Source organism: Labrus bergylta, chromosome 19, assembly GCF_963930695.1.
Source record: "Labrus bergylta chromosome 19, fLabBer1.1, whole genome shotgun sequence".
NCBI lineage: Eukaryota > Metazoa > Chordata > Actinopteri > Labriformes > Labridae > Labrus > Labrus bergylta.
In genome coordinates, this window is record NC_089213.1 from 16,186,235 (window position 1) to 16,327,306 (window position 141,072).

The 141,072-nt window shown below is 40.8% G+C and overlaps 2 protein-coding genes across 2 annotated transcripts; both read right to left on the reverse strand.

The window, feature by feature from the left end:
- Positions 1 to 17,225: 17,225 nt before the first annotated feature.
- Positions 17,226 to 38,981, reverse strand: ptp4a2b (protein tyrosine phosphatase 4A2b). The gene is made up of 7 exons (XM_020641834.2): positions 38,825 to 38,981; positions 22,575 to 22,872; positions 22,120 to 22,228; positions 21,942 to 22,034; positions 21,721 to 21,851; positions 19,136 to 19,210; positions 17,226 to 18,530 (listed from the first exon to the last, which is right to left on the reverse strand). Exons 2-7 carry the CDS (start codon positions 22,577 to 22,579, stop codon positions 18,419 to 18,421), a joined length of 525 nt encoding a protein of 174 aa, XP_020497490.1. The 5' UTR covers positions 22,580 to 22,872; positions 38,825 to 38,981; the 3' UTR covers positions 17,226 to 18,418.
- A 1,437-nt stretch (positions 38,982 to 40,418) lies between these two features.
- col8a2 (collagen, type VIII, alpha 2) lies at positions 40,419 to 87,439 on the reverse strand. Its single transcript, XM_065947946.1, has 3 exons — positions 86,649 to 87,439; positions 50,242 to 50,433; positions 40,419 to 46,001 (listed from the first exon to the last, which is right to left on the reverse strand). The coding sequence occupies exons 2-3, from the start codon at positions 50,390 to 50,392 to the stop codon at positions 44,098 to 44,100; spliced, it is 2,055 nt and encodes a 684-aa protein (XP_065804018.1). The 5' UTR covers positions 50,393 to 50,433; positions 86,649 to 87,439; the 3' UTR covers positions 40,419 to 44,097.
- Positions 87,440 to 141,072: the final 53,633 nt, after the last annotated feature.

Sequence of the window (141,072 nt, forward strand, 5' to 3'; positions counted from 1 at the left end):
CAGAGCCGTTTTTACATAAATGGACAGGACGGTCTTGCGTATAAAGCTGTTTTAGTCAAGGACTAGAGAAAAGAAGAATAACGTACTAACTGCTTATTTGGATGTCAGATAAGTGTCTTTAGATCTTGGTCATTCCGTGTAAATGTATTTGCAATATGAAGCTATGAGTTAACCAAAGCGTGCTAACATTAGCATGCTAACACAACAATGCAGGCCACAGGCAATCGCAGCCCGACAATTTTGGGGGGCTCTCGTTGACAACTCCTTCGCGTGAACTCGAGTGGAGAGGGGTTGGAGGTGTGCCGCTGGTGGAGAGCGGAGGCGGAGGTGTCGCCAAACAGCGGTTTGTTTTGGTTTCGTGCTGATGCTCAAGGTTGACATCTACTGGATCAAAAAGTCACATATTCTTCTATCCTCCACATATGCAAAGGACAATCTATATATTTTTTTTACTTTTATTAAATTGACACTGTTCTGCTTCTTTGTTTTCGGTGCTATGCTGGTTTTAAAACCACTGATAAGAGACAGAGGGATTGTTTTGTTTTTTCTGCAAAACACTCCTCGCTCGGCAGTGCGCTGACTGATGTTTTGTCACAGAGCCCCTGGTTGGTTGAAAGGAGGGACAAGTTAATTCATATTTTAAAAAAGACGCTGGAAGAGAAAAAACAAAATGGTGGAAATCTCTCCTTGCACCATGGGAAAATATCCTGTTGAATTTAAGAAGAATGGATTTAATATGTCCCCCCTTTCAGCGCCGGATGAAAAGAGGACAGAGATGAAGGACTAAGGGAGAGAGAGTTAGAGAGTTAGAGAGAGAATGACAACAAGATATAAATTCACCCCGAGCCTGAGCACAACTGTGTAAACACTCCAGCAACACCAACACATCTCAGAAGCTGTATTCAAATTCATATGCCTCTCTTTTACCCCTCCGTCACTCTTGACACTGCTGACACTCCGTCTTGTGGCGGTCCAGAGAGAAGGTGTGCCGTTTAATTATCCCTCACTTTACAGGATGAGGGCAGCGACCTTGGCCACCCATAGCTTAACTTGAAATGAATAACAGAGGAGTGGGGGGGGGGCTTTTATGTGGAACGTGAAACAGTACGGCACATGACAGGCAATTACTCACTGTGATGTCACTCTGTCAAGGGGTCACAACTGCCGCCATTGTTGTTATTCGCTGCGCCGCCGGATCGCCTGACTCTTGATGGACGTTTCTTTAGAGTTTAGGTCGAGCGTTGCTGGCAGTTTGCGGCTGCGCCTGGACAGAAACTCAATATGGGACAGTGCTTGTATGAATGAACTTGGAGAAACAGACAGAGGGAGGAAGAAAGGATGCCGTGAAGGGCGAGGGAGTGAGACAACAGCTTTCGATGTCACACAGAGGGAGAGACGGATTAAAAGAGCGACTCCCAAAGAAGAGCAATCTTTGTCCCGGGGTTTTTCGGTGGAACGCAGGCATTGTTTATTCATGCCAACGTCTTTTAATTTCTATTTCCATTCATCACATATTATTCCACAGTTAGCCTCGTCCAAGTCCTTCGAGACATCTCACACTACATGATGAAATTTGGAGTGACAGTGGACCAACATGGCTGATTTTGAAAAGCGCTGCATCATTCAGGGAGGGAAAGACAGACCTACTGTTTTATGAAACCAAACACAAACACAAACATTTACGAACATAGCAAGGCATCCTTTTATTTCTTTTTTCTTTTTTTCAAAATTTCATCAACATATCAGCATCCCATTTCCCTGTTGGGTATCGGCTTGCTGCTCATCTTTCCCATAAAGAGAAGAGAGAATTTGCAGGAACGGGAGGAGCTCCTCTCCCCTGGGCCCCAATTAAAACTTCCTTTGGCAAAGTGGCAGCTTTTTATCCCTCGCTCCCCCCAATGTTTCTTTTTCGCCACATCTCTTAACAAAACTGCAGGAAAGAAGCAGCGAAAGCCGGCTATTAGAAACTAAGAGCCAAGCGAGGGAGGAAGGAGGGGACGAGATAGGCTGGAAGACGGAAAGAGCAAGAAAGCTATTAGTCACGCATTAGTCAGAAATTATGGAATAATTTCAAATGTTAAAACGCCATATCTGGTATTCAGAGTCATTATTATACGGTTTATTTGAACCTTAGGGAAAGTGTGGACTGCTTATGTAGAACAAGAACGACAACTACTGAATGGAGGGGAGTTTATAATGCCAAGAAACCAAGAAGAGGCTGCGACAGAGCTTTTAAGTTGAGCTTTGATGCAGGTTATGTATAAAGTGGCCTGCGTGATGCAAAAGTGATTTCTAGATCAACATCAGATTGAAATGTTTTTTGAACACTGTAAAGAATGGGATCCTGCTGTGAGCTTACTGCTGATCCTAAAAGATTGCACAATCCCAGATGTTTGCAGTCACAGCATGACGCAACCGCTAAGGTTCAAACTGAAATGTTAGCTGATTCATTTAGAATGGATCTATATTTTGGCATTCACATTGATGCTCACTGAGTTCTGCTTCAGTTACAGTGCACTTAAAAAAAACAAAAAAACATCACGGTTCTGCTGCTTTAAAGAGAGGCAGTATCTTCTGTGCAATGATTGGTTATACTCGTGGGATTGGGATGGCTGGATAGATGTGCTTTCTTTTTCAATGTTAAGCCAACAGCTCAGCTAGCTTTTTTCTTTAGAATACAAAGTTTCCAGCTGAACCAGACACATCAGATTCAATTTGGGAGCACAAAGCCCAAAGCAGCACAAAGTTTCAGAAAGATTAAATATTGAAATTCAGATATAACTTTAATCATATAAATGAGGATTGAGGAAGTTGTCATCAGCTATTTTTTTGCGTGATTGTTGAATATAGGTTTAATTTCAATTTTAAAAAACGTGCCTGATTTTAGTGTCACGATATATTCAAATGAATTTGCTTCCAAGCTTTTATTGCTGTTAGACTTGTTAGTCAACACGATTCAGGATGATGTAAATGCAGTATTGTTGGGCCTTTGTGAAAATGATTCACTAAGTTATTCCTCTGGCATACAGTACAGATGGTTTTGACCCCAGAAAAATCAAACCCAGAAGAAAATAGAGGCAGCCATGCACGCTGGGTAGGTACCTATCTTCCAGAACCGGAGTCAGAATCAAATTCACACTGAATATCAGCACATAAAATTCAAGAAACGCCTGCGTTTATCTGAACTTTCCATTATCGCCTGCAACTCCCAGAAGCTCCACTGTAGCTTTCCACAGCATGTAAACACGCCATCAGTTTGAGACTGACATATTAACGACATTGATCCACAGCTATTTCACTCCTGCACAGATAAGAGAGCCACCATTGCTCCACATAAATGAAATCAGGGACCATATCTCACATTGCTACATGACGCATTTTGAAATATAGAGGCAGCCATGCAAGCTGGCTAGGTACTATGTTGGCAGTGAAATGTGTGTATATGTGTGTGTTGCTTTCAAATGTGACAGCGGGGATCAGATAGCCGGGGAATGCATCCCAGCCTGGATTTAGAGTCTGCCTGATATAAGGGTTGGAATCGGGGAAGATTGTCTTGGATATTTATTGACTGCCGCGCTTGTGGAAGCAGTAGTGGCGCTTGTGGAAGCAAAGGAAACTTTCATGCTTTGTGTTTGTGCCGTTCCAAACTTGGATCAGAAACAAAGATAACCATCATCTGAGGCCTTGCACAGTACGTTCTGTTGTTGTAAACGTCTTTGCAAAACATGTAATCATGTTCCAAACTGGAATTGAGCATTCTGCTCAGAAGTCTGTCCCTCAAAGCGAATGATTTGCACCTTGTCAGCTAAGTATTACAGTTGTCAGACCCTCACTCTGTCATGCCAACTTCCTATCCTTATTGCCAAGTCTTTGTTGAGGTCCTGCGAAGGCCATTTCGGGACGTTAGGCCTCTGAATCCTGTCACTTAAGATTAATGCATGCCACTCTGGCTTCACCAGTGATGGAGCAGGATGGACTCCATGCCTCAGGAAGAAAGACGGGTAGATAGACAATCGTTGATTTAATCTTTGCAGGAAGACCAAGGAATGCTATGAAGGTAGCCAAGAAGATATGGTTGTGTGAGCATAAAGAGAAAGTACAGTGGTTATACTCTTTCCCTTTCTGTATGACTGAATGTCATGCATGCAAACTGCACAGCCCTCCATGACCTGCCTGGGGTGACGACACGGTTTGTCACCAGGACTTTATGTCCTAACAAGTCTTTGTCTGCAGTCAGATTGAGGCAAAGGCCTTGAATGGACAAGCAGCCTGGAGAGAAAGTCTGATTAGATACAAGAGGCCAAGCCGTCGGCAGACCTTTCCAAAGACCTTTCCCTGTCTTCCTCCTCTTGCTTGTGGAGACAGCTGAAGACAAAGCCTTGGGTGTCTGGCACTGAATGTAAAATAGCCATCTGACAGTAAACACTGTAAGACAATGGGGCTATATTTGGCAGAGACGGTGCATCATGTTTCCCCATATATATATATATATGCATACAAGCAACCACGCAAGTGTGCATTTCCTGATTTGCCCTCTGTCTTCAGCTTATTTTTCTGCTATTTGCGGGGAAGATTGCCTCTGAGTCTTAAATGGCCTGTTTGTATTACCATCAAGGTGGTGCTCCACAAACAAATTTGAGGAAACACACCATATAGCCCACTAGTGCATTTGCATGAAGGCAAGTTCATCAGTTCCTCAACCTCTTGTCCCCGTTCTGATTTCCTTCCCCACCGCTCCTATTACCTGGACCAACAGGAAAGCGTTTATACATCCTGACAGTGGGTGTTTGCCTGTGAGCCAGAGCAGTAAATGGTCGGAATACTAAAAAAGGGTTTATACATTGTTTCTGTACAGGCTGTGTGCTGCACAAGGTTGAATTATACATGCATTTGGAGATCACTGTGAGTGTGTGTGAATGGAGAGGGAAGAGTGGGAGAGAAAACAAAGCAGGATAGGTCGGAGGTCCGCAATGTAAAATCAGCTGTCAATTACACCAGGCTCATATTCACCCACTCCTCTCCTTGCCTCTGGTGCCCTCTGTCAACTGCACTTGTTGAATTTGGATGTATTATTGTTTGTTCCCTCCCACCACCTCGCCCACTGGCCCGCTCGCTCCCCCTGATTGCAATCCAGCCTTTCCCGACATTAAGTATGCATGCTCTGCCGCATGTGGCGCTTTCGCTATCTGCAATCAGCAAAAAGCCACCTTCTCTTGCTTTTTCTTTTTTCTCCTACAGATGGGATGAAAAAAGAACTTTAACACATACAAACAGACAGAAAACTGATGGTGGAGGAAATTCCCCCCACTGTGCAACCAAGGTAGTTAGAATGAAGAAAGCCCCCTGTTACCTCATTATCTCAATCTACTGACCTGAAACTGAACCAGCCTATACGGCCTCATCTTTAAACTTGACTTTTACATGACCTTTTTCTGCTCAAGTCACAGGTGGTGTGAACTTATGAACATTTGACTCAGCCAAAACTGGCTTGCGATTTAGAAAAAAATAGTGTTTTATTACTGAGCCCATTTTGGAGATTTTCTCAACAAACCTTGTAAAAAGACAGGGAAGCAGAGGTATATGTTTCATGACAAGTTAACAAGGTTGCTGTCTAAATCTCTGTTCAGGAATGTGAATGCATCCAAAAGAGAGATTCTTCAGGTTTGAGGAGATAAAAGGCATTTTTTTCCAGACAGATGCATGTTGTCTGTCATTTAATGAGAACATCAGTGACTGCACTTTTATCTACTGAGCAGGCAGACATCGCTAATGATCACAGCTATACCCGGAGAAGCTGCAGAGCTTTTACAGATGCCTCAATCTCACACACTGATGAGCTCAACATATATACTTTTTAACTGTGACAGCTACAGCAAAGCCTGCATTTAAATCACTGGCTTTCCAAAGTTGAATACTTGAGTTTGGTGGTTTGTTCTTTAAATGATTCAATGGCTGCATCGATAGGTGTATGGAGCATATTTAAGAAGTGATGAAAAATTGCTGATTGCATATTCTTGTTGGCCAAGATTAAACTGGGAAAACTCTTTATTTATTTACTGTTTATTTATTTTAGTTTTTATAAAGAAGCCAATGAAGAAGTCCCTTAAACATGCATTCTTTCTCATGGCCACCGGGGGATGACACCACTGGTTCCAAAAGGAATTTGAGAGAATGACATCAGATGAGAAAACAACCCTATTACTCACTTGATTTAATACCTCAGTAAACATTTTTCTAACAATTTTATTGTCACAATGTAACTCCCCAGTCTCCTTTCTTATTTTTGTAATTATGGTCCCGTCTAGAATCAGATAAAACAGGGCATTTGTAAGAGCTAAACAATTTGCTACCACAGCAGCTTGCCAGCTAGGAGAGAGACGTATCAATGCCTGTTTCCTCTGCTCTGGAGATATGTTAAGTAAAAAAAAAAAAAAGACAAATTTGTCTGAGATGAGGCTTCCAAAGGGTTGGCCAAATCCAATAGATTAAATCCCAGTGGCTGTGTTCATTTCTTTTATACATTTTGTGGCAAAACCCACTTTCATGTCTGACTCTTTGCCGGATGTTTTACCTTTTGAAACAACGGTTTGCTACTTGATCAAGTTTACATTATTTATGATAATACAGGCCGCTTTCTGCAGCAACATATTTACCAAAAATACATGAAATTGGTTTCCATTTACTCACATTACTCTGCAAGAGAGGATAACTGAATTCTCAATATATCCCACCACTCATTTAAAAGAGAAGAGCCTTCTACATGCAGATACTCAACATTTCATTGGATCGCATGAGCCTGATGGGCCCTTTTTGATCTTCCATCTGATGATTTTAGGCCAACAACCTTTCATCCATTCATGGAGAGGCTTTTATACTACACATGAGTATACTTCTCCACAGCAGTGTGACATGCACATATCTAGAGGCCCAGCATAAATACCACTTTGATCTGCCCACAATAGAAGAGTAGCTTAGGGATAATGGTGAGATCACCTCTCCAACCCCCACTCATCCACTGCCTGGAATATCACTCTGGCAGTAGTCAATGAGCAAAGCTTTATACTGGGAGTCAATAGTAGAAAAAGGGCAGCACTGAAAAGAAAGCATTATTGAGTCAATGATTTGACCATTACTGTGAGATAGCATTGCTTGAATTAGGTGGTTCAATGATCAGTCCATACAAGGACTACCCTTGAAACTCTTGTGAAGCAAGGTTGTAAGTCAGCGGGTGGAGTGTTTGTTGTGCGCTGCAAAAGAATAGCTAATGCCTTTGTTTTGATTAGCAGTTTGACCCCAGAGATGGACTTGGCTCGCTTGTTGTCAGTGAGAGACTGGAGGGGAGCGTTGGCATTCAGACCGGATTCTTTGGCAGCCGTTTCACTCAGCGGGGGAATCAGCTGTCTGCCAGCACAGATTACACCTGGGATGCTGAGGCCGTCTCCGGAGAGTGTTTTGACAGCTGACCCCCGAACAAAGCGATCTCTCAAGGAATCACCAGTGTACAGCAGCAGAGCAAGAGTTAATACATATTAAATAAAAGATTGGTTGAAGTATTTGGATTGCATATGGATGCATCCAATCGCAGCTAAGCCGCCTGAAACTCACTCTTAGAATTTCACTTGGCAAGGACATTCAACCATGGAGGAACTTCAAAGACTGCGCAGGCCGTTGGATAAACTTTTTAATGCTACACTCTCTAACACAGCATTCACTTACATATTTTACATCAGATTTATTAAACTGTGATGGTAAAGGTAAATGGACTTCTGACTACTCAAAGCGCTTTTACACCGCACGTCACACCTACCCATTCACACACTGATGGCAGAGGTTGCCAATCCCATTCATACACTTGCATACATTGCCAACGAAGCAGCAAGCAATTTGGGGTTAAGTGTCTTGCCCAAGGACACATAGGACATGTTGTTGCTGGAGCTAGGGATTGAACCCCCAACATGTGCTGTATGTTTTTAGTTCAATAAGTCTAACCAGTTGAAAGAGGGGAGTCTACTTAGCAAAAGGGAAAGAGGGTCTACATCATAGATAGAGTCATTCTTTTTTTAGCTGCAGTTTTGATGCCTCCAAGTAAGCATTTTGTATGTGAGTATGTTGTGTTTTTAAAGCCAGGGGTGACAAGTGTAAGTAATTAAAATGTATTTATAGAGCTCCTTTCAAGAACAGACGTCACAAGGTGCTTCACAGTAAAAACTTTAAAGGCAAAACAGACAGATTGCAACCAACATTTGATGTAAAAATGTTTGATGTTTTCTAAATTATTTAAAGAGGGGGTGAACCAAAACTTTTAAAAGCTGATGGCCCGTATACCTAGGTTACGCGGGGCCAGTTTAACAGCAGAAGACAGAGAACCAAGCCAACACATATGTTGCCAAGGTGGAAGAGCTGCAACGAAGTCAACGCAAAGTTGCCAAAGTTTGCCCACTGAACATGCCCGCTGTCTTTCCTGCGGGGGAAAAGCCAATAACAACTCCGAGTGACGTGCTAGAAAGGCCTGATATTAATTTATGCATGAGAAACAGAAAACTGTCAACCAAGTCTGGAGTATTAAGAGCAGACACCAATACCTGCTCATTATAAATTAATTATCAAAAATGTGAGATCAGTCATGATGATCAAAACATGATAGAAATTCTGAAAGGCATGAACAACACAAACACAAGTGACACAGCAGACAGCTAGTGGCACCCACCATCCTTAATGTAGACTAGGAGCTGCTAAGCTCTAGTGTCTTTGATCCCCCCCCCCTTAATATAGACTAGGAGCTGCCAAGTTATTTGCAGCTATAACCATGTTTCAAAACTAGTATAAACTTCAGCGTTTTAAATGGGCTTCTATAGGAATGGACTCACCTTTGGGGCGTGCCTCAGGTGGTCGTTCAAGAAACTAAAGTTGCGGACTGTCTTAATATTATGTTGGTCTACATGTCAGTAAATAATCATCCTCCACTTGAAATAGGCTTCAAATAAAAGGCTGTCTGTATACTGTAAGAGATAGGCTCTTGTAATAAAAAGCTTTAGTGTGCTTTGCCCCTCTCTTTTATCTACACAGGCAAAAAAAAACAAGGAATGATTGCTAATTAAGTTGCTCTTGTAGTGTGTTTGAGCAGATAGAATTATTTTGAACATTGTTGGTTTCTAATCATGTAGGTGCTTAAGTGTATGAAATGTGCAGGTGTCACAGAACACCTTCTGCTCATCACATATAGCGACAGAGCAGAAGTTAAAAAGGGGAAAACAACAAATATTAAAAACAAAGGTATGCATACACCTGCCCGCCTCCTGGAATAGCGTGACACAAACGGCTAATGATTAGAGAGCTCAGACACCGCCAATTAGTAGAAGTGCTTGCTGAAATGGGTCACTTAACACATGCTGTGTCAGGATGGATTGAACATCCATGGCTGCTTTGGGGGCTATTGATATGGCTGCAGAAGAGTGCATTAAGAGAAGAGAAGAGCTACCAGGGCATCCTCTCTGCTGTGATAGGCAGCACTGGATGACTATTTCATTTTCAGTGAGCAAATAAACCAAATTATGCAGGCTGAACAGCAATCAGAAACCACTCGTCTGGTCTTTAGCTGCACTTTCAGTTTTTGTCTCTTTCCAGCCCATGCTAACCCCCCCCCCCCCCCCCCCCCCTCTGAGTACCCCTCTAGTGACATTTTTAGACACTGACCTTTTGCTTTCTTTTCTAAGATTTGCTTCTTTTCTTTGCTTTTCTCTTTGTAGAGGACAGTGGATACAATTCTGATACCTATACATAATAGTTAATGCTAATAGGGACGTAACGGTCCCCCAGTTCACAGCAGTCAGTTTTCTGTATGAATTCAGTTCAACAGAAAAATGTCCTGGATGCTTGTTTCTAGGCTTCTCTAATTGAATTTGAAATGACATTCATGGGAGTTAGAGTTTGATTCAACTTGTGCAGTTTAGAAAACGACCTGTGATCGTAGGTACATGAAGAGGCTTGTTAAAAACAGCGGGGATACATTGTTGGACACCTCTTTTGTTCTGCATAGCGCCGGCGACCAGCCCCTCCGGCTGATTCCGTCTTATTCATTCAAACCCAAACTGTCCCCATACAACCGATTGAAACTAGCAGGCGGGTCTCTATATTACTCTTCTTCTTCGTGTGTTTTGTTGTTTGTATTTCTTCTTCTTCATTTGTTGTTTAGTAGCGGTTAGCAAACAGTGTGACTGCATGTTAAGCCTGTGCCGTAATCGTTCTGGACAAATTCAAAACAGGTTACAGGTTACTTGTTGCTAACTTGAACGAGGAGCCCTGCATGTTGAAAGCTGATGTTAAGGTGGTCATGTGGTTTTTGAAACTCAGAGCCTCAGACCAAGCTGCCAGATTCAATGTGTTTGAGAGGAAGATTGTGTTGCTCATACCATCTCTGAGCTAGAGGAAAAGAGGGGAGCAGGGATGGTGCATACGGGGGGGGGATGGAACAGTGAATAAGATCTGGATGGGGTTAGAGGGTGAAGCTGTGAGGTACTGCAGAGCAGCAAATCCACAGGAAAAAGAGTGGAGATGGAGAGTAGCAGCTGGAGTTGAAGATGAGAGTGAGGCTGATAAGAAAACAAGTGAATAAAGATGTAAAGGAGGAGGTAGCAGAGGAAAGAAGAGACTTCCGCAGAAATAAGCCAGAGGGGATAAAAAAAAAAAAAAAACTGTGGACAAACTAGCAGGGAGAAGCAGGGCAGGGTTGGGGAGGACTTGGCTCAGCAGAGGGAGGGTGCAGGCTGCGCCGTGGTGAGATCCCTCCCGGGAGGATGACACATATCGTATCCCCTAGAGAGAGGAGGAGAGGGGCCAGACTACCCTGCTGATTGACTGGCAGAGTCTTGGCCTGTCATTCACCATCCACTCACACTCATCAACACTGGCCGGGCTCCATGCGCTGGAGCCGAAAGGCAGGAAGCAAACCCCTTGCACAATGAGACTCACCCACATAAAGCTGCTCGGTGCCAACAGACTGCATTGCATTAAAAAAAAGGAGCTTTTAAAATATGCGAGTCCCTGTCCTCAGCTCTTTTTTTTTCCATAAACACCCGTGTTATTCTGGCAAGACATCTGAGAGATATGTCAGAGCATTTATGATAAAAACAAACAGTGTTTAATTTGCTGTCATCTCGGGTAAAAAGATTAAAACAAATAGGCTGTTTTTGTTCTTATTTAAAAAGGTTTATGAATTTAGCTTCTGCTTGTAAAATAGAATCAAAAAAACTCCTTTCCTTGTGGCAGTCTCGTCTCACCTGCTAAAGAAAAGGCTGATTTACATAGAGGTTCAACTCTCTCCATTTCCCACCCCTTTTGTTCCACTATCAGTAAATACCTGGTTATTAATTACTGCCCAGCCTTCTGCTGCTCAATCCAAACATCCTGCATACAGTGGCACGATGACTCACCAGACTGCCGCTGTCCAAGGTGCTGCCAGAGCGAATGCATCACACGTCTCAACACTGTAGCCGTCCAGGAGCATCTGAGGGAGGGGGGAGGAGGGGTCGTGCGTTATTACTGCCCTCTAGTGATACTTACATGTACTACTCAACTGCTTATATAGGGCTCTGTCGCCATCTGGTGTGTAGGAGACACATTACAGTCTTTTTCCATGTGCTTCATGGAAAATCCAATATGGTGATGTTCTGAATGCACTGGTACTGCATGAAGGATCTGTACGCTTTTCTTAATTACAATTTTTACATCGACTTAAAGACTTTGATATAATATAATACCATAGATAGATAGATAGATAAATCGATCGATCGATAGATAGATAGATAAAGGTTATGGTGCTCGCCCCATGTATGGAGGCCATGTATCGTCAGCTGTCCTATCTAATAAAGACAAAATGGCCCGAAAAAAAATGAGAAAAAATAGCCTACATTCCAGCCCAACGCTGCCCCTAAACAGGATAAGCGACAGGTGGAGAGGAAAAACGGACCTATACAACATTAGAGGAGACTTATGTCATGAAGTTGTACAGCAATTCACATTTCTGGCAAGGTACAGCAGAGGAGATTCAAATTCAAGCATTTTGATTTGATTTTGAGATACTTCATTAATCTCTGAAGAAAATTCTGGTTTACACTATATTGGTTATTTTAGAGACATGCTGCTCACACACATATGCCCGAATAACACACATGCACAAATAGGACCTGTGGACATGCATTAGTGGAGAGATGTCAGAGTGGGGCCGGAGCGGTTGTGGGTTCGGTGCCTTGCTTCAGGGCACCTCGACAGTACTCTGGAAGTGCCCTGGCACCTCTCCAGCTACCAGAACAACTTCTGTATTTTTGGTCCGCAACCGGGACTTGATCCCTTTGGTTCCCAACCCAAGTCCCTAAGGACTGAGCTACTGCTGCCCCCCAAACCTAAGTATGTATATACCTATACTGGTACAACCGTATTGTATAGTGTACAGTATGTAATGTATTATTTGGTTTACATGAAAGTTTTTAAAACCAAAAGCTATCTGTTTGAAACAGGTAATTTAAATGCTTTAAGTCCAGGACTAGATCACTGTGTCAAGGGTCATTAATCAGAAGTTGCCCCAACACCACATTTTTTTGCAAGAATTGTTGCAAAGACATTTCATGGTTTGGATTTGTTTCATTGAAACTTCTTGTCCAAAGTATAAAAAAGTCTGCAGGTTTCTGATGGTCTTACACTTGAGTTTACTGACCTTGACTGACCCCGGTCACAGGCCTCTGAGGCGACGTCCTCACAAATATTTTCTGCAAGGTCACATTTGTGATTGTTTTCACATCCCTATTCATTCCTCCTTCAAGCAACACATTCTAATGTGACAAACATCCATTTTACAAATGTGCCTCAGTGCCGAGTGAAAATTGAAATAGTCTTTGAGTGTGCTCGGGCTTAAAAGATGCTAAAATCCCACTTTGAAAATTAAATGGTTTTGCTCTGAAGCAGTGGAGAATGATATGCACCAGTGTAGCCTGTGGGAAGTCACTGTGCGGAAACACTCGGTCTGTATGAGACGGAGACAATTGATCAAAACAGACTAATTAATGTATGTGTTTTACATATATTCATTTCCGCATCAAATATTAATGGAAATAAACGTATTTGTTTTTCAAATGAGCGCGAGGCTATCAAATATTTCAGACACACCTCATTAAAGATACAGAGCCAAGAGCAAGCATGCATTTTTAAAGTGCCACGATTCACAATGGGGGTTTCTGCTCAGTAGTGTGACCTAGATCAGCTCTGCAGAGGGCTGAGTGCTGCTCGAGATCAAGTTGTGTTTTGTAGAGGAATCTTGACCTCTGTGTCTTTTTCATCACGCCCTTTTAAATCCAGTAAAAAAGAATGAATGTAACTTTTAATGGAGTTAAAAGAGGCTTCAGCCGAGAGTTGGAGTGTGTGTTCACTTTTAGACTGTACAGCCAGAAGTTTAAAAATTATTATACTGCCATGGAATGATGCAACGTTTTATTTTTATTTTTTAATATGAGCCATTTTCTTGAATATAATATGCCTTAGTGTTCACTAATCGAGACAAAGACATACCCGAGACCAGAGTGCTCTGAGAGACCAAGACCAAGACCAAGACCAAGACCAAGGCAGGGCGAGACCAAGACCAAGACCAAGACCAAGACCAAGACCAAGACCAAGACCAAGACCAAGGCAGGGCGAGACCAAGACCGAGACCAAGACCAAGACCAAGACCAAGACCAGAATATCTATTATAAAATCCTCGACTTGTGTGCAGCGGCCGTGTCACTCACTTAGACAGTAACACTGGGAAGGTTGCAGCCGTAACCGGGGGATAGACTATCAGTGCTGGTCTTGACTGGTCTTGATTTTAAATTCGGAGATGCCCAGTCCGAGACCGAGACATGACCGAGTAAAAATGCTTTTGATTCCGAGACCTTCAAAAAGTGGTCTCAGAGCTTCTGAATTACAAATATATATTTATTGGTTTACTAAGTCACCTGTGAGGTAAACAGGATCTTTAAACATTTGATATCTCTCTGGTAAATTGTAACGAGCAAACTTCTACCAATGGACAAACAAATTGAAGTTTTTAATATGAATATTTGCAAACAGTTAATTGATTGATTTAAAAAATAATGTGTTGATGAATAATAAATATAACCGTGAATTAAACATGACACCCTCTGTGATATCAGGTGTGTTAAGTGCTTTAGTTTTACCTTTTGTTCTTAAAATACTGCCAGACAAATGTTAGGTGAATGGTCAGGTTTTGAGATTCAAAGATGCTGCATAATCACAAAATTAATTAAAAGGAAATCAAAAGCTTACAGATCATACACCATTAGTTGAGATAGTAAGACTGGCCTCAATGATACTGCAACACTAACATCATCAGCAGCAACAACAACAACACAGATCCAGGAGTCGCTCTGCGTAGAAGCTGAATGAACTGCTTAATGACTGACGACTTTAAGCTTCACAGACTTCTGCTGATTTGAAGCACACGCTGAATCAAACTTACACATAGCTTAAAAGACAAAAGCTCTTAAAGTCTGAACAGGTAGGTAGAATAGCAGCGCACAAACACAGCGAATAAAAACAATTAACTCATTTTTATTTATTTTTGTCTAATCTCCATGAAATGAAGTTAATTCTCTTTTGAAGTAAATTAGTTCCTTCTGCATGTCGCTGATGAACTCCTTGTCTCTGTTTTTGAGACTTTGAAGTCATTGTTATTAGTTTTTATTCAATACATTTTTATTTTAGTCTCATATTCTTCCATTTTTAACTAACTTATTTTAACGTTTCTTGAATCATAAATAAACAGCAATGCCTCTTAAATTCTGGTTTTGCTGGGATTGTCTCTCAGGAACTCAGAAATGGTAGATAGACATCTTAAACACCTAAAGCACTTTTTTTAAGGTTTATTTTTGGGGCTTTTTTGCCTTTATTTGAGAGACAGGGTAGTGGATAGTCAGAAATCAAGAGAGAGAGAGTGGGGAATAACTTCATGGAAAGGAGCCACAGGTCGGATTTGAACCTGGGTCGCCCGCCTGGAGGACTATGGCCTCCACTAGTAACCACTAGGCTACAGACTAGAGCGCACTTCTATTACCACCAGACACTCAACGCGCTTACACTTAATGTCACATTCACCCGTTCATACACACAGGTTTATTGCAGAGGATGTGACATAATACATAATGTGCCTTTCAGTATTGACAGTTTGATACATATTCACACACTGCTGGCTGTCACTGGGAGAAGCTCAGGATTGAGTTTCCTGCGCAATGACACCTCGTCATGTAGACCGCAGGAGCGACCAAACCAACAAACCTCAGAGCCACAGCCGCTCCAATAGCTATAAAAGTGTATCCATCTACCTTAGGTTTGATTCACAGCAATTCATGTGATGATTCACTTTAGCTTATCACAGGTTGTGGCCTCTGCGTTAAAACCAAGTAGTAACACTTGGAGGAAAAAGTATCACCAGGCTATACTGTGGGCTAAAAGGCAATTTATATATTTATATTTAGATATTATCAGCTCTACAGGTTATTACAGCAGATATTCATAAATCAAATTGTCGAGGTTATCTGCTGCACTAGCAAACACGTAGTGATATTAAATTATTATTAATGACTTCTGTGTGCCTCCTATTAAAGGTTGGTAGAGTCATCATCTCTAAACCAGAAAGTCAGGGTTCGATCCCCTTCTCCTGCAGCCTCATGTCTGATATGGCCTTGGGTAAGACACCCAACTTGCTCCCACTGCGTATGAACATGTATGAATGGTATTATGTTTAACTGATGGACACTTTACATCGCAGCATTTTCCATCAGTGTGTGAATGACTAGAAAAGTCATGTACAAGCTCAAGTCCATTTTCCATACCGTCACTGTGTAAACAACTAAACTGAGAGTGATTTTAAACCAGATAATTATTTGGATAAACTGAGATGAAAATACAAAGATGTCTTTTATAACCTGCTGAGAGAGAAATACACAAGGCCTTTATATTGCCTTGTGCTTTCTACTCATTGCACAACATGTTTGTGGCTCTGATCACTACCTCACCCATGATGATGAAAAAACACTGAGTCATTTATTTCCGGGGCTGTATCAGTTACAGAAACCTGGAGATCCTGTTGGCTCCTCTGTGACATCAATTGGTGTTAGTCATACTATCGCACTGCAATTAATACAGCATCCATACCTGGAACAATCACTGCCGAGGCTGAAACAGAGGCTTCTGATTGTCACTCTAAATGAAATTCACTGATCAAGCAACACAATCTTATTTGTTTACAGTTTGTTTCACTTTAGTTTACAGTTACACAGCCTAATCACACAAGTGCTTATTCAGCTAAAGCTCTACTTGTTCAGTCAGAGTATTAATCATTTAATTTAATTACAGTCCAAATAAGTGGATCAGTGACTCAATTAAATACTAACAACACAATGAGGTTAGCCATGTTGCAGACACACTTGTTCTGCCTTGTTCTTAGTGAGGCACTTAGTTTGATCAACGTTTACTGGAGCATTTCAGTGCAGACTGTTCACGTTCACTGTTTAAGCTTTAAGTTGTATTTAAATTGACACTTTCTATTTAGGTTAGAATGTTTTGTTTACTTGCACTGTTGTTAATTTAATGCTCCCCCCCCCCCCACCCCCCCCACCAGGGACAAATAAAGTTTTTTGAATTGAATTAAAATTGTTTTAATACTGGATTTGAGGAGTTTTGTTATGGCAGGCTTTGACCAGCAGGGGGAGGGGGCGCTCTTTCTAAAGGGTTCAGGTGTTGGCTGGAGTCGTGATTACTAGTTATGGACGCGTGAGTCATTTCTCAGTATCGCCGTGTCCTGTGCCTTCCACGTGGTGCTGAGTCACCCGCCGCCACTGAGGACAGGACATGTAGGGCACACTTTGACTGACAGACCCTAATGAGCACACTCCGTCTGGGAAACACCGAGTGTGTTTATCAGCTGAGTGCAAGTTGTCAGCATTGTCACTGCGTTTCAAAACAGGATGAAAATCACACTTTGTTACATGAACAAGGACAACAAACTCCACTTATCTTTGACTTTCATACTTACGTGTACACCATTGGTTTATGGTATGAGTAGGGAAAAGAGCAGCTGGTGGCTCAGATTTTTTCCCAATCATATAGAAAGCAACACTTAACAGTGATGTTAAACTCACAGCACAACTGCCAGTGGAGGCAGAAAAAAGACACATGAATGCTTTTTATTTCAATTTATTTATCTTTAAAGAACCGATACGAATTGGGGATGTTTTTTCAAAATGGGTACAATGATAAAAAACTGACCCTTTCCATTCTTCTCAACGTTATCTTTCAGGTTGGATCTTAGGCTCTCTGTGTGTGTGTGGCGTTTAACTATGCATATTTCTGGATGTCCTATTGTAGCCCGTTTTATGAATGCAAGCAGGAGGAGTACCTGTTTGTAGGAGCTGATACATTGTTTCCTGTTTTTCTTACTGAATGAGTGACGTGTGAGTGTTTGCATTATGTGTAGAAAATGCTCAGCAGGGTCTGGTGGGCGTCTGAGGTGGACTGATTATTGCACTCCAACAAGGTAAAAAAAAAAAAAAAAAAAGAGAAAAAAAAGACATGGCTCTCGAAGGATAAAAATAAAATAAAACAACAAAAACTATTGGATAACAAAGTGTCCTTGCCCCCTGCCAAACTCATCACTGCCACACATATATCTTGTGAATAAATATCTCAGACATATTCAAACTCAGTGAACTTCTAAACTGAAAGTGACTTTATGTTCAGTGAAGGGTAAGAGGAAGAAGAAACGTTACTGCATTTTCAGGTGAACTTTTTGAGTTTTGTGCAAAAAAAAAAAAAAAACACCCCAATACCAAAACGGACAGTCGTAATGTGTTCAAAGTTTAAAAAGTTGTTTCTGGTTTTTTTTTAAAAAGGTACATTATTCTGGCCTAATCATAATATCAATAATTAGTGGAAGTAAAAATCAGAGTATCATTTGACATTACATCTTCCCATCACCATTGCGCTTGTAAAAATAAAAATTCACGAAGTGGAATATTGTTATCCCATGATTACAACTGAAATAAAAAAAAAAAGGAAAAATAATAAAATAAAGTTAACAGGATGGACTCGAGTTGACAAAATTGGCCCGTGGTTGAACAGTGTAACCGGGAGGCGGGCCTATCTGTGTGCTTTGACCTTCCATTCATTGGTTCGGCTGGTGGATCCCCAGATCTGGATTCATTCATTCGATCACTGGCTTGCTCTCTGATCAAAAAACCATGACTCAGTGTTTACAAATCATCACAATAATTACTGATAGCACTCTTCATATTTTTTTTTTCTTTTTTAAATCTCCCGTTGATGGAAGATTACCCCACTAGATGCGCATAAGAAAGATGCACTGACAGGCAGCCTACTGCACACAGCAGTTGTGGCCGTTGGTATCCTTGAACCGCAGACGCATTTTGGGTCTGTATTTCTCGAGGTAAAGAAGCTGTTTGGAGTTGAAGGCTCCACGTCTCTTCCTGTAAGGAAACAAAAGAAGGGCAGACGATTTAAACACTAATTTCTTGCTATAATAAAGAGAAGCTTTCGCTGCAGTAATCAATCGAGTCATTCAAAGTTAGAGGAGACAGCTGATACAAAACTGTTATATCTGTCTTTTAAATATAAGGCTATGGCCAAGAGCAGCTGAGCTTAAAACAAAAGAGTTACTGAAATGGTTAGCCTGGCACTGTAGAAGAGCAACAGCAAAAACCTGCCAGAACCTCTAAAACACATAAACAAAAAAAACAGAATGTGGAAGACAATTGGTCATTTATTTGGGTTTATGTGGAGGACTATTTCTTGGCTGCATGAAGCACCTCACTGTATTTTCAGACAGCCAGGAGGCAAAATAAAAGTATTTCACAAAATGTATAACTATACCTATAAAAGCAGACATTGTTCAGGGCATAACTTTGTTTCTATTGGTGGTACTGTACTGGCTTGCATGTTCAGAAATTGTCCAAAAAACACAGACACACCCTAAAGACTATTCCTTTTCACATACGCACTCTGTTATGATTCACAAATAAATCCCTGGAATCGCCATTAAAACATGCAAGTGCAGAGGGAGGGGGGTACTTACTGCCTTATGAACTGCACAGCATCCTCGTACTTCACTCCACTCTCAATGAGGGCTAAGGCCACCAGGACTGGAGCTCTGAGGGGTAAAGAAATGCAGAGGAGACGTTAGAAGAGAGAAGGAGAACAGGAGATCTAAAGGCCTGGTTCACATGCTTCCATAGTAATATGCTGAAGGCAGAGGGAGTGTTAAACCTGGGAAAGGGGCCTGGGAAATCAACAGGGGGTGCAGATGTTCACCGTTTCCCTGCTGGGGCACTTTGTATGTGTGTGTTAGCAGGCACCCACATACACACACACACTTAACGGAGATAAGTTACAGTAAGAAAAGCATCTCCGTTCTCGCAGGATGAGAGAAAAATAAATAACCTACTAGACCACTCTGCGGGTCAAATCTCCGCGCTGACAGGGCATTTCCTCAAGCGGCTTTTCTCTCACAAAAATTTACAAGGGATAAAAAATAAATAAATGTGAGAACGCAGGGATTCAAAGAAAGTCAGAAGAAGAAAGAAACTGTGATACTGTGGACGGCGGGGTGAGAAAATGGTTTAAGAAACGACAAACAACAACAAGGCACATAGCTGCAGCCTCCCACACAGGCCCGTAAAAGTATGGAAAAACCAGCTGACTGTAGTAAACAGAGAAGAAGAAGTAGAGGGTCTGAATTCAGAAAATGCCAATCCAACCAATACTGCGAATTATACAACCACTGGAATGCCCCAGAAATGCAAAGCGCTGAAGGCCATTGAGGAATTGTGCCTTTGTGGTTGAGAAAGACGTTTTCACACTAGCCTGCCGACGTCATGCGTGCTTCTGCCTCGGTCAGTGAATATGACTGTGCGGATCTGCGCATCGCCTGTGCAAACTCATGACCGACAGACGGATCACATGCAAGTGTAATTGCCCCAGCTTTTCCAAGTCTGTCCAGGCAACAGCAACAGACTGTTGTGTCACTGATGTCAGATAAGCAGCTGATTGTCTATTTATAGAGCACATGCAGGAGCTCTAAGAGAGGGAGACATTTAGAAGATACTGGATCAATGGTTGGGGTTATTTTTTTTGTTTGTTTTTTAGATGATGTAGTTCAGCACGTTCAGTTTTCACACCCAGCCATGGTGTAGGAGCTATGCTGAAGAAGCAACAAGTGCTAGAGGCAAGAGAGGAGGGGGTGAGAGAAAAGCTACAGGCAGTAAGAATGTGAGAAAAACATTCAGAGTCAGAGTCGACCGATTCTGAATTCTATGTTCCAAAATCAATGAATTCAGAGATACTAAGTAACCAACAATGGGGTTTGTGTTATCATGATTTGTATCAAGGCGGCTTGTCAGATATGTAGTAGAGGGTTTTAGGCTCGTGTCCATTTAAAAGTTGTCCATAAAATATCTTTGTGACAGTGCAGCCTTTTGTCCCTAAATGTCAGTCTCCCTCTCTGCACTTTCAGACTCTGCTAAAGTAACAACTAATGCTACTGAATATGCAACAATACTCTCAAGTAGAGAACACAGCGTTTAAGTGCACAATGCTCTAGCCTGCGTGTGTTCATGTCAGTGTGCTACGTCTGCCCTGTAGTGGCACGTGAAGTTTAGGGATTGAGGATTACCTGATTATTTGTTATTCACACAACTGATTTCCTAATTGAGACAATGCCTGTTTATGTGCATTAACTCTTATATTATTTACTTGCATAGTATCAAAAACTTCAGTGGTTTACATATTTGAATTAAGGATGAAACCTACTGTAAAATCTGGAACATAAATCGCACCGATACTGACGCACTCGGTTTTTGAAGGTCTCTCAGAAAGAAAGAAAAAAGTTTAAACTGTCTTCAAGCATGACGATTTCTTTTGTGATCAGCAAAGTCCACAACATGCAGTTTCTGTGCTGCCGTGTCGCTCTTTTAGTTCCATTAGTTTTTTTCCGCTTTGTGGAGTTTGTACTAGCTACAGTACGGTAGTTGAGTTCTGCAGCGAAAGTTGTGGAGCACAGACCCCCTTCTAGCTTGCAAGGACTCCGCTGGTCACTCTTTAACTTTAATATAGGACTCTTTCAAGCAAAAGAGCACTATGCGAGGTTTATTTACAGAACAATATATCACTGTTTTCTGTAAATGCATCATTACGACCTCGTGAGTAAATGAATGTGAAAAAGTCGCGCAGCCAGCCTGGTCTGTTTCGCTATCTTCCCCAGCACAGCGTGCAATTAGCTATCAATACACAATGAATGGGGATGAATTTACAATCGCGTCAGGTCGTGTGCAGTGTGTGATGACGCCGCTTGTGACAACATTTTATACAAGTATATTGGTCGCACCGGTGTATAAGACGCAGCCAACTTTTAACGTGAAAAAAAAAAGGTATTAAAAGTGCGTACACCGGCTGTTACTGTATTTAATTTCAAACATTTCTGTTTTTCTATTATAACAAAAACAGCACTTGATTTTTTTGCATGAAACACTTGGAATTGCCTTGTGGGTGAAATGTGCTATGTTAATAAATTGATCTGGCCTTCTATAAAACAATCTTTGCGGTCAGAGCTGCATTTTGAGTTAATGTCAAATCTCCAGAAAAACAACGACTCTCATCACTAACCTTCCAAGCCCTGCAACGCAGTGCACGGCAATGCAGCAGCCGGGTTCATCTCGAAACTTGGTGTTAAGCAGCTTGAGCCAGTCATCCACGATCTGGGTGGGAGGAGGGGCGCCATCGTCAAAAGGCCAGTCCTTATGGAGACAGAGGGGAAACGATCGCATGTGTAACGTGGCCATAAACAGAAATAGACAAGGCTTACACAAATGTGTTTCTAATCTTACCACAACTTGTATCCCCTCCTTCTCCACGGGAGCCTTATCATAGGTGGCATCACAAACTCTCACCAGTGTGTTCACATGAAAGTTCTTTAGCTCCTGAAGATCAAGAAGAGAGGGGGTTTTAGATGCGGGACATACAAAACGTATCCTCACAGATCAAAGCATTGAAATGCAGGCGTACCTCAGTGAACTTGTTGAGCGTGGCATTGGTGGGGTTGTGGGTGATGAGGAACCTCATGCACTCGTGGACAATCTCGACTGCAGCGGGGCGGTTCATGTTGGCGAGACGGCTTAAAAAACAATTACAATACAATACTCTTACAAAAACGAAAGCGACTTTTTGGCTCAGAAGTCAGCAAAGAATGCTAGGATATATATTTATATATATATGTGTATGTTCAAGGAAGGGTTGAATAAATAAAAATGACAACACGTTGAGGAGGATGGGTCAAGAGGACAACAGGTGTTCAAATATGGGATGATGTACACAGAGAAATGTTACAAAAAGGATTCACTAGTCCACAGTACTCCAAGATGTAAAAAAAAAAAAAAAATGAATTGAAATGAAAAAAAAAAAGAATAAAAAAAGAAAAAAAAAGATGGAGAGACTATCCAGGAGTCATCCAATCAGTTTACCCCATTCAGGAGAGCTGTTTGTGATTGGCTGTTCGAGGAGAAAGCAGAAAGCAAAGGTCTTTTCGTATTGGTCAGGACACGCAGGGCGGTCGGGCCAAGGACTACGCAATATCCCAGGGTGGGGGGCCTTTGGAGGAGTCAGCAGTTCCTAGCGAGCTGGCAGTCAGGGGGGTTTCTGGGTAGCGTAGTCCCTTGGGGGGCGGCCGATTCACTTCTCCGCGCAGGTGAGGTGCTGTGCCTGGCAAAATTCTCCGCTCACACACGCCATATAGGTGCAGCTCAAGTCAACACAGAAACCCTGCCAAGAGAGAGAGAGAGAGAGAGAGAGTGAGGTTGTATAATAATTTAAATGACATCACACACACAGCTTTTGTGTCTTTATGTTGAACTGGCAATTTGAATAAGTGCTACTTCGAAGAGCCATTATTTTAAATGACATAATAAGCAGCTTCTTAAAACGTGTTAGCAGGCTGGTCTAAGCCAATGATTTCACTATAATCACAACTGCTGCTAGTCTATTCACAAAGTAGTCATTTATAAACATTAATTCTACGAGTTAGTGAGTGACTAGTCTTTACACTGAATGCAAGTGTCAATACATGTTTTATAAAATATATCAAGTTGTTAAATATTTATCTGTTGACCGTGTCATGTCAACAATATAAAATGGGAAATCGAATTACATAGTAGCTTTTAATACAGACTCATAGTATATGGAAAAGATGCAACCCTAACCTGAGATTTAATGTAGAACTGGGATTTTGGAAAAAAGACTAGTACACAACAGGATAGCAAAGCAGCCCACCTCAGAGCAGCCACTGAGAAGGACTTGTGTCCATGACAACTCAAGTACCCTGGCAAACCAGTGCGCCATAACAAAGCTATAACGAAGCCATCATTCAATCTTTGTACATTTGTATTGATTCTGCTTATCACAGCTTAATGTGTGTGTCTCAGTATCTCGATTCACATTGCGTTATGGCATTGCAGAAACACGACGGGTAGTCTGACACGAAGTCACAGCAGGTGCTCCACATACGCACAGAGCGCTGCGCTCCCCTGTTGGCCTTGAAGATCAGGGCCTGTAACCTCTCTGCTACTACCTTTGTACAGTGGGGGGGGATCACCCACCCCCCTATTGACATACATAATGAAGGCAAAAGGTCACAGGGCTTATGTTGGGAGCACACTGCAACTTGTTGTACAGAATACAGTTTGAGAGGTCAAGAAGAGTTGATATCTGGTAGGGTGCGCATTGTTTTCATGATTCCCAGCATTCAGCATTCACAACGGGAGAAGGCAGTTGTCTTTTGAAACTAAAAATGTTCATCAGACCTCTTTGCTATTGAAATACCAGCTTTCAGCATTTAAGCTAAATTAAGTCCAGTCTCCAGAGAAAGGTACAATCATGACTGCAGCTACTTTCCAGACTGTGGACTGACTATACCTTTTGATTACATCACTTGTTTAATTCACTACCTGTCACCAAAATGGAAACTAATAACATGCACAGTCCAGAGCACACATGCTTCACAGGGGTCTCAGAGAACAGGTAATGTCTGGTTGGTAACCAGCCAAGGAGCAGTCCCTTAAACTGTGCCAAGTCCTTGACAGTCTAAACCCAGCCGCCACAAACTGGCTAGAACCAATCCGAGAGCAACACAGGGGATAGGGAGAAGGAAAGGAAGGGGAGGGAGCAGAGAGAGGAGGGAAAGTCTATGACGATGGCCAATTATTGCTACACCCACTACGTACACAACGTAGTGGGAGGGTAACAGAGGGAAACAGCTTGGACTTCAGCACCGTGTCACAGGCAGTAGTCACAAGGTGAGGATTGTGGTGTGGGCAAAGCTTCAAACAGCCTCAGACATTTCAGTCCCACGCTCCCTCTTTTCACCTCCTCGAGATTGACACAAGACTCTCTGTAGTCTGTTTCTCTTTCCATTCCTATTTCATTCAGGCAATTTAACATTACTGCAAGATGGTACAAAACATTTTTAAATGTGTCTCTCAGCTGCCAACCTGTTTGATTACTAATGCAGTTTGAAAAGAATCACCTTCCTATCTTTTATCTTCTTTTTAGAGGGCCACTCCTCAACAACACCAACTTTCTTTTCTTTTTTCCTACCCACTAACCACTGTCACACGGCACTCTATGACTTCAGTCCCTCCCCTTCATTTTTTGTATGTATGGGCACTCAAACCTAGCCTTGCTTTTTTGTTTTTAGTGACAGCCTATTCTGTGTGACGCCTTTAATTACCACCTCTAAGCAGTACTGAAAACAATGCGTCACTGCTTTAGGCATAGGACTGAAGTTTGGAAAAGGAGGAACCAGATTTGAAACCCTTTTCACTTCTGAACTTCAAGAGATTGAGGGTAAAAGTTACCCACCCACTGCCCAAAGTCAAAAAGAGGCTGAAACATTGAGGAAACACTGAAGAACAAAGGGAGTTTATGGAAGAACAAAAGGGCACCACAATGACAGCTTTTGCTTAAATAATGAAAAGCACTCAGATTGTGGGTGGTTGCCAGAGTGTCTTCACACATTCTGCTTTTTAAATGTAGGGTAGTAGCTGGCACAAAGGCAGACATCTGGGCAAAGGGACAGCACGAGAAGTTGTTTGCTGACATCATCAATATTCCACTTTGCATGGGAGTCACAACGACATTATCTGAATCGGTTGCAATTCTCTCATGATTGACTGTTCAAGTCCACAAAACTCTTTTTCCACTGATTTGATGGGGACAATGTAAACAATGCATTGTGTGTACTTCATGACAAGTGAGCTTGACAAAAATATTTGCCAAAGACAGATAGATTAAGGTTATGGAATTCCCAAAAAAAAAGGTAGTGTTTGAAGAGCAGTTGAACTTTGGGCCTCAGTCTTCAGCTTGTCAAAAGAGAAGTGAGTTTTTGTTGTGACATTAGCCCTGCCCAGCTGTATGCCAGCCTGTTTCAGGGAACACATGCAAATCGCTCTGAAATATGCAAACTGGTTCCGCAGTGACACTCTGCACAGATGCAGAAAGAACAAAACAAACACACATACGCACACACCAAATGTGTTTGTAAAAGCAAAAGAGTGTTAAACCACACAGGAAACGAGGGGCGGTGTATACGAAAGCTTTGAATACTGACAGAGCATGTCAGCAACCTTGAACTGAATGTGAAATACAACATTCATTTTCACACACTGAAAAATACAGCTGCTATGATTATCCCAGCTGTACAGTCCTCAAATTCATTACCTTGGCACAGCTGAACTTAACGGAATATGCCAACAGCTAAAGATAATATGAACAATTATATCTCAAATGACCAAGTGTAAACATTGTATAAAGAAAAAAAGCTTATGGAGGAATTCATTTTAAATTCTAAAATCTATGTGTTGCAGTCTATCACAGAAGGATCAGAGTTTCTGTGGTTGGTACTATCAATGCAGTATTGATAATGGATTAATACCAAGCTGTGGCATGTCCATCTTTACTTTACTCAATCACTAAATGAGGACACATGCAGACAGCCATAAAGAGAGTAACCGTTCAAACGCTTTTTATATCCATCACCGACAGTCCTGAGGATAGCTTTGCATCAGGAGAAAAAAAGTGTTTAGATAAATATCAATTGGAGGACTTTTTGAATTAAAACACTGTAATAGAGGTGCTGGGTATGCGCCTCATTTACAGAGGCCAAGTCTCAGCAGCACCAGACCGAGGTTTGATTTTGACTTTGCTCCATGTTGTCTCAGTTCTCTTTCCTTTTTTTATCCAAAAAGAGGAAAATATTACAGAAATCTTGTCTCTGTAAAATGTGTTGTTTTTTTCTTTCTTACTGAATAGTTGACATCTTGATCATCCACCACAGGGGAATACACACCCTGAGTTATAAAATGCTCTAAATATGAATCAGTTCAGAGAAAAATAATAATGATGGAAAAGGGGAGATTTAGGTAAAACACTGAAACAGAATTAGACAAGTGTTGCATGGTTTTAAATGGTCTTAAAAGATGAACTTCTAGCAAGTATATTTGTGTTACATCCGGCCATTTGCGCATGTTTGTCTTTGTACAAGTATATATACTAAACTGGGAGAAAGGTCACTGAGTAAAAGCCGAGGCCCACGCAGCCGCCCAGAGAAAACCCCCTTGGTGCCCTGCTCTTCATCACGTGTTCTACTGTTGGAGTAGCACTGCGAGAAAGAAAAAGGGAGAGTCACGGAGAGACTGGAGAGCGAGGGGCAACTTCCCAAATCAGCTGGCCTCTCACAGAAATCTCGTACAGTGACACGGGAGAAAGAACAGAGAGGAGAGAGAAGCAGATGGGAAGTGTGGGAGAGCAAGGAGTAGCGGGTAAGAGCTGATAAGGACCATGGTATCTCAGAACAGAAAGGGACACGCAAACCTAAACAGGTGATTAAGCTGCAGAAGAATGGGAATCAGGGCATGGGTAGCTTGCAAACCGTTTCAGGCTGAGTCATCAGTTTTGACAGGCGCTCGCCAAGCCATCCAGGTTTTTAGAGCGAATTGAATGAAGAACATTCAACACGAGGAAGCTCAACTTTACAGCGTTGTTATTTATGAATGAAAACAAAACTATCTATGCAACAAGTTGGAGAAGTGATAGCTGGAAAGAGAGCAGTGTAATTGCATGAAAACAAAGGAAAACGCAGCAGTGGGAGGGCTAACTGTGAAGTGTTTCACTGTGTTTAGGATTATCCAACCACAGGTCTTTAATTCTAGAGTAGTGCTTTAATATTGTACTGGCTTTTCATTTTCACTAGATTGATCACATTTAAAAATCTTATTGTGCTTGATGCGGTTGTTCATCAATGTTAAGATGTTATGAAGGAAAAGTTTTTTGATTTCTGATTTTACAACTTGCGGCTGGGAAAAACTGCTAAAAGAGGGAGACTTGGAAAAACTTGTTCTGAATGTTTTTGGAACATTTAAGTTCACACTAATGTTACCTCTAATTGAAACATGGTCAATGTTATTAAGTTTTTCAATAAATGTTTGAGCAGAATCCGAGTAAAACCAAGATTTTATTTTTTTTACCCCCTCCATTAGTGAGTGTGACACCTCTATGAGCCTATTCATGTGTTCAGTCCTATTGATTGTGACAACAAACAAAAAAATTAGTCCGGCCCCCGATGAGGTCTCTTTTGACAAATCCGGCCCACTACTATATGTGAGTTTTGACACCCCTGATGTAGACAGTCACAAGCTGGGTTGGGCAATGCATTTGCCAAAAGGGCAAGTGGGGTGTTCTAAAATTAGACAAAAAAAAAACACACTCAAGCTTTAAGTAAGCTGCAAGTGTCTAGACATAGAAAACACAACCTGGAAAGACATGGAGGCAAATATTAGATGTAGAAAAACAAAAATGGAACGTCTGAGTCTATCTCCTTCCCGCTTTGCGAAAGATGTTGGTATTACATGCAGCCCTGTCTAGTGGTCTGAGGTTGTGCTTGAGCCTCGCTGATGTTTTGTCTGAAGCCAGACTGGGCATGACCAGACTGTACTGCCTCAAAGCAGCTGTAGGGTTGCACAGCTGAGTGAGAGCCAAGTCACAGAGAAGGGTAAGCGCCTGTCATCCATGGCAAGGCGGACAGGGAGGGGAGAAGGGAGGAAGCCCTGAACGCCTCTGAGTTAGAGCAGTGTGGAGAGAGATAACACTCAAACACTCCTGCTGCACCTGTTAGATACACCCAAAGCACACCTTTCTCATTTCACTGTCTTGCTCACAATTTACTCAGCCTGCATGCTTTTATAAAAACAAAAACAATGCATGTACGAATACAAGTGAAGCCAAGTATTGCCTCTTCCTTTCAAATGCATGGACATGAAAACTGCAGAAGCCTTAAGATGAAACAATTGACAGTTGCAATCAAACAGCTGGAATAGAAATGGGGCCAAGTGTCACAGAGCTATGTCTTTGTTCTCAGTGAATGACAAAAACGAGATAACGTGTTTGAAAATGTCAAAGAGAACATGGACCAGGGAGTACGTTACTAAGAAAAATTGGAGTGATGTGGAGAGAAAAAAGCTCCGAGAGACATAACAATGGATAAGAAAATTAAACAAGTGAAAAAGCAGTAATGAAAGACCGGAGTAAAGAGTGAAAAAAAGGGAAGCTAAGGACGCACCCAAACTAGGCCCAGTTGTCCTGTGCCGTACTGCAGCATGATCGCCCCCTACGTCCCCTCTACCCCCGCTGGCCTGCTCTCACATTGCTCCAGCCCAAACCGGGCCTGGACAATGGTTACCTCTTGCACAAACATCATCATACGTGTAGTGCTTGCCAGAGCGCTCCGGAACAAGGTCACGTTCCAAGTGAGGAAATAAAATACTTGCAGTTTGCATAATCCAGTTGAAATTCATTAACTTGCTTTAGCGCTTCAAGAACTGATTATCACTGAATTGTAGGTCATATAAGAAAGACAATAAAAAACTAATACAATGGTCCGTTATTGTTTCGACATTTAAGGTGGCTTGATTGAATCACAACTTCATCTAATGCAATGAGTAACATGAAAGAAAACACTCCACCTTAAAATTACTGGTAGTTGTGAAATAGCGGCCATACAATGAATGATAGTGGCTGTACAGCGTGCTGATTTTTCTCTGGGCTATAAAACTGAGGATAACACAGAAACATGACTGCAACTTTACTGACTTATTCTGTCTTATGTTGAATCCTTTTTTGTCAGATAAATCCCTTTCACACTTATGGATTTCTCAATTACCTGATCGATTATACGTATATGTCCATATCGCGTTCCCATGCTTGTGCTTGTACATGAGCAACTGCACACTAGTCCTATCTAGACTTTGGGGGTCTATCGTGCTTGTGTGGGTGCTCCTAAGAGTTTGCAGTTACTGGGGCTGAGCTATAACAGAGGACCACCCTTGCCGATGGTCCAGCTGGTTCCCTGCTGTCAATGCTGTTGATAGGGTGGATCCACCTCCACCCCCCTCCCCCTGCATTGGAGCTTTCATCAACAATCTGTGTGCTCTAATAAACCACTCCAACAAGAAATTAAGAAATCTCTCCATTCATTTGAAACTAAAGAAGGGACAGAAGGAGGAAAAGCATAAGCTGGTCAGGATCTTGGTTACTTGTTGAAAGGGAAAAGTTAAGCATAAGCCAACTTTATAATACCAGCAGCCCTGCTGAGAGACACATACGACTACTTTACATGTTTTGTTTTGTTTTGTTTTTTTTTGCACTTGGGCCAACTGAAGGGGAATTTACAGGGCACTTGGTACATTTGGTTGAGAGTGACAGTTGGTGTTAAACTTGGGTGTTGGCCAGACCAGCAATCTTGGGAGTTTTGTTCACCTAAAAAGACCGGTCACCCCCAAGCAAGCTCCACTGGTGCATCAAACTATTAATTTTACAGTGTGCTGCTATGCCTTGTTGTTTAAAAAAGAGAAATAGTTGCAGCTTCATTACAAGGGCAGGCTACATCTCTTTATACATGATAGCAAGACAGAAGTATCAAGTGAAAATTAAGAAGTAACTTGAGATTTCAATGTGTTGCGTTGTTGGCATACTTTCACATGAATGTCTGTTGCACAATCAACCACCAGGTCAGGACCTTTTTTTTTTTTTTTTTTTTTAAGTACACCTCCAGTTTAATTTATTTCATGCTTAAAATGCACTGTCCAAAAGCATTTGGCATTTCATTTTATCATTATTTACAAAGACACAACATTAATCCACCACGAGAACAGCTCTAAGCAACATTTAGCAAAGTTACAGGCAAGGGAAATTTGCTTTTAAATAAAGACAAAATCAGGCTGTGAATTTTTCTGGACACAGTCCCAGACTGCAGGGGCCTTTGAGTGGGCGGTATAGTAACAGGTCAACATGCCCTCCAGTAAACACAACACACATTAAGGAAGTAGTGTGCACAACGCTTAATATCAGTCATGCTTGAAAAGATGGACAGTCAAACGCATAGGCAAGCCTGAAAGAACACACGTATAACTACAATGAGCAACAATAGTTAAGCTTCTAATCCCTTTTTTTTTTTTTTTAGCTTCACCAGTTTATCTGGTGTAACTAGCTGACTGTGAAATCCCACAACATGTCGAGACATGCAAGAAGATACAGAAGCACGTATGCAAAACTGGAATCAACCAAAAATCCTAAACTGCTGCAGCGTCCCACATGAGGTGTGCAAACAGGAGTTTCAGCCTAAAAGTGATACTTTAAGTCAGTGGATTCTATGTGGCCTCATGCTTTGTTGACTGAATTCTGATAACGTGCCACCCTGTGGTTTTCCCAGAATGGTGTCATGGATGGGGGAAAACAGGTACATGTACACTCAAAACTTCTGCTGAGAATAGCACCTTAACTTCACTTGTCATGAGGGTTGGCTTAGCTTAATTATAGCTCTGTGAGAAGCATGTCTAGCCCTACCAGCACCATAACCAAACCTCAGACTCTGTATTTTGAGACGTACTTCTTTTGCACTTTTTAAAGCATGAAAAAAAAATGATGAAACGGCAATACTGTTGCTGTTGTTACTGTGTCAATGTTTACGCAATGTTTTTTTGTCAAAGCTTAAAATCCCCCTGATTTACTGTGAAGATAATGTCACATTCTAAGTAAAATATTCACTACAAATGTGCTGTAGAGAAGTGGTATAATAGAACACTGCAGCAATAATTACTCATTTACTGTCAATGAGGGACACAGAAACAGAATCTCAATTCTGATTCCATTTCCCTCCCTCACCGACCAATCAAAATCACGAAGGGGCGGGACTTCTGATTTCAGCTTTGTCAACAACAATGGCGGGCAAGGTACTAGTGAGTCTGAAACAATGTCCAGGTCTAGAGCTGCAGCCAATGCCAGGACCCAAATCATGTCACGTTTTCTTGTTATTTCTTTGAATTATAATAGAACTATCTTAAACACACCTAACGGACATTACCCAAGAAAGTTTGCTTTTCGTAATCTAGCAACAATGAGCGCTGGTGAGAAGCGCTCTGAAACGGACGTTGTGTGTTAGCGCAAAAAGCGACGTCTGTGGCAAAAAGGTTGCGCTGTTCGTTAATGCAGAACTCCTGCTGTGCCGTGCTTCTGCAACGCCCAAACACCGGATTCCCAGATGGAAAAGGCGGTATGAAAAAGGGCTTCCGAGAGTCTTTATTTACTTCATGTGTTATAGCAGTAAACAGGATTCACTCATGAGTTTTGTATTACACCGCTCGTGGAAAGCCGTGCTTTTACCTGATTGAAGTTGCTCCCTCTATCCCATTGACAAAGCCCTCTTTCCTCCTGCTTCTGGCCAAACATTTCGAGTTTATAAAGGATGTTGGTTCAACATGCAGGGCCAAATCCAGACTTGTTTGACTGGGGTGGTCAAGCACGGGCCCTGACTTATGCAGGGGTGTCATGAGGACTTTGTGTGAACGAAAAAAGACCCATCAGTTATTTACCCGTTTTAACAAATGTTAACAAAAATAAAAGTAAAAAAATGTATTTCTTCTGGGCATCCTTTCAACACAGTAAATCATTTACATTACAGTGTTATTAACTTAAATGATGTTAATCCAGGACTATATGAACTTGAAGCATTTCCTGGGATCGATAATAGTGTGACCATTTAGAAAAAACAGCCCACTTGAGCTATGAGCAGCCCGAAGAGCGAAAAAGCAGACAATACATGCCTTGTCTTCTCAAAAGCCCAGATAATCTTCCCTGTGATTATTAAAGATATAACTTGTGTCACCCCCTATCAGTCTGACTGAACGGAATAATAAATGAAGAGAGATGTATTCATGAGGAAATGACCGATCGGTTGGTTCCATCATATGTGGGTGTTCATAAAATCTGTCTCACTTCCATGAGCTAGCTAATTAGCTTACGAGCTGATGTAATGAACATGCAGGTTTTTTTTTTTTTAAGAGAAGACTTACAGCAACAATGACCATCCACAATTTAAAAGATGAATTCAGTTAGCTGCAGGTATTTGTTTCAGACAGCTGGTGAGGTGAACATTGATTAATGTAAGATACTACTGATAGCTCAAACGCTACTTAACTCCATTTATCTTTTTGCAGAGCTGTTCTAAATGAAGAGAGCAAAATAAGCAATGTTTGGGTACTTGCAAGGCAACGGCTGCACACAGTGTCTTTTTTCAGGGTTCACAGTGTTTGTTTAGTGTTTATTCAGCCACCCTAGGTGATACTCCTGAAACATCTTGGCCTGTACTAAGGGGTCCTTGTTTGCTCTTAAGTTGTCAAAATTACATAATTTGCATCATGATAACACACACTTACTAGATCGTTTCTGGATAGTTTATACAAAGGTCTTTTGGTAAGAAGAATGTAGGGCTATTCCGTTGGGCTTTTAAAATAAATGTTTACCTTAAACGGCACATTTATCTATAGTGCTTTCACACTGCATAAATACAACACACCATCCCTGCTGACACAAAAAATCTTCAGTGCTGCCCACAGGTCAGATTGAAGCCACGGCAGAAGCCTGGTGAAGCTATAAACCTTCTTCAGGGGTTATAGATTTACTACAATGGCTCATCTAGCTTAATCCCAATTTGAACTCAATTGAAAACAGTTGTAACAATTGATAAAGTCTGCAGACAAGATATGCTGAGTCTAGACATGACAGAGGTCCTGAAACGCCTGTACCTAATTATATCCGCTTATCATTTACTGTTAACTCCTTCAACAGTAGCCAAGTATGTTATGGTGTTGTAAACTGATGTGTACATACACTATATTTGCCCTTTTATTGGCTTTTAGCTAAAGATGCTGAGACAAGCCTTCATTTACTGCTCATTACTAAACTATTTATAGTTTGTGTTTTTTTTGTTTTTTTTTAATTGAGAAAAAAAATGAATAATCGTATTTACAAAAAGGCTGAAATTAAGGACAACTGATAAAGACAGTTGTATAGGCCATCCAAATGTTGTTGACTTTTAAACATATCCCCTATCTAACACAACAGGTTACCTCTCTCTGCTCCCAGAGGACAGGAGCTAATCTTCCCCCAGAGTACTTGTTGTTCTGGCTTCTTCTGTCCATTTAATTTAGGCTGGAGACGGGAGGTGAGAGAATATGTAACCCCGCTATTTCCATGAACAGAAGAACACTCCACTACGCACGCATGCACTGGCACATGGCAAAGCCCACTTATCACACTGCTTTACAGCCTCTGAGTGAGCACAGATAAACAGTATGACGATCAAAGGCCTCTGATAGCGCTTAGGGGGAGGGCGAGGGGGACAAGGACTGATCGGCCTCTGGAAAGGACTGAAAGAGACCAGGGCTCAGTACCTTAGAAATGGGAATGAAAAGAGGAGAACGCAAACAAAGACCTGTCCTGTCCTCGCTGCAGCCCACTCGCACATCTTAATTACACTTTACATTAAACAATAACATTTGAAAGAGGAACAAAGTCAGGCACAACATTTGCCTATGATTTGAATTATGGTTAAGAGGGGAAACACAAGAGGAAATTGATTCCCTGCTGACAAAAGAACCAGAGGAGGTAAGATGGGTTATCATCACAAACAAAAGTGTTCCTGCCAAACAAAAAAAAAAAACACTCCATGAAAGCCTGGACAAAATATCAAATATTAGAAACTGTACTTTATGTCTGATTGTTCTGTTTAGAATCACACAACAAACAAGAGAGAAACTATCTCGTATTCTCTAACTGATTTATAGATATTCAACAGAACTCATGGGCTTGAGGAAAACTGGACCCGCTGCTTTAGCTTTTCCTTTAATCATTTCATGCTGCACTCAAGGGGTTTATCGAAGTTGAAAATATTTGTTTTAATTTTTGATGACATATCAACAAAATACCTTACTGGGACATCACTAGTTATGAGCTTAAAGACCTGAAAGGTTTGTTTGAGCCACGGCTGTTGAAAGAGTTTCCCTAATGTTTCAGTGGATCACTGAATGATTGTTAAAACTCATCCATTCAGAACAACCATTAAGATATGATGTCGCAATCTAGTCGCGGTGTCAGGTAGGGCATCAGACTGCAAAGACTCCGCTTGAAAAGTAGAACCGTCCACCAGCTGACATTGTATAAAATGACCACCTGCACTTTAACCAACCTTTTTAAAAAGGGCCACTAACATAGCTATCTAGATTCATGTCAATAATGATGGGTGACTGAGTTTATTTAGGGCAGAAAAGTAAGCTCTTCATATGAATCTATATCTGGTATATGTCTATGGACTATATTCATCCATTTGTTTTGTTTTTTTACAAATTATAATCTTGGATCTTAATCCACAAATTAATTAATTAAAGAAATCTACAGGTGTAGAAGAACATGTGATGCTAAGGAGTACGGCACAAGATATAAGCAGGCAGAGCAAAAAATTTGCACAGCTCTAGTGCTGATGAGTCAGTAATAGGACAAGGTGTCACTACACAGACGTGCAGATCTAGTGTCAATCCAGGAATCATATGCTTTCACTGAAACCAACCTAGAGGAAAGTAAATGAATATTAACATGAAATTAAGAGGTCAACCCTCTGTAACAGAGATGGACCCAGACAGGAGAATGTCTGCTAACACTTCTTGCTGAGAGGTGCACAGTCCCGCTGTGCCATCAATTCTTCTGACATTTGGAAACTAACATGGCCTTCTTAGAGCAGCATGGGGTTGGGGAAGGGGGGGGGGGGGGCGGCTGTTGCCATAACTACCATTATCTCAGCAGTAGCAACAAGTATCCCTGTAGGGAGTTTTGATGTCCCTCGCGAAGAGATCAGAGGAGAGCAACGGTGCTCATCTTTATACATTCACTGAGCAAAGCTTAAGAAGCCGAAAGAGCTTTGAAGAAGGTTGGGGTTCAGAATCTAGGAGTCTATCCTTTCACCTATGAAATCCATTACTCACCAGGGACAGAAGATGTACCTTGTGGTCTTCGATTACAGTTTGGTACCAAAACAATCTTTTCAGATTGTGGCCTAAATTAACACATTAGATTGAGGCCAAGAGGTGGTCACACATTTCATGAGTTTAATAAGCTGCTTAAGGAAATAAAGAAAAGCTGGGAAACAAAACAGCACCTCTGTAACAGGAAAAACAGTGAACTTGTTTACACGCAACAACCAAGCGTTTTCTAGACTACAGTTGCTCCCAACTAAAACACTTTCTGGATCAGTAAAGGAGAGCAGCTACATATGCCTACAAACAACAGCTCTAATAACAATAACAACACCCTTCCCTTTAGCATGTTTAGGACAGTGGTTTTTTACACAGCTAACTGAAGCTCTTCCAGCTGTAGTTAGGCAAGGTAGCTATAAACACAAATATAAAAGGAAGACTCTGTTCCTACCTGTTGCTATAGTTTCAGATGGCAGCAATGCAGCAGCATCTAGAAGAGGTGTCAATCTGTCAGGCACTGCCAGTGCTACAGAGACTGTGCCTTTGCTTTATCCCAGCGCTGTGGCAACAACAGTAAACGAACACCGTGCCGACCAGGGCATGATAGGTTCATTAACCAACACGAAACACAAGGTGCCCATGGTTCCTAATACTGATCTTTCAAGGCGTTTTATTTAATGGCTTTAAACAAGGAAAAAGGTGTGGGCATTTCATCCTCCCTTTCCTCTTTGAGCTCATCACAACGACACAACATAGCTGTAGAGAGGGGGATTTTAGCAGTCCAACACAATCGAACCATAGCTTGTGTTTCTTTGTTACCACAATCAGGCCCCCTGGAGGCAAAACTAGATTTTAAGTAGGAGAATTATGTAAATCTGGAAAGACCTTCAACCCAACTTTTCAACACTCAAGACACCCTGTAGTGAGATGGGCCCAATGCCAGCAGGCTACAACATAGGTCTCACTCTACCCCAGTAACCTTCCTTGTAATTTGGAGTCATGTTACTGTAAACTTGGGCTCACCTTTCACAGTTACGGTAACCAAGGCTGAGAACTTCCCTTCTTCTGAAATTGCCCTATTTCATGCTGTCCGTAGACAGAGGAACTACTTTTGTGTTAGTATTAAATGTCAATTAGGCTACAGCTCAACCTAAAACATCCAAAAAGGTATGTAAGCAGTACAAAGCAATGGTAACGCATGCAGAATGTAACATAGAAGAGACCTTTATGAAGGGGGATGTACAGCTTACATCCAAAACCTGGGAAAATAATGCCCAAAATAGCTATATTTGTGGGTCTTATCATTAAAACAAAGTAATACCTAGATTTGAAAAGAATTTGTATGTGTTTAACAGAGATGCAGCACAAATTAAATATAGGACAGTCTTACATTATATAGTTTAAAAACTATGTGCAAAAATAAGTACACAGTGCTCCTAGAGACTAGAACCTAGGGCATAGGGACTTTGGCTTGCAGTGTGGTATCTCATGAATGAGAGCATCCCACTGTACAGGTCTGTCTTTGGCTGGACTGAGAGGAGCCATACTATTTCTAGTTTGAGCTGTGTGTCAGCTATGGTCACAGGTGGAAGTGACCTACTTTCACAATAAAAACTCAGTATTATTCTGTGATAGTTGTGAAACACTAGTCAAGCAAGTGCGTGTGTACACCATTGCTGCCTGCTAGCACAACACAAAGTGATACACTTCTTCAATTTAGCTTGAAACATTAAGATATATAACAATACGTTCTGTTCCATCAACTATCCATCCCCATGCCCTCAGTTTGTTGTGATAACTGGATACATGAATGCATCTTATCTCTTATATTCTCTGCCAGCAAATTAGGTCACCTTGCAGTGACTCACAGGCAGGAATGTATAATTAGCTTACCTGTTACACCAGTTACACATTGACTCACCCACCTAAGTTGTTGGGAGTGTACAAAGCTATTCATTTGTATTAGCTGCCCACTAGAATGTATTACCAGAGGGGAGACTGAAACCATTGGAAGGTCATAAATTGAAAACTGAGAGGCATGGGAATGTGCTGCGGCCTTTAGTGTCACAGCTGCTCTAGTCAACTTCCTCTCCAAGTGCATTTCCTCATTTCACTTCAACCAACATGGTTAAATGGTAGGGCGCTTTCCGTGTTAGGAAACCAGACATGGCTACATCGAAGGCCCGCCTAACCCTGTTGTTAAACACAGTTCACTTGAACGGCTTACGAATGGACTTAGTCAAACCGGCTAGTTTAGTACCGTGACAGTAGTTTTACAACACAAACGCGTATCCAAAAGACGACAAAAGCCAGCACACCGGAAATATGAGGTTGTCACCCGCCTTTCTTTCGTTAATAACCCAATTTGCTTAGCTCCAAATTAAATGGGTCAACCACGCTCTGGGTCAAGATTTGTCACAAAGGGCGGAAGGCAGCTAGCTTCAGTCGCTATCTACCTTTAGCGAACACTTAACGCCGCTACCTACGTCTGTGGGTTCAGAATTAACAACACGTTTAAAGTTAATAACACACTAAATCACAACCTTGTTTCACAGTTTCAACACATTTTGGTAAAGTGGGAGCCTCTGTAGAACAGCGGTTGCCAAGACAACTGTTAAAACTATAACCATCGTCCACGTTAAGCTAGCTTCCCGAGAGCAGACACACCGAATAGCTTCTGGTATATCTCGGGATAACGCTAGCTCTTATTTTTTTTAATGAAATTGGAGACGGAGACAGAGGCAGACATTTGTAAGACGTTGTACAAGACAAACAATAGAATGTGTTGTGGGGGGGGGGGATAAAAATTTAGCAAGTGACCGCAAACCGCTTAGGTGGTCGTAAAGTTAACCAGGTTATTTTGTCTTATTGTTCGAAGAAGAGCCTCTGCTAATGTGGCTAAGTTAGCCAGCGAGCTAACTCAGCTTCCGTCACTTTGCTTTGCTGTTCCCAGCAACGATTAGGAACCGGTCCAGAGAAAACATTAAGGCTGGCTTTTGTGAGACTTGCCTGGATTCAGGGTGAGTTACACTGATTGGCAAAAAATAATAATAATCAGGCTGGAATTAAAAGACGTCGACACCATTTTCTTTTTTTTTTTTTTCTTTTTTTTAACAGTGTACGTAACGACAGCAAAGGTTTTGATCATCCCAAGCTGTACTACGTTAACGTGGCTACATACTGTTTCATTTACTCGGGTTAACTTAGCTCCCTTCTGTTGTGCTAATCATCCAACAACGTGTATCCCAAGTTCTTAATAGGCTCTTGCGGATGTGTGATAGTGTAACCGGGCACGATCATATCACAGTCAAGTTTCAAACGATCTGGTTTTCTTTTTCTTTTTTAGGATATCGGTTACTTACAAATAGCAGGCTGAACATTGAAATCCCGTGACTACCCGGAGAAAGTGGAGGGAGTGTAATAACCGCTGCCAGGTCGCCTTTTTGTTCCTCTTCAATGTGGCAGCTTGTATTCTCGTCGGAGGTTGGGAACTGTTGTTGGGGAGGAGCCTCCTCGGTTTGTGGGGACGTTCAGGGACTGTCGGATATACGGCATGCGAGGTAAAACCTGTAGTAAGTAAGAAGTTAACACAATGGGAAACAACGTGGACATCTGTCACTTTCCATAGAACTACAGTTTACTACTTTGTAAATATTGAAAACAAAAACACAGTGAGATGTAGACTTGAAAACAAAGCCGTTGTTTGTAAAAAAAAAAAAAAAGAAGAAGAAGAATGCTGACAGTATACACATTACTAGGCTACAACGTTTTCCTTTACTTGGCCTATGACAGAGTTGGGTGTGACTTCAATTCAAAACGTCTGAAGAAAAAACATTATTGTGTAGATTATTTATTGTTATTCTTTCATTCTTTTTTTTTTCTTACATCAGATACATTGGTAGAAGCTTGGTAGAAGTGAAATACTAAATAATAGGCAACATTTCATCATGTGTTACATCTGCGTTCCTTTTTTTTTGTTTCTCCGCTGTAACCAAATATGAACCATGGTAATTTAATAACAAACTATAGAATATATAATGTACTTTTACGGGCTTATTGTTATCACCCGAACGCAGCATGCAGGTTCTGGCGTCAGTGCGACGTCAGAAGAATCCGGGGTGCACGATGACAGCTCACCATGGTGACGATAGTTCCAGAAAATAACAGCTCAATTTTATCCATGCGCTCATGGGTTGTTTTGTAACATAGGCTACATTTAATCTATTGCATGCATCCAATCAGATTTCTAGATGCTTTATGGACACTTGAAGATTCGCATATTACGGGCCATTGGAAAGGCGTTTAGACCATACGGTAGTTTAAGCTAGATTTTTCTTTAAATCAAGTGTTTTTATTTTTTTGTGAGATTAAAAATCCTATTTATGTTTAAGACCATTTATGTTGAAACTAAATGTAGCCTACTACAATGCCACAGCAAAAAAAAAAGTGCAATACCATAGCTAAAAAAAAAACATAAGCCTTACACAATACAAATCAGGACATTAGAAAAGTGAAATGTTCCAGGAGGATAAAATAAGAGACACATGTCCTTAATAGATATAGTGTATGCTGGGTTTCCCCAGGGGATCTTCCACAAATAGGCTACCCCAGAAGGTGTGTCTCACCTGCACATGGGGAAAACTAATAAAAAGATTAATATTTTTCATGTTTTTTTTTCATGTACTATTTTGAATAACTATTTGTTAACTAAATCATCTGACCTGACAAGAAAAGTCATTTCTTCTGCCTTGAGCTCACTGGTAGACCAGACAAGGATCCCCTTACACAAAAAAGTGTATAACTGCACATCACCCTCTACTGTTGACACACTGCATACAGAATTTGCATTGCATCCTGACCTAGCCTATATATTGAGTAGTGACTTATCTGTGTGCAGCTGCGTAATATTTTTTAATGCTCACACACAGTATACAAACAGGGAGTCTGACACCGACATACAAGAATGTTTTTATTGATGTGGTATCAATACAATCAAGTACTGTAGATTTTGTATAAGCAGACAAACATTTCAATCAAAAAGAGTGCATTTTATACCCATATTCTATTGCATAGAGTGCCTTGTATGACAAAAATCCTATACGTTGATACATAGAACATTACACAATTAGAAAATAAAAGTCCACAAATAATCCTTCACAAACAACGCTAGAATGCTAACTAAATGTTGTAAATGCTCTTAACTCATCAATGCTGTTAAATACCATATATACGTTCTCGGCTTCGGTGGTCGGTTTTGGCATCCCTATTAAATTATCATAAATGTATAAATACATCTTCATTAGTTCATGTGCAAATGGGAATGGCCGTTTGTATTTACTGACACTAAAACAAACAAATATCCCTTAATAACCGAAGCAAGGCTTTTTATTAATCTTTTTTTTTTTTTTTTTTAAAGAACAAAAAACACTTAAAAGCTATTTTGTTTCAGACAGTACATGGATCTTACTGACACTTGTTCAATGATTTGCACCCGGGGCAAACTCTGCAAGCAAGTGACATTGTCTATGAAAACACAAGGACAGAAAGTAATAGTGACAAGTAACTCACACCATGCTTCATATGTCCAAAATTATATAGCGACAAAAAAAAGGCAACATACAGTACATAACAAGCCTTGGACTGTCTTGCAGACTCACAGTGATACATGGCCATTGTGATTGTGTTCATGTTATTAGAGGCAAAGGCCAAGCGAATTGTTTGCATTACATGGGTGTCATATACTGATGAGACCTAAATGCTAGCACTGCTTTTCCAAAGTAAAATATAAAAGGTTAGTGTTTTATAGTAACACATGCAGCAATGAATTGTTTTATAATTGCTGTAAATCAGTCAAACATTTTACATTCATTCTGATTGCAGGCTCTGATCATATTTGGCACAATCCTCCCACTCCTCCATCAAGGTGTAAGGCACTCCAAAAAATCTTAGTAATAATGTTATTCTGGCAGCCTTAATATGACTGGGATCCTCAATTTAGGAATCAAAAGGCACGGAATCGGTAACTAAAGCACAAATGTTTTAACTAATTTTGCCCAAACCTGAACAGCTCCTCCCTTCTGTCACCATTCATAAACATTCTGGTACACTTCATCAGAATGTTATTCAATTATTTCGACCAGTTTCAGTTATGCAAAAACAATTTGCCACTCATTGGATTAAGTATCAGTATTAAGATCAAGTATTTTAACTCTATTTAATGATTTAACATCATTTTCTAATGATGATTGTGCAACGATAATGAAACAATTGTTTTTGTCTCTCACAATCTATACATTACATTCACGATTTACCTATTTTATATATTGTTTTCCCTTACTTTAAAAAGGCACTAGAATAGTATGCGAAATTATTTTAAAACCCAAAAGATACTGAAACACTTTATAGTCAAATTTATTGTGGATCATTGACAGGACTATGAGCCTTTTCCTAAGATTTTGCAACTTCAGCAAGTTTGGTATTATCTTGGCTGCCCACAATGCTTGGAGGACAATGTGAAACATCTACTCACACACTTAAATCAACAGAAGGGCACACGTACTACAAAATACAAGCACATGTATTCATACACACACACACACACACACACACACACACACACACACACACACACACACACACACACACACACACACACAAGGTATATTTAATGCCTCATCCAGCAGAGGAGTAAATAAATGGCTCTCACCTATGGCCCACCAACTCTCCCAGAAATCTGGCAGGAGTTTGTTATATGTTACACAACCTGTATTTCACAACCTGTGGGCCACTGCCTGTCCCTTTACTTATTCATGGAGTTTATGCAGATTGATTCTCATTTCACATTTAACATTACTGAGTTATAAAACATGTAGTCCTGTAGCCACGGATAAAGCTTAAAAATTATTTAGCTAGTTTGGACAAAATGGGCTGGAACTTAAAAAAGGCCTTTGTATTTAGAACCACAAATGACTCAGAATTGCTCTTAATTGCCTTATCTTGCATTGAAGAAAAAACTGATTGTTTTATATTATAGTCCATCTGCCTCCCTGTTTTTTGAAGCCCAGTTTACAGCATGTTCACAGATTATGTTACAGTATATGTGGTCCGAGGCTTTCATGGAAGTACAGATTTCTCACTATGAGCGTTGATTGGTTTATCACAAAGTTATATAACATTTGTAAGCAGTGACGTCATGGTCAGAATGTCTGAAGTAGGTTGCCTGTAATAGATCAATAAAGTGAAACAGGCCATCAATCCAGCTATGGTTGTGTCCTTCCTGTCCATTATGCAGTTCCTCTCAGTATCTTTTCTATGGCTCGTAAACATTGACTGTATGCATACATATCAGCCTCAATTATAGTTGTTCAAACAGTAACAATAAGGCATTGTTTTGAATGATATTCATTCCTTATGCTCGTGAAATGGGCAATTTAAAATAATTCCAATACTGCAAGATCTTTTTAATTCGATCATTGCACTTCTAGGATTTATTAACATTTCAGTCAATTAACCAAAGACAAAGATCCATTATTTTAAATGGTTTGATATATCGGCCTTTGAATGTTATGCTCAAACTGCAACACATCTACCCGCCACTAACCAGGGCTGAAGCCATACACTGGCTGCTGCTTCATTTAATGGGCCTGCTCTCCACATTTTCTACCGATATGTAAAAAAAAGCACAATGGGAGGGGTAACATCTAGTAGAAGCAGCACAGTTTGGCGGTATTTTGATCTAGAAAATTTAGAGGGAAATATGCTGTGTCAGGTTAAATTGGCATATTGACTGGAGCAATGCGTAACCACATTTAGTAGAGGCATGTGGATGTTATCTTGCAGGAAGAACCTAAGGCTGGCGGTGCTAGCCCTGAAAACATTAGCCACACATTGCCTATCAAATAACATAATTTACCTGCAGAAAATTAAGAAAAAAAGTGCGCTCAATTTGGACTTCTCACTGAATTTTCTTACCTTTTGCCTAATTGGTTAGTCTGAATTTAAATTTCTATTTAACCCACTAGGTAATTAGTTGCCTAGGAACATCCCTAATTAAAGCACCAAATGCCTTGTTGTTGCTTATGTATGTTTGTATGTTGTATTGCTATGTCAGACTTGCCATTCACTGCCTTAATAAGAACATGAGGGGGGATGACTGCAACAGGAGCCCATCAGGGTCTGGTGATGTTGTCCGTATGAAGCATGAAGGCAGGATGTGCAGTCACATGGAAGGGTTTGTCACTAGCACATTTCAAAGTAAGTCACATAATTGTCTGAATCCAACAATGATGATGATGAGGACCAAGCAATAAAAAATAAAATTATGACAATATAATAATTAACATAATATAAGCTAAAAAACACTGACATAAAATATAACCCAAAACACACATTTGAAGGACATTGAAACAAATAACAAAGTATGAAATTTCTTCCCCTGTTTTTAAAAACGTTTCCATTCACAGAGTTTTTCTTTTCTTTCGCAGATGTTGTTGAGGGTGAGATGGATAATGATGATGGCAATCATGTTGAGAATCCTATGGGTTTTGTGTTTCTATTATGGCTGCAGGTGTTTTAGGTTAAGGGCTGCTCTGAGGTGCCAATACAGGAACGTGTTTGAAAAAAAAAGGGGACGGGGTTATGTTGGACAGAGTAAGAATCCTGAGAAGGAGGAATGGATGTACTCGGTCGAATAGAGACCATTCGCCTGATCTGATGGCATCTGGACCCAGACCTGATCCCCCTCCTTCAGCTCTAGGACAGCACTACCAGACGCCTGGTCCATGTAGCCTTTCTTGTACTCATCATAGGTGTAAGTGGCAGGTACATTGTTCTTGTACAGTGCCACCCACAGGCTAGTTCCCTTTACGTGCATGTGGTATGCAAAGTAGTAGACACCGGATAAAGGAGCAGTGAACATGCCAGTAGCAGAGCTGTAGGCGTTTTGCCCATTGTACAGGGTCCTGTCAAATTTGATTGGCATGGCAGACGGAGGGAAAGGTGTGGTGAGGATGGCTGTGAAGGCAGGGGCCACAGAGGCAGAGAGTGGAACTTGACTGTACGCAGGCCCCTTCCTGTCTCCTGGTACTTCATCCCCTTCTAGCTGTGAACCTGTTGGCCCTGCAACCACTGTCTGGCCATTTCCTGGAGGACCAGGGGGCCCTGGAGGCCCAGGTGGTCCAGTGTTACCATTAAGCCCAGAAGGGCCTGGTTTCCCTGGGGGACCTTGGGGACCAATAGCTCCCTTTTCTCCCAACTTACCAAGGCCTGGAGACCCTGTGAGTCCAGGTTCACCCTTATGACCTGGAATACCCTGTGGCCCCATGGGTCCCATAGGGCCCTGAAGACCTGGGATGCCTGACTGTCCCCTAGGCCCTGGGGTCCCTATAAACCCTGTCTCACCTTTGGGACCTGGAGAACCTGTCAGTCCTGGATTCCCTGGTAGGCCAATATGTCCTGACTCACCTTTTGGTCCAGGTTTTCCAAAAGGACCATTAGGCCCGGGGATGCCTTTTTCCCCAGGGATGCCAGGTTTTCCAGAGGGTCCACTTGTCCCTTGGTCACCTCTGAGGCCAGGTAGCCCTGGGGGACCCTGGGGCCCCAACTCGCCCTTCTGTCCTGTCATTCCGTGTTTTCCTGGGAGTCCCATTGGCCCTTGAAGTCCTGGGGGTCCAGATAGTCCATCAAGGCCTGGTTCCCCAATTGGGCCCACCATCCCTGGCTCTCCTTTGTCCCCTGGGAGACCTGGCAATCCACTATGGCCCTTATCTCCTTTTGTCCCACTCAGACCAGGTTTTCCATAGCCAGGAGTCCCAGGAAAGCCAGGAGAACCCCTTGGTCCTGGCTCACCTTTTGGACCGAATGGACCTGGTCCTCCAGGCAGTCCGTCGACACCAGGCTTCCCTAATCCAACTGGCCCTGGTAAACCTTGTGAACCTGGAGCCCCAGCCTCCCCTGGTTCTCCTAGATCCCCTGGGGGTCCTTGATCACCTTTAAGACCAGGCAATCCAGGCAAACCTTTGAGTCCTGGTTTGCCTATACCTGGAAGACCAGGTGGTCCTGGACTTCCTTTTAGACCAGGTGGACCCCTTATACCAGTAGGCCCTGGTTTCCCGTTTCCATCTTCACCTTTAAGCCCACGGTCACCTGGTTGGCCAGATAAACCCTTAAGTCCTGGTTCACCACGAGACCCGGCGGGGCCTCTGATGCCTGGAAGCCCTGGTTTCCCATTCAGAGAGAGACCAGCTGGTCCAGGTAGTCCTGGCTGCCCTGAAGGACCTCTGGGACCTGGTTCACCTCGGGGGCCAACCTCTCCATTAATACCAGGCATCCCCTTTGGCCCAATCTTTCCTGGTAGACCTGTTAGTCCAGGCTTCCCAATTCCTGGAAAACCAGAAGGTCCCTGGGGGCCTGGCTGGCCATTGAGACCTGGCTTGCCTAGTCCAGGTTTTCCTGGAAGCCCTGATGGCCCTGGGGGACCTCTTGGTCCAGGTTTCCCTTGGGGGCCTGGTTCCCCCTTCACCTCCATCATGGGTGGCATATCTGAAAAAAGAGATGTCCACATGGTTAGCACAAAAAGTACTATATATATATATATATATATATATATATATAGTATATAAATATATACAGTATGACTGTACTCATTAGGGTCTCCAAACACGTACTAAGTATGTATTTCAATAGAGTTTTCAACCATCATGAATTGTGGGATTACCTGAGACAAATGCTCCACTATTTAGGTCCCATATTATGCTTGTTCTGGTTTTATATGCCCTTTAGTGTTTTTTCTGTCCTGTGCATGTTTAGGCACATCTATGTGCAAAAATTCAAAGTCAGCGGAAATGCGGCTTCTCCTACGTCTTCCTGTTAGCTGTAGCATTAGCTGCATGTAACGCTCGGTTCTAGCCCCCCTCGATAAAAATTTGTAAGTGCGTCATTGTCAGTGTGAGATCACTGATCTAAGCCCATTGGCTCGTTGTGGCAAGCCCTGCAGCTCATGTTGAAATTTCCGAGAAGCGTGCTGAGCAACTGACCAATAACGACAGAGTGGATCAGCAGACCAATCAGAGCAGACTTGGCCCACGTGGGGTCTAACAGTGGGGGCTCAACAGAGTGCAGCTGACGGACTCAGAGCGTAGAGGGAGCAAGGAGGAGCAGTACATGAAAACAGACACTTTTTTCGAACTTTAGCTCTTGTGAACGTACAAAAGTAGGTACATAGATTAAATATACGAACCCCAAAAAGGGCATAATATGGGCTCTTTAAGTAAAAATATATTTTTTTGTGGAACAGCTAAATGGAAGCTGTAAAGAAATTAGGGAGAAGATAGGATTGATCAAAATACACCAACAACTGTCTTAAAATCAGAAAGCTTCCAGTCTGTTCGAAAATTTGTCTAACTTCACGTTTATATCCTAATTAACCGTATAACCCTCTCCATTAATGATGTCATATTTTGACCATACAGTTATACACTACTTCAGTTTCATGCATTACTAAAGCATATCTCAACACATGTTGAACCTAAAATCCATACATAAAAAGTACCCAGAAAGGCAAAAGTGCAGACAGATAATAGCGGAATTGGACAGTAGTTAATTTTTCTGATTTCCAGGTGGTCTTATTGGGATTTCAAGTGTAAATTGCAAATATTTTGAGTGTAACAAAGAGGGGCCTTAACAAAAGAAATACGCCACAAGTCCCTTAATTCTGTACAAACAGGGACACGGCCCATTAATCATAGACTTTTTCTTGTTTCTTGCTTCAAGACACTGCTTCATCCCTGCACACATTTCCTCTATGTTAGTCCTCATGGTAGGTCCAGTGATAAAACTTATATATAAAAAGCATCCACATTTTAAAACGTGTAGATTATTTGGAATCTCTGTTTAATAATATTTTAATGCATTTAAGAACCAACTGCTTAAGCCAGCCTAAGCTATTAAAATACTCAGTTGTCAAGTCAGTCCAAGCCAGCTTAAGTAGAGTATCTTACACAGTCATTAGTTGTCTCCACATTTTCTCCTAATTTTAACAATATCCAAAGAAGCCCTAGTATCACCTCTGGATCTGGATAAAACCTTGGATCTGAGGCTACACTTTTAACAGTATACAGCCTATGGCAATTTCTTTTACTAATTTGATAACTGAAAGGTCTCAAGTGGCTCATTAAAGAAAATCTCAATAAATGAATAAAAATAGAATGGGGAAACATACAGTTTCCTTTTTTTTCTTGAAGCCATCAAGGGAAACTGAGGTTGGAAATTGTAAAACATCCCCTCATACAACCTATAGGCAACTGCTACCCCCTACTGGCACTTAGTGAGAAAGCAGCCTTTTTAAGATCAGTTTTGTTGCTGATGTTCTTGTTTGGTCATGTTGAAGCAGTATAATTATTTCCAGTCCATCTTGAAGGCATTAAATTGCCTTATTGTAGGAGAGTTTTGTTCTATGGCGATGTGGTCATTTTTTAAATTTTTTTATTTGTTTATTACAAACAGAAGCTCTAGAAAAATCAAACAGGAAGAGCAACACAGATTGTCAGATGGCTAAAAAGAACATAAGTTGTTACAACTGCAAATATGTTACAATACTGTTAATTTTCTGTACAACACTTACATTTGACTGTGCTCACTTAGGGTATCTACAGGTAAGTATCTGTATCTAGCTTTGGTTTGTATGAATCAATAGAGTGCCATCCTAAAGCCAGATTACACTTTATGGCAGAATTAAGGGATGTAAGAAAACTAAGACTGTTACTTCATTATTTAAAATGTATTTTTAGTGCTTTTTGTGCCTTTTTATTTGTGAGACAGGACAGTGGATAGAGTTTGAAATCAGGGAGAGAGAGAGAGGGAGAGAGGGAGAGAGTGGGGAACGAGATGTGAGAAAGGACCCAGAGGTGGGATTTGAACCAGGGCCTCCTGGTCCACTTATCCACTTAAGCCTCTGTACATGGTGTACACACTAGGTTACCAGTGCTCGTTACTTCATTCTTTACATATTCACAAAAAAAAACATAGTGTTCATGTGTGTAATGAGCTTTTTAGCCTCCACATTGTTTGTTTTATCTGTAGTCCACATCTCTACTGCAGACCATCTTAATACATCACCCAGACAAAAGAAATAAGGTGCTTCACACTTGAGAGGATTTAATGGCTTTTTCATTACTTGCTGCAACAGCCTCCGGGGATATATAGAATTAAGTTGTGCTTTCAAATACATTTGAACTCACAAGGGGAAGAAATGTCTTCTAATCTGTTTTTTTTTTTCTAAGAGTACTTTTTTGTAGCATCAAGGCAAGCGGTCACATTGCAATGATACGGACTCCTTTCTAGCTACAACCGATATGTAACCCACATCTCAGAGTTTGTGTTAATGAAAAACTGGGAAGTAAATTAGGAAGCTTTGAAGTAAATGTTAAAAATAGTTAAGGTTACTCTCAATATGCTAAGTTGTGACCATTTGTAGCCATGTTGGATATATTTAGTTTTGTAAAAATGCTTATAACACCATGCTGTTATCCACAAAGACATTATTTTCTTATTTTTTTCCTTGTTTTACAAATGATACAAACCAGGCACAGAACATTCTATTAATATCATCTATGTATATATGACTCAATCATTATTAAAATATTGATGTAATGTGGGCATATGGCCACTGAGCGGCAGTAGAGTCACTCTATTCTTATGCAGCATTAGTTTCACAGCAAATCTAAATCTTATTTGACCATTGTTTAGCATCTCATTTCAAAGCATAGCTTCTTTCAAAAAAAAAAAAAAAAAAATTCTAACTCTGTGAGGCTTTTACATGCAAAACCTTCACACTTAATTTGATCTGAGTCCAACTTCATAAGTATTTCTTGCTCTTGGGTGTTATGGTCCTGAAATGAAAATGTGCCTCTTATATCCTTTGAAACTAACTTTGAAGAAGGGGCCTCTGATAACACAAGGCACATCGTATATGATCCAGAGCGTGTTTTGGTCGTTACAGTCAAATATGATAATGATGACAGCATGCACATTTCTTCAGGATGATTATCACCCCCTCCTTCTTTCCTCCGATCCCTCGCCTCAGCCTTTTATTTCTTCTATTTTTATTTCCTCACACTTTCTCCTTCATCCCACTGCTGAGGAATATGTGATAAACAGTGGGGTAACAACATCCAGATGGCAGGAGGAACAACTGGCCTGGTGGAGCTCAGCAAACTGTGGGTAATCAGACCTCCATTAGGCCCCAACTGAGGACTTGCCAAATGCTGCTGGACCCACAGGGCAGAGAGACACACACACTTCAATGAGCCCTTAAAACTGCCTGAAGAGAGCTGGCAGCTGATTCCTGGAAGGGTCTCCGTATCAATCACATCATAAAATATGATGTTGGATGCTTCTTTTGTTCATGGGAAGTTGTTTTAATGTGTGTTGTTTTATTCTTTTCTATGTCGTTGTGGAGCTGTGCTTATGATCAACATCATACCGGTAATAGCTTTCGTTCTGCTGGTTGTAAAAAGTTGAAATTCTCAAGACTACTGCCAACAGGATACTTTAAAGGAAGTTTGTTGAAATATCAAAAGGCAAATGGATTTTCCTGTAGTTTAATTATGGTTTCGCATGGACTTACTAAGGTTAAATCATGTAGAGACAGTTTTTTTTAAATGACCTTAATCAGTTGTTTTATTGACCCAGCTGTTTATGGGAAGTCAGCCTTTATGTAGCACAGAGCGAGACACAGAAGTAAAAGGGCTACAGATACAATACACCCACAGGGATTACTCACCGACATAATGCCCCTTGCCCTCTCTGAAAGGCGGTCCAATTGGCCCTTTCATCATGGGCTGCATGTACTTCATATGGGGTATGGGGGGATAGCCACCAGCAAGAGCACGCTCCCCCAGCATCAGCAGCAAACACAGAGGAGCCAACAGCATGGTCACCAGCGTCCCAGGCTTCAGATGTCACACACAAAGACCTGCAGGCAGAAACACAAGAGGATAGTGTTTGTTTCAATATTCTCTAGGATTAAACACAACATCACATCGAATATTTTGATGGGAAAATGAACATTGTGTCACATTTAATTGTAGTATTGAATGAATCTGCTACAAGGAGTAAGGAGTGAGGCACATGTGTTTTGTCATAAAAATTTGTCTTTTAAAAGCTTCCAAAAAAACAATTCTCATCAAGCCAGAAAACAACACTTTGAAATAAAATGAAATAGGTTTCTTCAAAGAAGAGAAGAAGATATTATTGGTTTGCTACTCAGCTATAAATGGGCTAAAGTTTGGCTGACTTCTTCTAACGCATTCTTTACTTTTATGTGCAGCTTTTTGCAGACAAATTCTAAAGCCAGACAGACTTCCCAAAAACATGAGACACAAACAGCTAAAAAAAACAACTTGTTAGCATACTGCTCACAGCTGCTTTGATGGCCCTCAGGAGATGTGAAGGGGCGAAGATTTGTTGACTTTAATTTGACTCCAGGATGGAGTGACCACAGCACCCTCTCTGCCAAATATTTTCACGACCGTGGTCAGGTGCGAACAGGAAACCACCAGAGGTATTAGTGAGGGTGTTTCAACTGTAGGCGTCAGGTGCTGGCTTTAACTGGTGAAATGATGTGTGAAAAGAGGCATAAATTCCTCTCCAACTCTCCCCCGAGGTGTTCTTATCAGCTGTCTTTGGACTGATGGCTGTCAGAAGTCGTTTTGTGAAATAGTGGAATGCAAAATGTAAGTGGGGTTCGGACAGCTACTAGTTTAACGCTGTGCTTATTCATAGAGAAATGAGATACAACTGTATCATAGCAACTGTTTGGATCTAGTTTAATAAAGCTATGGATTTTTGCTCTTCATACTGCAGAACATCCTGCAATGTTCTGGCCTCAATCTTTGAAGTGTTGCAAAATCTGATCACAGAGCGTAATAATTTGCATCACTCTTCTTAATTTTCTTTCCTGCTTCATATGATTCTCATTTTGTCATTGTGTGTGTGTGTGTGTGTGTGTGTGTGTGTGTGTGTGTGTGTGTGTGTGTGTGTGTGTGTGTGTGTGTGTGTGTGTATGTCATGCTTTGAAAACTGCAGGGTTGAGCATGCCAGAAAGGAGAATTCCCTCTGAGAGAGCACAACAATGGCATGAATACAAGCTGATATTTTGAAAATTGAAAAATTATCCCACACTTTCTAAGTTGAAAATTACACCGAATAAAACACTGCAGTTAACCGGGAGCAGAGACGGAAAGCAACGTGTGTGTTCACAGTTGACTGCACATGTGTGCAGAGATCAGGCCTAACCTACAACTTTCTCTTGCCTATAATCTGTGATTGTTTAACAACCACACAGCTAGGCAGTCAAATCTTTGTTTTACAGCCATTTAACTGTGTAAAAGCAGGTTTCTGTTTAGCTAGTTCTCTTGTAATTAGTCAGTGGTGTGCGTGTGTCAGCCGCATCTGTTACTGCTTGTTTATAATGCTTTGTGTTCCTGCCAGGAAGAAAGATTAACTCAAACTTTCACACTAAATGTCCGCGTATGAAATATGAAGAAACCAAATACAAAGATGTTAGAAGAAATAAACAAAGAGAAAAAAGAGAAGAGTATTTGGTGCTGCAGTGTTTGGTCGTTGGCCGACTTGCTGGCTGGCTGGAAGGGAAGCTCGTCTGGTATGGAGGTCTGTGGTTTTGGTGTAGATGTAATTTAGCAGGCAGCTCTGGATGCCCACCATTCTGCAGGCGTCAAACTCTCTAAAGAACCAGAGCGACACGCTCTTACTCAGACGGGGAGACTGTGCATGAACAGGGATCAGACACAGACAGTGGTTTCAGAGACCTCAACAATCTGTTTATCAAGTGTTTTTTGTTGAAAAGCTCAGCAGACTTTGCGAAAAAATCTCACGCAATCCTCGCTGGCTGGCCACCACGAGCCACTGCTGGACCGAGATTAGCGCACGCTCTCAAAAACACAAGAACACCCACGTAACAAAACACGTACTCTCCACTTGCATGGGAATGCGACATTCTTCTGATAAGTGGTTACGCAGGGGCATTTTGAAAATACTCAAACTCCTCAACTCCTCATTTTCTCATAAAAGGAGTCCTTATAAAACAAGCCATCATGAAAGGACTGGCGAGTAGTGAATCAAAGCCTCCCTCAGTCTTTAAACACCAGAGGCATCCAAAGTTACAGCGAAGGAGCCTTGCCTGGCAGGCTGAGTGACATTTTATATAAAACAGATTTAGCTGAATTAACTACACACATTACAGTATTAGATCCAGAAATACACAAAGAACGCAAAGGCAGAACAGAAAAGAGGCATTAATGAGGAAATAAGGGACAGTCGGACCCTCGGTTTGGAAAAGGGCAGCGCCATCATTACTCATTGTGATCACTTCACTGTTCCAGCTTCCAAAGGGCTGTCAAATAACTGAGCGCTATGTCTGATGACAACATCCATGTACAGATTATGAAAAAAAGGGCCTCTGGGCACAGACATGTAAAAAGAACCCCCACCCTTCCTAAAAAAAAAAAAGGAGCAAAACAACCAGACTCAAAGAACATCCCTGTTTAGCTTTCTTTATAGATTTTTTGTTTTTTGTTGTTATCTTTATGTGTCTCTTTGTATTTGTTGTTCATCAGTGTATCTTTGTAGTCATTTTGTGACTTTTTTTTTTCTATTTGTAGACATTTTGGATCTCTTTTGGGAATTTGGGAATGTGCTAAACTCTAAGGTACAACTATTCATTCTGACTCCACCAGAACTTATTTTGTTCAGACAGATAAAGAGAGGCTTTCTACCACAGCAGATTTGCAGTCAAAGTGCGAGTTACGAGAACATCGAATCGACTGAAGAGACAGCACAGAATGTGTACGAGTCTGTATAGCAGTCTGAGTTTCCGCTGGTCCTGGGTCAGAAAACAGTACTAAAGCAATTTTTTGGGGGGAAAAGCATTTAGGGGTTAGGGTTAACCCAAAGAGATACTTTTTTACACATATACTACAAAGACCTCAGCGCGCATCAAAAAGATGATATGAAATCATCAATTCCAGTCCGTCTCTGTTTTCCTAAGCAGGGCTTCTCTTCTGTCTCCCTGATTTGACACTTTATTTCAGCATACACATATCAGACAATAGCCAAAACAAATGGTTTAGTTAAATGAGAATTGATATCAACATATAAGAAAAGAACAATCAAGACATCTGTGGGAACTTCAGGACAGAAATGCCACTGCTGCCCTTGGCTTGTGCTTTGTTCGCCCCATCCGGAAATCCATCCAGGTCCAAATGAAACACATAGACACATGTTGGCAAGTGCACCTGATGAACTGAAACTGAAATGCCACTTTACCCCACCTTTCTCCAAACCAGATGGAAATCCAAGTCAAAGACACAAACCAAACCTGAAACTTGCAGTCTTTCTCCAACATGTGTTGGATACCATTTCTGCAGAGCTGAAATGCTCATCTGCGAAAGCTTTGGGCAAACAAAGAGCAGACTCAACAGCTATCGAATCCAAACTCAGCATCATCTCAAGTGGCCTCCTCAGACAAGGCAGATGAGACACAGACACCACAGCTCAGTGCAAGCCAAGCACTCATTTCCCTAACTGCTCCGTTTACCCACTAATGAAATCAACAGCATCGGGGAGGTGAGGTTGAAGGTGCTCTGCCTCCACTTTCCTTAAGTAGTATGTGTGTGAATCCAGACTGCGAGGCATTTCCTGAACCACAATGCCACAGAGGGATTATAGGTACACCAAGGGTGAGGATTTGGTGTCACGGAGGGAAGAGGGGACGTTTGTTTTTGTGGTGAACATTTGAGCTGCTCCCCGAGTGGAGGAATCATCACCCAAACATCATGTACCACATAATGCCAGCTTTTAAAAAAACAAACACCAAATGGTTCACCAACAACTGAGGTCCGTGATGGTTAGATGGTTTGGTTACAGCCACAAGTCTAGCTCTTAAAAACCAACCACATATTTTAGCTGATTCATCCAATTCTCACAGAACCTGAGCCACAACTACTGCCATAACCATTCCTGACTTTTACCATCAAGCCACATGGGTGGCCCGCTGCTATTCAACCACAAACATCATCCCTTAATAAAGCAAATGTTGGAAGCGTTCTTTTTTTACAGCCAAAATTAACTTCCAACACTCGAGGGGGGAAGAAAAAACACACTTAGAATAAGCTCAATTTATACATCTGTGGTTTCCTATTAAATCTGCAGTCTAGACATACAAGTATGATCGGATTTTACAGATTTGCTGTCAAAGAAAAAAAGACATGCACCTGCACACATTTGGAAAATCTGACACAAACAGGCCCAAACATTGCTAGCAGACAACACAGAGCTCCATTGACTATTGTGTGTACGCCTTGTTGTATACCTTCAGGTGAGATTGAAGGACAGAGAGAGGTGGGAGAGAGTGAGCAAAGCAGTTACACAACCTGCTGTCGGCCAGAGTTACACAGCTCTTACTGAGTCTGATGCTGTGTGTGTGTGTGTGTGTGTGTGTGTGTATGTGTGTGTGAGAGGGACAGAGGAAATTGAGCGTGTTGGGTTCTATTTAGAGAAGTACCTTGTGTTGAATGAGGTAATTCCTCCTTCAGCCTGAGTGGCATTTGGCCCATTACGCCTTTCCGGTGTCAGCTCACTGCGTAATATTTGAGTAGTGGTCACAGTTTTTGGTGGCTTTGAACGCACCCTGTATTACTCAACACTATATCAATAAGCAGTTGGGAAACAGTATGGCCGTTCACATAACGTGTCCATGTGTGTTTATAAGAGTAGCCACAGAGCTAATGCACACACCACGAGACATTAACATCTGTTACTACAGTTGCAACCAGTTGGAAAGTGAAGGTTTTGTTTGGTTGATTCTCAGGAAAAAGAAAAGTCCCCTCTGCCCCGCCACAATAAAGGCTCCCTTTTGATCACTTATAGGTGTTTCCATTGAATCATTGGCAACCATTCAAAATACAGTAAATAGTTATTTTTTACATCAAGACATGATATATTACTGTTTACATTGCTACTGTAACATGCCCAATACATACACGCATTACTCACATACAAATAAACTATATGCTCACTCGATAAACACATCACATTTTCCATCTTTTATTCAGTCAAATGGACTCCAAAGTATCCTCTACTCCTCTAGTCAGGGGTTGTTTTTGGCCCTTCCTGATGAATTACAGATTACAAAGCTTTATTGTTATTATACTGATGTGACATCAAAACTATTTAAATATTATAAACAGTTTAAAAAAATGCACCAATAGGGGCCGAGCAGTTATGTCGCGCCCCATGAGGCTATAGTTTTCGTCGCAGCGGCCGTGGGTTCGAATGCGACCTCTGCCCGTTGCTCACTCTCTCCTCACAATACCTCCTGTCTCTCTTCAGCGTGCTTATTCAAAACATTGGGGAAACATCTATCTACATCTAATCTATAAAAAGAAAATGCACCAATAAGGGCATCAAATAGCAAAGTGATGTGATGTGCAAAAAGGATTAGACAGACCATACTTTATAAAGAAATATTTAATTAGCATGTTGCATGCAGGGTAGCAAAAAAGTGAGTTCCAATGACAGTGAATCTGAACACTTTAGTTACTGCTCATCTTCTTCATGATTCAGTTGTTTCCCGCATTAGCAAAACCTTTGAGTTAAGAAGCTTACTTATAAACAGCTGCATGTTTTCTTAATTTGAAAAAAGTCAAGAATTTTCACATCAGATGCTCATTGTCTGACACTTTTCATAGATTTCTTGCTCAAACCATTACATTTTATGATACTTTGGACCAAATTTGTTTCATCCAAACAACGATCTCTTGCTAAATGTCAGCGTCATATTATCATTTTTGCTTTTACCATAATTACATTGCAGCTATAAATCTATCTTATTTGTTGTTGCTCTGTTTTTTCCCTATATTCTTCTTTCTGTATCGCCCTCTGTCCCACCTTCCAAGACCAACACAGTGTCTGCAGATGGCTGTTCATCTGGTCTTCAATATTTCTGCCTCTTAAAAGGACGTTCTCATGATGGATTAATGTTAGGTTACAGCTGTATGTTGTTTCATGTGCGGTTTGTCCCGTCTCCCCTGCTGTTGTCTCCAGCAGGTGCTGCTAATGATTGCCCAACGAGGTGCACCTGGTCTCAGTGCTTCAAAGCTTATTGCTGGCTTCAGGAGGAGAGGCTTGCAAAAGTAATTATTCATTGTCTACATGCCACAAAATTGTATTCAGTAATTTAAAGTAATGTTTTGTACAATGACGTAGTTCCTGACTACCTGTGGAGGGCAGTAACACTGCTAAATGAGACCAAACTGTAGAAGAAGGAGGAGAGGCTTGAGGAGTTGGGACCGTTGGGACTGCTGTGCCACTCAGTCTGAGTCTGTTGTGTTTCCTTATATTAGATTCTCAGTTGATCTTTGTTATCTGGCCGTTCTTGTTTTGTCCAAGATTTCTGCCTCTTAAAAGGATGTTTTTTTTTAGCCACTGTAACTTTGGTTAATGTTGCCTAGCGCTGTGCTAATGGTGTTTTAATGTCGGGTCTTTGTAGATTATATAGCAATGAGTAAAGTCTTTCGCCTTTAAGTGTCTTGAGAGAACGTGTGTTCTGTATTATGTAAACTATAAGCGCATCTCAAGAGCCTGGTTCCTTTATCTCATGGATACATTTTTTTTTTAGAAGTCCAGAAGTCATTTAAGCTGCCAATGTGACACAAAAGAGTGGAGCATTGGTTGTCTCCACACTTTCTTCCAAGTTAGTGTATTTCTTATTTATTTATTTTTACTGATCTGCATGCTGCTCAGTTAACCTGAGTTCCTTTTTGCAGCCGCTGTTAGGAATCCACTCTGCACAGATACCATCACATTTCAACTTTCTGGGTGGCTAAAATGATGACATACAGATATCTGCATTGCGTATGACACAATGCACTCTTTGACTTTACACAGGTGCATGCACATATTTATGTGCCTGTCAGACTTGTCTGTATCCATATCATTTGTCATGTTTATGGTCTTCAGTGACTGATACATCCTTGGCTTTAAAGCGTATCAGCCGGAATCTTTCTCACAAAAAGCAAAATACAAGATGAAAGTAAAATGTATTAAGAGTGAAGTCAAGACAAGTTTGAGCAAGGCCTCTCTTTCCTTCAGGGGAAAGAAGAAAAAACTCCTAAAACAGAGAGGAGAGGATGAAGTACAAGAGGAGAGCCTCATCAAGTCAGGAAACGGTACCTGTGGAGAAGGGGCTGTGTTTATCTGACATCCCTGAAGGTTGGAGCGGGTGAGTAAAGGGCTGAGAGACGGTCAGAGAGGGGTGAGTTTATGCTGATGGAGAGGTTTAAGAGGGAACGAGTGTGTGTAAAAAGGAAACGGAGGGTGTGAGGTGTTAAGTTGGGAGGTGGGGGGCGGGTAGTGAAGAAAACATGGGGAGTGAAAAGAAAAGGTCAGACGGAGGGTTTTCATTTCTTGATGACTTCATTCAAAGGAACACGTTTAAAACCCCAGGGTACTTATTTGAGTGCAGAAGCAGACGTGCTAATCATAAAACTGGTAGGGGGTGTATTGTGCATTAAATGTGCGTTTGGGGTTGGGTGCGTGTGTTGCTGTAAAAGGGAAGGCAAATTAGTCTCGGGGTTATTAACCTGCAGGACCTCACACATGTACAGTTGCATGTGAGTTGTAAAACGAGACCTCTGCTTCCTCTTTCCCCTCCGGCAGGAACAATTTCAAGTCGTGGGGAAAGTTAATAATTACAATAAATAACTGATTCATGCTCTATCACCTCAACTTTCTGTGAAGCAATTTAAAGTCAGGATATAGCAAATGTCTGAAAGTCTGCAATGCATCCAGACTTACCCTGGACTTGTCAAGGAAGCAGATGCAGTAAGAGGGGAGAAGCGAGAGAGTCTGTGTGCAGACAGACACAGCTATAGCTTTCCTGCTGACCCGCCCGTGTACCTGAACTTAATATGAGCGTCTGATTAGGTAATAGAGAGAACAAAAGATCTCAGAGCGCAATCTGCTTCCACCTTTCCAGTGCAAAAAAAAAGATGACATGAGTCACTGAGAGGTGACAGCAAAGTTTGCACTAACTGACACTACTGGCTTTTAATCATTTCCTCATTGTGAAAAATTAGATATCTGTAAAAGATTGAATATTTATATTTTTAAATAGAGACACATATAGGGAAGTGTACGTCAGAGAACCCTGTGGAGATGATTTTACCTCAGAAGGAAAACTTTGAGGACATTCATGAATTGGATTTCTGTAAATCGGAGCGAGAGTTGTGTCTGTTCATGCCTCCAGAACAAGATTAGCAGCCTCAGTACTTTTCTCTCCTCGTTTCTGTTCATTTCATGTTATCCGTCTTAAGCCTCCTGCTCTCTGCAGTGCTCATTACTGGTGTGAATACTTTTACTGTGTGTTGCCAAGGCCTGATCAAGCAAGACACCCCACCCCCCCCCCCCCCCTCCCAAAAGTCCACTTGTACCTGCAGAGGCCTCATATCCAGTCTCTGTTATTCTCAGTTAACATTAAAAGTAAATGTACAGAAAGGCAAAAATGTGAGAAAGGCACAGAGTGGTACTGACTCTTCATTTTCCATTCCACCACATTGAATACCATTTGAGCCAGATAAGTTAGCAATGTTTAAAACAAAACATTAGGAAATACAAGTACAAACAACTCCATTGCTGTTTGACTTCCTAATTTTTTACATTGAGAACCCAAGAAAAGGGCCCCTAATTTGCACATATTGGCCATATAATGTATGACCAAGTCAAAGAAAAGTCAGCATTTAGTCCTTGTCGTTGATGCTGCAATGTCCAATAAATACTGGAGGTAGATTTCAGAAGAATTGCAGTAGTGGAGAATGATGCTATTAAAATGCATATTGTCTCTGACACAGGGGACCTGGTCACCTGGGATTTCATCTGTGACCATTCAACAAATGTAGGTTGTTTGGTAATGACTAATCTTTAAAAAAAAAATTTGTTTTAGAGTCCCATTTTGGCATCTAGAGATATCCAAAGCTTCACAGGCCTGATGTATTTAGTTCAGTAGCTGGATACTGTACAGGATCAGGGACTGGATGTAGGACTCCTTTGGGCTTTAAAGTACTGAGTTGGACTTTGTCTCTGTTTTGTTGTGTGTTCCTGTGCCATGTCTCCAAGTAACTGTTACCTTGTTCACTACACTGAGTGGGTGGCTTTGCATCTGCCAGAATGAACTCTCTGAAATGTGCAGAAGACAAACATGCCGGGCAAAACACAGAACACTGGCCAAGAATTGAGACAAAGAAAAAGGTCTCAAAACAAGCCACAGCAAGAATGAAATCAAATTTTCCCTTATAACTTTTTTTTTTTTTTTTTTTTTTTTGCAACCGAGCTTCATTATTTCCTGACTGGGTGTCAAAATATTCATGGTGTCAGGTCGTCCAAAGGCAAAGCTGGGTGTTGCGAGGAATAAAGCCCATGTGGAGATTATGTGCACGGATCTGTGTGCGATTCATTGCCCTGAAGGTGAGAAATGCTCTGGTGCGCAGAAATAAGACGACTAAACCCGGAACAATTGCACACCATCAATTGTTCCATTCTTTTTTGTCAGGACTGGAAAAAATCCCGAGCAGCACGTAGCCGGGGCTCGCTGCCAGGAGGGAAAAGCCCAGAAAAGTCCTCTCGTAGTCTGTTTCTATCAAAGGATTCCACAGTTTGACACATAAAAAAAAAAAAAAAGATACAGATCACATTGTCAAAAGGCTACCACTGGCGGTGAGATGGAAACTTGTGTCGAGGGACAAAAACAAGAGGAAGTGGAAAGCGCCTTTATAAACGTAATTGAAGCAGCAGAAGAGAGGAGAAAGAAACCATGAAGGAGACACGAAGTCATAACGACAGGCAAGGAGAGAAAAAAAACAGGGACATGGAGGAGAAAAATGAAAGGGAGCAGAAAGTAAAAGCTTTAGCTCTTGATCTCCCAGTTGACCCACTTCAGATGCGTGCCCCGCCAATCATAGTACACACTTCTTCCCCTGGCAGCCCAAAACCGCTTCACACATGCACATGTTGCACACACACACAAACACACACATCAGTTGGCAGGAAAACAGACAGGGAGGCCTATTTTCTCTGTCCAAAATGGAGAAAAAAGGGGAACAAGAAAGAGAGGTAGAAGGGAGATTATAATTTAATAAGGGGCAGGAAATCTTGGTCAAATCCCCCTGAAGGAGCTGAAATGCCTCCGTGCTGGAGGCTACTGGACTACAGACTGACTGGGCTCCATCTGAATGGGCTCCTCTGGCACAGGCAGCAGGGCAGAAACCCAGAAAAGCAATCAATAGACCAGGAAGAAAGAAATTCCACTATACAAAGGTTTGAAGCCATTTTCCCTTATGAAATAATGAGACAGCATGTTGTGAATACAATGTATCAGATATGTGATTACTGCTGGATCCAAACTGATGAATTTTGTGGCTCAGAAAGCTCAGAACCAAAATGTTGGAGGAGTACTAAGTTCTCCAAAGTTCTTTCTTATCTCTGCGGCATTTTTTTGGCCGTGTGTACGCATCATCAACAGAATATGAATATTCATATTTTTTTTCCCAATTTTTCTTGATTTCATTCCTCCAAAATAAACATCTTTAGAAGACTGTGAGCAAGTGAAACAGAAAAGAATAGAACAGACTAGATGTTTATTGCCATTTGAACAGAACACTACAGGTACATTGAAATTTGAGAGTGAGCTTTATCACAAAAAAAATGTAGAGCAGCAATATTAAAGATAAAACAGCAGCAACTTGGAACAAAAACCTACTTTTAAAACACACAAGAAATACGCTCTGTATAAAAATTTCTACATAGAGTATAAAAGGAGACATTGGCCTAAACAGTAAAACAAAAATTCTAGTTGAGAGATTTTGACATAATGCAACACGTTATTCCAGCAATCTTTTGGTTTAACATCTCTTAAGGTGAGGGAGTATGTGTTTTATTTTGTAACCTACCAGAACCGTTTACATATGTGCACTCCTGAAAATGTCTAAATGATTTCAGAAGTACTGCTCCTGAAATCCTCCTGATCTGGATGTTCACATATGCACCTCACAGCGAGAGAATATCTCTGTCGGATGGGAGGGGGCTGGTCTCTTTGGTCTTACAAAAAACAATGCAGAAGTAGCGGAATATTTGCCTTTATAGCAATGCCATGTGTCGTTCGACAGAAACACAATACCACACAGCTCACAGGTAAAACTTGGGGGGTTATTAAGGTTATAAAGTGTGAAAGCACTTGCAACCATACTTGTAACCAGTAGCATCCTCACAAAGTCAGAAAACCGTTCATTAAAGGCAGCAACACAAACATAGTCAAGTTAGCATTATCCACCATAAACTGTTAGCTTTAAGGCTGCAGCAACAATCCCTTGAGAGGATAGATGAATGAGTCTTCAGTCTCACTATAGTCTCACTTGTAACCAGAGGAATGTAATAAACTTAAGGGAAATGCTCAGGAAATCACACAAAGAACCAGCTGGAATAAAATCCTGAAGCTTATTTCAAGACGATACAAGCTCCTCTTGACAGTCTACAATAAAAGGGACTAACTCAATGCATTGTGGGCTTTAAAATAAAGCCACTATGAGGAAATGAGCCAGAAAGTGAACAGTTGCTTCCCGAGGACCTAGACAATGAGACATGGAGCTATCATAGTATAAGGAGGTCGGATGAGGTTTGAGCCCTTTGATACGCCAATTATGTTGCTGTCGTTCTAATAGTGTGTAGGTGTTACTTCAGTGTTTTTGCACTTTGGAATCTTTAAATAACCGCAAGCATAGATGAGGATATCAGGTCACACAGACAGCCTCTCTGCTCAGAAATACCTTATAAACTACTTCCACCTCACACTAAGACATTGCATTGGTTGGTTTGATTCACAGTTGTGAACCATTAATTGTTCACTGGACTCTGTTTGATTGATCACTCACTTAAAACTCCACTGAACCCCAACTGGGTGTTTCATTCTCCAGCCAGCTGAAAACAGCCCACAAAGCACCTCATATACACACACACACACATGATCATTCATGCATATTAACCAGACCACCAGCGTACAGTCATAGCCCCTCTGACTGTGGTCCTCACTGAAGCCCACCCCACCCATCAGGATCAATGCAAGTCTTTATTAGTCGCTGGCTAAGAGCTGCTGGCTGTGTAAGAGGACCCTGCCAGTTCTGGCCTGACACCTCCCAAAATCCACCGCTGGGCTGTATAAACATGGCTGTGTGTGTGTGTGTGTGTGTGTGTGTGTGTGTGTGTGTGTGTGTGTGTGGGCGCGTCTGGCATGCATTTGTACCAAATTATTTCTTTTTTGAATTAAGAATTAATTATGAATAATATGATAATTTGAAAAAACAATGATGATGTGATGCAGCAAAATTCAAGAACAAAAACCGAAAAGAGTCTAGAATCAATACATTAAATAAAGAGTGAGAGAACATAATAAACACGTTTTAAAAATAGGTGCCATATTGTGTAATAATTCTTCATGACAGTAGAGGTTCCAGCAAAGTTGTTGTAACAATAATGCAGCGTGAGAAGGTAAGGCATAAAATAAGCAATTTCACTGCTGACATGTGGTGTAAGAAAACCAACAGATACATCCCGTCCAAGTATTGTTCAGTGAGTCCATGCCGGGCCTTATGGAGGCTAAAAGAGCCACCAGAGAGCAGCACAGGTCAGACTAGACAGTAGCTCTGGGTAGTGTCAGACACTCAGGGAGGAGAGGATGACAAGCTGAAATCAAGCCAATGATCTGTTTCACACTATGATATTTTACTGGAAGTCTGACTTACTTTGTGAGTTACAAAGATAAAGTCTCAAGTTCTTGTTGACCAGTACTCTACTGTTCTTGAAAATACAAGAAGCAATTTTACATTTTATTGTTAAAAATACAAAAACTTCAAGTAAAATGTCCAACCATACTGCTGATATTCAATTAATATAAAGATAATCATGTGTTTTCAACACATTCTGCAACCAAAAGTTTGATGTTGTTTTTTAAACTGTAATATCCTCTTGAATTCCCACTTAACCTAAAGGGGGACCCAAACCCTGATCAGAATCGATATTTGCATCAGTATTTAGCAAACCAAGGTTTCAGTTATGTACAAATGCTAAGTGTTGGCTATTTATATATGTCATGACATAGCTGTCAATATCTTAAGTACATTTGATTGTTCTGATTGGTTGTAACTTCAGGGAAACAATTTGTTTGTTTTTTTGCTCGTTGATAAAACCTCTTGCAGATCCAAAATGACAAATTTTCCTTTCCCCAATATATCTGTTCATCTCAGGCTTCTAAAGAGTAAACTGAGCATTGGATGGGGATTATGCTTTTTTTCAGTCTTTAAATACATAAACATAGTTATTAGTGAATGGATGAATTCATGGTTGGTTTTGGTTTTTCATTGACTATAAATACAACATTTTACCAGACCTATCCTTTTACAAAACAAATGCTATGGCCATAAAATTATATGGCCATATTAGATAGTATGTATCTATTCGTTATTATTAATGGATATAAAAAATATCAATACATACAAAGAAAGGCTCTTAGGGTCACTGTCTTATATTATAACACACTAAAACACCATGAGTAGATACCAGAGACATTTCCTTGTGGAAGTACACCGTGTTCTACAGATCACTCAATTAGAAACAGGCCTACATGCAAAGTTGAACATAAAAAATGTGAGCAACATTTATCAAACTGAATCATATTTGGATTAACTTTTATAATTAACTGAGGTTTTCCGGCTTTTTGACATAAGACAAATTGGGCGTACTGTTTGCTAATTTGCTTGTGATCCAGTGCAGCTGACCAAGCGTGTTTTTTTTTTAAATATCGAGGAAGAAAAAAAGAGACACATGGCATGTTGGTTTGCCAAGAGCACTGCGTCTTGTTTCAATAGTCACAGTTTGTATAATGAACAGAAGGATACAAAAAGTTTCTAAATGAGATGTTGCAGGTTTACAGCTGGGGCCAAGATAAAGACTACCGCCAAAGGGCTCACAGTTTCAAAAATAAAGGCTGCGATACAACTCACTTCAGCAAACACAGGCCTTAGGCCTGTTTTCTTCTTGCTAATTTCAACTTTGCCACCACAACTTTCTTCCCTAGCTGTCACTGTCATGTGTGGTAGATACAGGGGTTAACTTAATATTTCCTCCCCCCCAAAGAAATTACGACGCAGAGGGGAAAGAAGAGATCCTTTTTCTCTTTATCTCTCCCTCGCTGACACTGCTTCCCCCTATGACCTTCCCACCCGTCTTGTCAACACCCATCAACTCTCCTGACACTAATCGCGATCCGGGTGACTCCCTGTTCAGTTCCCTTTAGTGTGATTGATTTCATCAGGTCTCCGTTTTTATATTAAAACCAGATCTCTTCATTCCTCCTTTTCTCTTATCTCCACATCCCAGTCATCAGGAGGTGATCCGAGACACACAATGGAATGTTCAAGTTCCTATGAGACAAGGACGACGAACATTGAAGATCAAAGAAGCTCGACATTGTCAGTCTGGGACAGTTTAGAGGGGACCAAAAGCTAGCTGCATAACAATGATGCAAACTTCAAGAATCTGGATATGACTTTTAAATCCCTCTGTATGCTGTAGGAAAGGTGGTATACAAAGTATGGTTTAGTAAAAAGAAATCATTTGCACATTTTTCATCGTTGTAAATGAAAAAACTCAGGACACATTTATAGTTTGTGGGCTTCAAAAGTGCCTGGTCTGCTCCCCTGAATGTCAGGTCTGAGTGCTGTTTCTCAGTAAAGGCAGAAAGTAATGACAACAAACATTCAGATAATTGTGTAGTGTTGAATGAACTCCATTTCCTTGTTCACCTGCCTCATGGAATTTCTGCAGTGCTGCCAAGAGCCAATAATATGGTACATTCAACCTTCACAAAGCCAGACGCAATAACAACTTTCTCATTGTACATCAGAATCATGAAGCAATTGGTTGAAATTAAGTGGAAATAAACCAACACTGAGGAAGTATTTTTTCTCTTTTTGAATACTGGGACCATTGCTCGGTGCCTTTAATCACATCATATCAGTCTATCTAGAATAATGGAGAAACCATTTGGCAGGTTATGATAAGTGTAAAGAGGCTACATCAGCTTGCATGCACCTATAATGGTTCATTAAGGGCTGGTTTCTCAAAATCAGATTTGTGTTTATCTAAAACCTGGCAGCCAGGAGAAGAGGACATTCTTGAGAGTCTGGAGTTAGTTTAGATTGATGGGCCCTCGCTTAGATAATCACCAGACCAAAGGAAGGCTGAAGCAGCTTCTTTGTCTCCACTTGGCAGCTGGATAGGGACGGGAGGATTGGTTGGGAAGAATATGAGAGTTAGAGAGGAATAAAACTTACACCACAGACTTGAGAATAAGACACATCCTTGGACACAAGAGAAGTGGTAGGGGAAGATGAAACTACGCAGGGAGGCTGCAGAGGCCAGGCTCTTAAAAGACAGAGTTTATCCAGAGCAAATGAATCTAAAAAGAAACAGAGACCGATGTTGTAGGCAGAACAAGGTGCACATGTTCTTCAAAAAAAGGCCCTGACCTTTGAAACATCTGGGCGAGCAGCTGATGTTCTGTTGAACCTTTGAGAGTTTTCTTATTAAAGCTGCTGTAGTAACTCTTTCATATCTATAGTAGATAACATTTTCAATGCACAGTGTAAATGATTCACTTGTATTACACAGAAAATGTTCAACCACTCAAACGCTTGAGTTTTTTCAGTTCAACAGAGTATTATGGCAATTTGAGCTAAGTGTTGTAGGTTTTACAGCTCACATCTTGATGCTAATTTTTGAGAAAAAGCTTCTAAAAAGCTTACTGTGTGATACCTGTATACAACCTATTTGATACCTTACCAGTACATTGATTTTCTAAGGTACTTCAGACATACTAGCTGGCAGGGGTCCCAGGCCTGCCCATGGGAATAGCTGGTCCTGAGTGAACAGACCCTTGGATGTCATTTAATAATTTTAATGCATGCGTGTTGGATCAGTAGCAATGGCGCTAGCCTCCTGGCTAACATTTGCTTCTTTGTTTGGCTCCGATCTTCTTTTGGCACTGACTGAAGAAAGTTTGTTTGGGTAAAACGCCTTAGCCTCCATGCTTACTTTTGTGCACATCTCTGGCATGACCTACACAGTCAGACATCAAGTGAAGTTCAAAGGGCACGTGCAACAATAAATCAGATGTCTATTTCTGGGTTAATTAGAAATGGTCAGTATTTATAGTTGTTGTTTTTTAGGGTTAGGGGGTTGTTGTTTAAATCTAGGATGGACTATGTTTTTGCTAACCTTCATGAGCCCCTCTTGACCTCCCCCCCCCCCCTTAAGGGCGACCCTGTACTCTATACACTTACCAGCTCCTCCCCTCAAACAGACAATACTGGGTTATCTCAGTAATAATAACAACCTTTATTTATACAGCACTTTTATTTTTTTAATTACACAGTGCTTAAGCAGGCACAAGTGCTTTACACATGCCATGTCATAGAAAGTCTAACTTGTCTTATTTTACTATGTTTGCATCTCGCCTGTTATCAGTGTAGCATTTGGATGTAAATAATAATAATAATAATAAAGGTTAAGAGGCATATTGAATCTTAACATACAGCCAGACAAATTACTTGAAAATTGTAAATGCTTATTGTGGTATTATATTCACTGCCCTCAAGTGGCCAAAACATGTTTCCTTGTTGCCTGCTGTACATGAATTACTTACAATGAAACGTCTGTGTGGTATGATACTTAAATGGTCTTAGAGGGTTGCTAAAGGTTAAAAAAGAGGACAGAGTGAAAGGTATACCCTTCATGAAGTCATATTCATTTCTTCCAGTGAGCTAAATCTCTCCAAGGGTGGGAGTCTCAGCTATGTTATTACTCCAAACAAACTGAAATGGCCGACACGCCAAAAGAAGGAATGGCAGGGATGAAGAGGGATTTGAGAGAGAAGTGGGTGTTGAGTGACCTCTTTCACCAAGTTTGTTTACAAGTTGTCAGTTGGCAAATATGCGCTAAGTGGAGTGTGCAAGTGTGGTCGGAAAAAATGGGACGGGAACAGTGACTAAGACCAGGTTGACCATGTGGTCTTGCCCCATGGGCAGATGCCTCCAATCCAAGTGCAAAGTGTTTGAGTGAGATCATCGATGTGGAAACGTGTTGTTTCCTCTGGTGTACACCCTTTGACATGGTCTATCAAACTGTACACACAGCAGACTTTATGTTCTGTTAAATATTCTAAGAATCCTCTCAGAGAGCTCCTCATTTAGCTTAAAAAATCCTAGCAAGCGTTTTAAGCTTAGGAGTGATTTGGGAACTCAGAGCAACTCTGAGCGAGGAAGAGACAGAAACGTTTATCCTGTTGGTAGGTATGACACATTTTTTTCAGAAGCTGTGATTGGTTAATCCAACAAAATTAAGAAAAAAAGTCAATCATAGAATATAGTCAGACATTCTGTAATTATGAACACTATGAAATTGTGATAAATTGTAAGACGTACTTTAAAAGTATATAGTATAAGTATATAGCCTACAAGATGTTTGAAATCACATGCCCACTTCTGTAGCAGCTGCTTCATATGCACCTGTGGAGGTAACCACATGCAGAGAAACACAACATGCATGTCCCACTTTTCAATGAGAAAAGTCATAAATGGATTGATGTGTGGGCTGAACAGATCATTTTTGTCTGTTCAGCCCATGATTCAAATAATATTCTTTGTGTGTTTTAAGAACCTTTCTCCATTTTCTCCCCAGCTTGAGAAACTCTTAAGACTGTTAAAAGTCATCCTCACTACTCCTAACAGTTGTACACTTGAGGAGCTCTCTTAAGGGCTAAGACACTTTGTGAATGACTTTCATCTTTACCACGATCTAGTCTTAACTTTAAGGGGAAATTCTTAGAAAATGTCCTGATTCTAAGAATGTTCTTGGAATTTTGTCACTAGGAGCAACTCCAAGTGTGTTAAGGAGCTATGTGAATACGGCCCCTGATACTTTCATGGCAACAGAATGTGACTGAGAAAGTTTGTCTGTGAATTATGTGATGCTTTTTCGAGTCATTTCATTGAAAGTAGAACGGTAGTATGGATCCACATGGCAGACAGGTTTAACAGAGGGCCATTTTAACTGTCAGAGCAAAAGATATCATCTGCAGACTTATTAGGGAACTCAAAGCAAAGTCCAGACTTACTTCCAACAAATGACAGAGCAGATTAATTGCAAGAATGGGGGAGAGACAGTAGAGAGAAATGGAAAAGCTGCTTGAGTTCTTCGGGAAGACACAGAGCAGGCCGCCATAGGAAACCTCAGCTCCTGCATTCATTGTGGTCTGAGAACATGAAACGCACCACATCTTTTGATCTCCACTCTCTCTTTGGAAAAAAAACAGCACAGCTTTGGAAACCATATTCACAGATTATTCCCTCATTACTCCCCCCAGATTTTTTTTTTTATACCTCTCACACTCTCCTTTATTCTATTCCTCCCACATTAGTGATTCTGTCTTTGATATCAAAGTTAGATGAAGATTAAAGTCTGGGGAGAGAAGAGTTGTGAGGTATGGGGCAGCTCAGCACTTTGCCACAGCTTAGGATAGATGGCTTAGATCCAGGGAGTTATTTGCCCTCTGTCTGCCCACTGTTAACTCCGTTCTATTGACAGAAGATGGGCAGGAAATGAGGGAGGGCTCTTGTTTCCTCTCATCAAAGCCGACTTACTCAACACGTCTTGAAGGCACTATGTCAGTTGCCTTGTTGATAAATAATCACTTAATAAACACCTCTTTTTTAACCTCTCCTGGAGGAAAGTCTATCTGGGTGAAATGTGAACTTTTAGCACAGTTAAAGTCAGTAAAGGCTAAGATTGGCTTTGAACCTCCAGTCTGCCCTCCAGTCTGTCACATATCTTAACATCATCTGCCCACCCGCTTAGCACCTGTCAGTCAAATACCACCAGACCATCACCTCTTTCAACTGAGCATGCACTGTGACAAGGAAAGTTTTACCAATTACTAAGCAGTTGGAGAGGTCAGAGTGTCAAATCCAAAATCACTTGCATTCAAGGATTATGTTTCTTACCCTTGTCACCCAGTCTCTGCAGGTTCTTTACCACAAGAGAGTGGTATTTAAATTAGGACAAGTCAGTATTACAAACTATATAGAAGCTTTGCATTAGTGTTGGGAAACTGATACTATCATTACATTGTGTTAAAATGTTTTTGGCATTACAAGTAAAAAGGAAATCACTAAACCTTTATTGATTCTCTTAATGGCCAACAGGGTACCACGTGCACAGCCGTAACACGTTCTCAGGACCGCACGGTTGCAGGAACATACCACGAAAAATAAATCAGAAGTCCGTGGCACACTGTGAATAACTTAATTATTTTTTACCTGAGGCGAACCATGAGGAAGCTAGGCTAAACGATGCGTCGTGCGCTCACAATAATAAAAAAAATGGTTACGTTATTTCCAGTGTGGTTATTTCCACGGACTTTTGATTTACTTTATTGCTTGTCATTGAGTTTGCCTTTTGTGGCCTTGAGTGATCATCATCATCATATGATTTGAGGATTTCTGTCACTTAAAAATATTATGTAGACGAGACATGCAATACTCAAGCCAGTCACTCTGTTGTGACTATTTGTGGCTCTTTAAGTTCTACTTGAAAAAACATGTATATAAAAAGGAAAACATTGTTCGCAGAAATTGTTCATTGCAAGTCGCATCAATCAATTAAAGGGTTTCCCACACATAGATGATACTCGGATGGGCCGCCTAGGTATACTCACGGATTAGTCTAGTTTCCAACCTTTTGTTAATCTGTATATTTTTTTGCCATCTCATTTAGCCAGAGAAAGAGAGAGAAATCCAGTCGATGTGATGTCTCTAGTTAAAACTGAAGATTCTCATACTTTGGACATTATCTGCAACTGCTTGCTGCCTATGCTGTACTGCATGCATAGTTTATGATGATTACTGTGATATGCGTAATCATCAAAAAGCATGTTGATCACCTGCTGTGATAACAGAAAGTTACTCCAAAGGCCTTAAATCTTATTAAACTGTCTTTAGAGTACTGCTGATATATAAACTCCTCAAAAAAGGTTTGGAAACACTATTTTGGTCAATTATTTCCCCCCTTAAATAATACTAATACGTGTTGTATTTTATATCGTTGGAAAGCCTGATTAGTCACCTTTACAACGAGGTATAACTTGTAAGGATCGTGTATTCATGGAATGACACTGCTAAACGTGTGGGTAGCGCCCCCAAAAAATGAAAAAAAAATGAGCCAAAATCCCCTGCATTGGAACTTGGAGTTAAGTGTCTTGCCCAAGGAGACATCGACATGTGGCTGCAGGAGCTGGGCATCGAACCTCGACCTTCTGGTTGTGAGACAACAGATTTCACTGAAACACAACCCCCCCCCATCAGAACTAATAATTGCAGTTGCACTACATGTAATGCTTTTAATCTCTTAATAACTCATAACCACTATCCCTATTCTCAAATGTTTTTTTTGTTTGTTTTAAGGGAAGAAAGGGACAATTTTGGTTTGTGGGACATGTGGGTCTACTTGTTGGTTGATTACTTTCTGACTTCGTCAATGTGGCTCCTGAGTCAGGCATTTATGGTATGTTTTTAGTGGCCTAACCCTAATCAAGGAAAGGAATTCTAAAAACTTGCTAATTAACATACCACCACCACTTCTTACAGCAGACACCCAGCAGTAGATACACAAACATGGCCAAATGGTTTTTCATTATGGCAAACAAATCTGTTGATGTCTTTATGCTTATTAAAGCAAGCATATTTTAAGATTTTCTCTTTTTTTTGTTCTGCCAGGGCCAGTGAATGCAAAAAAAATCTATTTAAATCTACAAAAAGCTAATTTACTTACTGACTAACAAAATTACTTGTTGAAAGAATAACACTGAACAATGTGGCTTATACTTGTCCTTGAATAGCCCTTTAAGTTAACCATGAATCATATGGCTCTTTGAGTCTGTATAGGTAGAGCATTGGTGCTGTGAGACAAATGAATGTCATCATGCTTAAATGCTTTCTGTCTACATTTAGTGGGTCTGACCTTTACCTTGCACATTATCTTAGTATATAATGCTATAAGCACTCAACAGAAAGAAGAGCTGAGGCTGAAGAAGTGAAAGACTTTGCAGGTACAAAGTCATGAAACAAAGTAATTTCAGTATTAAAACTTTGACTCGATTATGGTTTAATTAGGATAAATCAAATGACCCCATCCTGATGTGGAAACAAATGGGTATCAGGCCACTTCTTCAATGTCTAGTCCACATACGGCCTATAAGCAGGCCCGGTTCTACGAGGTTGCAAAGGGTGCATTGCACCCACATTTTAAATTTCTGCAACCTCAATTGAATGGACGCAACAAAATAACCATAGATTTGTTTTTCTTACAATAATGTAATTACTTTGAAATGACAACAGTGACTCAGATCGTGTTTATTACATCCATGATCTGATGGTCATGACAGGTGCAGGTGACCTGTCACATGTGGGACCTATAACACCTACGCTATTTTTTTTATTTATGTTGCTGGTTACTGTAGCTGCACCTTCTTTAATCTCAGATGCACCCCAAGTCATGTTGTACTAGAACCGGGATTTACTCCTAGAACTAGGATTTTCCCAAGTTTACCAGGTCTCCTTGTTTGGGAGGCTAAATTATCTGCTTGTCCAACATGAAGATGAAAAGATCTGCCTTACCAACATAGCCATCTCTAAATCCAAGTGGGAATCATTCTAAAAATATAGACTTCCTCATGCACAGGCTTTAATTAAGTGGCACATGATTAAGTAAAAATTAATAGAACTGTAATGGTAACAGAAAGCCATTGGCAAATACTTTCTAGCCAAATAACTAACATGTCTACTTTTCAGCAAAAAAGACCCCATCCCAAGCTTATCATTATAAATCACTCCCAAATTGCAAGAGACACTCTTAAAGATCATTTCCGATAACTTTCGCCATCACTGACTTCAAAGAGTGAAAAAGGCAGCAACAAGCCGAGTGATTGCATCAGTGGAAAGCCTCAAACAAACCTCTAATGCTACCAGGACCACTTCCATACCGCATTTTGGCTTCTAATCCTCACTGACCTCATAAAACCTTTAAAGGCATATCACAGTTGTCAGCTCAAAACAAAACAAACACAAAAAAGAAACACAAAAAAGACAGAAAGAAAACTGTGTTTTTTCCACTTGACAGCATCTCACTATTATTTAATTGGCTATGAAATTGTGTCATGCAACTTGGGAGCACAAGTTGAATCGACAAAGTGATTCAATTTCATGTAAAAGATGCATATGTTTTTTTTAGAAAATGTAAAATTTTTCCAAGGGATAAAATGGTTTCCACCAACACCATCTATACCAAATTGACATTCCTCTATTAATTTGAAAACAGCAGCAGCATGCATTGATACTGTGCTTTTTTCGAAAAGATTTTTGCAGCACATGGGCCAGAGTCCGACTATGAGAACCAGGGATAGAGAGTTCAGGCTGGAGTCTCTGCAAAAGCAATTATCTTGTTCCTCAAACCTGCAGTTTAATGGAAATCCTAGGCGTTCGCCAAGCTACACGCCTGTCTTTAGGTATGAACCTTCGAACTGATCCGTGCCCCCCCTTCTCCCCCTCTATCATTCCACAAAATATTTTCATAGGACATCTGACTTCAGTGGCTCGCTATTAGTTCCACAGGTGTGGAGAGACAAACTCCATTAAAAACACCCCTGGACATTCCAGCGCTGCACTTGCCATGGGCCCAATACATGCTGTACTATTTTTCTCTTTTTCGCCACACAAGTCAGAACTTTAACTTCTCTTCAATACCTTTCTGCCCGACCACGACTGTGAAAGTAATCAGTCGCCAGATATCCGATTTATATCAGTGAAACTGTTAAATACATGGGCTCCTCTGAGCGTGAACATGTGTCTCTGTGTGAGTGTGTTTATTGCTACAGTAGCTGGAAATATGCAAGCAGTCATCTCGACTGTGAACTGCTGTTGTTTTAAACGCCTTGGAGGTCTCTGTATCACTCCCACTCAAACTGGCACGAGATATAAACTGCATCCAGATGGAGGACTTGCGTTGTTTTCCAGTTCAGCAACATTATGCTAACAGGCAACACAGAGATGAGGGAGGTGGTTAAGGGTATCATCAACCCAATTTGAGATCTGTGCTCCAAGGGCACGCAGTATGCAATGGAAATGGATTGTTTGCCTTGTTTTCCGTCTATTGTCTCCCCTTCTGCAGTTTTTTTTTTTTCTGTTTCCCACTCTTCCCTCACAAATGCAAACATAATTATATAATTTCACTCTTGAAAAGCGAGATTTGAATAGAAAATGAATCAGAGGACACATGGGGATGAGGTGACATCAAACACAGATTTAACTGTCTGTAAAAAGTCTAAGGAATGGGCGCCTGCAGCCCACAAATGACCCCAGGATGACTCAAGTCCCGTGTATGTAAATTGCACACAAACCGCTCGTTCCCCTCAAATCACTCATCCACTGCTGAGAAAGCATAACCCCCAGGCCCCGTCTGATGCGCCTCTTCAGCGCGACTCTGTATGGTTTGGAAGCCAGCCTGTTTACTTAGGTTTAGAGAGGTAGGAGCGAAAAACCCCAACACTTTTTTTTTCTGTGCAAAACAAAACAAGATGGGGACCAGAAACATAGACTCATACAGAAACCTTAAGAAAACTTGACATGTGTTTGAGGTGGAGGTGGTGCATGATGGGGTAAGTGGGTATAAAAGAGAACCAGCTCGTATGTGTTCTGTTAATCAGAAGCAACAGTTTTGAATGATGATGGAGGATGTGCGTACCTGTTGGTGATGATGGTATACATATTGTAAAGGATAGATCCAGTTAAAGGGGAAAACTGTAGAATAAAGCATCAATTATAGAAAACATTTTTTTTTTCTGATTTCAATGTAAAAATTCCATTCAATCACACTGTGGTTGAGTGAAGGCAAAAATTAGTCAATTCAAGCCCAGATTGTCAGAGCAATTATTACGCACATGGTTTGACAAAGCTAGAAGTGGATATTTAAATGCACTTGGTGTTTTGCATGCTTGGATAAAGTAAGAGTTTGTAGATTTTTTTTTTTTTTCCATGAAGAGTCAAGTAGCAACGATTATCTGAAGTCATTCTGCTCCATATTTGCACTCACCCGTCTATGCTAACACTGGCCAGGATCGCTTGGTATGAGAGCGCTGTGTTTAGACGGCTTTCCGTAGCCTCTGTTGAGAACAGTGTAAATAGACATAATGCCGAAATAACAGTCACTGGAATGCAATGCTGCTGATGGGGCTGTTGGCCTTGGATGGAGATTTAAAGTTGTGAGGCAGATAGATACACTCCCCACTTCTTTTCCTGTTACATGTTGATCTGGTCTGTCATGTTTTTTGCGGAGGGTAGTTTAGGTTCTCAATGAGAAGGGTGAGGGAGTCCAACACCAGTAGCCCAGTGGTGATGGGATGACACAAGAGGGAGATTGGTGATATTAGCATAATGGTAGCAAACTGGATAGAGTATTTTCTTTTGTAATAGGTTGCCAAACTCATTGCCAAAGGTCAGTATTTGAGACACAAAGTTGCATGTCTACCTCCAAGTCCAAAGAACTACCGCAGTGGGAAATATTGTATGTTTTGATGTGGGAAGAACTAAATTGATCTCTGGTAGAACTGAGATGAATATAAACCCTTCAGATATCCATCCTATCACTAAATCATTTTTCCAGACTTAAGAGGTCAGTGAGAAGTTAGTAGAAAGAATCACAAGAGAACGATTCACTGCACAGACTTAAAAACAAACATTGTCTGACTTACTTTTCCTGTATTTTCTGTCCGCTGCCCCCTTTCCTGATCCCTGCCCGTGCCATAACTTTCTCTCGCGCTGTCTGCCCTGGACATCGCTTCATACAATGGAGGTTTTTGTTGGAATGACATAAATGGCCCTTAAATGCTGTTTGAGTGATGGGTGCTGGTATCTGTCCTCTGCTTGTCTGTATGTTATGTGTTTATGTGTGAATGTGTGCCAGCTCCAGACCCTGTTTCCGTGAGAGATGCCAAATATCTTTCATCCACCCCCAAAAAAAAAAAACGCTTCTCCACTTCCACCGTCACTTCTTGATGTGTACCACATCTCCCACAGTGGTCACACTCATTTTTGCTACTTTTTGCTACTTTTTTTCCCCCTTCTCCTGCACATAATTGCCCTCTTACACTCATAAGGCAATTCATACAATTTGCTTATCGCACGAGCACAGATGTGAAAATAAAGGGAGTCTAGACTGAGACCAAAACAACTGGGTTTTCAAAACTTGGGTTTTCCAAAATCATCATGAGTCAACAGAACAATTATGTTTTTTTGTACTACGACACAGAAATTGCCAAGCCAGTATTAATTCCATTATCTGTACATCAGATGATTTTGTCAGCGAAAATACATCACCACCACTTTGTCTGCCTGCCTCTCTCTCTACATATGCTCCCACTCATTGTACACACTTTGCGTTACTGTCTGAGCTCCCCTCTTGTTGCAGAAAAATGCACCAAAAGTGATTACAGACACATTCCAGACGCCCTCTATGGAGTGAATGATGGACCATTGGAGAAATGCAGAGAGAGACAACCCAAGAAGGACATAGGATTAAGTTCATCTGAGGTCGTCTATGAAACATGACAGCACCTTGACTCTGTGAAGCAGCGTATGTTCAGGAAAGAGTAGACACAAAGTTTCAGTCCCTGCATAGAGAACACAGCTGTGTTTCTGCAAACTATGGTTTCTGCCAACAGTGCTGCTATGCCATCTCTTGACAATAGACAGAAAAGATGTGTAGGCGGTATCCAAGCAAAATGCCAAAGTGCTAAGGACACAACAGAAGATAGAATCAAAATGTCCTAGACTGAATTGAATCCACAGACAGGCGGAATGGGAATATGCCACGTGTCTGGCAGAGCTGAGAAATATTTGAACAATTTTTGACCCTGGCAGAATTACAACTAACGCTTTTGCTTTCCCCCATCCTTCCTGAACACATCGTATTGAGAGCAGTGTAATGGGAAGGGATGAAAGCAAGAGTTGTCACATGGAAGACATTTGCAGATTAATCAATGCAAATTCCATGTATTCCACTTTTTTAAGAACAAGTATGGTACAAGAACAAAAGCTGAAGGACAGGTCTTTATTAGAACACATTGTTTCTTGCATGAAGTCCAAATGTGCTTCACACCCACCAACCACCCAACACAATCTGATGATTTTCCCCCTTAGTTTTGCATCGCTACATAGAAGGATTTGGTAAAGAATGTCAGCTTGTGTGGTTGAGTGTGAGTTTCACAAATAAAGCATTACCTCTCTGGAGGAAGAGCTCTCAGCTAAGACTGTTCAACTATCATCACTCTCTGATCACTTGAGCTACCATGTTTAGAGTAAACCTCCAACAAAAACAGCAGATTATTTTTTGATAAAAATTAATTATGCATCGGAACATAAAGAGACACAAAACTGGGAGAAATGTCGGTAATACAGGTTTTTGTATCAGGCATTCATAAAAAGGACCAACAGGGAAAGGTCCTCAATTCATCCGGGATCTGAATAATCAGTGGGAGCAACTTGGGGTTCACTGTCTTGCAAGAGGTCACTCTAGACATGTGGCTGCAGGAGCTGGGGATCAAACCCCATCATTCCAGTTGAGATCCGACCGGCTCTACCACTGAGCCACAGCCCACCGATCAATCAATGCAGCAAAGGCCAAGACATCATGGCTCTTAGTTCATTCAATGGCTGAATGCCCTCCCCCCCCCCCAAAAAAAAAGAAAAAACACTGTATGCTACTTCTTACATCATTCAACCCAATAACATCTATCAGGTGGACTAAACCGCAATATCTTTTAGTCTTTAGGCTCCTGCCAAAATGACGATGATGATTGAAATTTTGTTATTTGTACCCTTTCTGGCTATTTGCCAAAAAGCTAAAGTCTCACCAAACTTTTATTGGAAATGTAATCTAGTGAATACAGCATTGCATTACAACTTTTGTTGAATACTGTGTTTGACAAGTCAAGTATTCACGAGTATCAAGGTCTGTGCACACTGAGTCATTTTCTTTTCCATCTGAAACTGCCTTACATTTATAAAGAAATATGATCCAATGTTGTGTCAATTGTGCTTCCATCTTGAATTTTTTCCCATCTATCCCTGTGTGTCTGTGTGTCCCTACCTCAAACATACTGCCAGCAGAAATTGGTGTTCTTTTTTTAATGTGTGGTTCCAGTCAAGCTAGCAGCGTATTAAACTGGACCACTGACATCCTGAAATACACCTGGAAGTGATCAGTATGATTCCGACGCTCCTTTATCAACAATTGAAACTCTCTTTGCTCTTGTCTTGATTTTAGGAGTGGATGAACCAAATAATAAAGGCCTTTACTTTGTTTTACGTCTGCTTTGTTCATCACAAACTGCTTAACAAATGTAGTCCCTGTAGCTACATGATATCAACCAGCTAGTGTCTCAGCTTGCAGTGGATTTCTGAGCTTTCAGAAATCCACTGCTGCATTTGGAATCAACACTGTTAATAACAATGACAGTATAAGGAAAATAATAAGATAAAAGATCCTTAAGGTTACGTCGTACTTAAGGAAAATTCCAACGGAAGGGTTATGTGGCTGTGTCACACTGTACATAGTCGTTCAAGATAACTGTGAAGTCCTCTAACTCTGTTGTCTTTGCGCTGTCTCTTTGCTGCAAAACATGAGGTTTGAATTAGCAGGATTTCATATGGCAGAGACACAGCATTCAGGACACATCCTCTCACTGTTAAGATCTGGCGCGGACATGTCTGCATCCTCATCTTTCCCTTCCGCCTACTTGTTATCCCTCCTCTTCCTTCCAGACTACGAGGGATAGCCATGTCTCGTCCCCTTGATGGAAGAAAATGACGGGAAAGTAATGTACGTAATCTGTTTTACAGGAATTAACTAAAAATAACTCTGTTGCTGAATAAATAACGTAACACACAGGCAGCACTGTTAGACTTAAATGTATTGTCTAAATGTTCAAGACTACCCAGATTTCTGCGTCCCAGCAGAGATTAATAGCATAGAAAGTTTATCTAATTGCAGGAGTTCTTGGGTATTACTGAGCTCGTTGCTCAACTTGAGGAATGGCCCGGGTGTTTCCGACAGGGTAAATAAACATTGGTGTAGTAGAGAGGTTGCGGCAAACTTAAGCATATAGTAATTCGGAAAGGAATGATCCGTGTCTGGGAGCAAACAATTGCCTTAGTGTCAAAACAGTTTACATTTTCCTGGTTCTGTATTCAAGTTTAAAAGTCTGGTATTGTGACAACCCTAGATTTGAAGCAAACCCCCAGAGTGAGCGTGGATTCTTTGTTTCTGCATATCAAATCCATGGTCAGTTCAAAGGCAGCACACGGTTGCTACAAACTTTGTGCTCCTTAGTCCAAGCTTGTTTCCTATTTTTTTTGTCTCTTCTACCTTGAAGTCTTTCCTCTGCTCACACCTCTCCTTGCCTTTTTCCTCCAAATACCGCCCCTTCCAATTTCCATGGTTTCTTCAATGTTCCTCTTTCCTTATTTCCTTCTTCCCATATCCCTATCGCACTTTCACCACAAGACAGGAAAACTTTGGTTTGTGCAGTTTTTCTGCCCAGCTTTGGAATTAATACAGCTCAGGCTCCATTGGGCTGGTTGTTGTTTCGGCTTGAAGAGGAGACCGGGGCCCACTGTAAGGAAATGACCACTTCTCTGGTTCAAATTAGCAGTGAGGCAACGCAACATGACTATATGCTGGCGGCTCGTAAAGGAAAAGGCAGGAAAAGTGGAGCGAGAGAGTGCGCAGCCATCTGTAAACCACATGAAAGTGAGTGGTAATTGAGTCAAAGCCCAGCCTAATTAACTATTTTGTTCACTGGCCAAAGAACATCCTCCTGGAAGTGGTCTTGCATGTGGAGCATTCACTGTCCAATCACAGTGGCAGACTTACATGGTTATCATCAAGTGGAGAAATGTATTTCCATCACATCATTCAGCAATCTATCATCTGCAGGACATCCATGCTTTATCTCAGGTCATGTAAATCTTTGGCCTTCCTCACTTTTGAATGATCCCCTTTACTTCTGTGTTGCAACAGCAAACAGCAGCTTTCCAATCTCCTCAATCTTGTTGTCATACATAGAAAAGTGTAGCAGCATTGGTCCCATATGGATGGATTAGTTTGAGCTATAAACCGGCTTTTATTTGCAGGATATGTCATTGCTGTGCATTTTATGGTGGTTTTACAGCCTTGGGTTGGTGAATCTTTACTGAATTTCCATTTTAAAAACAAATTCTTCTGTAATTTCTTGCTTGCATGTGTTTCCATAAAAAGATGGCTTCGATGGACAAACCAAAGAGCAAATGATTAATGGAGAGGCAAATGGCTCATCCAATTAGGCTCGTGTTTGTTTATCCGAGTCTTCACTGTGCAGCATCTCAAATGTTCTCAATGAAACTCTACACCACTTGTATCCCATCCTAAATTGTTTGCAAGACCATAACCCTTCCTATCCTGTAAGCATGAAACAAAAAAAAAAAAAAAAAATCTTCTTCAACAGCTGCTTTGAGCACTTTGCAATACTTCCAAACTGCATCACGTCACTTGTCTAGCTCCAGGAACAATCACTTATATTGTAGGGATAAAAAGAAACAAGAGAAATGGAGTCAAGACCACATCAGTACACACACACACACACACACGCAGCAATGCTCAAATGCATTCACCTCAAACAAGCTGGAATGAGCACAAAGTTGTTGGTTTTTTTTGTTCATTGTATGATTTCACTACTTTGCTACTGATTACAGGAAATTATTAGGACAAAAGCCTTAGAGGACTGGTTGTGTTGTGCGCAGCATAATACCTCTGAGTGTTGCATTATGAAACACATGTTGCTCAACGGGCTCAAAGTCTGTGCAGAAAGGATTAAGTCTCAAAGCCAAGGCCATTTAAACATAAAGTCTGTGAGAACCCTGCATCCAACAACCCTGAGATACTGTAATGGCTTATGCTAATGTTTGTGTTTTGTCCAATGTGTTTGTTTTAAGTGTTTTATTCACATGGATACAGCGCCTTTGTAAATACATCATAGTGTACAAAAAAAATGTATGAACCAATGCTGGTGTAATTTTCCCTCTTGAAATGTTTAATACAGTGTGACAAATTTCAAAAGCAACTTTAAAAAGCCTAGGGTGGTCCACTGTGGGGGATCAGTCGTCTTAAATCCATCTCTTTGAGGAGCGCTGTGAGCAAGCTAGTGTAGGCGTTTATCTGGGCAGAAAATGGCTAATGGGTCTGTTTGTTAGACAAGGGGGGCTGCAGATATATGTGGTTGGGTTTTTACTTCACAACATACTCAGTAATACTCATACTCAAAATCATAGAACAATATAAGGTTATTGTTGGCTGGAATATTTGTTTGTCAGATTTAAGGGAGCTATTTGACTGGTATGGATCTTCTATACAGAAAAATCAAACAAGTGTATTTCTCAATTTGTCACACTATTGCTTTCGCAGCTACACGTTTAAACAGAAGTAGCTTGTAGCACTAAACCTGCTGATTGATGGTAGTGCTGTCTTCTACTAAGGATTTTGTAAAAACTACAAGTAAGGAGTGCAAATACATGTGTCACATAGCAAGCATCCATTTCCTTCTCCAAAAATCTGGCTCTGTGGAATGAAATGCTTTTTTATTATCCCCCTCCAAGGGAGCTATAACATCACAATAACCCCGGTTCTCTTTTTTTTTTTTCTTTCTACGAACACCTACGCGCATGTCTAAATCAAGCTCAGACTGAACAATAACAAAGTCTGGAGCGTTTCAAAATGGTCTCTGAAGAGCTGTTTCCAATCTCTTTCTCAATATTGACCCATCAGAGAGAGATATATCCATCCTGCATTTGAAGTGAAATAATAAAAATAAACAGTTGGCTTGGGGAGTACGTCTGTAACGAGATGAAAAGAGGGATAATGTGAGTTTTATTCTGAGGAGTTGACCCCTGTTAAGAGTTGGCCTAACATCCTGCTTTTGGAAGCCCCAAACAAAATTCTTGCCAGACGGTGAAACAAAGGGCAATGAAGGAGAGGTAGCAGACTCCAAGGCAAATAAACCTACCCCATGTACTGTACACACATGCTCATTTGTACAGCTACCTGAACCAATCAAACATTAAAAAAATATATCCAATTAGCTTTGCTTGGTGTTGCAGGGTTTTCCCCCACTAAGACCAGTGTGTGAAGGGGTCAAACACATCCTCCAAGACACAGGGAAACTCTTTCTTCCTTGCGTCCAGTGTTGAGTCAGGGAACACTCAACCTCAGCGGTAGAGCATGAGCTGTCATATCCCATTAAGAAAGAACAGCACTGTTCCTGGATAAGCACTGAGGCTCTTGTTCCTGTTTGTTCCTGTTGGAATTGAAAACATAAATTTCTGTCCCAGGAAAAAAACAACATCAAACCATTGGGAAAGTAAAGATTTGACTCCAGGAAGCATTGCTCAATCGTGTTTTTACCCATTGGCTTGGTTTCTGCCCCTTGTTCAGGCTTCACTGACAGAAAGCAACGCCTGACATTGAGGAACAAGGTTGTTTACTGCAGGAGGTTTAGTTTGAGGGCAGTAAACTTTAGATTCATTAAGGGATTTGTAGTCTGAAATGGTAAAATATTTGGAAAAGCATAAAGAAGTTGTGAGATCATGACAAAAGTCAAGTATCAAGCAGAATGTTATAAGTTGAAAAAATGGCAATGACGAAAGTCCCATGTCCCCTCCTGCTTCTGTCTGCTAAGTGTGCCTACGATAAGTTCCCTCTGATAGCTGAAGAAGGCCTGTTTATCAAGCCCCTCTAAGCCTGTGAAGACTGAGCCACCGCTGACAGAGTCAATGGGAAGTAGATGAAAAATAACAACGAGCGTCTGCCAAGCCTTCCCACTGCTTGCTCTCCCTGACTCTCTCTCTCTCTCTCTCTCTCTCTCTCTCTCTCCCTCTCTCGCTGTTCCCCCTGTTGCCGCCAGAGCAGTGGAAAAACTCCCTCTGGTCCAGACACAGTTATGAGAGAATGAAAGAGAAAGTGGGAGACAGATAAACACAGATAAAGACAGAGGTAGACAAACGAATGAGAGCCTGACGAGGAGAAAAATATTAAGGAGTTAAGCTTCCCTTTTCTGTTTTTTTGTTCAAGTCTCAAAAAAAAAGCTAAACGCCAAAGCCACGTCCTTCAAAACAGGGACCTGATTAATAATGTCCTCATCCTTTCTCTCCAGAGGGCCGTATGTTTACGCAGACTCACCATCTGCCATATAGCTGACTGACTATCACATATATTAGCTACATGTCCAGGCCAGAATGGATACCAATGATGTGCAAACAAGCTTAGAGAGTATAAACAAACCAAGCAAAAAGGAAGTAATGGGAGACAAGATGAAAATCTCAAGGAATCTGCGTGCCAAGATATGTTTCCATCTTCATGTCTGTCTTTTCTTTTCCCCCCCTTTCAGTTGAAAAAAAAAAATCCAGCCATTTAATCCTGAATGTTATGGGTCACACTGTGATTAAGACCAGGGCCTGTATTTTGTTTCCACCGCCCTTTGCTGCAATTCTTCATTCTTTTCATCAACGGCACCAGTGAGCATGCCTTTACAATACATACTGAAGATTGTGCACACTTACAGTGTGTGTGTGTGTGCGTGTGCACGTTAGGCTGTAATTACAGACATGGGCTTCCGGCTGAAAAGTGCCCTTTAAAAAAACATACTCATTGTTGGTGTAGCCATTAAGGGAGTGGCCTGTTTTCACCTACGAAACAAAAGGCACAGATGAGAGAAATGTGTGTGTGTGTGTGTGTGTGTGTGTGTGTGTGTGTGCGTGTGTGTGTGTGTTCCGAAGGTGTTTGGGTTCAAGGGAAGTAAAGGAATAAGTGGGCGTTTAATTTTCTTTGAGAATGACTGGCATTCTCCTTCATTTCCTGCAAGAACGGCACAACACTTTGAGTAACAGAAGCACATGTGCACTCTGATACACGCTCAGGCAAAAGCATAAACAAACATGTACCAAGGCACAAATTAAATCCAGGGGAAAGTCATTTAAATTCATGTGACACACAAAAGTTTGGAGAAAATCTCAAAAGTAAATCTGGACCTTGGCCAAGACAAGTCAAGACAGGCTGGGTGAAAATATCTTTGACCCTCTAAGTCAATAATGATGTGAATAAGCAATGATGATCCTTGAGTAAAACAGAAAAAAGGAAATCTCGTTGATATATTTATTTTATGATTGGTATGAGATTATTCAGATAAGAATGACATATTTTAAGATAAATAAAATAATAAAGACTCAGGATTCTTCAGAAATACAGCAACAGGTTTCTCTTCACTACAAGCAGCCATTTCTTTGTGTTAGTGTGAGACAGTCAACTGCCTGGTATTCTGCCCCCTTGTGGAAACAAGGTGAAGGATATTTTACAAACCAGAAAAGGTATTTAGGCCTTGGCACCTTCTATTACTGGTTGAACCTTTTCTCCTATCTACTGTACTGTGTGTCTTTTGATGAAGCTAGGGTGAGAGATGTTTAATCATAGACTGATCTGAGGAGCAGTACAGTAAGGAGCCATAAGTCCTTGACACTGGGCACAGGAATTTTCCTCAAATATTTTCAAAAACTCAAAGAGCTGGATGTTGAGTTAAGGGTCTTAAAATCACCCGTCTTCAACACGTTCAGGCCTATAAAGTAACAGCAGTGGGGCGTGAGAGTCTCAGCGCTGTGTGAGCAGGCGGTTTGGCAAAGGACTACGTGAGAGTGTTCATCTGTTTGAAATGTGTGTGTCTGTGTGAAGGACTGTTGAATCCTTGTAGGTCCCTGTTGTAATGCACAGGGTATAAAGTTTGGCTGTGTGTGTGCTGCTGTGCACACCGCATGACCGTTGTTTGTACATAGTTGGTCACGCTTCAACACTTGTAGCAAAAGCCCTGAAAGTGCAGCGGGTTGGAGGTTGTTATTTAAGGTTAAATGATGTTACAGCACGCAAACACCCTTGAGCTGCTTGTAACCACAATCAACAAAATAAAGGATCAGGTGCCGCCCACTTGGGAGCACAGAATCCCAGTCAGTGGCATGACCTTACCATGGTTACAACCCAATGTTGCCAATCATGCATATGCCAAGAATGGAGAGTATATGCCAAGGAAAAAAGGCAAGTGATACCGGCAAAAGCAGAGAAGGAACATAAATCTCCTCATGTATAGGTACTTTAATGCAAATGAAGAGAAGGTGGGAAGCTGAGTGGAGAACAGTAAATCTATATGAGGGGCTCTGAACTTTATGGGCAAATATACTTTACAAAGTAAAGCAGACGCTTCTGTGCACCAGCAGCTTCTCAACTGAGTACTCCTGTTGCAGCTCAGTGCCAGGAGGAGAGTTCACACCTTGGTGTGTATCCATTCACCCACTCCTCTTGAAGATTCTGTAACACACTTTGATGCCAGCTAGGAGCGTGCATGTATGGTTGCATGTGGAACAAAAATACACACACACACCGGTACACACACAGGTACATATCCAGTTGAATTTTCTTTTTGTGCCGCAAGCCAGTGAAATAAAGCAGTGCTGCCAAATGTTTTTTGATTTCAGAAAACCATCCACTGTCTTTTCCAGACTCTCTCCCCCCTGCCCCCCTCCCTCTTTCCTTTTTCTTACCTCACCCTACACCTTTCTCTCTCTCACATCTCCCTCCTTTTGCTAAAAAAAAAGAAGAAGGAAAAAGCCTGCTGCTGGTGCACTGAAACACGTGTTAGAAAAATGTATCTCCTCTGCAAAGCGTGCATTTTGGAATTCTCTCTTAATCTTTTCACTTTGTTTTTGTTTCTTATTGGTCTTTTCCCTTTTCAGTTTACCTCGTTCTATCTCTGTCAGTTTGTCATTGATAAGAAAGTCTGCTGTCTGTGCACTGAAACACGTGGTGGAAAGATGTATCTCCCCTGCAAAACATGCGTTTTGGAATTCTGTCTAGTCTTTAACACATTGTTCCCCTTGGTCTTGTCCCTTTTCATTTTTGCCTATAGAAAGTTTGTCATGCGTGATACCTGAAGACCCAAAGTCAAGGCAATTTCTCCTCTCTCTCTGTCTGCTATGAAGGGATGTCGTTACAATGGAATGCAGTGTCACTTGCCAGAGGCGTCACAGTGGATGGACAGAGTGAAGCAACAGGGGAACGAGGGATAGACAAGAGAAGAGAGGGCCATGTGTCCATTTGTTGTACTCCTTTACTTTGGTACATTCCATTCACTATATATGCCGTTAAACCCCCAAAATATCCAACGAGCTGCAGTCTGTCCAAGTTTGAAAACACAACATTTAACTGCATGCAGGACACTCCTCTTAATCAGAATTTCTGTTATTGAGCAAATGCCATTGTACATATCCAACTTACACACTGCCCCATCAGTCCAAATACCCACCACGCCCACTTCAACATAATCAGCGATAGTACAGAGTATGTGGGCACTGATGAAACAAAATCTCAGCCCCAACACCTGAAAAATCAAGTACCCAGGACTGAATCAGTAATCAATAACATCTCAAACACACATAAGGTTCCCTTTTATTCCCTTTTTCATTACAGATGAATTCAGGATCCCCAAAGTAAATTAATAAAGGGATCACATCCACAAATTCTATAGTGTAATGAGTGCCCATTCAATATGTTTGTCCTGGTGGGAGCTTGATGAAAAAACTGTACCGGTTTCTTTTAATCTGCAAGCTGCTACTCTGTGCACTAGCTTAGGACTGAGGAGAATTATGCAGGTCCCATGACTAAGATATTTCTGCGTCTGCTTTTTATTTTAATTTTTTCTCCTTTCCTTTTTTCCACTCCTGTTTCTTTTGGCTTGGGCCACTCATGCCACATGTGATAAAAGCAACAACAAAGAAAGGACAACAGCTGACAGGATGAGAGGATGCTGACGGAGCCAGGGCAGGTAAGACTTACCTTTCTCTGTTCAGAGCGTTGAGGGGGCAGGGAGGGGGGTGGGGGGGGGGATTGCACTGGATAAGAGCAGCGGTAGGTGTGAGCGTCAGGTGGATCTCTTCTACCTCCCTCCTTGCTTCAGCCACGAGTGTCTCCCATGGGACGCAACAGCATCAGATACTCAATTGAACATGCATACAAAAAGTGTGTTGTCCTCTTGCAAAGCTCAGCTGGCACCCAAAATTGGTCACGTGCTCACAAAAAAAAAAACAACCTAGCAAGTTGAAAATTAAATAACTCCAGGTGGAGTCTGTTCAGCTTTTAGTTTACTGTTTCCAACAAAACAAAACAAAGTCCATCCATGTGCTTTTTCGGCAGAGGTGGCAAAAGTGAGAGAGCAGATTAAAGTGAGAGTGAAAAATCCTCTAAGTGCTGTCTTCAAGCTGTCCACACGCAGGTCTGAGGAGCACCTTCCCAATCTGTTAGCTCTCGCTCTCCAGGGTGGAAAGTAGGAGGGAAGGACTGAGGGAGCAGAACAGAGAGGGAGCGAGACGGAGAAACAGTGGAGGGAGACTCAGTCAGTCAGTCAAGTCAGTCAGGCATTCAGGCAGGCAGCAATGCGGTCTATATTGATCTAAAGGCTGTGGGTCCAAGCAGGCAGAGCTCCCACTCCCAAGACTTATAACCAGGAGCTGTGCACCTCGCTGCTCCAATCTCCCTGGCTCACTCCGTTATCCCTCTCCCACTGAATTATTTTGGGAAAGACAGACAGGATTGTTCATTGGGTTAAACCCCTTCACACAGAAAGAAAGTGTCTGTGGCTGGTTTCTCTAAGGAAGGAGGGGAGTGAGCAGGATGGGGTGGGGTAGCAGCGTCGCAGAGAGGGGTGGGGTAGGATGAAGAGGAGGGATGGGAACGAAACATAGACTAGAGGAGTAGAGTTAGGAGGTTTCAAATGCTCATGAGCAGCCTCCCTCAATTCCATTATTGCCAAAAATGTATCTTCCAAGAAATCCCGCTTTATGCTCCTGTTAAAACATGCTCATGAACACAAAAAACTCAGAGAATTTAAACATAAAGTCTCTCTCCAAAACTTCTCTCCGTCCCTGCCTTCTAGCTCAATTGGCCAATTAATAATCTCTTTGCATTACATAACGCTGGATAAGTGTAATACATAAAGGGGCATTGTGTTGCCACCTACAACCTCCATCTGTTTGTGTATAATCATTACATGATGGCACTGTCTTGGGGATGCCTCCAAAGCAAAGCAGCAAATGACATTTCAAATTCCGCCACTGCTGTTATTCATTGCTACATGATGTGTTACAAGCATAAGACAGCTCAAACATGCCAAGTATTTTCTGGAAAAATGTATGAAGTCTTATCAACATGGGTAGTTGGAAATCATGTTTTGAAAGTTAGCTTACAACCGAGAAACTACAGGTCATATCTTTCCAACAGAAGTTCACTTAGCCCAGTACAAGATTAGCATTCTGTGTTTTAAATTGGCACTGTGTTAGCTGGCTCTGTGCAACGGTAGCGGACCTTGAAGAGAAATCCGCTCCGTGGCTGTGATTGGACAAGCCAGAGAAAAGCTGGCCTTGCCTTTTCCTGGAAGACCTACTGGGACAGAGCCATTGGCAATGTCCGAGATCAGATAGAGACTCTGATGTCGAGTAGATCTTGAAATGCTAGAGCAAGGGGGAAGAGAGGTAAAAGAAATGTAGAGAAAACTGTGTAGAACTTGGTCCACTGTTTTCGTGCTATTGCTAGTCTTTCTGTTGTGCCGTTTTAGATTGACTGATAAAAAGGACTGACATTTTAGTGGCATCCACTTATTCCTAACTTTGGTGGTTGCTTAAATTCCAGCAACTTAACATCTGAGCAAGTTATATTCAGATATTCTGCTTTTGTATTTGTCTTGGTTGTATTGTTGATGTTCTGGGTTATATTATGGGTTTGTAGGATAGGCAGAAATAAGCATTGAGCTTGAGCCCATTCCTTGTATGGTCATTGATTGTTTGAAGTTTATTGTTGACCAAAATAAAAAAATTCCATTCATTCATTTTTTACTTTTATTCATTTGTAATGCTTATTTTATTTAGTTGGACCCACTATTTGAAAAATATCACGATAGTACATTTATGAGCCAGATAAAGTTTCTAAAAGGGTTTCTCTGCTTTGTTTTTTGGCAAATTCCATCAAAAGCAAGAGAGCAAAATGGTGAAACATTCATTGGAAGGATTTATTTTGCATACATTCTATTGGAGAAACCTCTAATCTATTAAAGTAATCAATAATTGGTGAGTTTATTGGAAGGTCATCAACAGGCTAATTGTTGATTGCGTCACCAGAGTCAAAAGCAAAAGTGTTCATGACTGGAGCCGTCAAAATGGAATAATCATTAAAGAAATAAGCAATTGGCGTCATTTCTGTGAAAGACCCATGGTGTAGTTTGAATAGCCCTCTGAAACATGGAAAGGGTGGAGTGACCAGATGCACAGCCATGATGTCATCAATAGGAGCCCTGTGTTGTAGTCAGGCCTGCCATTCATCCGTCCACAGTGTGAGAATGTGTGTGTTGTTGTCGATCCCACCCTAGCACAACAGCAATCGCTTTCTGTAGATCAATGAGGCAAAGAATTGGTTAGTGGCGGCTAAAACATAGACATGAGAAAACCCTTTCATATACGAGTTACAGCTATGTTACAGTGCCACAAAGACTCCTGCTTCTGTCTCCAAGGGAATATCTGCTCACCTTCTAATACTCTCACTAAACAAACATTCATTCCCAATCAAAACCTTTGGTCAGCACACACCCTTCAGAAAATCCTCTAACCATTCAATGCAGCTTAGTACACAAGTCCCCTCCCACTCGATTGCTTTTACAAGGTGAAACATTCCCGAGAAGAGGGAAAAAACACCTGGTCGTCAAAAGTTTCTCTTTTTCACTCCACTTTTCCCCTTTTTGCTCCATTCCATGAGTAAGAGTAAAAACAAAAAGTGGCCGTTAACCGAGTGGAAACTGTTGCATTGCATCACACAGACCTGTCTTTGGCCTTGATGTGCGTTAAAAGCCCCAAAATAAGCCGTGAAGGGCAGGTTGGCGTCACCGATACACTCCACCCTACACCACACCCATTGCACAGAACATAGACCCACTATGTGTTAATGTAGGGGGGTCTGTTCTACTCAAAGGTGATGTGTTTAGGGTGGGTTGATTTTGTTTGGGGTTGCAATGAGCATGTGTGTTCCTTGAGTGGGTTGTGTAAATGGCAGGAGTGTGTTGAAGGGTGGAGTTGCTTGTGTTCGTAAGCTTGATTGGAATTAACTTTTGGGTTGTAATCTGAACTTGTTTATTCTACTTAGTGGCCACACTGAGATAAGTATTGTACAGTGGTAATAGAGTCGATAGCATAAGCTAATATGGTTTTGACAGTGTTAAATCTCATTACCCTGATGTACAAACAGCCTTTAAAAGCAGGCTTCATTTAGGGTTTGCAGGAAAACATCATGAATTTCTTTCAGTGTACCTGCTTTTATTCAAACAAGGCCTCGATATCAAGTAACAAAGGTCAAAGGTAAAAGTTCACGCAAGGACAGCAGAGGACAGATGTTCCTCTTTTCCATCTCTGGCTTTCCTCCTCAGCTTTTATGCTTTCTTTTTTTTCACTATCAGCCTCTTTTTCCTTTGGGCATTGACTCAAAGGGCCGTTTTCTCTCAGGTGATGTGGTCCACCTTTGTCTGTACTAACCTTACAAAGGAATGCCTGGCATTCACCAGGCTGTGCCTACACAGGGCTGTTAAGGAGAGTGAAAGGAAGGCAGTGAGGAAAGTAAGTAGGTAGAAGAAAACAAAGTTTAAAAGATACAAAATGTATTATGGAGAATCAAAAGGGGAAGAATTTAACATTCACAAAAGCCAGAAGGCAGGAAAGAAACAAAAAGAATAAAGAATGCTGGAGGGTTAGGGGGAGTTTGATTCTTTTCACACGCTTTGGATAAAACTTGAGAGCTCTGAAATTGATATAAATTTCAACAGGGAAATTCCTCTGAAATGGGTTTGGGGCTCTGCCACCACGCTTGGCTGGCACAAGGATGGAGGGGGTTAGGGGTGGAGATTTTGGATTGGGTTTACAGAGGGCATATGAGAGGAGGGGAGTAAAGTGGAATGATGGATAGAACAGGTAGAGTCGAAAATGTTTCTGGCTAGATCACTCTGGTTAACCTGATGGATATTGTTGCAGTGCTCAGTTATCCCCATTTCATTTGACACTGATGAAGGCAGGAAGGTGGGACAGAAAAAGGATGGCAGTGTTCCACCATGGGAAAAGTCAAGATAGCAATTTGAGAGGACAGAGGGGAGAATTCTTCCATTTGTTGCACCATACAAGAGTAAGCAAAAAGATAGAGATATAGAGACTAACAGGAAATATAACAGGTAATTTGATGGGCTGGCAAGGTATTCACTTCACTTTCTACATGCAGAACATAAGGAGGAGGTGGAGGCGGGTGCACATTTTTAAGTGTTTTCACAGTAGCTATGGTCCACCTTTCTTGCTCTTGCACATACACACTTCTGAGCAGGCATGCAAGATGCTGCAGCATGTGCAAATAAAAGAGTGGCGACTGAATGGTATTTTACTGCTTCTGTATTTGTGGCTCTGGGTGGTCCCTGCTGAAAGGGTCATTAATCATCAGTCGGGAATCAGATGTCAGGTGTGTGTGTGTGTTTGTGACAGAAAGAAAAGAGGGCTGGTTGGTAACCAAATAGGGAGCAAGAGCACCTACTGTACTGTGCTGTATGAAAGAACAGTTAAATGTGCGAGAGTGTGAGAGCATGTTTGAGGTTAGCCTTGCGTACCAGTGGATATCCTAATCAGCCAAGATGAATGAATGTGAATATTTTTGCCTGGTAATTGTTTCCAGAGTGCTGCTATATCTTAAACAGAAGAACTTTTTTTTTTTTTGCAGTGTATGTGTATTAAATACCATCTATGTTCAGTACCACAAGTCAAGGTTATGCGATACAAGCAGGAGCAATACCTCAAAGGAGTGTCAATGCTTGTTTTTTTAAGCCAAGCTACACCAATCTGATTTTTGAGTAAGTGGAAATAATCAAATTCATTACTCCTCTTTTATAATTTACAATCTCAGATTTAAAAAAAAAAAAAAAAAAAAAAAGCCAGACATAATTGGCTATTTTAATCCCCCTGCCTCCAATTTAGCCTATATCCTGCTAATCTTCAGTTCAGGCTTACACACTAACAGAACAAACAACACACCCAACAATCTGTACCCAACTGATAAACTCATCAATCTACAAATAATTCCAATTCTGTTTTTCTAATCCTTCTTGATGACAGACCATCCATTACAAGGCAAAGAGAAGGACAATCCTATCCAAGTACAAAGACAGAGAAAGAAACTTTTAGGTTTGTTTTGTTACTCCTTTTAAAAACCATTTTCCGTTTCAGAACCAGCAGGCAGCAGAGTAATTTCCTTCGCCGCTGAAGCAACAGAATCCCCTAACCCAAACAATCAGGTTAGAATAAATAAAGTCAACTGCCGGAGTTTAGAGAGCTCAGCATCTCATCCAAAAACTCCACCCTAGCTGGATATGAGGGGCTTGCACTTTGGTCCAAAGATGAGTAAAGTTCATTTGTGGGTGTCTTAAACCAGGAAATGATTAGGGGGACAGATCTGACTTGAAACTTCTAAACCATCCCAGTACAGCGCATGAGGTTTATTATTTAAGATCACATGTGTTGAAGCCAAAAGCTACACACTTGGTTCACAATGTGTCGAGGACCTTTATCTCTGTATCACGTCTTAATGATATCATTCATTCCTCACATAGCGAACGGTGTTCTCATGACTTTATCTCATTATCTTGATATCAGAGATAGCAATTGTTTTTTTGCAAACAGTGAGATTTTTAGGCCCACCTGGAATAACATCTGAATCATACAGTTTCAGAGTATTCAGTATTTTATCATCTTGACCAAATGTAATTAATTGTATTGTGCATAATGCTTAACAAAAATAGATTCAGATAAAGACGCTCATCTGATTCTCGATTCAGATTTGATTGTATGAAAATCTAATTTTACTGAAAACTCACAGGCTGTACCCAACTGAGATGAAAAGCTTACATAGGTTTAATATCCCAGGCACTTCAACAACCTGGTTTGTGACCTTTTGAGTGGCAGCAATCCTTTCCCTGAACTTTGCCCTCTGCTTTTACGAAGTAGCTTCTGTGTTCCCAAGATGCCTTGGGAGGTCATTCCTGTCCTTTCCAACCTGCAGTTGTAGGTTTAGTCCTCTTATAACAAACTCATCCACTCTCTTGACCACTCTCTGACCCTGAAGGACCTCCAGTATTGTTTGTCTTGTGTTTTGTAGCCAAATATCCCCGCTGTGAAGCTTTTCTCTGTGAAGCTGTCAGCTGTGCTGTCTGTAAAGAGGCACATACACTCACACATCTTGCTCAATGGTATGACATACATTTTAGTAAAATGGTGCCCTTTCCCACCTGGCTTCCTGTCTAGTTTTGTGAATGTGTCCTGACCTTCATGCTTACAGGAACCTCCTCCCTAAACAGCTGTTTCCACTAGTCCCACCATCCACCATCTTCCAAACACAAAGAAACAGAGAAACTGCAACTGTAGTCACTGTCCTAGCGCTCAGTTCACACACAATGTATGGATATCACATCATGAATTTCAGATTCTGAATGGGTCATATGTCATGATAAATGGATCTGGGAAAAGAGTTTGAAAAACACAAAATTGGCCCTCAGCGAGACATTTAGAAATATTAACTGTAGGAAGGGATCATTTTCCGCCTTTGATCATTCTAGGAGTATAAATAGGGAACAATGTGACCTTGTTCAGTGAGGGGGGAATTAGCCATAAACCGCTGGTGACTGAGTGACTGTTTGATCCACAACACACCCTTTGGAGACACACTGTTTTTTCATGCAAAATTCATTAACTTGACTTATTCCTGCAAGACCAAGAAGACAGGGTGGCGCAAGGATGGAAATACATGTGTATATATTACACAAAACAAGCTGTCAAGCTGGAGTATAAATAATGAGGCTGTCAACATGAGTGCCAAGCCTTTGCCAACAAACCACAGTTTATGTCAGGGGAGCCCAGCTAACACTGACTCTCCCATACACCTTCACAGAGTGGCAAATCGAGTTTTCGTGTTGCTCTGCCTTTCTGCTTCTCCGCCCTCTTTCTGTTTTTCTGCTTTTTGCCCAGTCTCTCCTCGGAAGCCTGCAGATGTGTAGCTATGCGAAAGAAAACAGGCAGCAGGCCTCCGGCTTTGGTTAGCATGGAGAACATGCCAGAAAAACAAAGATTTCTGAACTGTACAAACACTACAGCAGAAAAACTGCCGCAAGGACCACCCATGGAGGTGGCAAGTGAGCAACCGAGACCAAAACCAGCTTCTTGGATCATGCTGCTACTAGATAAAAAGCACAACATGCATGGGAGGATCAGGAGTCACGGACACATTATGGGGCTGAATGAAATAGAAGGGAGAAGGGTGTAAATGGAGAAGTGGGAGTGTTCTAGTGCAGCCCAGTACCTCTAAAGATTGTTTCTCTTGATAATGATTCCATACCTCACAATTTACATCCATTAAAGGGTTCCCGCCACAAAATGTGTAAGGCCCGATGGCAATTTTTTTTTTATGAAGGCCAATAGCCAAGCTCCCATTCTGAGGGTCTGAAATAAAGTCAATACTAAAACTGACCTGAGTCATTAATTAAAATGCATTTTTTTAAGTAAATGATTTATTCATGAAAATTTAAAAAAAGATTAACATATAAAGCAGAGTCCTACAAACATTTAATTTCAACATTTTTTGCATCCTTTATTTTTTTTCCCCAGTCCCCATTGGCTTCGATGCTAAACCAACCATAAGGGATCCGACCTGATCACTTTCAGGCCTGGGGAAAAATCTGCACTTGGTGCATTCCATTTGCTTATTATTGTGTCCTCTTTCATGAGCAATGAAGCCAAAAAAGATTGTAGATGAAAGCAAGCAGACCTTTTTCAAACCAGATCAGATGAAGTAGAGGATATATGTTTATGTTAATGAAATTGAGCCGATTTTCATCTATGCTACATGAGATAGGGTTCTTGTTCTAACAGCTTCACAGAGGGCGGGTTCAGAGAATGAGGTGCTAGCTGACTTAGGAACTCCAACAACCCAAAGTCTGGCTTAATGTGTTGACTCTGTACCAACTTCTTCTCTTGTCCTTTCAAAAATATCAAACAGCGCGCACATCTGAATAGCTGAATACTGTGTGCTGGACAAAATATGTATCCAAAGACAGAGGAAGACAAAGTCTGCACACCAGACGCTGCTCAAATTAACATTAACATTAACATTCCAGTGGGGCCAACCTTTTGTCTCCATAGTGTTAAGTGTCACTAGTTAGGATTGGGGGGAAAAATCAGCTAACCTTTCAACAGGTGTCTGGTGATCTTAAGCCATGTTGGCCACCAGGTCTACAATATACTAGTAGAAACCTTACACTTGAGAATATCTTTTTTCGCTTAGAATAAAAGCGCTGCTCGAGCGTCTTGAATAGTTGAGTACTGTGTGCTGGACAACAGTCTCTTGACAACAGCCACTGTATGTCGGACACCGCTCCGTTGCTTTCTACTGTTTGTTTTATATTTGAGATATAAAAACCGAAAAAGCTTGCCCTCCGACTTGGTCTGCATGTTGAGCTTACAATAATACATTATAATAATAAATAATTATGACGGCCCCGATATCACGGCTCCGATCAGACACTGAGTAAGAAGGATGTGGGTACATGACATGATCCACGGGAGATAGAAAATAAGGGGATTATCATGTATTTTGAACAGAGCCGTCAACAGATTTTAGACTAGAAGCGCTCAAAGGGGCCGCACAAAAAAAGGAGGAGCGCTTTGAAAAAGGATGCTGGGCACTGCGCCTTTTCCCTGGGCAGCTGCCTGCTGCTGCAAACGCTCTCATTGGGAATAAATGAAAAATGAAGCTAGTACTTAGAATACGAATTTTCAGTGCTGTGTCCATAAAGATGTGCCTCCAATATAGCTTATAATGAAGTTAGGGTGTGGAGGTTTAGCTGCTGGAGAGGTATGTAGCTCCAACCTTTCTGAATTGCATTCTATCCGAGGCCCACAGTCTGTTTGCTTTAGCCCCTTTTACACAGCCTGTTTAAAACAGAACTGTTATACCTCTGTCAAAAGGTACTGATACAAATTCACCAAAGATGCTTCCAGATCTGGAGACAGAAGACAAAAATTCAATGGAGTACCAGAAAAATTCTGACTTCCATTTGGAGTTCAAGGTTTAATCATTATCTTGTTTGCATGTTTAGATTCTGGGAGGAAAACATGCCACCCTGAAATCATGGATAGTGATCATTTGGCAATTTTTTTTTTTAGCTTTTTTTATAAAACACCGCGGACAATACAATTCTCAGTCATCCTTCAATCCTTTATCACTTCGATGAAGCCCTATAAATGTATCTGTCACTCGCAGGGTCTATATTGTCATCAGAGGGTAGCCAATGGGTTTCAAGATTGAGTGTAATATTACAAAATTGCAGGCCACAAGGTTTTGAAGGATTGTCCATTAAATACACTTGTTTGGCAGTGGAGTTTCATGTTGTGGCTAAGCTCTTGAAAAGCTGTTTTGTTTATCCTCCACAGTCCTTTTCAGTTACCTGCCTCCAAATCTTACACACAGCCCCTGCAACTTATCATCACTTTACCAATTAGAACCCCTCTCAATTACAAATGCCTGCTGCAGGCTTGTGGCAAAATCCTGTTACTCTGCAAGTTTGTCTGCATCTGTTTGCACACTAATGGATGTTTATGTGCAGGAGATGTAGGCTGGGACATGTACAGGACATCTACATTTTCTCTCAGATTTCCTGCTTTGACTTGCAGCTAGCGGAAGGCGTGTCTTTTCTTTCCTGAGACAGACTAATAAACATTATTGTTGGAGCTAGGGAAAAAAGCTGGAATAGGACAAGGTCGTGACTTGTGTCAGTTGTGCATGTGCGTGTGTTCAGGAAACACACGTGAAGGATGGGCTGTGTAAATGCATAGAGAATACTAGAGAAAATAAACTGGAGGGATTAGAAAGGAACATTAGAAAGTGTATTACTAACAGTGCCTCTAAAGTCACAGTGATTGTGTGTCGGTTGTTGGAGCACATGATTGTTAATTCAGGCTGCCATATAAGTGTTTTTTTTCAAGTTTCACTCAGCCAGGCTTTTTCCTTCTGCTAACCTTAGCAATTAGTTGGGCAACATACTCTGAGACTTTAGCCAGTTCCAACAAAAAACAATGTTATCATTTTGGTACAAATGGCCAAAATCCCCACAACACTAATCCAGCACGGTTAAAATTCCAGGACAAACAAATGCTCACACTTTGCTCACACTTTGCATCCAACCCTGTGCTACTTTTGGGCTGTTAAATGCAAATAACTTGCAGAAGGACAGCGCTGTTCTCTTCTGTGCCAATTTCTCAAGGGAAGAGAACAAGATTGTAAATTGCAGACAAGAATGTTCTGTCAAATACGAATCAATTATTTGTTAGTGCTGCAATTCAACTAAATTGCATAAAATTGTCACAATTGTAGATGTTGGAATTGTGAAAAATCACACTGAAACCCAGACAGGATGCTGGGGTTTTTTATGATGTTGTTTCATTTCCAAAGTATGTTTAGGTGTCTAGATGTTGAGGTGGTAGATCGCAATAACAGTGGAAAATCAAACACAATATCTAAATTTGCGCTACATGACCTTTTAATCTGATATTTACAGATCCCTTAAAGGTTAACAGACTTTATATACAAGTGCTTTCATTTCTTTGCTTTGGGTTTATTGCTCTTCTCTGCTTTGCCTTAAAAAAGCTGAAGCTGATGCTATTCTGGAAAAGATATTAGCCTGTTTTCTGTTTGAAACCTAAAGCTACATTAGTCAATTCCCCACCACCATGTCATATCGTGTATCTAGATTCTATGTCAATTTTGGCCAGCTGTAGAGGATGAATTTGAAGTAAAGTTCTAGATAAAGTAGAGTGAACATATAGAGAAACATGGATGCAAATGTACTGGACAGCACGTCAGATTCCTCCACGCTTTTCTGACTGTCTTCATCATTGTTTTTCCTAAATTCTCAGGATCTACCTCTTCTCTTGTCTCCTGCCCTTCATCCTCTACATATTTCTCCCTTGGTGTGGGTTTTAAAGGCTGAGACTTCAACCCAACCAGTGGGCTGTGGTTCCCTCCTAAACCATTCACATGGAACTGGTTAGGAAGACATTCCTTCCATGGAGGGAATGTCTGGCACCAAGCGCCTGTAATACAGAAATCATAAACGGGAGGTCCAGCCTAATCGTATCCCATGGCACTCTCACCCTCTCTGAGCTCCCTCTTCCTCCTTCCTCTTCCTCTCATTCTCTCTGAGGAGCTATTAAGAAAGGGACGGGGAGACAAAGAGCATTAGCTGATCCTATCTTTTCCCTTTCCTGTGTAAAATAAGGGTGTTAATCACTTGTGGAAGTTCAGCCGATCAGATTCTGGTAGTTTTCAAATATTCTTTCTGATCTGTTGCCACAAATCAAGTGTTAAATATTTCCATCAATAAAAAAACAGATACAATGTTGTGGATTGGTGTTATAGATAAGTCTGTTTTTGCACTTTTTACATGCAGTCACAACAAAAGAACACAATTACTAAGTTAATGTAAAAAAATATCCTCCCTCAGAGACAGGTTTGTGTTACATTTTTAACACTGTTGAGAGGCTCCAAGGATTCTCAATCTCCAAGCATGTTTGTTATTGTCAACTTCAGGTCGGAAGAAAAAAAAATCATCCTGGATACTACTTTAAAAGTTTCTGCACCTCACAAACAGGGGCTCATGATAAATCAAGCAAACTGAAATGTAAGCCGAGTGCAAGTGAAACATTTCTTGAGAGCAGGCTAACCTAGAGCCCATGGGTAATAACAACCTGACACCTGAGGGGACTAATAGCAGGTCCCCTCAGCGCTATAAGCCAATATAGCTTTTTTCTTCACTCTTAAGGCCCTCATCTAATTTTTTAAGAACAACTTGTCCAACACCAAGCAGTGGACAAAATGATCAAATAGCTGGTGAAGAAAACAGATGATTTGAAGCAATATGCTTTATTGCTGTAAAACCAAAACAGTCCTAAACAATTATTGGGTTCACATTTTTGGGTAGCCAGAAACACGACATCATATGAATAAAAACCGTGGTTCCCAACCCTTTCTCCTTGGAGCCCACCCTATTTGCATCTAAGAAAAGTTGAGCCCCCCACAGTGATACACTGCTGTCAACCCCCATCCCAATCATTTTCAAGAATTCTTTCCAATAGGGTGAATAGACGGTAGCTCTGCCTCTATGCAGCTTTTCTTTCGTCTTTTTCTGGTACTGGTTTTCGTACCTTAGATGTTCCAACAGTCTCTGTCGGACTTTCTGGCTCAATTCAGAGAACCTACAGATGTCTCCAGCCTCTGTTTCCTTCTCCTGTTTCTCCACTGCCACACTTGGCCCTGATTTGTCCTCTTGGATAAAGGTGATGAGAAAAGAAGCAGCAGAGGATTGCCTCTGTCCCAGTGCCACATACATGAGAACTAACAAGTGCCAAGCACAAGCAGTGGATTTTCCACTTCACGATCATTTGCACGACCTTCCATGGCTGAAGCTTGGGATCATTTTAAGAAGACTTTGACCTCTGAAAAGACAGTTGTCACTCTTGATTGTTATTAGCTGAAAGTAATTAACATTAAAGGTCACATATTGTGCAAAATTCACTTTACCATGTTTTTCTAATATTAATATGTGTCCCTAGCCTGTCTACAAACCCCCCAATTATGAGAAAAGTCCATCCTTACTGCCTTTTCGTTCTCCACTTTTCTAAAAATGTGTGCTCAAACAGGCCGTTTGGAGATTTTCCCTTTGTGACATCACAAAGGGCAGTTACCCCTCCCCCAGCTGGATGACACTCCCACAGCTAGGTGTTTGTTCTGTCCTCTGAATCTTCCTTTCCGCCTTAGGCAATGGAGCATGGTGCGAGAAAGCCCAAGCAAGCTAATCTCTTCCAGAGGGGCGTGGTCCAACACAGTTCACTTGCATTTAAAGCTACAGACACAGAAACAGCCTGTTATGAGCCAGGCTGAAAAAGAGGGCATAAGCGGCATGATAAAATACAGGATCAGAGTGGATTTTTTGGAAAGAAACTTCACAGAGATGGTTTAGGGGCCTGGCACTTAATTAATCTTTGTTGAAAATGATTATAATATGTGACCTTTAATTGCTTGAGTAAGCTTTGATTGATTAATTAGGTTTTTGATTGATTGACCCTATTACAAAATAAAAAGACAGAAAAGAAAGTTTTAGCTTTTCAGCCTGACCTTCTCCCTCCTGTCTTTCTGATCTTAGGTCGCTCCCTTAAGTGTGCTAAAATGCTGTAAGTGGCAGCTCCACATCTCTCCTGGTTTGGGTTTCTTAAGGAAACACTCTATCATTGAGACCCTGAAAATCTGAGCGAGGGAAACAATGGTGCCCTTGAATTTCTCCTCCTCATTTTGCATGAAATGATATCTAGATTAAACACAATATTATTGTTGGCCCTTGCAAGCTAATCACAATTTTCTCTCACCCATGCACTAGAGTATGGTGCATGTGGAAATAGCCCTTATTCCAAAACACAAGTTGTACTTACTGCTTCCTGATGGTAAAGTTTGGGAGAGAGGTAAGGAGAAGGGAGTTGGTAATAGCAGAGTATTGGGTGAAAATGACATTGAAGCAGTATGGGAACGAGATGGCATATCAGAAAATAAACAATTGCACTGCACACAGAAATAAAAACAAAGAGCTTTTTTATTCTGGCCTTAATGTCTGTGCACATGCTCTGCCTTGCCAAGAGACAAATGAAAATATATATATCAATCTAATGCCTTTGTGTTTACAATGGAGCTATAGAGCTCATTAGCTTAGTTGATCATGAATGAAGCTAAGGGAAACAGCTTGCCTGATTGTTAATGGTCCAACAACCAGCCTACTAGTACATCTTAACCTTTTTGTTCGTAATTTGTTTGTACAAAAGCAGTACTGTCAAAAGTTAGAATACTGTTTTACTGGGTGTTAATGGCTGACAAGAGCAAGAGGCTTACTGCATGTTCATGAAATCCAATGGAAACACAGCATCATTGTAGGGATACAAAATAGTCACATTTTTGCCGAACTAATATACCATAATAGATATCTGTTTGTGTCTTTGCACTCTTAACATTGAGTGGTAGGCATTTGTTTTGGCTTATGGAAAGAAACAGAGCTTGTCCTAGCTCCATGCTTTATAAACATCAGAGTTGTTAACCAATTCATCTGAAACATTTAATTTTGAGATCAAGTTCAACTGGGTTTTCTGAATAATTACCAGTGTTTCCCCCTAGGTTTATCTGTTTGGGGTGGTAGCCTTGTCCCCAGTTATGAGTCTTGCTCACATGCTGTAACTAAGACATGAGGGGAGTGAATATTTCGTAAATAATATTTAGAGGTAATGGTGCTTTCAGAGAAAATCCCCTTTTTTTCATATATGACAAATTTAATTGTGAATGTGCAAATGACTGGTAGGGGAAACACTGAATAGTGTTCATGAGCATTTGATTGCCCGTCACTGGTCACTTAAAGCATCAGTATCAGCTCAGCAAGGACAAAACTTACAAAAAGACAAGAAAATACAAGGAAGGCCTTTCTCCATTGGGGACACCATGTGCCTCAAGTGCTACTGTAAGTGGCCACAGGGATGTTGGGGCCTGGGTTGGGGGGTTACAGACCAACACTGGTACAGGTTGTCACTATCATTATTGTTTTACATGTCTCTGCTTCATAATAATGAAGTCCTGTGAGACACCATGCTGGCAATAGTCTTCCATTATTTTTCCCCTACCATGTATGTCCTTACCTGGGTCCCCTGAATAACAGGAGTACACAGGAACTTAGGATAATCTCTCTGGTCCTGTGTGCTGGGCTATGCATGGGCTCATGTTGAGGCCAGCCTAATCACCTTTTGGATCAGCATGGAGAACAGAAGAGGCTGTACCTTTTATCCCAAACCAAAGTCAACAAGGCAGGATTCCTGGGTAGCATTGCCGACATTCTTGAAGTAGAAAAGAGGGGCAGAAAAACAGCCATAGACCCCTCTTTCGCAAATTTAAGAGGGGTAGAAAGGTAAGAAGAGAGGAGGGCATGTGAAAACAAAACATGCCTATAAGTGTGTTGTTGCAGAAGAAGACAAGCTGGGATAAAGTGTACAACTAACTTTCTCTAAGGTATGCTTTTCAGAAAACCCTATTTCAGTCATATTTAACGTCAGATTTGTAATTAATGAAAATCTCTCAACAGTTGCTATTTGCACAGATGGACCTTCATTTACAGAACTGGCCCCCCTTTTTGACTATGCTATTTCCTCCCCCCTGTTAGCCCAAGCTATCAGATGCTCTGTAAACATTGACACTCTGAACTTACTGGTCACTGTTGAGAGTGTCGCAGTTTTCCTATTTGGTGGTTGGCCAAATTGTTGTCCATGCAGCATTTATGTCCAATCATTTTCTTTGTCTAGCGCATTGTTGACAAAAGAGTATGTGTACTTTGAGTCTTATCAACTTTAACCCCAGTTAAAGGAACTTACAATTTCAGTCATCAGTCATGTTTTTGGGATGAAGACTGCAGCTCTTGAGAGCCTCAGCAAACTTGTCCTCAGTTTTCCTTTCAGAAGTAAAGATTCTCAACTATTCTGTTGTGTGTAAGTCATCATGAACACGATCACTGAAAGCTTATTGTTGCGGATTTGCTCGATAAATGTTGCTTACGTTAGGTAAAGTGTTATCAAATGTAGCTTATCTTAGCTTCTAGTTTAGCTACTAACAGTGTTTTATTTTGAACATGTTGCAGTGAAAAAAGAAATAACTTATGACATACCTGTATAGAAGAAACAGGACCAATTCAGTTTTTTTGGTAAAATATCCCTTAGTCCTCTCCCTCTTTTAAAAACCTGACCAAGGTTGACTCATGTTTTAGCCTGTGATCTATCACTTTCCTATTTAGCATTCCTACATTCTTCTGTCTTTTCTTGTCTTTTTCTTTCTGCTATCAGCCATGACTAGCAAATTTAACGCAAAAATCAATTCATCTAAACAAAAGGCCTCCTCCCACCAGCTAACATACTTCTCACTGTGAAACTTTGCAGACTGACAAATGTTCCATTCCGACCCAACCTGATGCACTGAGAGAGATTATGAAAGGTACCAGTACAAGACTGAGGCTATTTCAAAATCAGTCAAAAACTCATCACAGCCTTTTATTTTTAAGTATAAAGAGAAATATTAGGGTACATAGAAAAAGTTAGAAGTGGTGGAAGTAATGGGCTGGGGTAGGAGAGATTTTGCCCAGCAATGTCAGAGAGGAATGAATGAATAACTTGGCTTGTATCTTTGTGGTGAGAACAGCATGGGCTGGAAGCTTAAGCCAGAGCCCACAATGTCTAGCCTGGAAGGTTCTCTCATTAGAGATGTTGGAGCACACAACCTCCTGGAAACCAAAGCACAAGAGCACAACACTCATCTGAGCCCTGGGAACGCTTACCCCTCAAGGCCATCTCAGGTACAAAGTTATGGAAATTTGAGTGTTTTATTTTTTCCCCCGTAATGGCTCGTCACTCTCGTCTTCTGTCTCAATGCACCATGTGTCTTGAGTTTGTGGAGATACTTGGAATTACCATGTGAATATCCCACCCCTCTGTGTTTGCAGATTGACAACAGGATTTAGAGTATCCAGCAAGACATAGGTTGAGTCCATAAAGCCAGAAAAGTCCCCTTTGAAGGGATGCAAAGGCCTCCCAGTGATTTATTTTGGCATTTTATGGCTGCAGGAACAAAGCTTTGCTAGTTGGTAAGAGAAATGACAAAATACCAAGAAGGAGAAAGGGGGGGAATTTGTGTACTCAGCCGGAAACCATAAAATGTCAGGAGCCTAAGCAAGAGCCAAGCAAATTAAATAAGAACAATCACAAAATTACAAGGATACACATGTAGAAGTGTACCCTCTCCTTAATTACCCCTGGCATGCTGATCCAATTGCCCAATACCTTTTAAATGGTCATTTTTGAGCTAGCTAGTGGTTTAACCTCAGCAATACTGTATGTGTGAGTGTGTATGTATGGTTGTGCGTTGGCATGAATGACAAAAATTGTTGAAGCTTATGCACCAATGGGATACAGTGTATTAGCCTTAGATATATACTTGTTCGTCATCCTTTGTCTTCAACAATCGCCTTCCCATTTCGGGAGGTTCCCTGTTATTCTCTACGCTTAATGTCCTTGGACTTTCGCGCTTTTCCCCAAACACACACCTTTTTTTTGTTTTTCTACAGTAGTTCACTAATCAGTATCATTTCATATGAAACAACTATTTATTTAGCCTATTTGCACATTTGTCCTTTTTACATTGCTGTCACCATGCTTGTTGTTCTTAAGCCTTGTCTTTTACATTTTTTTTTAATTTGTTTTGTTCATCTACATGGACCTGCCTAACTATTGTACCTAAGGCCATCACAATCACAATCAGCCGTCTTCCACCCTGGTAGCCTCAAGCCCAATACACTGTCTTCTCTGCTTCAGTCTGCCTACCCACTTTTGGCAACAGGTATGTAGTCCAGCACCCAACCTGAGATGAAGATTTGCCTTGCTATTTTCAGTTGGTACCTTAGAGTACCTAAAGACAGGTGTGATCTCCAAGGCACTAAGTATCTATGGTTCTTTCAGTGGTTCAGTGCCAATTGTCTGTTTGGTGCCCAGCACCAAAGAAACTCAGCTGTCAAGCCTCAAAGAGACTCAACTGCCCCTTGTTCCCCATCAGCTGTCCCCATTGACTAACTGACTTAGTCCTTGTTGGTCTTCGATGTTGAACTTTGCCTAAAAAACAGAGGGCTGGTCCTGATGTCTTATAGCCTGAACTCTTGAAACCTCAGTGGGCCATTCCACAGAGGTTATAACCTCACTTGCAGCATGATCTCACCAAACCCTAGTCAGCTATCCCTGCAGATGCAGAGCCTGGACTCTCTGAACGCAAGTAGGGTCTACCTGTGAACTCACAGCAAAAGTTCTCTAAATCCTGTTGACATCCAGCCTGACTTCCAAAATACTGACAGACCAGCTCCTTAAAAAGCTCATCACTGCAATAATTAACTTCAGATTAGTGCTTTGGAGATAAAAATGTCAAAGTGCTCACTGTTGTTTTAAACCTCAATACATGTCAGTGCTTCCTACTAACACATCAACCCTTTATAATTCAAATGTATCTTCTATCTTATCGAAGCCATTCTTGATAAATGATATAAGAAGCAATACTTTTTCTATTGGCCACAAAAGTATGACAGAGCAATAACCAAGTGCACTCTAAAGGCCAAAAAAGAGCACTTCTCCTGGAAGCTGCAGGTGTTTCAGGAGTGGCTTCAGTCCTCAGCAAAAACAGCAGGCGGCTTTACATCTGGGGCTTTTAAAGCAGGTTCATTCTTTATTTTAACTAACATTTGTGGCTTAGCTTGTGCTTTCAGACACATTGGCAGCTGGTTGTAATTGAGAAAAGTGCTGGCTAGGATCTTGTTACCACAGGTGAATAAGTGATTTTTACAGAGTTTCAGCCACCTCAAAGCTATGACTCAGCAATTAATTTTTTCTACACAGCTTTCAGTCTGGAGGCAGAAAAAAAAGACACAAGCAAGATTGAAGCTGTTGAATCGGGCAAAAGTTCAACAGTCAAAACTGTCATTAAAATTAAAGACTAAACACAGGCAAGATTTTCAGATCACCACTCTCTTCTCAAGCCACTTTTTCCAAAATGCGACTCTTTTTCAAATTAAGCAAAGCCTACAGTTGCAACCCTCATCATTTTCTTCTACGTCAATTCTAAAAGGTCAAGAGCCTGCTCTTTCCTAAAATATGCAGCCATAACCTTTTCAAAATTCACCTCATGACTCTTTTGAATGAGAGAACTTCCTGTATGGAAAACTTGAAAATTAATTTTGCCCCCAGCATCACAACTGTGTTGATTGTACTGGCCCTGTAGGGACACATATCCGAATTGGCCTGAATGAACGGTATGACGTTCATTTTACAAACAGAGTCTTTGTGAAAACAGTCAACCATCCTCAGCAAATTGCAAAATGAAATGTTTTTGTCACTGCCTTGGAGTTGTAATATGACCATGTGCAAAATGAGGTTTTGTTAAGAGAGACCTTGTACTCATTTCTTAAATTCAAATTTTCTTAACTATATTGAAATCCTTCTCACATACACATACAAATATTTTTAAAGAAACAATGTGCAACTTGATCCAGTAGATGTCGCCCTTGAGCAGAGGTGTCAAGTAACGAAGTACAAATACTTTGTTACCTTACTTAAGTAGAAATTTTGGGTATCTATACTTTACTGGAGTAGTTATTTTTCAGCCGACTTTTTATTCTACTCCTTACATTTTCACACAATTATCTGTACTTTCTACTCCTTACATTTTAAAAATAGCCTTGTTACTCCTATTTCATTTCAGCTTGTTTTCATTCCGGCTCGTCATCGTTCAAAAAAACACACCTATTCAGATAAATCACGCCGTCCGGATAGAGTGAATTTGATTGTGGTTGGATGAGAAGTATAAACATATACCATTCCGACACCCTACTGGTTTGTACATGATCCATCACACCTGCACATGACACAAATCACGTCACACTCCAGCAAGGAAATAGCAGACGTACGTAGCCTAGTATGAAGATGTCCGTGGCAGAGACTCAAGAGAACTCGAGCAAATTGTCCCATAGGAAACTAGTCATCATATCCTCTGATCAAATCATATATGTAGTACACATATATGGTTCTTTAATGTATTTGCATTGTACTAAAATGCGTTCATTTTCAATGGGGATAAATGTAGCTGAAAAAGGTGCATCCCAAAGTTTTCAACATTAACATTTTAATATAACATTATAGTCATTATGGCTTTTAGAAAAATGTTTTTTTGGGGATGTGGGGTAGAGCACTATAGGCCCCTGTGGCGCGGCCTAAGCTTTTGTCCTAAATGGCATTTTTCCCCTTATATTACTTTCACTTTTATACTTTAAGTAGTTTTGAAACCAGTACTTTTACACTTTTACTTGAGTAAAAAGCTTGAGTTGATACTTCAACTTCTAAAGAAGTCTTTTCAAACCCTAGTATCTATACTTTTACCTGAGTAATGCATGTGAATACTTTTGACACCTCTGCCCTTGAGCACCAGCATGAAACTAAAACAAACTGCTGTTCTTCAGCCATACCGAAGCCTCCGTTGAAACAACTTCTGCAGCTCTCCATCAAACTCAAAGGAGTTTAGCGCGAGTGTCCTTGGCTTAAGCAGCAATTGCCATGTAACATGGCAATAAGCTAGGAAAAAATGGAAAGCTACTTACAGTACTTCAATGTAGGACTAGACAGGTGGCCCTTGTTGACCATAAACAAAAGAATGTAAGCAATCTTGCATTTGCTTCACTTTCTAATGCAAGAATCTTAACCTTCTCTGTTTTTAAAGCCATGTGGACTATTGACATGTGTTTGTCTCTCCATCAGTATGTAGTAGTCCTTTGATTTGAAACAAGTTCTGCAGATTTCAGTGGTGATAAAAAAAATTTAAGGAGGGACTGGTGGGAGTGGGTTGATAAATGAGCCACAGAAACATTCTAACCAGGGCTGTCAGCGTAAACGCATTAATCCTGATGCAATTAAGGTCAAAATAATGCTTTAGTTTGTATTGCATGGATTGCATGCTACTTTGCCATTTGAGGCACACTGAAGCTAAGCCACTGTACAGACAGCAGAGTCTCCCTGTAGGGGCAGTATACTGGAAAAGGCACCTCTGTGCCTCTGAATGGCCCATATCGCTTAAAAAAAACACTCCTCAGCTCCGTTGATAAGTCAAAAGTAATATCCACCTCGTGACATCAAACATTTCCCTTTTTGACTTCCTCTTTAGCTGTTTTACCTTTTGATCTGTCACAAGGTCCTTTATTCCGTGGTTAAGTCATTGTTGTAACCGTTCTACCACAAGTTCTGTATTTTCTTTCAAAATAAAAGAAAAATGTTTGTATCTAAACGTGAATTACAGTACCCTTAGCTCAAGATAGTACTAAAAAAAACTAAATAAAAGCATAAAAAACCTTTTTGAAATGCAAAATAATGGAATTTCAAACATGTAATTCAAAATGTGATTAATCACCATTAACTATTGTGTGTTAGCGCTTAATCAGGTATTTAAAAAAATATATAATTTGACAGTCCCGATTAAAACATATGTTTAAAGAAACAACTGAAGTAAAGTAAAGAAGTAAAGTTCACTAAATGCCAAATGCTGCAAAACAAGAAATTTGCATTATTCGCATTTTTGGGGCTTTTCTCCCCAGGAACGCATAAAAAATACAGTGTTCATTACAAACCCTGATCCTGTATTGCATTTCATGCTCTGCACTTTAATTGGAAAGCCACAGCAATGCTACTTGACTTTGCCATTTAGCTGCTTCTTAAGAGAAGGGTGCCATCTCCTGTTTATATCTTTGAAACCTCTGCAGAACTCACATCCCCAGCAGTACTTCTGTTTCTTTGTCCAACACAGCTTGTGGAATAGGCAATAGAGACATTGGCGAAGAAAGTTGTCAAGATTAGCCATGACAACACCTGTGACATTAACGACAGCATATCCTCCCACCCTGCCTCCACCTTCCCACCCTACAGTGGGCTAGTGAACTGTGAACCCAAGGTGTGCATGTTATCACAAATATCACTTAATCCTTTCCAGACATAAACCAAAATACTACCAGAACACATTGTTTCTGACACATCCTGAATCAGTGGCTTTGCTCTAGTTCACACATACAGTATGATTTTAACTTGCATGCACAGGTGTACATGCCCTGTTGTCTAAATTTACCTTACCTGCCAATCACCCTACAAAGAGTACATCCTGATAAATCAAGGCCTCTGATCTTCCAGCCAGGAATTCCAGACTGCCTGGGCCACACCATTCAGATCTGTGAAAATACAGAAACAGTGGTCCATGCACCAAGAATTCAAAGAATGCCATTAGATTCCATTTGTTTTCAGTTGAGGTGACAAGAAGAGGGAGGGAAGGAGGATGAAGATATTTTCAGACAATTGAAATAATCCACTTTAACCACAGCCACGTGTTGTTCTTAAGAAGACCACACATGAACATTGGGATATGTATATATTTAGTGCTAAGCCCTGCATGCAAAAGAAGAGAGAGTGCAAAACACAAAAGCCAAAACAGATGATTGAATCGACCTGCAGGCAGAAGTTCACTTACATTACGGTGAATCCCAAATATGAACCAAAATATGAAAATGCCCTGCTCTAGTTTATGCTGCATAAGAACAGATTTTTCACCAGAAACTTCCATCCCATCATACCATCTACAGCCAGCGCATTAGTGGGATTGGTGTTGAGTTTCATGAAGAAGGACAAAATGGGTGGAACGCAATGAACTGCACAATGTTTTAGAACGAGAAACAGCATGCAGCAGCATCCCTAACAGTTGCCTTCAAATCCTCTTCACATCTTCTGCTTATGCATAGTTTGAGGAACATTTTAGGTGTTTATGATGAAGAAGAGAAAGGCTTGTAGTTTTGAGTTAATATGGATGTTGCAACCAAAGCTACCACAGAAGTGGAACACCATTCGAAAACTTAGTGAAAGAGTACATGCATGTATGTGAGGAAATATTTAAAGAGACACCATAAGCCACAACACTGGAATGGAATTTGCACAGAGAGGAGCCTAAAGCATATCTTAATATCCCTGATCAAAAGCCAATAGGATGACACTTGGCATCATAATTTGAGTTGAAAACCTGCAGTTTAGGGCTCAGTGCTTTGTTGTGGTTTTGGCGCTCTAGCTCTTTTCTTTCAGGGTTGAAAAATAACATTTACACTTGATGAAATGTGAGGCATTTTTAGCTTTAAGGCTTCATACCTGATCTAATATCTAACAGGGCACAGTTAAGTGCTGGTAGGGAATTTTTGTTGAGTCTAAAAATAATATAACAAATACATTTATACTGCTAGATTAAAAAATATCAGGAATTTGGGTTGCGATTTTTCATGAATGAGTTGATGGTGGGTCCTGAAGCTAGACCAGTTGAGGACCATTGTCTAGATAGTCTAGAACTTGTATTACACTTGGTTGAGTTAACTTTTTTTTTTCAACTCATTGATTGACCAATTGAATGATACAGCAACATTGGTAAAGATGTTAATGTTGTCCCCTGTCTACACAAAAAAAAGTAGACTTTGAAGACTGACAGTTTAGATTGGCCCAATCAGCCACAAACCAAATTGAACATGACATAGCAGCTTTGTTGATCTTTGGGAGCCAAGTCTTGATAACAAAAAATGGGGTTCTCACATACGGTTGCTGCACACAAAAGAACGTCCTGCTATTCTGGTATAATTGATGTTATCTCTGAATTGTATGACCTCATGTATCAGCTGAATAGGATCAAGCTGATGACTGTAAATCTGTATCCATATGGCAGTGACCTCTGGTGTAATAAAAACGACAAACGGCATGATGGAAAAAACTGGTGATATCTTGTGAGAACTGCTGAGTGGAAATCATTTGTAGGCAGCCTTTTGTTCAGCTTTACACAACATTTCCTCCTTACTGTTTCCATAAATGTCTTTTATTACAAAAGTGAAACAATGTCAAACTCTGAGAAATCCTCTCAATGCTGTCCTTATTATCATGCTTGTTTGAAACTCCAAATGTGAATGAATGAAACATGGAATGCCTTATTGCCTAGAACAGAACATGAGTGAGAGCTCATCAAACTGCAATTTGCAGTAAATCACTTCCCCAATGCAGGTATCCCAACTTCTACCTCAGTGACAGGTATTCTTGGTAGGAGATAGAGTCTAGGTTCGCTTGGTAACCTTTGGAGTCGAGGAATGGTAGATCATTAAGACAGCTGCTTAATTGGGGGATGTGAACTGCTATAAACAAAATAAATAATAATAAATAAGGTTTTATTTTATGTTACATCAGTTTCTTGGGAAAAATGTATTTTTTTATATATTTTACAAATAGATCTGCAGCACAATTAGAGGCAACATTCTTAAAGAAGTGTGTTATGCATTTTAACATAAAGCAAATAATAAGTACTGAGTATTTGAGAGTTGGATTGTAGGTGTAAATAGAGAACTGGATACCATGTTCTAAGAATTTTGACCATTGATTTCAAGGAAATATATGTTGGCCAATCTTCAATAAAAGTTTCTTACTTTTTAAGACCCATGGAGCATGTCATTTTCATTCCCTTTCAAGAGATACCACTTGTTTTCATGTGACTGTAGAAAACGATGATCAAGGCTATGAAAAATGGATGAAGAACCAGGACATCACGTAAGCCGTTAGTTGAGAATTATTTTCAGACTCATTTTGTTGTTAAATTTATTCAGTTTTGGGGCGCGCTGGTGGCGCAATTGTTAGGGCGCGTGTCCCATGTATTGAGACTCAAGTCTCGAGTGGTAGGCCCGGGTTCGCTTCCACCCGTGGCCCCTTTCCGCATGTCATTCCCCACTCTCTCCACTGTCCTCTCTCTGCATTAAAGGCACGAAAAGCCCAAAATAAATCTTTAAATTTATTCAGTTTATTCTTAATACGACATTTGTTACTTTTTGACAACGTGATTATGAGGAATTAGAGGGAGAAATTAGACCAATCATGTGATGTGGTCTGATAAATTGGACTGTGGTCTCTGGGCTGAAATAGCAGCACAGGATTGCACAGTTCTTAAGTACCCTATTGATTGCTTTTCAAATTCAAGATTTAGTTACAGAATAAAATCTCTTTTATTTAAAAATAACGTTAGACTTTTTGAAATACTTGATATATTATCTATTGCGTCATTGTAGTGGCTTTATCAGAGAAAGGTAGCCAACAACAAACATATTAAGAAATTAATGGAGAATGCTTTGAAAAGGGGCTTCTGTCTCAGACATATATAGGAATCTGCAATTAAATGGTCATCTTCCTAAACCCTTTAGTCTCAAAGACAAACCATTTACCATGTTCGGGACCAATTGGTTTACTTCTCTGCTATCATCAATATTTTGCTTTCTTTGTTGCTAGTAGTCACATACATAGAATACAGTATTTATTTTAGTGTTGCTCAAAAATAAATAATAACAATAATGTAATTCAATATTTGTAAAAAAAAAAAAAAAAAAAGATCTCAGTTTAAACTGAGTGGCTTGGAGCCCGTTTTCAGGACATAGTTATTAGTTTAATGTCAAAATGTTGAAACTGAGACTTTAATTGACACCATGCCTTGACATAGCCCTTCAATAAGTAGCTCAAAATGAAGCTAATTCAAAAAGCACATTAGCTGTTTCATTGCAGTGGCGAGCACACATGCAAATACACAGCCAGGTGTATCCACTCAGGAGGTGATACAGCTCAGTCCACCGTTTATGGACCCTTATAGCTCGTAAAAGCTGTGAACCTTCCTATGGAAAATATCTGCCTTCTCCGAGAAAGAAATTTACATCACCTGAAACATATTTCTATTCTATAAAATGTTGGGTCTGAGGCTTATTTGTCTGAGAAGGTTTACCAGGGGTCTCATATAACCTGTGTTTCAACATACCATTGCGTTGTAACATTTAGACGACCTGCTTCTGTTGAATGTTGTTCCCAATTTTAAATGACCACTCTTTGGCTCAACCCCTCGAATGTCTGTGTCAAAGGGACACATTTCATGAGGTATTCTGGTGTGGGCAAAGAATGCTGAAAATGTGAAGGGAATTGCTAAGATGGGATCAGAGAGTGCAGGGGGTGAGCCTGGAATTTGTTGCTGTTGATAGCATCGCGCCCCAAGCACAGTGAAGGATTATCCCTAATGTAACACAGATAGGAAGGGCAGCTACATCAGCGCAAAGCTAAACATTGACCTCTTATTTATACAATTGCATATATGATTATTACATTTTTGAAACTGCCTCCTCCCTTGTATTTTCACAGTTCGAATAACCAATTCTGTCTCGCCTTACTTTCTCTAACTCCATGTCTGTCTGGACAAACTACAAGAGTCACAGATTGATGGCAGTAGGTCAACATTTTGGCCGGGGGTGCTGTTACACCTTGTTCAAATCCCTTTTCTTTCTCCAACACACATGAGAACAGCTGGAGGCTGCTAAAATAAATTTGACCCTTAACCCCCATTTGACCTGAACGTTAAAACCAATTCAAACATTGCTCCCTGAACAGCTTTGCGTTTTTCCCCTATGTGTCTTTGCCTGAGTTAAACAAATGATGAGAAAAACCCTTGTCCTGAGTCCGGTCTTCCCATTACTTTTTTTTATTTTTTTTAAATGTCATCACTTTTATCAGATTGTATTAGACCGTATTCAACTTTATTTGTGGTAAGATACCAAATACATCCATCTCACACCGCTGTTTGAATGGTCCAGTCATGGAGGGATGATGACATTATTTAGCAGTGAGAACGCAAACTGATGAGTGATGGCTGGGGCAATTACTGTACTTAATTGGCTCCAAGTCCTCTGAGGTCTGGCTCTCATAAAGGCTGATGATTCCAATCCCATCTCTGCCCTTTCTGTTCATAGCAGAACAATTGACAGTAAATCTGTGTAGTGTTTTTTCAGCACATCTCCCCTGGATTTATTTTGACTAGTATCTCAACACAGAAGTCTAGATTTTACTATTAGTTGCCGATTCTTTTGTAAAGCTTGTGTGGGGAAAATGAGAACGAGAATGATGAGATAATTTCTTGTAGCTCCTGAAGTTTAGTGTTTCACCAAAGACTATACTAGGGCGGGCTGCCCAATTATATTTCCTGTCCTCACCATAAGTCTTTCGTAAAGACTGTTGGCGTCCGCTGACCTAAGCCTGCTGCCCCAGCACACAACAGCAAACAGTATAGCACTGGCACCACGGCCTCATAAAACATCCTCAGCATTTTCCTGCAGATGTTGAAGGGCCTCAGCCTCTCCAGGAAGTAGAGGCAGTTCAGGCCCCTCTTGTACATGACACACATTTTTTGAATGACACACTGTTTGGGATTCAACCAGCGAGGATTCAGTGTTGAAGCCTCCAACATACAAGCCAGCAGTCTTGACCTCATTCTTGTTCTCCATTATTATTATTCATAAGCAGCCAGTCTGCATCCATGTCAGCTAGTATTTGGGAACTTCTTGCAGACAATCTGATTCCAGGTGGTGAACCTGCAATTCCATAGGGTCCCATTGAGGCACCTTTCTACAAATCCCTTATCAGTAGTCAACAATACATCGTGTCTGTGCCAATGCAGCTAAGCTGAAACAAAGGTCAGCTGAAGCAGAATTCTGCCATCTTTACTAAGTGTCAGCAAAAGGCCTCTTTTCCTGCTAAGTTGCAGTCCAGATCTCATATTTGTGCCAAACTTTGACGTGATTCAGATTGTATGTGCGTGAGAGTGTTTGAGCTGTGCATATAAGGCAACTGAAATACACATAAATCTGACTTCATTCCAGCCATCCATGGGAGTTTTCTATTGACAATTGTGAATGCTCTGTCCCAATTCAACCCATACAGTGTGAGCTCTCAGGTCATGCGCGACAATCCAGAGAAGTATGAGCCCATACACTTTCATGTTTTGGTCGTGTGTCTTGATCAATTCAGTCGTATAATTTGAGCTGACATTGCAACATTACTTTTCTACAATCATATAGTATCTGCCGGGTTTACTCACCCACATTCATTCTCGAAAGACATATTCACTCAAGCAAAGAATGAGTGAGCATAAGTGATTTATGATAGGGATTACCCAACAACAGTACATTTCAGTGACTTAATTTATGACTTTTCATCATTTGGTTTCCAGGGCATTGAAAAGGTAATAAAGTCACCGACTTAAGATACAAATACTGGACTTCTGAGGATAATACTTTCTGAATGATTTATGAATGTATAAATAGGTTCAATTATGTGTGATAGTGTCTCATTTGTTTAATTATGTATATCTGGTCTCGGTCCTTGGGCGTGTTCCTTTAAAATGTATTTCTTTCTTCATATATGTGGACTTTGTGGTGAGTGATTCTGCATGTCACTGTTGATTATTGAGGGACACTCTCAAGTACATATTACATAGTCAACACCTGTGCACACTCAGTGGTCAGAACATTGTCTGCTCAAGACCATGGTTGAAGGAAATGTTTCAGAGGGACCCAAACGAACGCTGTGTAATTTAAATGGTGATGCCAAACAAGAGCTTGGAGAAGGATTTTTTTTTGAAGACTACAGTTATACCTCCTACTTGGAAGTCCAAACGACTTTAAACCTAGGAGGAAAACCCTTCCTCTCTGTCTTTCTTGCAAACTCAGTCCATGGGCAGCTGTGAGCAGCAGTGGGCCAGCTAATCATTTGCGGAATGTAGCGTGGATATAAGATAGGCCCAGATTGGGAACGCAAAAAGCCAGAGGAATGGTAATTACTGAGGAAATCAAACACCATCAATTGTGAGGTTTTTCAGCATTTTACAGTGTCCCTCTCTCCCCTTCTCCTCCCAAAGCCCCTTCTCCTCTCCACCAACTCAAATGACCCTTACCACCACTCCCTCAGGCCCTCAGCCCTCCCTCCTAACATTCTTATTTTTTCCATTATTTTCACCCTATTTCACTTCTCTACCTCTACTTGCCTCTCTCTACCCTCCAATTTATTTTCCTTTATTTCCCCCCCCCCCCCCCTCCTCACTCCACCCTCTCACTTTGTCTTCCTTTACTTTGTTTTTCTGTCTTTTGCAGTACACCCATCTAACCTAATCCCTTCTTCCAATGGCTTTGTTTCCCATCCTGTTAACCACACCCACACTCATCGGCACACATATATGGATGCCGGATTGCAACATAAATGACTGCACAAGACAAATGACCCCCATCACTGTATGTCTGGAATGTAAAAACACTGAAATGTGGCACCTGACACATTTGTTAAACATTCCAAGACCTTTTAAAGACTCTCCCTTACCTTGCATTCTGCTGTCTAGAAAGAATTAATGACCTAAAAGTAGTTTCCTCTTCCACTGTAGTTCTAGTTTTTCTGTGTCTGCCTCTGGCCTCATTGTTAAAACCACACACGCTTGCATGGCCTCAGAAGTAGTTAAAGCCTTGTGAAGTGTCAGGTGATTACAGGCCAGTTTTTAAAGTCTCTTTTCCTCACAGGGTAGTTATTTCATGAACCTCAAATATACCCACACAAAGGACACATGACATTTACCAGCCTTAATGCAATCTAGTGGTGACCACAATTAAGGATTTGCATAGTCGAACCTGATTAGTCAGACTTTGTCTATCCCCAAATGCTGTTGTTTTTTTGTGTGCTTATTCCATATTCTCATTTGCAACAAGTTTTCTAGACTTGGAAAAACCATTTGTTTTATGAAATGACTTCATCCATTCTTTTTCCTCACTCATTAAGTTTGCATAACGGTGACCTTATAACATTACACATGCCCATTTACAGTACAGAAGGCTCCCGTGGGGCAGCACTGTAGAAGTTTTAACTGTATAGCTTGCCATTGGAAAATTAAATGTTCTTTTCTGACCGTAATATTCCAACAAAAATGGCCCTGCTGTATCGGCAAGTCTACCAACAATCCAAATCAGGTCAAAGATTTAATCCAAACAAATGACGGCAGAAAGGCGGTGCCTGCCCCTCCACACAACCGGTGGATGTGTTGCTTGGGGTGAATTACTCATGCACAAGAAAATTGATTAAAAGTACGAGATACATTAAGAATTGCTTATAAGTATTAATACATTGATATAAATACCAATATAGGCAATGAGTCACAATTTATTTTGGAAAACAGACAAATCACTGTCAAATGAGACATTGAGTATCCCCATACAGCTGGAATGGCCGTGTTTGACTGTAAGATTGGCAGTCAACTGACAGCCTGTCCTAACAGCATGCAAGCATCAGAGACAAAATCTGCCTAATTCTATTGTTTCCTAAATGAGTTTCCTAACTGCCTGTGCCGTTTTAACCCCAATGCCCTGTTTCTATTTTCCTCTCTGTCACTCACGTAGATGAATATCAGTTATTGAAATCCAAAACTTTTTTGGCCGGCATACTTCGAGACGTTTATTGACGAGCGTCTGTGTTGTGATTTGAGTCAACAGCTACTAAATACAAAGCACCATACTTCAGTTTGTCAAACTTCAATACAAAAGCACTAGATGTCGTATTTTTTGCTATTGGAAACTAAAATTCATAGAGCAAATAATTATATATTTAACAGGTGCCGTGTGGACGGCCAGTGTGTGATCATGTGCGAATAAAGATGCGATATTACACGCTCGCATGCTGTTTGGATAGGTGTGAGGCTCTTTTGAACTAATCGTTGCAATCACTGGTTTTGACAGACCGCTGCATGTGTTTTTGAGTTTGAGTACCATTTTGGCTATGGCTCAAAGGCAAAGCTATCAATGTGCTTGTATTATGTAACATTGACAGCCACACACTAAGCTTCTGTCCATTTTCTTTATTCCATCATTCCTTTCCTTTTTGACAAAAGCCAATAGGGCTTTGTCAGGAGTGACTTCCAGGGATAAAGATAAGCAGGTTTTAGGGAAGGAAGGAATTGGAGGTCGGTGCTGACACTTTATCCAACTTCCCTGAGCACCAGCCGACTCAACCAGCACCAGCCAAATGTATATTCCTTTAGATTGTAGATTTCTCTTGAAAGTGCTTTTGCAAGACTGAAGTCCTAACTTCTTACTTGGCATCAATAATGGTATTTTCCCAGGCCAGAAATGTGTCAAATTTTATTAAGTCCAGTTTGTTCCATTTTCATTTTATTATTTTTTTGGGAACTAACTAAAATGTTATTTGGCGATGAAGAACTCTAGTGAGGTTTTAAAAACATCTGAGCATGGTGAACTGTTCCAACTACGAGAGGGCTTTTTTAGCATGTTGTGACCTCTGAAGCTTATCTACCAGGAGCCTCCCTGTACAAAGTCAACTCCCCAGTCTATGAGAAGACAAATACATTGAGGAAGCGACACATTAGAAGGCAGGAAAACTTGCACAGACATGGACACGTGCACGCGCGTCTACACATTCACAGGGCAGTCCAGACAGAAACAATGTTCCTTGCCAAGTGTCACTCGGCAGTGTTTGTCAGAATATAACATTCACGCTGCGCAAAAGCAACAAGAACTTCCTGCTTCCTGCTCTTGCTGTAGGATGGGACAATCTAAGGAAATCAATTTTGTTGCAACGGTGCAAAGGAGAGCAAAGACAAACATGCTTATACACAAAATGCATGGTTGTAAAAAATGTAATTCAGGAGTTTTATGATGATGCTGACAAAGAAAGAGGGAGCAAAATAAAGTATGCATAAATTAGGACCAGCGTCTAGTGACATGTGTTAATTTTTCTAGAAACAGACAACAGTGTTCAATTACATCCTTGTTTGGCCTGACAGAAAACAGAACAAACAATACACTTTTTCACGTTCAGTTTCATTGATCAAAACCAAACATTAGATGAAGAAAAAGTAGGTAGGGGGAGGGAGGGGGGTGCCTCACCAAATTAAATGGATACAGCGGCTACGTCATTGCCGGAAGGAGCATGCAGGCATATCAAATTGAATAACAAAATAGCATACAATCCTGTTGAAAGAAATATTGTGCAGGTCTCAACAAATGATAATCAAAATAAACTGCAATGTTGCTTGGGTAAAAAGCTTTCTGTATGTTATAGTAGGCCTATCCTGTCTGCACTCAGGCGAAAAACAGCCGATTAGACATCTAGTTACACAAAACATATCTGAGGCAAAACTGCAATGGAGGCAATGAGTAGAAAGAAGAATATAAAGTATAACATAGAAAAAATAAATGGTTTCCTATCATTACCATATAATTCAGAATGTCATAATAAGAATTCTTAATTAATTGACTCCTTTTTTACAAGCCTTTCTGTTGATCAAGTTTCAAACTTGGCTTGGATGCCATTCCTAAGTTAGTCTGAAGAAAAATCTCATTTATGTCGAACCCCTAGTTGGCAGTAGGCCAAGGCCACAGTAAATGAATATTGTAATTGACATTTTTCATGGTGAATGTTGACTACAAAAACATTTGGGAACTGTGGGTCCACATGCCACTACTGATTACATTTTGTTTCATGGTTTCCTTCATATTTGTCCTTTTCTAGATACAGTGTCATTTAAAGTAATTTCTGTACTTTGAATTTGGTGCTGTGTGCCTTTAAAACAGATTTGAGCTGCTAGCTTTGTGTGTCATGGATTTCTGGTTTAGTTTTGTATTTCAGTGTTTAGAGTTCCTTGTTTTAATTTCTCATTCTTCCTATAGTGTTACTGATTGTATATCCTAGTGTTGCTTGTTTCCCTTGTGTTTTAATGTTTCCTAGTTTGGTCTTTAGTGTTTCCTGTTTTATTTTGTAATTTCTCATCCTTGTGTTTCTCTATTTTCTAGTGTGTATTGTAATTGTGACATTCTTGAGTTCTTTGTGTCTTCAGTGTTTCAGGATTCATTTTGTGGTTGTCCTTGGTGTTTCTTGTCTTGCGTTCATTCCTGCCTCTGTGTTTTCCCTCCAGTTGATTGCCCTGATTGTCTTCACCTGTGTCGTTAGTCTCACCTGTGTCTGATTACCCCAGGTCTATTTAGGGTTCCTTCCCTCTTGTTGTCAGTTCATTGTTAGTTGTTTGTTAGTCCACGGCAATCTATAGCCCTATTTGGACTAGTATTACCTGGGGAGCTCATGTGATTTAGAACTAATTGAGCTTTATAGCTTGCTCTTTCTAGGGATTGGTCTCCATGTTGCATAGCTAGATGAGCCTCCTGAATTAGCACCCAAAAAGCTGTCAAAACTTTCATTTATAATTGCAAACGCAGCCGCCATAATTCTCGACTGGGAAAAAAGCAGAAATAAGGCGCGGAGAACACAAAAAACATAATAAAAAACGACCCCCAAATCACAGGGATGCCGATTCGCACGGGACTAATATTATCACACAACCTCTGTGTTTGGCGAAATATGGTAGGTCATTTGCGGTGGAATTTTTATTCCACAAAGTACGGTCATGGCAGATTCGCACGGGATTAAGATCACAGACGACCTCCGCATTTATTACAAATTACTAGAGGTCCCCAGGCAATACTAGTCCCGTGCAAATGGGGCTATAGGCAGCGTTTCTCAGTGATTACCAGTTTTTGGATTTTCTCAATTTGGACATTGGTTAAGGTAGTAATTTTTTGTTTTAAAATAAATTTACTTTAGGTTTTCTGCAATTGGGTCCACCTCTTTTACAGCAAAATTGCCACGGGATTCATTTTCAAACATAAATAGTATACAGTATATCTATATATGGGCAGAAGGTCTAGGGTTTGATTCCTACCTCCAGCTGCTACTTGTTTTATGTGCCTTTGGGCAGGTTGTTCCCATTGCTTTGTGCACGTTTCAAACTTTGTGTTTGGAGGGAGGGTGGGGAGTGACCACTGAAAGGAGGCAACTTGACCAGATTAACGTAAATTGTGAATTCCCTTCTAATAAAGTGAAGAACGAGTTAAATTAAAATGTGGAAGGGAGATATAACAAAGTGACAACAGGCTTATGCAGCAAATCTAACTGCTAACTCTATGCGTCCTTCTCATGCATACAGTATGTGTTTCTCTTGATCCGTGACAGTACAGACGTCACAGTTTGGTGAATGCAGTCATAGGACGAATAAGTCTCTGTGTGAACAAAAAAGAATGGCAGCGTCACTGCAATTTATGTAGCCGTGACGCATGCAAAACCCTTGCCAATCGCCATTGAAGAGCATATGAAGAGATGACGCACCTAAATTAAACAAAAGAGGAAGAAGAGTAAATGGCAAGTGCAGACAACACACAGGAGCTTGAAGACCTGCCAGCTATATTTAAACCTGCTGTGTGGGAAAATGCTTCTGTACACATGGCCTACTACAGCGATGGATTGCAAGTGGTGGACCAGTCGAGGACGGTGTGTTGGCGTTGTTCGACAGTTGTGTGTGGAAACATGTCAAACGTCCTAATGCATATAAGACCGGCTCACCCAGATGTCCCAATCACCTGAGTGAGGTTAAAGAGAACAGATGTCCAAAAACGTATCTCTGCCTCATTTTAAAAGTGTGCACAGTACTTACATTAAGTTAAGTTACAGTGGCGAGATAGAACTGCCTTTTAACAGGCACAACCAGACTTATGTTGAACAGCCATCTTGCATTATTATATTGGCTGTATCTATTTTGAAAATAGATTTGCCAACAGTTCAACTTCGATATCAAATTAACTGAGATTGAAAAAGATTCAGAAGAAATTTTAATTCAGTCATGGTCTTGAGTTAAGCACAAGCCAACAGAAACTAACACACTCCTCAACAACAACAACTACCACTACTGTGGCTCATGTACTGTATTGTACAAACCTTGAAGTCTGAACGTGTTTCCCGAGCAGCCTGCATTATGGTGACAATCAATCAATTATATGGCTATGAGTGAAAGACTTAACAATTCACTAACATGTCACTCAACTTTTATGATAACATTCTACTGTTTAATAAATCACCAGGGACCAAAAGCAACCATGAAGTGAATAGTCACAGACGCACACATTCACATTATGCACTCAGACACATAGGCAAGCAAAAGAGACCTAATAAAAGAATCAAAGCAGAGAGCTCTACTTGGTGATGACAGAGTGCCCCAGGCCTCCGTCAAACAACCCCCGGATGGTCTGTCTGCTCCCATGGTAACCCTGCTCTCTGATCTCATCTCGCTCATGAATGGCATTGGATACCTCAGTACACAAACACAGCAGCCAGCATCCATCATCCAGTGGTCAGAACATACTTTTGATTTACACTTAATGGCTTTGTTGGCTTGTTTTCCCTTTTGTTCCCAGAATTCATTTTTTTTTTTTTTTTTTTTTTTTTTTTTTATGTTTGGATTTGCATTCCTGTGTTATGACATCTTGTTGCATTGAAAGCTGTGTTTGCGGGTGACTGCGACCCTGAGACCTGGCACTGACTGATATGAAAACAGCACACCCACTGTCAAAAACTATGCTCAGAATTATTCTGGAGCTAAAGTGATGTTTTTTTTTCTCAACCTCAGTTGTATGCTTACATCACATGTGCAGACAGAGATAAGGAAAATGTCAGTGAGGGAGTGTATGCCTGGTTTATTCCCTCATACAGCAGCTTCTCCTACAGTGTGAGGCCAATAACTTTAGTCATCTTCACAAAAAAATGTCTGGAGAGTTAAGAAATACCGATACTATGCTGATGAGAGAAATATGAACAAAATGGAAAGTAAAGAGATATTTCACATGTTTAAGTTAGAGCTGAAACAAAATCTTAATGTAGCAAAGTTGGAGTCAAAGAAATGTTGGTTACTCGAGTATACTTAAAAAATGGTCACTTAAAAAAAAACTTCATGCAGTTGTTAATTTATTCAAACATGGATATTCATGTACTCTCTGTGAATACAAAGTACGCAATGATGTATACTCATGTAGTCACATAATAACTGTGAGGTGATGCTGCCAATTGAAATACAACATATTTACATGACTTCTTTCCATATAAAGTCTTGGCAGCAGTCTTTCCACCCTATGAGGCAGTGCAGGGCACCTTTTCAGCAAAGTCCACAAAGTCCTGTCCATTAATCTCAATTTGGATGTATATAGCACCATTCCTTGCCGCCACCATTAAACCAAGTCACTGTGCTCCCAGCCCATTTATCACTGGAATCATACAGAAAGCGTCAGGGACCATTTCAGGAAACGGACTGCCTTATTTTGGCCTCAGTTTTGTCCTTCGTTCCTCTTGCTTCATTTCGTCCAGGTCTGTAGCTTCAATGTTTGTTTTGCAATGGCAGCAGGAAATGCTAGACTTTGGACCAGCAGTCTAAATGGCATTGAAGGAGACATGACAGGTTACACGACACGGAATATAGAAAATGTGTATACTTGACAGTAAGTGTTCTAAAATGTGTAAGACCAACTTTCCCTAATTAAGTTTATGCACTTTTTGACTCAGTATCCCATTTAGATTTACAGGAAGTTGTACATATTTAAATCTGAATAAAGTGGAAATACATAGGCAAAAAGAAAGTCACCTGATCGGCTCACACAGACATTGAAGCCTGCAAAAGACTCAAAGCTGTAAGAGTCTTTAATCTGGGGCATGTTTGAGTATTTTGCTAAATGCCATCAACACTGTCTTTGGACTTTTATCTGATCCTGAAGCTAAAAATAAAAGACACTTACAAGCACAGTTCCCTGGCTCTGTTTAGTAACCTCATAGAAAAAATGAGCTCTAAAGGGCTCTGAGATGGTATGAATGAATTTTCAAAAAAAGAGGGTGACTGGCTTCACACATCCACCTGTGTTCTACATCCAGGAGTTCAAGATATACACATACACACACGCGCGATGCAATTATGGTTGCAAATAGTTGAAAGGAGCAAAAATGCACATGCCAAGACATAAAAGACAACAATCCATGCTTTTCTAAAATCGTTATCCTGTTCACAGTCCCCCTTATCTTATAGAGCAAACATAAACACACACATCCCTACACATACATGCACACACACATACAAGATGTTCAAAACCAAACAGTGCAGACGTTGCCCAAAGGGGTGTTCAGCTGCTGAACAGATGTGTTGAGTAGAATGGATGGAGCTAGCTACAGTACATACACACATGTACATATTCACATACACACCTTTGCTGGCCAGTGGGAGGGAGGTTTAAGATGGGGTAGGGGTTCAGAGGGCAAGTGATAAGCATCACATACCCTCTTCAACCAGGTAATATATTAAGACACTCTGATCAAATAGAGGATGAAAGGAACTAAGGGAATATTGTTCCATATCAGCTGCAGGGTCATGAGGCAGAAAGCAAGAGGAAGTTGGAATGAAAGGGAAAAGAAATGAAGATGGTAGCAAATGGAACCATGACTTCAACATGTGGCTCAGATTATGTCTCGATGCCATGAACATCCTAATGGAAGAAGCCATGTGTTGACCTAAGAAATATTGCGATGTGTGGCTGAGATATTCGAAGGGGCATAAACTTTCTGCATCACTGGCAGTGTTGTACAACAACACTTTGGGTTCATTTATTAAACACATTATCATCTGGCTGCCTCAATCAAGCACTCCAGAGAGAAGGGACCACATTTAGCACAAACAACATTTATACACACAAACAAAACTGTTGGCCATTCATTCCCTCGCTGAGTTGCACAAGGTCAGCAAGCATCCGATTTTTCAATAAACAGTTTAGATTAGCCAGCTGTCAACCTGCAAACAATATAGACAAAACGACATACAATTATTTGTGTCAAGTCATATTCACTCAGGAGCTGAAGGGATGAAGTCATGGTTGTCTGAATTAGAAAAGAAAGAAAAAAGACGTGTTTATATTCTAAGGGTCTTCTAGAACCAATACTCCATGTTTTTGTTTCAGCCGTCGTACAGGTCATCTGACAAACAGGTAACAGAGATAAAGCATTGTCCTAATCTTGAAGTAATCAAAGCAGAGTTGTCCCTGGTGAATGTGTTTCCTAGGGAGCCACAAATCAGTGCACTTCTAGTGATGAAAGATACAACAGAAAAGTCAAATTACTTGGTCTTTTTCGATTCTATAGATAGACTATTCTGCGGCATGTTTCTGATGTGCAAGAAAACAAAACAAAACATTCCACAGGACTTCAACCCCCCTCAAAAAAAGACACACCCGCATCTTTGAAAGGACCACCAACTTCATGTAGAAAGACCGGAAGTTAGTATTAATGTGTGTCAGAATATATGATCCAAACTCACAAGGTTATGACAACAGATACCCATGTTGAGTATCATATTCCCAGTCAACAAACTTTTGTCATCTTCCTCTCTCTTTCCACATTTTACCAAGATAACACTTCAGAGTTTCTGTTGGAGTGCCTCTTGGTATTTTATCTATTTTTCTTGGCAGAGAAAAATACTGATAAACTATTCTTGTTAAAGGCAGAATGTGTGACATTTTACACATAATTATAGCAGAAATCAAGTACATTCTATGTAAAGATATATGTCTGAGTCATGACTGTCTACAATGAATGAGAAGCGGGAGTCCCGCTGGCTGTGTTGTTGTCTAAGCCGTATTGACATCGTGTTCACGTGGACGTGACGGCCAGCCGGCTTCTTGCCTTGCATATAAAAGCTTTTTAAGTCAAGGACTAGAGAGAAGAATAACATCTCACTGCTTATTTGAATGCCACATAAGCATTTTTGATCATGTCATTTTGTGTCAATTTATATGCAATGTGAAGCTACAAGCTAACTTAAACATGCTAACATTAGCCTGCTAACACAACAATGCAGGCCACAGGAAATTGCAGTTCGAGCCAAGGACAATGCTGTGCAACTTTTTGTTAATTAAATGGTGTTTAATTATGGTGCATTCCAATTTATAACTCCTTCGTGTGAACTCGATGTGGGGGGGGGGGGGGTTGATGGTGTATTGCTTGGGGAATGCAAAGGCTTCACTATGGCGGAGGTGTCGCCAAACAGCAGTTTGTTTTGGTTTCATGCTGGTGCTCAAGGGCGACGACTACTGGATCAAAAAGGCACACATTCTTCCTTTAATATTATGCCTGATCTACCAGATTAACACTTATCTTCATATCAATCAAAAGCCAGTGTCATGGAGGCATTAATGACTGAATATCAAGGGACACTTGTAAGAAGCAAGACTCTTTGGACTTGAGGTGCTCTGTACCCCTGAGGGGCAGAGACAACAATACACTGGACGGACCACACTATCCCACAGATATCACTCCTGGAAGAGACTTTGCTAGTCTGTTTCCTATTTCAAACCTCAATGAATCCCATCCTCAAGTCCACAGACACACACACCCATCATGGCCTGGATGAATGCTTAAACTGTACAACAACTCAGTGGAAATTTCAGAACCACAGAAAAAGTGTTTTGTCCAAAGTAGAATCAAGATATAGAGCTCCATATATTTGAAGGGGTATGTTCTTGAACAGTTATTATAAATGTGGGGGTTTTATGAGGTGCATCTTATACCTGCTAGAGATTCATTAAAGAGAAAGCATGATACTTAAACATTGTCTGTGACAGCAAGACCTGACCCTTCAATGAGTTGATCTATTTAAAGACAATCATAAATAGTCATTCCTAAAGCACTCTGCTCTTTCCTTTTCCATTATCTGTGTTACAAAATGGAAAACGTGTTTTTAAGTTGTAACATTCACTTGTATGAGCTTGTTTCAAAGATGGTCTTGGCTAGAACCCTGTGTTTCCAGTGTGGGTTCTGAGGATCAAAATGGAAACATATTGAAACATGGGTACAAATCCAGCTCTCTTTCAGTTGTGTACATTCCTCATCAGCACTGAGCACTGCTGATTGCGAAACCAAAGGGCTCAGGGCAACAAAATGCCCTCGGTCCTATCAGCTGTGTGACAACCTAAGTCCAAATGATAATGCTCAAGTATTATATTCCTTTCAGCTGATACATTCATGTACATGTTACTGGAATTTCAAACTATAAGAAAAGTGGAGGTCCTCTTAGTGAATTTGAAGTCAATAATAAAGGTTTGAAATAGAACCTCTGTCGCCAGTTTGGCTCTGATAAACCACAGCCAGAACTGGACAACATCCCAAATGGTTGGAAGCAATCAGATTAATTCAAAAGGGAATGAAGCCAAATTGGCAGTGCAGTGTGCAACCACAAAATGGGACTGAATACAAACATACTCTCCTACCCTTTGGTTAAAACCAATCCATCCAGCATGGTCACAATGATATTTAACATGATCTAGTTTATTTCACTTGGTCCAGGACTTTGCTTCATTGCTTTTGAGATCCTTCAACACATTCTCTTACTATCATGAGGTTGGTATTTGTGGTGAGGGATCTCATGAATTGCCATGAAATACCATACATGGATTGATTTTCTACTTTGGACTAACGGTTATAGTTTTCAGAAACCCTTAAATTTGTTTTAACAAAATCATCCAGGCAAATCCCCTGCTGGTTTTAACTTTGAATAATCCCTTCATAAATAACTACATCAATTTTAGCCCAAGGTTTATTTTTGTTGAGTGCTAATATATTTTTGTAAGAATGCAAATTATACTAAATAAAATGGCTTATGGTGAAATGTAAATCCAGAAGACTTTTAGTCTTGTTGACATAGCATGCCTGTAATAAAGCCATACCCCTTGTTGTGCAAGGACAAAAGAATACATAGGCATAAGTCGATAAGAATCTGTGTCGTAGTAAATTGGTAAAGCATTCACAGACTTTCCTTCAGAATGTAATTTAAGGAAAATGTTAACACCAGTGTTTAGAGTCTGGATTTGTTTTGTGGCTTTATTTTGTATACTTTTAAATGTGTGGTGTCCATCAAAGAAAAATCATATGGATGTGTAGACATGATGTCGTTTAAACCTTATTGGTAATATGATGCAAATTTTCCCTGGTAAGAAAAAAAGATCCTCCCTTTGGGGCAAGCAGTGAAAACAATACTTAAACTGCCTCTTACTTTTTTCTGTGTGCAATAAAGGGCAAGCCACAGTATGTCATGCTTAAGAATCATAAAAAATAAATAAAAAACGTGCAAATGGAAAAGAAAGTTCAAAGTTTTCAGGGGACCAAGGAAACATGTGAGGCACAGATTTGTATACCCATAATTGTTCAGGTTTTTATTGAAAAATGACTCATTGGTTTGAGAGGCTGAAACACAAAACACGAGCTGTTAGGGGAGAAACAGAGGTAAACAGTGTCAATGAAGAGACACAGTTAGGAAATAAAGACAGAGTTCAAGCTCACAGGATTTGTATAAGACAAATATTTCCGAAGAAAAAAGTTAGAAAATCAACATGACTTTTCAACTCAAACACACAAATACATAAAATTCTTTTGGGTTTTTGTTTTTGTCCGTTATCATACTATAGTCAGTAGCTGCTCAGCATCTATGTGGAGTTTAGCAGGTAGGGGAAATACTCCTTTAGGACCCGCCACTTAAATCTCCAGGGCTTTGCAGCGCGTCATTGGCCGACACTTCAAAACACTCCTTAAATCCTGGAGATCACCCTGAGAGGGAACATCTGGGGGCTGCAAAGGCCAGCAGATGGGAATAGATTGCTGTGTGTGTGTGTGTGTGTGTGTGTGTGTGTGTGTGTGTGTGTGTGTGTGTGTGTGTGTGTGTGTGTGTGTGTGTGTGTGTGTGTGTGTGTGTGTGTGTGTGTGTGTGTGTGTGTGTGTGTGTGTGTGTGTGTGTGTGTGTGTGTGTGTGTGTGTGTGTGTGTGTGTGTGTGTATTTCTGAGAGAGAGATTCTGGTTGAATGTAGTGGAAAAAAATAGGTCATATTTAAAATTTTGTCTAATAGCGTTTAAGTTCATGTGACATGAATAGGTCCTTGACACCCTTATTGTTTATTGATGTGTTATTCTGTGTGTAAGTGTGTGGCTCTGTGTGTGTCGTCAAGTGCTACAGTTCTGACTCACAGTACCAAAGTCATCAGTTTTAAGGAAAAGAAGGGTTATTCACATGTACAATTCTGTATTATGATTTAGCGCTGGATGGAACTAGAAGTTATATTGTGTCCCCCATGTGCAGAAGCACTAGTCCTCTTTGCAACGGCCATGCATTGGAATCTGACCACGACTCTTTGCTGCATGTCATCCCCCACTTTCTTCTCCCAGCATTTCCTGTTTATCGTCAGCTGTTCTATCAAATAAAGGCAAAAAGGCCCAATACATAACAAAAAAAAAATCTGCATTCAGTATCATTTAAGTTAACATGCAGCAGCACACACCACGCAGAGTGATTACAGATCAGATGGATGTCTATAGGCACAGGCGCTGGCAAATGCTGATGCGAAAAGTGAATCAGATAAAACTCTCACAGCAGTTGGTCATTATAATAATTATGTCCAGGTTATCTCACGTAACTATAGGTCAATATTGATTTACAATTATGTGTTGGTCGATTTTTCTTATTGGACTGTGCAGCCCCTTGTGTGGAACAGAGTTGTTGTAAAATACATTGTACTGTACATCCTCTATGGGGGCATTTCAATGTCGCCCTTCTGACTGGGGATGGGTCATGGTTTTTGATTATGAAAAGTCATGAATTTATAAAAATGCAAATGTTATGTCATTTTTTGAAAAGGAATAATTTCCCCTTATTTGTCACTGTAATGCCGTACTACTGCCAGACAGTGACTGTAGCTGTAGCGCTTCTGAAAACTGTTTGCTAACAAAAAAGAAGACGAAAAAGTTAGTGTCAGGCTATACGATTATTGCATTAAAGACTGTTGAACTGTTGGGACAGTCTAACGCTAATTAACACTGTTAACTATCTATTTTAGTTGACAATGTTTAGTCAAACTGATCATTTCTTAAGTAATCGCCATGCAGTGTGAAGAGTATTGCATTAGCTTCAGGCTAACATAGTGAAATGTACGTATGTAGGCTACATGAGAGAATGAGTCACTGGCAATTTGAATTATTGCCAGTGACTTTTGAATAGTAATATTGCTTGAAATTCAAATCAGTACTTCTGTCCAAAAAATTCATGCCTCTGTGGAGGCAAACCTTTTGCATTGGGCACACTACATTTACTTATTCAAAGGCCACAAGACACTTAAATTTCACACACTGCAGAATACACCTCACTGTTCATAACCATGGTACATTAAGATGATCCACACAACTTCTGCATACATTCTGCACCAAAACCACACGCGCAAAGCAAACACACACTGACACACTGTAGATCCATTACACATACACACCACCCACACATGCTGCTCTTGTAGCCAAGACCAACTCTAACTGACAACTCAAGCAGATTCAGCTATCTGTTCCCATCAGGTGTGATGACTGGCAGAGCGAGGGGTTAAATTCAAAACTCCACTCTAAACAGAGAAAGGGGCGGATGTTTAAACAGGTTGTTGCCAACTAGCCAAGGAAAGCAGGACTTCGTGGCCACCTCAGCAAACATCTCGATTAAAAGGATTTACCATTGATTTCTTGGTTAAAGTTACAGTGAAAATATTTGGACAACAGACCACTATCAACATGAATTACCACTGACATGTTTGCACGTTTGAAAAAAGGAACAAGAGGGGAAAAAAGAGTTAATTTGGTGAAACCCTAAGAAAAACAAGTTATAAAGAAAGGAAGAGAGACAAAGAAACAGAAAGAGATGGTGAAGATGAACGTGGGGTGTAGATTTTATAAGCGGCCTAGAATGTCCCTGATGTGTGGGTTTTTTTTGGGGGGGAAGTATGAACGAGGCTGAGTACACTGTATGTGGTTTTCCCAAGGCCAAGCAGATCCAACTCCAACCCACCTATCTTGCACATACTTACACACCACTGCTCAGAAGGAGGGAGAGCCGGAGTTCTCCTGTTCATTTGAAAAAAGGAGGAAAGAAGGGAGGGACTATTGAGCAGTGGTTACTCCAGACACTGAAGTGACCATCACTTTAAGACAAAATCTCTGCCTCTCCCACTTGGGAACTGAACACATGGAGCTCGGCATTGTTCCTGGACATTGGCAGTTGGGTGGGGTCTGGACACTTACTGAAGCCTCTCCCTCTTTTCAGACCACAGTTGTGTTATATGCCATATGCCATGAAAGATAAAGCAGTGTATGGGCCCAGGCCAGTTCCACATACTGTATAAGCATAAGTATTTAACACAGGAATCCAATTTCCAAAGGTATGAATTTAACAGCGCTCTTCAGTTCTACCTCACTGTGGTGTGGAGCTGACACCACACAGAGTGATTATAGATAAGATGGATGTCCAAGAGCAGGGAAATGCTGATGCTCACTGTGATAATTTCCCTTACAGATTCTTTGAAAATAGCAAGAGTAGAGATTGCTGGATTTGCAGGTCTGCAAAGTAGATGATTGAACGGTCACTGTCAGACACAGGGGGATCTGTCTTTGTCATTATATGGAATTCTCTTTCTTCCCGCTCTCTTCATCATCTTTCCTCTTCACTCTATTCTCTCTTTGCTCTCGTGCTGTCTCTCTCTGGGGGACATTGTGCAGTCAGGCGAGTGTGTTGCTGCTCTGATCCCAAAGAGGGCCCCCGTTGAGGAGTGAATATGGATCCCATAACGCACTCAGCGTCTCCAAATCCACATTCAGCACCTGGCTAAATATTATCTCAGCAATGCATTGGTGACGTTCTCAGAAAATATGACTGTATTGTCTGATGAAAAAAAATTCTGTCGTAATTAATGATGTGCCACTCATTGGTTTCTCCAAACAGAAGAGATGAAGTTTACACTGACCACAGGGACTTGAAAGAGTCCTTGATTCCACAAAGCAAAAGAAAAAGCTAATCCTGGCTTACATTATCCACAGTAGCACTGCACTCTTTGCTAACTTGACCTATAGTTCGGTTGAAAACACGGTCTCTGCTTGGTCTTGTCTCAAGCTGGGCTAATTTAAAATATGGGACATTCACAAGGACTGTCAAGTATTTGATGGCTATACACAATGTGCTAGAAGACTAAGGTCCAAGCAACATCATAGGCAGCTTCGATCCAATGTTCCATGTCGAAATGTTGTTGTGTGAATGTAATAAGTCTTATCATTGTAAGCTCTACAAGTATTGTAAATGCTTGTTCATGTCTTAAAACACTGTTTAGTAACTTTTATCTTTGAGAGCAAGGATTCAAAGAATGAACTGATTATTCTGGCAAATAGCACCTACTTACAGAACTTGCCAATTTCACCAAATTGCTAGCATTAGCCTCAACTGTGATAGCATCAAGGACCAGCTTCAAATGAGTGGGAAAATAGACCAAAGGAGATGTGTGGGATGGCTGTTTGACCTAAAGGGCCCTGAACTAAACACACATAGAGATGGCATCTACAAATGACCTTTAAAAAAAAAAAGCTCACAAGCAGGACAGAAGAGCATGTTTCCTCATGGTTACTACGGTAATAGTTTGACTTTGTGCCAGCACTGCTGTAAGAGTGTTGTGAATATACAAACTTGTATGTGTTTATCACTGTACATCTAGAACAAAGATGGAAGTCATTTAAATCAGACTAGATGTAAAAAAAACACCCACCTCAGTATGTTGCTGCATTTAGATGATTTAACAAGCAACAGTGCATCAAGAGTTAAATTAAAACACGTTTTTAATCAGGAAAGCATCTTTGGCTACCGTGCATGGGAACCAACAAGCTACAACATAAGCATGTGACACTTCAGCAACCCTCGCCTCCACATGGAATGACTTATACTCAGCCACTGATTGCCAGAATGCTTTGAATTTTGGACTACAACCACAGTCGTGTTTTTAGGATTTTATGATGAGAACTTCTTAACTCAGAGTCACACTGTTAAATAATAACTACAGGCTTACTGGACAGCAGTTAAAAAGGACTGAGAGAAAAAGAAGAATGAGATATAGATTAGAAAAGGGAGCCTCAGTTTTTATCCTTTGCCTTCATTGCTAAACAATCTATTACTAATTGTATGACATTTATTACAAACCTATCACTGGCTTTGACAGGAAAAACCAGTTAGCAGATTGTGTTGCTGCCATATGACCTTACAGTCAATCCATGTCTAACCAGATATCCCAAATTAAGTCACAAATCTCTATCAAGATATAGTTTGATAAGCACGTTTGTCCCTCAAGTTCAATCAGAAAACCACTCTCAGATGTCAAACATGCTCATTTTTAATGGACTCTGGCGGCTAAAAAACTACAACAGAAAGCTCAGGTTTCCACAGCTGCACTCTGCACGGTTCCCAATTTGGGAAAACCGATTTGGACGGATGGATCTAAGATAGAGACAGTATCCACTGGACTCGATGCGACCTGGACTACCTCAGCCAGTGCACACTGACAGTGATGGAGAAGAAAAACAAAGGGCTGGAGGGAGAGAGAGGAATCACAGAGGAAATGAATATCTTACAGTAACACATGGTGTGAAAGAAAAGAAATTCTCTCTAGCTGACCTCCTTGTGTTTTTCATTCCTCCGCCCTCCTCCCCCTTCCTCCCTCACCCCTCGCTTGCGCTCCATGCCGATTGAAATATGCAAGGATAATAGTCTGGGAAATAGGATCGAGAGGTTTATGATAGACAGTGCATTTGGGCTGGGTCCGTGTTGAAGACCAGTTAAAAAAGATTTATGCTGTGTGAAGGTAAATTTTAATTATAATACCATAAAAGGAAATTATGGAGAAGAAGAGCTGAATATGATGGACATCAGATTATACAGAGAAATGAAACAGTGGTTTATGCCAAACTCTGAGGAATTACTTAATGGATGTATGGTTTCCACCATTACATGTTCCGGGGCCAGACCACAGCCAAATTAACTCTTTATTCAATCTTCTATCTTGCACTTATGACAACTTCATTAAACAATTTTGCCAAATTATTTCTTATCTCTTCTCCCATATCTCATCTCCTCAGCTTTGGCCAAAAAATCTTACACAACGGACGTCTTCTCCAGTTTCACTACAATAGTGGATGTTGGATGACTGTTGTTCATCTTCTCTGCAGGACAGCTTTGTTTGCCTTCAATAATCCAGACACAGATAATATAAGACAATCATTTTGCATCACTGACTTCATAATTACTTCTGGAGGGCTGTGTAACTGATCTATTTGCACCATATTTTTTGAAGAGAAACCAATCAGGATGTTCAATTGTAATGCGCAAGTCGGGGGGCGTTACTCTGCCAGAGCGACTCCTGGCACGGCTCAGAACTGAAACCTCTCTGTGATCAGGAAAGCCACCCTGATCACAGAGGACCCCTCTCACCCCCTCCACCCCTCATTCCCGTGACCACCACTACAAGGTCCCTCTAGCTTGGAAAACATATCTGCAAAAAAATTCTTCACACCCTCTGCAATAACCACCCCGAACAAAATAAAATAGACACGTTTTATCAGCTGTTGTTTTTAACAGTCCACTTTTTATTGTCTGTACTTTGTGTTGTGTTTTTAAAGTGTAAGTTGTGTTTATCGTTTGAGCCTGCTTGTCAAATGAGAATTTCTGTCACTGTTGGGACAGACAATAAAGTTTATCTATTTATCTATCTGATTAAATGGATTGATTTGGACGCAGTGGAACCTTTTTTTTAAATCTATTCTCTATCACAAATTGATTGTTATTTCTTCTTATTGGAAAAACAATAAAGGGTTCTGTGTGCTTTAAACCAATCTGTAACTTTTTGTTTATTACATCTGTAACGACATACATGCCATGAAAGCATTTTGTTACCCACATTTGGGGAAAAAATATACAAATCCTCCCTAACCCTAACCCTGTTATCTATGATGGTAGGCTTTTTATTCGGCACATAGGAGTGGGACTGTTTGGAATATCACATTTCCTACGCTGAAAGGTCAAACAAGCTCATCCCACTTGCCTGTCCTACATTGCCCTCATCTGTCAGCTGAAGCAGGAAAGACACTCCTTCCAACTTACACCCAGGTGCCCTCCAACCGAGTCATCAGACAGGAAACACTGGTACAGTCCCATCACATCTTTCCAACATTTAGATGTTTCTGTCAGCTTTCAGGACATATATATTGCTTGCTACAACCTATCTCAAAAGATACAAATTTGAGGTATTTATTCTTGAATAGTTTCTTATTACTATCAAAGACCAATGTGAACAGACATACATAGCCACAGAAAGACAGCCTACAAATATTGTGGACATTCAGGAGATGGAAAAAATTATGAATGTCCTTGGAGCTGCTGGTTATTGTAACCAGTCTACTTGGCCTTTAGAGCACAAGTAGCAAGGGCGGGTCTACCCACTGGTGGGATGTGTATTTAAAAACATTACACCACCTTTATTTTTGTTTAAAACCTGCCCCACACTTGACGTAGATGCCTTATATGTGAAAATGGAAACATCAGATGCAGTTTTCCAAGTATCCCTATTTTTAGCATAGTGTTTTAAAAATGAAGTACACAACGCTTTAAAGAGGTGCTAACGAATGACTCACCTTACATGTCGTCCTCCACTTTATACTCGTCATTCTTTCCTCGCGAATTCAAGCATCACCACCTTGCACCTCGGCCCACAGTCCTTCTGTTGTTTTCATTGGTGCTATGACTATTGGAGTTCAGGCTCAATTCATGACACTTTCAAAGTTATTTTTATTCTGATGAGAATTTATCATACAATGATTAAAGGGATAGTAGGTTTACCTTCAACTTTACAACTGATTTACCACTCTATCCAAATCTCTTCCTTCTTGGCAACCTCTGGTTTCAGACTACTCATGTTATAAAGTCTGAACTTGCTTCACATTACTCAACACAATGCATTCTACTTTATGTATCCGGTTAATCAAAATCTTGATTATGGATGTATAAGCTTATATGGCTACCACCCACCAATGATCTGCCTTTTAGGTAGCCACTGTTTTTAATAGCTTGGCACTAAAGCAATGTCGTGTGAGATCACTCTGTCAAGTCTTTGTTTTTGCAAATGACTTGGAAAACAGGACTTCCTTAAAGGGGTCATTTTCTGGTTTTATATGCTCTTTAGTGTGTTTTCCAAGTGTCCTGTGCATGTTTAGGCACATCTATGTGTAAAAATTCAAAGTCTGTGGAAACATGGCTTCTCCTACGTTCTCCTGTTAGCTGTAGCATTAGCTATATCTCGAAAGAAATTTGCCAGTGTGACATCTTGTCAATGTGATATCACTGATCTAAGCCCATTGGTTCGTTGTGGCAAGCCCAGCAGCTCATGTTGCACACCCATTAACTTCTGTAGCACGCCCACGATATGCCGTAGTGCTAAGGCGCTAATGTTTTTGCTCCCCTCGGAGCCAAAGTGGCTGCATTCCCAATATGGTAACAGGGGCATGACATTTCCGAGAACCGTGCTGAGCGACTGACCAATTACGGCAGAGCCGACAGGCCGACCAATCAGATCAGACTTGGCACACGTGGGGACTCTGAACGTGGGCACTTCAGAGCCTTAGAGAGAGAGTCAGAAGCGAGCAGGTGCATGGAGCAGCAGTTCATGAAAACAGACACTTTTTTCGAACTTTAGCTATTGTGAACATACTTTAGTAGGTACATAGATAAAATATACGAACCCCAAAAAGGGCATAATATGGGCTCTTTAAGACATGTCAAACACGTTAGGAAATTGCACAGCACAGTGAATTTGCTTTACATTGTAATTAAAAAGCAGGAAGGAAACACCTGTCAGTCTTAAATCAACCTTAAGGTATTTGATTTGTGTATATGGCTTTACAGTAGATGTATCTGACTGTCATACAGAAGGTTGAGTATGAAGGTGTAGAGAGGCAGCTCACATGTCACATAGAGCACAATGTTGATGATATGGTGAGTGCGGGGGGAGATCAGGGGGCGCTGAGATCAGGAAGGGCTAGAAGGGATGTGGCACCAGTTGAGGGAGCTGAAACTGTGATTGACGACACCTTCTTATAATTACAGACTGTTGTTCAAACCTGGATTTCTTCCAACATATGTAACACCTGGGTTATTGTTTTATTTTCCTCTCCTCACCGTTGTGTGCCAATTTCAGTTTTCTCCCCCCTTGACATGTTTTCCCAGAGCTGGTGTTATTGCTTATATGGTTAGGGCTGGAAAACCAAATAAGGAGTGACACAGCACTCTATCGCCTGACCTGATGATGTCATGATGTCATAAATACCCTGCCCATACCATGGCCCCACCTTCTTTCAGTCACTTGTTAAAGACTGGTGAGCCATGAGCAGGGGTGGGTGTGTGTGTGTATGTGCAAATCAGTAGCATTTTTTGGAGGTTGAGTAGTGACAGGGCATGTTTTAAGGACCCCCCTTGATGTTGTAAAGTTGAACCAGACCGTGCACTACCGGAGCTGGGTGTGAATGGGGGGGTTGTGTCTCTGAACAGTCCCCTCTTTGAGCCTCCATTACCAGGTCCACCCTAGCGGATCGAGCATTGAGGGGAGAGGTGTTGCCATCAGGATGGTTGGTGCCTCTGGCTTCAGGTGTTAAAGTAAATGTAGTGTTCCAACTCAATTCTGGTTTCAACACACCCCATTGTTACAAAAACATAGCAACATCAGTGAAATGTATTTATGGCTATTAATGGCGTTGGACGTTTTGTACAAACTGTAAATACAATTTCGGAGTTGTGAACTTCCTGTGCTTGATTATTTAAATTCAAATGTCATGCCAATGGAATGATTTCAACATAACACACTGATGAAACTGAATACAATCCAATAAATGGACTTGATATAGTTTAGTAAAATTACAAATAGTAATTCCAGTGGCTCTGTGAGGTACAAGCCAACAGTAATGCAAAACAAGCTAATTGTTGATGTTTCAAAGTTCACCAAGCATTAGGATGCTAAAATGTGCTTATAAACTCTCAACACAATGTTCAGCAGGGTTAGGGCTAGGGTTAGGGTTAGGGGTTAGGGTTAATATTAATCTACAATTCTACAATTCACTAGGCAGACGCTTTTATCCAAAGCGACGTACATCAGAGAGTAAGTACAACACTAATCCATTCATACACCGCCACTGAAGCAACGGGAGCAATGCAGGGTTAAGTGTCTTGCCCAAGGACACATCGGACATGTTGCTCAGCTGGGGATTCTGGTTGAGAGGCAACAACTCTACCAACTGTGCCACAGCCGCCCACCCATTAATCACAATAGTTTACTAGATAATGGGTCAATACAGTGTTTTTGGATAAATTCAAATTTGGGCTTGATGATGATGTTGATGATCAAAGGTGACTGGATCAAAAAGTGATTCCATTTCATTCTGATTGGGACAGTATTTGTGCCATATTTCAATGCAATACATAGAATAGCTGTGGATGTAAAGTAAGCAGTGCACCAAAGTCAGCAGAATATATCCTCCGATAGCTATGAATGTCCGCACAAAATTTTGGCAAGCCATGCAATAGTGCTTGAACATGCAAGGCTACAATAGTAGTTTAAGTGACTCAGTATCATTGCCATAGAACCATACTAGTGTTACTTTCTTTGTAAATGTTTCTTTTTGGTTATTTTAATATTGGATTCCTTAACTGATTAGTTATTTATTCAAGACTTATCATTAAGTCAAATCTAATGAGTGATAACGTATATTTTAAAACAAAGCATTCATAATGACTATTAGGCTTTGTAATGTGAAGAAAATTTATGAAAAACTGCCATATGGACAAATACATACATTAATACATGGTTACTCGTTTCATAAACAAGTACTGCTCAAAAGAAAGTGTTACTTTTATATTGGCAGATATCCTAAATTTCTCATATATACATGTTAACTCATTGGGATGTTTGAATGCGCCCTCTGAGTTCAAGTCATGCTTTTGTCTTCCAAAGCACTTCTCAAAGGACATCCAGGTCTCATTCATTCAGCTCCACTGGCTTTTATGTCTACTGAAAATGTCTCAGTGGTGCATTCTGCATACCAAGTGCAAAAGAAACCAAATGTGGTATTCTGAAAACAGACTGTTTTCAGTTATTATGTTTCACTTTCCTTTGTTTCTTCAGAATACAATTTTGGTTTAGCTAATTATGGTTTGAATTTCTGAATCATAGAAACGCAGTCATAGAATTTGGGGGTGAGGGCTAGGAAATAATAACATGGTCTCAAAACATATTACCAATAAATTGAGTTCAAAGTGACTATGTAACATAAACCACAGTATGCTCAGATGACAGTGACTGGAAACACCAACAAACACAAAGAACACACTTGGTGACAATCAGCTCCCTGCTGTTTACTGCAAAACAAGAGAGCATTCTGCTGACATGAGGTATGTCTCTAGTTCAGTCAGTCCTGAGAGACATTTTGCATGGCGCTGTTTGTGGCTGCAGATGTACATGTGTGTGGTTGTAACAAGGTCACAGAAACCAAACTGGCTTTCTTAATATTTTCCTGCATGAAACCATATGAATTTCTGTAACTGGCTAACTGATGTGGATGCTGACAGTCAGAGGGCCAGACACTGACCTGCAGCATGAGAGGCCCGGAAACCATCCGACAAAATGCTACACAGCTTTTAACAGCTTCCTCTCTCTTCCTCTCCCAATCTGTCCCTTTGGAGCAGGACCCAGTGGGTGTTTTTGTCTGGGTCAGATTAACAGTAGATCCAAGCACTATTGAGTCAAACCTGGCAAGCTAAGTGGAAAAAGGTTTGTGCGTTATGAGGCCCGCTGAGAGTGCTTTCAGCACCTCAACATTGAATGAGTAAGAAAATCACACAGGGAGGCACATAGGTAAAGCAGATGCATATAAGTGCATGTGTTGGGGGGAATTCTCTATGTACACACGCAGACACAAACGTCAGGTTTTCAAGGCCATAAAATTAAGTCAGATTTTTGGCACAGAGCTCGCATTACTGAAAGACACAAGCAAGGAAACCGGAAAGGAAAAAGTTGAACATTCAGCTTAAGGTTTGGCAAGAACATTGCCTTTTGAGACTAAAAACAAGTAATTTTGTATGCATGTGTTGTATTTGAAGGACAATATATACACAGAGGTATTCTCATTGGAAGAATATGTTTTATTTTTGCTACAACTTATTACGTTAGCATGTTCACCAACACTTTGCGTTTTGTAATATCATACTGCTGGAAACATACGACATTCATGACAGATAATAAAAATAAGAAAGAATGTGATAAATGTGGCTAAATCCATAAATCTCTCATCATTCTGGGGCCTTTGTATTTTAGCCCACGAGGTGAACAAGAGGTCTTGAACTTGGCAGGAGTATAAACACTTCAAAGGCTTTACAGTTGGCCAGACAGACAACCAGACTTCAACAGTAGCAGTTAAATATTGTTCTTGATAAACACAATATGTAGAGTAACAGAAGTAACATGATGCCTTAGTTTTCTGATTAACAAGGACCAATTTATAGTTTTCAGGAAATACACTAGTAATGACAACACATCCTCCACTTAAAGAAGTCATATTATGCCCTTTTTGGGGTTTGTATATTTAATCTATGTACCTACTAAAGTATGTTCACAATAGCTAAAGTTCGAAAAAAGTGTATGTTTTCAGCTCCATGCATCGGCTCGCTTCTGACTCTCTCTCTAAGGCTCTGAAGTGCCCACGTTCAGAGTCCCCACGTGTGCCAAGTCAGATCTGATTGGTCGGCCTGTCGGCTCTGCCGTAATTGGTCAGTCGCTCAGTCTCGGAAATGTCACGCCCCTTTTACCATATTGGGAATGCAGCCACTTTGGCTCCGAGGGGAGCAAAAACATTAGCACCTTAGCACTACTGTGCTACCGCAGGCTACGGCATATCGTGGGCGTGCTACAGAAGTTAATGGGCGTGCAACATGAGCTGCTGGGCTTGCCACAACGAGCCAATGGGCTTAGATCAGTGATATCACACTGACAAGATGTCACACTGGCAAAACATTTTCGAGGGGGGCTAGAACCGAGTGTTACATGTGGCTAATGCTACAGCTAACAGGAGGACGTAGGAGAAGCCGTGTTTCCGTGGACTTTGAATTTTTGCACATAGATGTGCCTAAACATGCACAGGACACTTGGAAAACACACTAAAGGGCATTTAAACCAGAAAAAGCATAATATGGGACCTTTAAAGTTTTGGAAGACTTTCAGCTTTAAGATAAACTGGGAGCTTTTTACTGTGCAGTTATTTTTTTTTTGTAAAACCAAATAATGGACATATACAATTTCTTATTATTTCGTTAATAGTTGAATGGAAACCGTTTAAACTCATCACTCATATTGCACCTTGGGATTTCCTCATAGACTTCAGTTGAATTGTCAGATTCTAGCCAGCCTATATTACACAGCATGACTCCATATGACAGCATGAGGAGTTTCATATGAAAGTCATACTCACAGACCTGAATATCCAACCTGCAGAATAGGACATCCAGACCCCTTACAATCACACACACTGTGTGTGAAAGGTGGATGAAGGGGGCGGATAATAAATGACTTGCTGAAGATATAAAGCCTTACACCTTGTATGTCGATTTATGCTTTTTCAACCGCTCGGATATCATGTTTTAAAAGTTAGAAGGAAAAAAAGTGCCATTCGAGGTAAATTGCTTTTTGTATGGTTTCTTTTGTCGCTCAAAGATTTTGATGTGGCACACTCACATGGTAGGTTCATGCTTGGCATTGGCGATTGGTGACTTCCTGTCCATTGCAGCTGGTGTGCAGCCTCCAGGCAACCCTGTG

Excerpts from the sequence above, each read along its gene's own strand:
- col8a2 (XM_065947946.1), bottom strand. The coding sequence starts at position 50,392 with ATGCTGTTGGCTCCTCTGTGTTTGCTGCTGATGCTGGGGGAGCGTGCT. Across the intron at positions 46,002-50,241 it reads GGGCAAGGGGCATTATGTCG|ATATGCCACCCATGATGGAG; the intron begins GTGAGTAATCCC and ends CTCTTTTTTCAG.
- ptp4a2b (XM_020641834.2), bottom strand. Across the intron at positions 22,035-22,119 it reads CGCTCAACAAGTTCACTGAG|GAGCTAAAGAACTTTCATGT; the intron begins GTACGCCTGCAT and ends CTTGATCTTCAG. Across the intron at positions 21,852-21,941 it reads AGGAGGGGATACAAGTTGTG|GACTGGCCTTTTGACGATGG; the intron begins GTAAGATTAGAA and ends TGTCTCCATAAG.